This window comes from Esox lucius, chromosome 9, assembly GCF_011004845.1.
Source record: "Esox lucius isolate fEsoLuc1 chromosome 9, fEsoLuc1.pri, whole genome shotgun sequence".
Taxonomy (NCBI): domain Eukaryota; kingdom Metazoa; phylum Chordata; class Actinopteri; order Esociformes; family Esocidae; genus Esox; species Esox lucius.
The window spans coordinates 5,826,925-5,971,103 of NC_047577.1; the positions used below are offsets into that span (position 1 = coordinate 5,826,925).

Below are 144,179 nucleotides of genomic sequence, written 5' to 3' on the forward strand. Positions count from 1 at the left end.
CCTGTGTGATGTCATCTTGTTGTGGTCCTTTGTGATGTCATTGTGTTGTGGTCCTGTGTGATGTCATCGTGTTGTGGTCCTTTGTGATGTCACTGTGTTGTGGTCCTGTGTGATGTCACTGTGTTGTGGTGCTGTGTGATGTCATTGGAGCATGTCTTTCTAATGTGCTACTGCCAGAGGGGTGTTTGTCTTTCTATCCTTGTGGGGACCTGAGACTCAGCAACCCATGTTCTATGTTCCCTAGTCTTAGTCCTAAACCTTTCCCTAACCTTAATAACCTAACTTTTATGTCTTATCATAAACCTAAACAATAATACCTAAACCTAGAAGTAAGCCAAACTCCAAAACTACACACAATTGTTTTTCACTAAAAACGTTCTATCACTCATTACTCATTACAAACATCCATCCTCGCCGTCCATCCCTCCACACACTAAATCTGTAGCCTGTGGTAGGCTGCTGTACAGCTCCGATCCGCGCCTCTTTCTATTTCACGTTATCTCGCTTTCTAACCCCCCCCCCCCCCCCTATGCTGCGTGCACCCGCGCATGCCAAACTTGCGTGCCTTGTGTGAGTGGGCGCGCGAGAGAGCGTGCGGTCCCTGCCACGCGATTGGGTGCTGTAGGGTCGTCCGCGTCCGACGCGTATTTCACGGTTGCTGCTTCACTCGTCGCAACTTCAGCCGACCGCGGTGAACACTTCCCTCCGTAAATCCACAGCGGTTCGATCCACGACACGGGCCTGAGGCACATAGTTCTGCTTGTCTGCCCTCTCGGTTTGCGACCGGTCCGCTTCACGTTGTTCCCACTCAGTGCGGCTGACACAGACCGAAGCCTGCTGAGGGAATACCGACGCAGCATTGAGGGGCAAAGAGGACAGGATTGTGGCAGGTGTCGGGGAGTGATGATGGCAAAGGTAAGGAGTGAGTCCCTCTGATCAAAATGCTGTAGAACACCGTCATGCTTGTCAGCCTCTAAACACATTTGTGATTTAATATAACAACCGTAAGCTTGTTTTATATAGAAACAAGTTTATTTAAAAATATCCATAGGTCATTAAGTTCGTTTTTGTTTTATTTGGGGGGGGGGGGGGGGGGGGGGTCATGTGTTGTAGCCTAGGAAAGCTTTTATGTGGTTGGTTGTGACCACGTTTCCTCGACAGCTACACCGTACGCCCAGATCAACGCGCTATAGTAGCTTATCGCCGCCGCGGATCGTCTGTGTGTTGCGAGGGCAAGACACGCAACCCATCCGATCCCATTGCCACCAGTCAAATGCCTCTGCTCCTCTAATGCCCATGTGCAGGTATTGTAACCACGGTGACGTAACAGAACTTAGGCACGAGCAGCGGCTCTACCCAACATAACAAGGACTGCTCTTTCCTCGTGGAAGTCACGCGCTCAGTCCCCTCTGCATTCGTGCCGGTCTTTTCCACACCTCTCGGCCGGACCATCAGTTTTTACATGTGTTTGATCTGCTCCGGAGCAGGCACGCCCGATTCAAGCCTTCAAATCCCGACGAAGGCCTTGAATAGGTTAATCTGTCTGGAGCTTTAACAAAGTGACTGGGGGTCCCTGAGGTGGGACTTCTGAATGTTTGAGGGAATACCACAGGCAGATTAAGCAAAAGGGTTCAAGGATAGGCTATGTCTTTTGTGGCTTGGTCGAGAAGGTGCTTGCAAAGCCAAGGTTTTAGGCTCGATTCCCACAATGAGCAGTGCAGAAATGTAAAAAATACGCTCACTACCTATAAATTGCTCTGGATTGCCGCTGTTAAATGACAATCATTGCGTTTTTTAAATGTAGTTCTCTGAATGTATGGTCACTGACATGGGAATCAGTGTCTCTGCAGAGGGGAACAGCCACGGAGGGGAACAGCCACAGAGGTGATGTCTGTGTCAGCAGTTCATAATTTACTTTCCTCAGCGTACAGGGTGGGTGTGCTTCTGAGGAATCAGATTCTAGCTGACTGAGAAGCACACAATAGGACACACAGGTGAAACTCTGTATTACTGCTCGCTCTGTGTGTGTGTTTCAGTCCAGTATCCTGTCCAGTATGACCCGTTATTTCCTCCATTGTGCATCACTTTTGACCTGGCCTTTGTTCCACTAACTAGGTTGAACATCTGCTCTTCAGGTCAGAGAATCTTAATAAACCTGCTTGAATAGGAGACAGGTGTGTGTGTGTGTGAGTGAGGGCTGGTAGATGATTTGGCAGAAAGGTGATACTGATTGAACTGCTGATGTCTCCATACACTCTATTCCCTGTCCTCATGCCTGTCTCTCTCCTTGCTCTCTCTTTTCTCTCAAGCTCTCTTGCCCTCAGTCTTCCTCTCTCAGCTCCTCACTAGCCATTCCTCTCTCTTACTCTCCTTTCTCCTCTCTCTCTCACCCCTCCTTCTCCTCTGTTAACTATTCCACTCTCTACCTCCATCTACCTCGCTCTCCCTCTCCTCTCCCTCTCTCCTTGTGTCTCTCCAGTCTGCCTTGCTCCTCTGTGTGTACTGCAGTTCTTCTGTGATATTGCTTAAGTCAGCTCTACTGTAGGAGAAAGTATTCTGTGACTCTGTGTTGACTAAGGTTATCTAAAAGGGGGGGGGGCTTACGCTCTGCTGTATTGATAAGCACAGTGCCCTCTACAAGTATTGATACCGTTGAGGGTTTTTCTCTCCTTCATGCATGGTACCCCGAAAGTTTGGATTTGAAATCAAACAATGACTGTGAGATTACAGTGCACTCCAAAAAGAAAAGGAAACAAAGTGAAGTAAACACAGTGTCCTGCCCGTGGGTTTATTAAATGTATGTTTCATGAGTGCTTTTGTCTCTAGTAACATTGGTGTGAAAGGATATATGCTCCATTTTTTGGCCAGATGTTGACAAGATCTCAGGCAGTCAAGGACAGACACTACTGACCCACTGTGCTTCTCTGAACAGTCACCCCGGTGTTGTGAGACACTGCATAATTAAGCCCACTGCAGGAACAGGTTAATTGGAACACATTCTGTAGGAGAATGACTGACGCAGGAGGGACCAAGAGCTGTTACAGCTACGACGTGAATTCCCTAAATGTCTCTGGTAATTAATGAGTTTAGAAGTTAAAGTGGGTTATTGTGTCTGTGTGTGTGTGTGTCTGTGTGTGCGTGTGTGTGTGTTGGCCTGGATTGCACCAATCTCTGCCAGACACATCAATAGGGACAGTTCGTATGACCTATTTCCTACTAACAAGTGGAATGGATTTCCTCCTGGATTGTAATCGAAGGTCTGAGAAGGTCCTACAGCTGTGGGAAGGTTAGTATGTAGTGGTTAAGGCCTGAATTTGGAGAGGTCGAACTGATCTTAGACCTGTGGTTAGGTCAAGATCTAATGCTCAACGTGAGTTGGAGAGGCAAAACTGACATGCCACTAAAGGGAAGTTGTGTCAACTTCCACAGCACGTACAGTATAGGGGATGAGGGTACATTATAATGAGGATGTACACTATAATAGAATAGGGTGTCCTATTTGTCATTTCTGGATAATTATCCGAGAGACAGTTGCAAAGGAAGATAATGCTGGACTTAATAAAACTTCAATCCTTATTATAATTTTTTTTAATTGTCTCTTTCTCCTCTCTCCTGTTGTCCTCCCCCTGTCCCATTCCCCCCCTCCCCCCTCCCCTCTCCCTCCTCCCCTCTCCCCTTTCTTTATTCTCTCTTTTTCCCCTCTCTCTACTCTCTCCACACTCTACAGTGGCCCCTTTGACCCCCCCCCCCCTCCAAAGAGTGGAGAGAATACCGCCTCAACTACCCCCCCCTCCCCCAACCCCCGACCCTACCTCCCCCTCACAGAATATCCCTATCATTTACCATAGCACCCTGAACCCACATCACCATGACGACGTCAGCGCTGCGTCGCCAGGTGAAGAACATTGTTCACAACTACTCTGAGGCAGAGATCAAGGTAATCCACAACAATATTCATTGTGTCTCATTTACTCTGATCATTTGCATTAAACACCTGCTGTATCTCTTTTATATCTCATGTTTTGTAAAGGTGTACGTGTGTTGTAACAGGTATACCCCCTCTCCTTCTGACAGGTGCGCGAAGCGACCTCCAACGACCCCTGGGGCCCCTCCTCCTCCCTGATGTCGGAGATCGCTGACCTCACCTTCAACGTGGTGGCGTTTGCCGAGGTCATGGGCATGGTTTGGAAACGCCTCAATGACCACGGCAAGAACTGGAGACACGTCTACAAGGTAAAGACCAGACCCTTAAAGACACACCCTTAAAGACACATTATTACATCTACAAGGTAAAGACCACACCCTTAAAGACACACTATTACATCTACAAGGTAAATACCACACCCTTAAAGACACTATTACATCTACAAGGTAAAGACCACACCCTTAAAGACACATTATTACATCTACAAGGTAAAGACCACACCCTTAAAGACACGCTATTACATCTACAAGGTAAAGACCAGACCCTTAAAGACACACTATTACATCCACAAGGTGAAGACCACACCTTTGAAGACACACTATTACATCTACAAGGTAAAGACCACACCATTAGAGACAGACTATTACATCTTCAAGGTAAAGACCACACCTTTAGAGACACACTATTACATCTTCAAGGTAAAGACCACACCCTTAGAGACACACTATTACATCTTCAAGGTAAAGACCGCACCCTTAAAGACACATTATTACATCTTCAAGGTAAAGACCACACCCTTAAAGACACACTATTACAGCTACACGATTAAGACCACACCCTTAAATACACACGTTTACGTCTACAAGGTAAAGACCACAAACTTAAAGACACATTTGTACATCCACAATGTGAAGACCAAACCTTTGAAGAAACACATTTACATATACTAGGTAAAGATCACATATTCAAAGACACACTATTAAGATCACATATTTAAAGACACACTATTACATCTGAAGAATACTTCTTGTGAACCTAACCTTAGATACCTTAGATATATAAAAATGCAATATAAAAAGTCTACTGTTATTATTCTAGGCCCTGACCCTGCTTGACTACCTGATCAAGACCGGCTCAGAGAGAGTGGCTCAGCAGTGCCGCGAGAACGCATTCACCATACAGGTGGGTGGAGGAAACTGGGGTACACGTCAGGGATGGTATTCTGGCACAATATATATATATACACCATTTTATTGCGTTTCCTGTGTAGACGTTGCGTGACTTCCAGTACATGGACCGTGACGGCCGCGACCAGGGGGGCAACGTGAGGGAGAAAGCCCGCCAGCTGGTGTCACTACTCCGGGACGAGGAGAGGCTCGGACAGGAGAGGAGTCAGGCACTTAAGACCAAAGAACGCATGGCGGGCGGGACGGGAGGAGGTGGTGGGATGGGACATGGAGGCGTACCTCCAGCCAACCACCCTGGGAGGAGGACCAGCCAGCCCAGTGTGGCAGCTCTGTATGGGGAGTTCAGCTGCTCGCGGGGGTCACCCTCCTCCTTTAACTGTGAGTGTGGACTTTAACACTTCCCCTTTAGCTGTCATTGTCTGCTTGGAACTTTTCCTTTAACTGTCCTGGTGTCCTTGAAGCATCTCCTTTATCTGTCAGGGTGTGCTTACAACATTGCCGTTAATTGTCAGCGTATGTTTTCAATGTCTTCTTTAATTCATAGGGATACACTTGAAACCTCTCCTTACATTTTTAGTTCATTCTGAAAACATATCTTTTAATTTTCTTTTTCCCCATAATTTGTGATTTGTACAATGTTCGCATGTGGAATTGTTTTAAGATGGACATGCTATTTTTCATGTAGTCTTAGAACCTACAGTAGGTTGGCATCCATCTTCCCTTTACAGCAATGTTACTCAGCGTACTTTTATATTGAGAGATTGTGGGCGTTGTACAGCAAAAACAAAACCACACTCTTGTTTCAGAGACTCAAAAGAGTCTGTGGCTTGAACTGTTAGGTTGTGTCATTCTTTTATGTGGTAAGACCTGTTTTAGAAAACAGTTGCTGATGATACTGACAACATTTCCATCTTCTGGATCTCTGGCTGTATATTTCACATGCAAAAATGGGAAGGATTTATTTAGATTCAAATTGAGGTTGTGGGCGCTTGATGGCACATTCTGTGTTGTACCGATTGACTGAATGGAAGGGAGCCAGGAACAATTAACTGTCTAACACCATTTACAGTGAAGCATGGTGGTGGCAGCATCATGCTGTGGGGATGCTTTTCAGACTCAGGGATGAGGGCACATAGAAGGGGAGGACAGGAATAGACCCAAATACAGGCAAGTACTCAGTGTACAAATTACCTTATACTGGTATTAGCTTAAATTTACTTTTTAACAGGACAATTCCCCCGAGGATACAGCCAAAGCCACAGTGGGACGGCTTTTGAACCAGAACGTGATCGTCTTTGACTGGCCCAGATAAAGGCCAGACTTCAGTATCACTGAGAATCTGCAGATAGATGGGAAGATTGCTCTTCACTGTGCACCCCATTCAACTTGACTGAGCTTTGGAAAATCTGCAAAGAACAATGGAAGAAAATCCCCCAAATGTATATGCAAAGCTAAAAGAGTCAAACCCAAGTAGTCTTAAAGATATCACGGCAGCCAAGGGTGCTTCTGAAAGTATTGGCTGAATATGTAAATTAGATCTTTTGGTATTTTAGTAGATTTGCTGTATATCTTTTTGTTTTCTTTTTGTCATTACAGGGTAGCAAGTGTGGGTCAGTGGATTTAAAAAAAATATATATTTTAATTTCCATACGTATGATATGAAGGGCTGTGAGTACTTATCAGTAAACAGAGACAACTGGAAAATAAACCTACTCTGTCTCTCTCCCTCTGCCTGTCCTTTCCCACGTCGCCCTCACAGCCTCCTCCTCTTCTCCTCGTGAGGCGTCTGATCTAGAGCAGGCCCGCCCCCAGACTAGTGGGGAGGAGGAGCTACAACTGCAGCTGGCCTTGGCCATGAGCAGAGAGGAGGGGGAGAAGGTACGCCATACGTTCTCCTTAGTTCACTCGGGTCAAAGTTTACACATTTTATAGTCGACCCCACGCACACACACACATAAATGTTCACACACACACACACACACATACACTTACACAAATACATATACACACACACTCTCTATCGTCTCTCTTTGCTGACCAATGCTGAATATTCATTGGTCAGTCAGATGCTCATCAGAGACACACCCCTCTTTCCGTTTCTATGGAGACAAGTGGTGACACCAGGAGCATCAGCAGGTACACAGACACACACACACAGACACACACACACACACACATATTTTGTACCCACACAAACAGATTGCCCTCCATCTTTCCAGTGTTTATGACCTTTTCTGTAACCATATTCTGCAGTGCCATATGAAAACTCACCACCATCTCTCCTCCTCCTCTGATCGACTTTATCGAGTACACATATCTCTGTATGTGTATAATCTATATTATTATGTTTCTACTGTGTGTTATCACTCTCTCTGTCTTTTCCACAGCTTCATGGTTGAGGTGACTCGCCGTTCTCTTGCTTCCAGCTTCACAAGCTGATAATATCTTTCTTGTCCTTTTCTCTTTTCTTTCTTTTTCTTCTCTCTCTCTCTTTTTGTCCTCTACCAAGACTGCAGAATGAAAAAGACTGTTTATTGTTTTATTGTCATACGTTTGTGTCCATTTCTCTCTGTGCTCCTGCGTGTTTACATCCACATCGTCTCCATGGTAACTGTGTTGATGATGTCACCATGCTGCCTCTTCAGGTCCAGCATTGTCTCCACGGAAATGAGTCGTTGATGCACAGAACCCCGGAGGTGAGCAGGAGGGAAGGACAGGCAGGAGAGGTGAGCAGGTGTGTGTGCGTGTGTGCGTGTGTGTGTCCAAATTATGACCAGAGCCTATCTCTCCTGATGATCCGGTTGGATATGCTTGAACCGGGTCATCAAGAAGAATGAGCCAATGAAGTTAGACATCCCACCCAGTTGACTACATTAAAATGAAAGATGTGCATTGAATAGGTTTTACCATTCAAATAGTATTCGGAATACATATTTTTCTAAACTTTACTGGTGCGTTTTTAAACCCGACCCCTGCTAAGTAACTTGCAAAGCGTGTTGGTGTCTTTCACATATAACATCAGATCAATCAGCGTTTGTGTGAGAATAGATTGAGCGCACTGATATATGAGAGAAAGACTGAAGCAATGGTAATCACTAAATTAGACCCTATACCCTTGATGATTTTCACAGCATCAGCAATTGGGACACTTGCGTATTGGAAGGCCGAAGCTGGAGATTCAGAAGAAGTAGCTCTCCTGTATTCCTTCAGTCGGCCATGTTGGATCTGACAGTGATGACGTGATTGTTCTCCTGTGTTCCTGCAGTCGGCCATGTTGGATCAGACAGTGATGATTTGATTGTTCTCCTGTATTCCTACAGTCGGCCATGTTGGATCAGACAGTGATGACGTTATTGTTCTCCTGTGTTCCTTCAGTTGGCCATGTTGGATCTGACAGTGATGACGTGATTGTTCTCCTGTGTTCCTGCAGTCGGCCATGTTGGATCAGACAGTGATGATTTGATTGTTCTCCTGTATTCCTACAGTCGGCCATGTTGGATCAGACAGTGATGACGTTATTGTTCTCCTGTGTTCCTTCAGTCGGCCATGTTGGATCTGACAGTGATGACGTGATTGTTCTCCTGTATTCCTACAGTCGGCCATGTTGGATCAGACAGTGATGATTTGATTGTTCTCCTGTATTCTTACAGTCGACTATTTTCGATCTAGTGGATATCTTTGACCCCACCTCTTCTGAAGCTCCGCCCCCTCCAGACGACCCCTGGGTCTCCCTGCCTGCTGTGACCTCTGACCCCTGGGACTCTGTAGGTGAGTGGCACACATTTTATAATCCTCGGACTATGTTGTTTAGAGTGGAAAACACATGAACGCGTGCAATCTCTCCCTTCCAGAAGCGGTCAACTCCACTACGGCTGTGATTGGTAGTCCCTGGAAGACCCGCCCCTCTTCCTCCAGCCCCATCAATCCCTGGGCTCCGTCATGCTCTCCCACCTGGGATGCCCTGCCCGCATCTTCATCAAGCCCTGTCAGTCATGGCTGCGAGAGCCCACCCCCTCACCCAGGGGAAGGTGCTGATTGGACGGATCCCTTCTCTGTCAGGGAAAAGGAGGAGTCTAATGGAGAGGTTGGACCACCCAGAGTCTTCACATCACCACGTGACAGTCCTACAGGTAACAAACACACACACAAACCGTCCTACAGGTAACACTCAGTCCTACAGGTAACAGACACACACACAAACAGTCCTACAGGTAACACACACAAACAGTCCTACAGGTAACACACACACACAAACAGTCCTACAGGTAACACACACACACAAACAGACCTACAGGTAACACACACAAACAGTCCTACAGGTAACACACACACACAAACAGACCTACAGGTAACACTCAGTCCTACAGGTAACAAACACACGCAAAAACAGACCTACAGGTAACACTCAGTCCTACAGGTAACACACACACACACACACAGACCTACAGGTAACACTCAGTCCTACAGGTAACAAACACACGCAAAAACAGACCTACAGGTAACACTCAGTCCTACAGGTAACACACACACAAACAGACCTACAGGTAACAAACACACGCACAAACAGACCTACAGGTAACACTCAGTCCTACGGGTAACAAACACACACACAAACAGACCTACAGGTAACTCTCAGTCCTAGAGGTAACAAACACACACACAAACAGACCTACAGGTAACACTCAGTCCTACAGGTAACAAACACACACACAAACAGACCTACAGGTAACAAACACACACACAAACAGACCTACAGGTAACACACACACACAAACAGTCCTACAAGTAACACACACACACAAACAGTCCTACAGGTAATACACACTCAGTCGGTTGTGTATCTTCCTGTGTGTGTTTGTTTCCTTGTGGACTACACAGACACAGACCCGTTTGGGGAGCGTGTTCTGCCCCCATCGGTCAACGGAACTGAAGAGGACAGCCCAGAGATGTTCCACCTGACTCGTCCAGCCCCCCCTCTGGGTTCCAAGAGCCCTCGAATGTGTCGTACCCCAGAAGCCTTCCTGGGACCGACGGGGGCGTCCCTAGTCAACCTGGACGCCCTGATACCTCCTCACCCTCCTAACAAGACCCACAACAACCCCTTCCTTTTAGGTCAGAACAAACACACAGTCATACACACACACACACTCACACACTCACACCTGCTGTCAAACATACCAGCATAAAGGCCTGACTAAACTTGACTGAAATATGAACAAATGTTCTGCCTGTGCGGACATTTCAGCCGATGTAGTCCACTTAATGCTCATTAATATGAATTACACTTAGATGTGACACACACCAGTCTACTTAATGCTCATTAATATGAATTACACTTAGATGTGACACACACCAGTCTACTTAATGCTCATTAATATGAATAACACTTAGATGTGACACACACCAGTCTGCTTAATGCTCATTAATATGAATTACACTTAGATGTGACACACACCAGTCTACTTAATGCTCATTAATATGAATTACACTTAGATGTGACACACACCAGTCTGCTTAATGCTCATTAATATGAATAACACTTAGATGTGACACACACCAGTCTGCTTAATGCTCATTAATATGAATAACACTTAGATGTGACACACACCAGTCTGCTTAATGCTCATTAATATGAATAACACTTAGATGTGACACACACCAGTCTGCTTAATGCTCATTAATATGAATAACACTTAGATGTGACACACACCAGTCTGCTTAATGCTCATTAATATGAATAACACTTAGATGTGACACACACCAGTCTGCTTAATGCTCATTAATATGAATAACACTTAGATGTGACACACACCAGTCTGCTTAATGCTCATTAATATGAATAACACTTAGATGTGACACACACCAGTCTGCTTAATGCTCATTAATATGAATAACACTTAGATGTGACACACACCAGTCTGCTTAATGCTCATTAATATGAATAACACTTAGATGTGACACACACCAGTCTGCTTAATGCTCATTAATATGAATTACACTTAGATGTGACACACACCAGTCTACTTAATGCTCATTAATATGAATTACACTTAGATGTGACACACACCAGTCTGCTTAATGCTCATTAATATGAATAACACTTAGATGTGACACACACCAGTCTGCTTAATGCTCATTAATATGAATAACACTTAGATGTGACACACACCAGTCTGCTTAATGCTCATTAATATGAATAACACTTAGATGTGACACACACCAGTCTGCTTAATGCTCATTAATATGAATAACACTTAGATGTGACACACACCAGTCTGCTTAATGCTCATTAATATGAATAACACTTAGATGTGACACACACCAGTCTGCTTAATGCTCATTAATATGAATAACACTTAGATGTGACACACACCAGTCTGCTTAATGCTCATTAATATGAATAACACTTAGATGTGACACACACCAGTCTGCTTAATGCTCATTAATATGAATAACACTTAGATGTGACACACACCAGTCTGCTTAATGCTCATTAATATGAATAACACTTAGATGTGACACACACCAGTCTGCTTAATGCTCATTAATATGAATAACACTTAGATGTGACACACACCAGTCTGCTTAATGCTCATTAATATGAATAACACTGAGATGTGACACACACCAGTCTGCTTAATGCTCATTAATTTGAATAACACTGAGATGTGACACACACCAGTCTGCTTAATGCTCATTAATATGAATAACACTTAGATGTGACACACACCAGTCTGCTTAATGCTCATTAATATGAATAACACTTAGATGTGACACACACCAGTCTGCTTAATGCTCATTAATATGAATAACACTTAGATGTGACACACACCAGTCTGCTTAATGCTCATTAATATGAATAACACTTAGATGTGACACACACCAGTCTGCTTAATGCTCATTAATATGAATAACACTTAGATGTGACACACACCAGTCTGCTTAATGCTCATTAATATGAATAACACTGAGATGTGACACACACCAGTCTGCTTAATGCTCATTAATATGAATAACACTTAGATGTGACACACACCAGTCTGCTTAATGCTCATTAATATGAATAACACTTAGATGTGACACACACCAGTCTGCTTAATGCTCATTAATATGAATAACACTTAGATGTGACACACACCAGTCTGCTTAATGCTCATTAATATGAATAACACTTAGATGTGACACACACCAGTCTGCTTAATGCTCATTAATATGAATAACACTTAGATGTGACACACACCAGTCTGCTTAATGCTCATTAATATGAATAACACTTAGATGTGACACACACCAGTCTGCTTAATGCTCATTAATATGAATAACACTTAGATGTGACACACACCAGTCTGCTTAATGCTCATTAATATGAATAACACTTAGATGTGACACACACCAGTCTGCTTAATGCTCATTAATATGAATAACACTTAGATGTGACACACACCAGTCTGCTTAATGCTCATTAATATGAATAACACTTAGATGTGACACACACTGTCAAAAAACAGCAACAGCAGTGAATCCTGTGCAGGTCACAACACTGAGTAGGCGCTTCCCAGGTCAGAGCTGGACCAGAGGGCTCTGCACGGCACTAGTTAATAAACAGCTAGGAAAAATGACAAAGAAACATACTATCTAAGGTTGGCACCAACTACTGACGTGTAGACAGGCTCTGCTGGAGGAGAATTCAACGACCGTTTTCATTGGTTCTGCTGTATGTATACAGGGGCATATTTCGATCCCGTCTAGAAAAATCCCTTCGTTTATTAGAGCGGGAGAGTTTACTGGATATTTAAAGGGCCACTTGAACATGGATCTCTTAACTGATGTACTAATTACATATCAGCTGAAATGGCCAATGTCCAAATACTAACTCTCTACTTCCCCTGTTCCCTCCCTCCCTCCCTCCCTCGCTCCATCCCTCCCTCCCTCCCTCCCTCGCTCCATCCCTCCCTCCCTCCCTCCAGGCCTGAGTGCTCCCTCCCCCACCAACCCGTTCCACTGTGACCAGCCGCGCCTCACCCTCAACCAGATGCTCCGGCCCAGTTCCACCTCCCCCGTACCCCCCCACACCCTCTCCTACAGCCCCTCTCTACCCCTCCCCCTCCCCCACCAGCCGTCCGGATTCCCCTCCTCCCACACCCAGCCTTCCCACAGTGTCCTGGACGTCCCCCAAAACCTACCACACCCCTTGCTCCCCCTCTCCCCCGCCCACCTCACCAAGCCCCCAACACACAGCCACAACCCCTTCCTGTGAGGTCATTTCCTCTCCCCCCCGTACCTTTCTGTTGCCTTTTTAACTGGAGCCAACAGGCTTTACAAACCAGACACGACTGGACACAACTGGAATCTAACTAGTTTGAACTAGGTCTCACCGGCTCAAACTGGACCTGGACTTGTCCGACTGAACCTGATCTTAATGGACCTAACCTGATCAAACTATGCCAAACCACACCTAACTGCACCTCACTGGACCTCACTGGAACTAACTGTACCTCACTGGACCTCACTGATTGTATTTCTCAGACCCCTGTGCCTGTCTCGCAGGCAGACCCAGAATGCATTGCGACCCGGCTCATGTGGATAAAGTTCAGGTGAAATGGAGTTCTGGATGGATGAACAGAGCGAAAGAGATGAAAAAACAGAACAGAATGGAAAAGGGAGGTTTGTTCTCTGTCTTTGAAAAGTGATGAGCTGAGAGTCTTTTCTTCTCTGCACTAATGGCAGTTATATGAATGTGAATGTGTTGTGTTAGGCTCAGTTACACACACAGACACACAAACATACACACAGGCTGCTGTTACTATTTATTAGATTGATATACGGTTTATGAATAACTATAATAATAAAACAATATTCAAAATGAAGTTGACTACAATTCTCTTCAACCCCAGTATAAACCTTCTCTGTAGATCACTGTACAGTTTACTTTAGGAATTCTTTGTGGAGATCAAATTACAACTGTGTTATCAAATATATCCTGAGGCCATCGAAAGTGCAAACATCAATATGTTTTTCACATCCATGGAGATGGAAAGACAAACACTGCACTGTGTGTTGTGACACATTCCTGCTGCGTAGCCGCAGACCAGTCAGAGTGCCCATGATGACCCCTGACCCCCGTCTCCCTCCCATGCATTACCATCACACCAACACTCCCAAAAGAAAATGGCCGCCGGTGCAGGGACAATCCAGAGGCATCAGAGCCATTCTCTCCCGTGCACAGCTGACCGACTGTGAAACACTGACTCACACTAGACAGAAGACGGACCGTGAAACACTCTAGAAAGAAGACGGACCGTGAAACACTCTAGAAAGAAGACGGACCGTGAAACACTCTAGACAGAAGACGGACCGTGAAACACTCTAGAAAGAAGACGGACCGTGAAACACTCTAGAAAGAAGACGGACCGTGAAACACTCTAGGAAGAAGATGGACCGTGAAACACTCTAGACAGAAGACGGACCGTAAAACACTCTAGAAAGAAGACGGACCGTGAAACACTCTAGAAAGAAGACGGACCGTGAAACACTCTAGAAAGAAGACGGACCGTGAAACACTCTAGAAAGAAGACGGACCGTGAAACACTCTAGGAAGAAGATGGACCGTGAAACACTCTAGACAGAAGACGGACCGTGAAACACTCTAGAAAGAAGACGGACCGTGAAACACTCTAGAAAGAAGACGGACCGTGAAACACTCATTTGGCGATGCAAACAAATGTTTCCCAAGCCAGGAAAGCCCTTTGTATCATTAACAAGTCCATTAACATGTAGAGAGAGGAGAGACAGGGAAAGAGAAACCTCTTGCATGTCACATGGTTGGTTAGGAGAGTTTTACTGTTATCATGGAGACACAGATTCCTCAAGGACACAGGGTCACGGAATCACCCACACCCACCGAAAACCCTGGGTAGAGGGGCTCAGTGAATGTGGTGTGGAATGTGTACAGGTGGGTCATTGTGTCTGAGTTTACATAGTAGAAGGACAGGGTGCCGGCCGGCCAGTCCAGAAACACTCCCACCCTGGAGGGAGGAGGTGAGGAGGGAGGAGGTGAGGAGGTCAGGTCTCTCTGGGGTTGAGGAGGGGGGAGGAAGTGGAAATCAGGTATATAAGTCCACTGACTATTGTGGGAGGTGGAATAAAAGTCTTCCCTGCACATCAGACTCCAGGACTTGTCACTGAATCCAAACTCAGTGGCTGGACTGGCTCCCTTTCTGCTGATGTCTTTATATGTCACTGCTATTTCAGGCCACCCCTTCATCTCCATCTCCCAATAGGAGCGTCCAGTCAGACCCTCTCTACACAGCACATGGCCCCTGTATTCAAATCTGTCTGGGTGATCAGGATACGGCTGCTCCTCTTCCACAAACTTAAACCCCCTGTTCCCCTCAGACAAAGAGAGGTTTCTACCCGCTGTGTTTGGGTCCAGAGTGAGATGAAAGTAATCTGCAGATGAGAGGACAGGTTAGAGGACGAAGAATGTGTGTGTGTGTGTGTGTGTGTGAGAGTGAGAGTAGCCTACACATTTCTGGAAAATATTTATTCGCCTGAGCAAGTATGTGCACACATATAAGCTCTTGCTATGTGCACATACGTGCACACATGTACGGATGCAAGTGCGTGTTTGTGCGTAGGCATACATTGTGCACGCCAATGTGTGTCAAAATGAATGTCCAGACTGTGTGTGAGAGAGTATACACACAAGTCTATACAGCTCTGGAAGAAATTGAGACCACTGCACTTTTTTCTTTCCTTTCCAAAAAAGTTGAAAAGGAAGGTTTTGACAGAAGGGTTAAAATTAAGAGACCACTGCAAATTGAACGCTTCTGTTCCTCACTCAGATCTTTCCTTTTCAACTTTCTTGGAAAGGAAAGAAAAAGGTGCAGTAGTCTCTTAATTTTTCTGTAGCTGTGTGTATGTGCCCATATTTGCAGCATATTGTGGTGTTTTTTTAAGCTCTAACGACACTTTTTTATTTTGTGAATAAATGCTGGAAATGCACTGCAGACTTTCAAGTTTTCCTCAAAAACACAGTTTAGCTATAACATGGCTTTAAAAATACGTAACTCAGTTATTATAAGTAAAGAAATAAAATGATTTTATGAAGTATACCCTGCAGTTTCTAATAAAACCTTTACAGTAATTCACATATTCAAAATGGCTGAAAACCCACAAAGTCAATGGCTTTCAATGGAAGTCAAAAATATTCCTTGTGAAAGATTAAAATATAAACTAATTTGCTAAACTCTATGATTTTTCAACTTCAATGTGATGCTTTATGCTGTACAAATAAGAGAGCGTTTAATGTGCATTTAAACAGATAATATTTTCACAGTAACTGTACTAACTTGAGTTTCTCCAGTCTACAGTCAGGATCCTCCAGTCTATCAGAGAGCAGCCTCACTTCAGAGTCTCCTGGGTGATTGAAGCTCAGGTCCAGTTCTCTCAGGTGGGAGGGATTTGACCTCAGAGCTGAAGCCAGAGAAGCAGAGTCTTCCTGTGTGACTCAGAATGACTGCCTGCAGAGAGAAGTCATCATGATTTAACAACAGGACTGCTGCCCTCTGCTGGTGAGAGATGAGGTTGAACACATTTCTCCTCGATTTCCTGTGTTGTAGTGCAGTTACTCCAATCTCCTGTGGGCAGTCTATACTGCTAAGCTGACCAAATTATTCCAGATTTACCTCTGTGCTTCAGTGATTACAATCAATAAAATACAGAGGTTCCCAACCTAGGGGGCATGCCCCCAAAATGGGTCCTAGTGCTTTCTGAGGGGAAGAGGTAAAGAAAGATTTCATGATTTAAGGGGTAAAGAAAAATCTATTTATAAGAAATATAATTTATATATCATTTTATTTACATATACATGTATGTATACATATATCTATTTCAAAGTATAAAGTGGAAATGTAATCACCCACAATGCAAACTAAATGTAAACGGTAACAGTACATGCATTCACAGTGTTGGAGTCAGGCTTTAGCTAGTAATGTGTTACAGTAATAATATAACTTTTTGAGTTTACCTCACAGGTTTGTTATTGAATATACCATTGGGTCATCATGGTAAAATTAGCACAGAAAAATCACTGTTTGACACATCTTATTATTGTGTACGCATGTTTATGAAATCTATCCTCAGTCGTTCCACTTTACAGTAATGATGTCCCAGTCCCACAGAGAGCAGCTTAACTCCAGAGTCCAGCAGGTAATTGTGACTCAGGTCCAAATCTTTCAAATGAGAGGATTTTGAACTGAGAGCTGAGGCCAACGCTTCACAACTTCTCTTTGTCAGATAACACCTATTCAGCCTAAATGCAAAATATATTACGTTTGATTTAGAGTAACTCATTATCTGCAACAAAAGTCTCTATAGGCAGTGTAGAGGGAGAATCAAGTGCTGAAAAACTCTGCAACAACCTATGTACTGTATATGCACTACCTGATTTAGGAAACTCTCCCTGTGTGAGAAGAAAAACGTTGGCATGTTTATTACGTTTATTATAGAGTAATGCATGAGTCGGAAAAAGGGGTCGCAGGGTTCAGACGTGGTGCGTTGGTAGTTTTTTTGCAGTTGGCACTTCCAAGCAAGGGGCAAGACAGAAAGCAGAATGGATAGACAGGCAAGGGGTCAAGACCAGTATGTCAGAAACGAGAGGCCACCTACACAAAATCACGGGGCTAAATCGAAGTAGGCAGGTAAACAAAGCTAGGGTCAGAACACGGGATATCAACAATGCTAGGTTTCAAAAGCTGAATGCTAAATAAAGGCTCAGTTTGAATGATTGACAATCAAAACCTCACAAGGGGCTACACAACAGAACAGACTTATACAGGCATACGGGAGAACCGAAATCACAGGTGAAACTCATACACCTAATTACAGGAGAAGGGCTGCATTCACAAACAACACTCCAAACACAGTTATGCAGAAAATGTCCACTGTAAAACCCTGTAAAGAAAACAGAAAACCTGAAACAAGAAAGACAAATAGCAAGGACACCCCCGACGTCACACAGAGGCATGTTTTTACCCTGTTGCATCTGCTCTTCTTTTAACAATTTTCTGTAAGCGTTTGGGAATTGAGGAGACCAATTGTTGTAGTTTTGAGGGTTTTCTCATTCTTGCTTGATATAAGGTTTCAGCTGCTCAACAGTTTGGGTCTCCTTTGTCATATTTTTGTTTTATAATACACCAAATGTTTTCAATGGGTAACAGGTCTGGACTGCAAGTTGGGTAAAAAGTCAACAGATACATTTGAAAAAGTTTGTCAGGTAGCCAGGTAGGTAACAGCAAGCAGCATACAGCATGTCATCAATCCCAAAAAGATCAGGCACAGCTGGAGATATGCAGGCCTTCCTTTCGGGTTACTGTGCTTCAACAAAATGAGAAACTCTGAACATAAATATGATTATTGGGAGGTTTGCCAGGAAGAAACCTTTGCTGTAAAAAAATTACCAAACTGCCCATCTTAAATTTGCCACCTGGAAAAACCTGAAGGTGGACAGATTAGTCCAATATTCACAATTTTGTTCACAAGCAAAGCCACTGCATTTGCCTATCACCAAACAAACCTTCCCAAGTGTCAAACAATGTGGTGGAAATGTCAAGATCTGGGGCTGCTTTTCATCCTCACCTAGACATCATTAAGGGAAACATGAATTCTGAGGTATACAAAAAAAGTCTTAAGTCAAGGAGTTATAGTGGCGCCAAAAATGGGTCTTCCAACAAGACAGCAAAGAAAGTTTCAAGAAAACCTACGGTACCACAGAATGACAGAGGACAAAGTAAAATTTTTATTTGGGTTGGTCAAGTCACAGTCCTGACCTTAATCCAATTGATATGCTGTGCTAGATCCTGAAGCAGGCAATACATGCCAGACGCACCTTAAACCTCACTCAATTGGCTGATTTCTATAAGGAGGCATGTGCAAAAATACCTCAAAAGAGATGTCAGACATTGATTAGTGGCTATAGTGAATGGGATTTGATGGTTTTTACGAGATGTCATAAGAGTTTTTCAATATTGACTATCCCTGTACGTTTCACATACTTTCAGGCAGCCTATACAAGGCTTGTATATTTCAATACATGTAATTTACAAACACTGGTCTCCACAGGATAAATGTGTATTTCTAGCTTACAATTAGGGTATGAAAAAAAATTGGGTTTAGGCATTAGAGTTAGTTTATCTAACAACCTTATTTAATTTGGCAAGGCTTACTGGCACACAGGTTATGTCATGCAAAAAAGTAATCAAAAGTTGAGGACAAACCTCCATTAAATGTAGGACTTCAGTTCATAATGATCACAAGTAAGTTCTGCCTAATGACACGGTAGATTGGCCTGTGTAGGAGTTCAGGTGAGCCCATACAATGTTCTATGTTCTGCTGTTCATCTTCTTATAATTGTAAAACTAGAACTTGAAGTAGCTAACTAAAGCTGACTTTAACCACAAACACATCCTGTTTAGATCACAGTACAGTGTTGTTCTGTTGCCTAGTGCCACTGACAACAGCATTTAGGTTTAGGTGCCTTTACTGACTAATGTTTCCAAGACAAATCTGGATTTTATTAAGTTGCTTTTAGATTCTGTAAAACATTTTTATTCATTAACGAAATGTATGCAACCGGCAGTCAGGGGAGTACCATCTTTATTCAGCATGAGTCTACAATGTTGACCTTCCATAGTTCTTACATGTTATCGAATAATTACAAAGTTTACACAGTCTTTTATGCCTGGACGCATAGAAGGTGGTGAGTGGTCATAACCAACCACTACACCGTCCAATATCCTCCAATAAGAAAGGTTTATCCTACAGAAGACTGTTGTATGGTATGTTCCAACCTATGGTCAATGGGCCAATCCATAGAGCCTATGTCAGTCACATGGGCAGCTCCTAGCAGGAGGTATGGACAGGATGTGTGGGGCCTATCACTAACACGCATCACGTCCTATCTATGGTCCTTTGTTCAGAGTTATTCAGCATAAATAATCATTACATGTTGATAAAACTAGCGAAATAAAAGTACAATCCAATTCCTATGAATTGAAAAGGTCCAAAAACAATAAATACAAATAATAAAAAGGATTATCTGGCCTGTGAGGCTTTATTATTCCTTAAATGAAATGAAAATAAGATGCAATGGACACAGCTTGCCCTGACACATAGCACTGTATGACACTGCAGTCGTAGTGACCATCGTGATCAATCTTTACCAAACACATCAAGTCCCAGGCTACTATCAGTCTAACCTGTGTCCAACAGAAACAGACCTAACATGACATGTTAATGAAATGCATAGTTCATTCCCTATAAGCCCTTTAAACAATCAAACTCCCCCTTGTCCATATCATGTGTCATGCATCAACATCATACCAACAAACTGAATATGCTTGTGTTGGTGAAATCGCCACAGTTGAGACCAGACTGAACACTCGGTTTTAACCCTTAATAATAGGCTACCCTGATTCAATGGGAGAGGTTTGGGGTCATCCTAGGGGTCTGCCTCCCTTCCTTGGTCTTGGCCATGGTGGAGAGTTTGGAATCTGATTGATTGCTTCTGTGGACAGGTGTCTTTTATACAGGTAACAAACTGAGTTTAGGAGCACTCCCTTTAAGAGTGGGCACCTAATCTCAGTTTGTTACCTGTATAAAAGACACCTGGGAGACAGAAATCTTTCTGATTGAGAGGGGATGATATACTTATTTCACTCATTAAAATGCAAATCAATTGATAACATTTTTGACATGCATTTTTCTGGATTGTTTTGTTGTTATTCTGTCTCTCACAGTTAAAATAAACCTACTATTAACATTATCAACTGATCATTTCTTTGTCAGTGGGAAAACGTACAAAATCAGCAGGGGATCAAATAATTTATTCCCCTCACTGTACATAGAGTACACAAGGAAAAATATTCAATGGCTATACACAATGCCGTGCTTACCTGCAAAATCCTTCTCTAGAATCCTAGAAAAACAAAGACAATAATTAAAACAAAGTTAAAATGAAAAACAACAGAGCTTTTGTACTGACTCACGCATCGTCTTCGTGTAGATGGAATGTTCTTCTCACCTACACAGAGGTTTGGAGAACTTTTTATTCTTCCACTCAGTTGTGAGAACAGGAACTGGAAAATGACCTTGCCCTGTGATGTCACGCTGTCAGGGTTAAAGGGACAGTGTTCACACGCAGAGGAGGGGGACAACCGTGGAGGACACATCCCACATAGAAACCCATTGGTTCCCATCCCACATAGAAACTCTCCCCATTGGTTCCCATCCCACATAGAAACTCTCCCCATTGGTTCCCATCCCACATAGAAACTCTCCCCATTGGTTCCCATCCCACATAGAAACTCTCCCCATTGGTTCCCATCCCACATAGAAACTCTCCCCATTGGTTCCCATCCCACATAGAAACTCTCCCCATTGGTTCCCATCCCACATAGAAACTCTCCCCATTGGTTCCCATCCCACATAGAAACTCTCCCCATTGGTTCCCATCCCACATAGAAACTCTCCCCATTGGTTCCCATCCCACATAGAAACTCTCCCCATTGGTTCCCATCCCACATAGAAACTTTCCTCATTGGTTCCCATCCCACAAAGAAACTCTCCCCATTGGTTCCCATCCTACACAGAAACTCATCCTATTGGTTCCCATCCCACTTAGAAACTCTCCCAATTGGTTCCCATCCTACACAGAAGCTCATCCTTTTGGTTCCCATCCCACATAGAAACTCATCCAATTGGTTCCCATCCCACACAGAAGCTCACCCCATTGGTTCCCATCCCACACAGAAACCCATCCAATTGGTTCCCATCCCACTCAGAAACACATCCAATTGGTTCCCATCCCACACAGAAACCCATCCAATTGGTTCCCATCCCACACAGAAACACATCCAATTGGTTCCCATCCCACAAAGAAACCCATCCCATTGGTTCTGAGGTCTACAGAGGGATTGTTTCTTAACTGTGTCCTTGTCACGCTTACTGAAATCTGTCAGAAGACATGAATTGGGGTTCAGTATTACGGGGCAGCTTTGTACATTTAGAAAAGTAAATTGAGTCATTCAAAATGTTTTGGGTTAGAACGGAAAATAAAGTTAAAATACTTGTTTACAATGGGGTTTCTTCATTGGCTTGGCTGTGTTTATGCTGCAGTGATTTCTTATTGAACTTAACAAGCTGCCTATTTTGTGCATTTCTAGGTTCCAATATCCAGTAGACAGTTAAAGACGCTGGTCAGAAGCTCAAACATTCCTCTATATGAATTGTCTTGCAAGTTCCCCACTGTTCTCATCCATTCAACGCCACCCTATGGGTTTACAGAACCCCAAACGTTTATATGTGGACTAACTGCTGCTGTGTGTTGCCTCTGTGTCAAGCGTCAGTCACTGACTTTGGGCTTTTTACCCCAGAGAACATGGCAGTCACACCAAACCCCCTCCGGACACAATTTCCATCCAGACCAGTCCATAGCAAATAAGAGTAGTAATTTCTGTACCTGACCTGATCAAAAAGTTGCCTGTGAGATAACACACAACTCAACTAGCTCTGATTACACGTACAGGATAATAACTACCCCTACAACATTTGACCGTAACAGTCCTGTTGTGATGTATGACTATCCCTCTATGGCCATGATTTAACTGTTGTTAGTATGCCGTCGGGAGAAACCGGACATTGAAATAAGATTGCCTGTGGTAAACTATCTTTAGACCTCCATTTCAGCCAATCAGGGTGCCTGGTTTACAGAGACACCAGCCAGAGCGCATAACAATGAACTGATCCAAACACACAGACTAGTAAAAGACTAACATTCCTGAATGTGTGACCTGGAGAGGAAGAGAAGGAGAGAGGAAGAGGCAGTCAGAGAAGGAGGGAGGAAGAAGCAGTCAGAGAAGGAGAGAGGAAGGGACAGTCAGAGAAGGAGAGAGGAAGAGGCAGTCAGAGAAGGAGAGAGAAAGAGGCAGTCAGAGAAGGAGGGAGGAAGAAGCAGTCAGAGAAGGAAAGAGGAAGAGGCAGTCAGAGAAGGAGAGAGAAAGAGGCAGTCAGAGAAGGAGGGAGGAAGAAGCAGTCAGAGAAGGAAAGAGGAAGAGGCAGTCAGAGATGGAGGGAGGAAGAAGCAGTCAGAGAAGGAAAGAGGAAGAGGCAGTCAGAGAAGGAGCGAGGAAGAGGCAGTCAGAGAAGGAGAGGAAGAGGCAGTCAGAGAAGGAGAGAGGAAGAGACAAACAGTGAGAAGAGGGAGAGACAGGGATTGATGTAGCTTTTGCAAAGTATCTATTCAGGTGTTTAAGGTGCATTGTAAAATGAACCATTCTCATCTAACATGAACACTTTCCTGCGCTGAACAAAATCAAAACTATTATTTCACCACAGTCGATTAGTTTGTATTGTAGTAAAACACAACACGATTGGTGAGGTCATCTAAAGTAGATATGTTATTTAGTATCATCTTATGTGTTACCTACCTGTCAAGATCTGCAAATCTACAGCACATGGAGGGACATGGCTGTGTCTTTTCCAGGTTGTCTCACAGGGAGTTGGGATAATAAAACACATTTACATTAACATGTATTTTTCAGTCACTCTAACACAATGATAATAAAAGTGCATTTACAGGAATGTAACCATTTATCTCTCCTTAATTTCAGTCAGATTATTTAACAAAATCAGAGCAACATTTAAAAACTAAAGATTTAATCAACCAACACAGTTACTTTCCAAAAATAAACAATTTCAACACAAACTTTTCATCAACACCCATTATGTCACATGGCTGCTTAAAATAGTGTCTGTTTTACCATGGAGACCCACGTGTTCCCTGGGGACACAGGAGGTTAATCTACATGACGCCAGAGTTGGGGAGTAACGGATTACAAGTAATCAGTTACATGTAAAGGATTACAGAAAAACAGTAACTGTTGCCGACTAAAATATTGTAATCGGATTACAGATACTTTTGAAAAAAACGAATTATTTCAATTAAAAAAGAATAGTTGCGTGAAATAATTATGACACGTTGCATGTTTGATTTTCTATGTAATGTTTTAAAAACATTGTTATTTGAACCAAAATAGCCTCAGTTGTGTGTGATCATCAAGCGTGGAAAGGTGGGCGCGCACAACGAGATTAGTGACTGATGAAGGGTTAGTTTAATTTCCTCAGATTTTGGTTGGTTGGATGGCTGGTAAAAACAGAGTAGGCCTATATCTACGATAATATTAGCCGACTCAAATAAAATGGGATTTAGCTATCTACTGGTGTAACGCGTCTTCTCAGAACAACAATAGGCGATAGGCCTACATCGTGTTATATATTTTTCAAATGCACCAAATAACACAGCCAGGAAGAGTTGCACTGAACAACTCAGACAGGAATTGTTTAATAGATTAGGCAGCTATTTGTTAGATAGCTGTAACATGGCGCTGCCTTCAAGATAAAACATTGGAATATTTGAGGAGAAAAGGTGTGTTGGGAAGCCCTCTGCCACAGAATGAGGATTTGCATTTGACGCAGCCACCCTGTTTGAAAAATTGACAGTTACTGTTTTGAAGCAATTAAAAACATGAATAAAACACAAGTAACAGAATTGGCTAACACATCTTTTGATTTTGGATTATGTTGAGATAAAAAGTCAGATTCTGGATGATCAAGGGTTATTGGATTAATTGGAATGACTGAATATCTGATAGACCTTTAGTGTGCAATGTGGAGATGTAGCCCAATCATATTGAAATAGTAAGCAATGGTTTAGAAACCCTTTCCAAAAGCACTGTACATAACCCATAGGCTAAAATGCAAATTCCGTTGTAAACACTAACATTGATTGATCTCGCAAAATGTGTTCAACTGGTTATAGGCTATTCCTATTTGTTTTCTAATGCCTCTTTATACGAAAGTAATCAGTTTGAGTTTGAGTAATCAAAAAGTTACTGATTACAAATGTAGACAGGTAACTTGTAACTATAACGAAGTGCAATTAAAAAGTAACCTACCCAACCCTGCATGACACAGGGTCACTGAACTTCCCTTAACCCTAACCCCAAATCCTGGGTAGAGGGGCTCAGTGAATGTGGTCTGGTATGTGTACAGGTGGGACATTGTGTCAGAGTGGACCTCATAGAAGGACAGGGTGCCGGCCGGCCAGTCCAGAAACACTCCTATTCTGGGTGGAGGAGAGGAGGTCAGGTCACTCTGAGGTTGAGGAGGATGGATGAGGTGAGGGGCAGGTATAACAGCTTCTTCATTATTGTGGAAGGTATTGTAATGATCCTCCCTGCACACCAGACTCCAGGACATGTCACTGAATCCAAACACAAAGAAAGGACTGACCCCCTTTCTGCTGATGTCTTTATATGTCACTGCTATGTGAGCTTTTCCACTCCACTCCACCTCCCAGTAACAGCGTCCAATCAGACCGTCTCTACACAACACCTGTGGCCAGCCGTCAAATCTGTCTTGGTGATCAGGATACGGCTGCTCCTCTTCCACAAACTCTGCCCTTCTGTTGCCCTCAGACAGAGAGAGGTGTCTGTGTGCTGTGTTTGGGTCCAGAATGGGATCACAGTAATCTGAAGATGAGAGGACCGTTTAGAGGACAGAGCATGATGTGTGTGAGTGATTTGTTGGATTGGTGGTAGAGATAATGTGTGTTTAGTCAAGGTGGAAGAGACCGTGCTTTTTAATAAAGGAGCTTGTGTGCACATGTGTGAATGTCTGACTACATATGTTGACTATTTGTTTTATTTTTAAATATTGTAACATAACTAAGTATGATTTGAATAACGCCTATGTTGAATTTTAATAGACTGTATAAGCACATATTTTAAAATAAGCTACAAGCTGTAGACTGCCTTTTTTAAAATAAAAAGTATACGATTAAATACGTTAGGCTATACTATTATCATATTAGTCAAACATAGCCTATAATGTATAGCATTTACGACACCCCCTAAGCTGCCAATAAAATCAAGTGCTAAGCATTTAAAGAACAATTTGCAATCAGGTTTTATCAAATAAATTCTAAACATACTTGTTAAGACAATAAGCCAAGATGTACAATTGGAGACCATCTGATAAAATTTACAGGCTGAGAGAGGTTGTTCTTCATTGCCAAAACAGCAAAAAGCTGTTTCTGCTTGTAATGCCACACTGCCTGGTCATTACAAGCATGAAACGTCATTTTAAAAAGCTTTTTCCTCCTGCTTTGTTTGTTGTTGCTTATTGTCATCCTTCAGAACCACAAATGAATGCATTATTAACCCAATAGTGGGCTGCCTAAAATAAACACTAAAACATGATTATTATAAATCTGCTGTTGATCATGCTAACCTCTTTAAACCACCTAAATTACATCTGTGTGTATCATGAGTTCCTCACTAAAGTATCAAACTCTATGACATCTAAATCAACGAGCTGAACATCACATAAGTATCCCACCCATACATGCCCTGGCTACTTAAAATGAGAGGTACTGGAGCAATAAAGGTTGACAGCCTTCTGGCCCTCCCCTTATCCCTCCACAGTCCAGTCTAACTGGAGCAATAATGATTGACAGCCTTCTGGCCCTCCCCTTATCCCTCCACACTCCAGTCTAACTGGAGCAATAATGATTGACAGCCTTCTGGCCCTCCCCTTATCCCTCCACACTCCAGTTTAACTGGAGCAATAATGATTGACAGCCTTCTGGCCCTCCCCTTATCCCTCCACACTCCAGTCTAACTGGAGCAATAATGATTGACAGCCTTCTGGCCCTCCCCTTATCCCTCCACACTCCAGTCTAACTGGAGCAATAATGATTGACAGCCTTCTGGCCCTCCCCTTATCCCTCCACACTCCAGTCTAACTGGGTCCACCCCGCTCCACTCACATACTCTGGTGTGGGGTGTGTCTGTTAGGTCTGTAAATGATTGTACACTGACACAAGTTTTGTTATTTTGGCTGATTATCAAAATATATTCAAGTTCCAGTTTAATAATGAATATGGGCTTAAAGTGCAGTCTCTCAGCTTTAATTTGAAGGTTTTTCACATCCAAATTAGAAGAAGAGTTTAGAAATTACAACTCTTTAATATGTAGCCCTCTCTTTTTCAAGGGACCAGAAGTAATTGGACAATTGTCTCAAAAGCAGTTTCTTGGACAGGTGTGGGCTATTTCTTTGTTATTTCGTCATCAAATAAACAGGTAAAAGGTCTGGACTTGATTCCAGGTGTGGCATTCGCATTTGGAAGCTGTTGCTGTGAACCCACAACATGTAGTCAAAACAAGTGAAACAGGCCCTCCTCAGGCTGTAAAAAACAAGAAACCCGGAAAGCCTAGTTCAGCCGGCCCACAATGAAACCGATAACTGTACTTTCCTTCACTGGATTCTAACCTGGATTCTAGTCTCATATGTGAGAAGCTGTTTCTTTAACCACTACACCACGGATCTATATGTTTGTATTCTGTCGGTATAGCAACTTGAAATTAGATAACTTTGTCACATATTATTTCACGAGACACCATTCAGTATTGTGTTAAAATTACTGAAGTATTGTGTTAAAAGTATTGTGTTACCTCCACCACAAATAGTCTCTATGAACTGTTAGCTTTTGCCACTGGCCGTTTGAACAGCTTATTAGCCAGTAATAGGCGTTACCAGCATCTACTAACTTACTGCTTGGAATAGTCATAAGAATTGAGCAACTGCTAGTAAAACCAAACTTCACACTGCCAAAGCTATAAGTTTGCCTCCATCACAAATAGCGTCTATGAACTGTATGGCTTTTGCCACTGGCCATTTTAACAGCTATTTCATGGCACAAAAACATTCATTTTTCTTTAAATTCTGAATGTTACATTGTTATAATAACTATCAATATACAGTATCTCACAAAAGTGAGTACACCCCTCACATTTTTTGTTCAACCCCTTGAATTAAGGCTTAAAGTCTGCACTTCAATTGCATCTCGGAGGTCTCATTTCAAATCCATTGTGATGGCAAACAGCCAAAATTAAGAAAATTGTGTCAGTGTCCAAATATTTCCAGACCTAACTTTGTGTGTGTGTGTGTGTGTGTGTGCTGTTAATAATAGATTGTTAATTGACATGAACCAATACATTAATTTCTTACAACCAACACACTTACATTTCTTCATCAGCTGTGGTTTCGCCCAGAACTCTTCATTATGGTCCACACTGTGGGAGAGACAGGAACAGACAGAGGGGACACAGCCTGAATCAAATCAACTCTTATCCTCAAGAGAATAAAGTTAGAGATCTAATAATATTGTACAAAGTAGCAGGGGATTTAATGTACAAACGGATCGTATTTTCCCAGTTGCTATACCAACTTCAGTTTCTCCGGTCTCCAGTCAGGATCCTCCAGTCTATCAGAGAGCAGCTTCACTCCAGAGTCTCCTGGGCGGTTGAAGCTCAGGTCCAGTTCTCTCAGGTGGGAAGGATTTGACCTCAGAGCTGAAGCCAGAGAATCGGAGCCTTCCTGTGTAACTTTACAGAATGACAGCCTGCAGAGAGGTCATCATGATTTTACAACAGGTCTGCTGCCCTCTGGAGGTGAGAGCTGAGGTTGAACCTAGGGATTGCCAAACAAGGCTTCATTTGCGTTATTTTAGCAGCAGGATATTATGCTGGCAGCACTTAGATTTTCTTTATCACAATAAAAGCCATCATTGAAATTTATAAGGCAATATATTAAACAATCTAATCTGTGAAAAAGAACAGACAAGAACAACATTGGAACGGACATTTAACATAAAATGTCCCAACTACACTGAACAAAATTATAAATGCAACACTTTTGTTTTTGCCCCAATTAATCATGATCTGAACTCAAAGATCTAAGACTTTTTCTATGTACACAAAAGGCCTATTTCTCTCAAATATTGTTCACAAATCTGTAAAAATTTGTGTTGGTGAGCACTTCTCCTTTGCCGAGATAATCCATCCACCTCACAGGTGAGGTATATCAAGATGCTGATTGGACAGCATGATTATTGGACAGGTGTGCCTTAGGCTGGCCACAATAAAAGGCCACTCTAAAATGTGAAGTTTTACTGTATTGGGGTGGTTCCGGGGGGTTCGAAAACCAGTCAGTATCTGGTGTGACTACCATTTGCTTCACGCAGTGCCACACATCTTCCCATATAGTTGATCAGGTTGTTGATTGTGGCCTGTGGAATGTTGGTCCACTCCTCCTCAATGGCTGTGCGAAGTTGTTGGATATTGGCATGCCAATTGCACGCCCCCTCAAAACTTGCAACATCTGTGGCATTGTGCTGTGTGATGGAACTGCACATTTTAGAGTGGCCTTTTATTGTGGCCAGCCTAAGGCACACCTGTGCAATAATCATGCTGTCCAATCAGCATCTTGATATACCTCACCTGTGAGGTGGATGGATTATCTCGGCAAAGGAGAAGTGCTCACCAACACAAATTTTTACAGATTTGTGAACAATATTTGAGAGAAATAGGCCTTTTGTGTACATAGAAAAAGTCTTAGACCTTTGAGTTCAGCTAATGATAAATGGGGGCAAAAACAAAAGTGTTGCGTTTATAATTTTGTTCAGTGTAGATTGTTAACTATATTGCCTTATATATTTCAAGGATGGCTTTTATTCTGAAAAACAATTTGCGCTGCTAGCATAATATCCTGCTGCTAGAAGAACGGTAATGAAGCCTCGAATGGCCATCACTAGTTGAACCCATTTTTCTTCTATATCCAGTGTGGTAGTGCTGTCACTCTAAATATGCACAATTTCTGCTGTCCTAAGAAACCCACCAATTTGAGTCATGTATTCAATTAAAATTAATAGGCAATATAATAAACAACAACAAGACAATACAAACTCATTTCTAACAAAAATCAATTATTAAATAAAATTTGATCATTTTGGTTAAGATGACATGCAGGAATGTAAATACTAACCTCAGTTGTTCCACTTTACAGTTGTGATGCCGCAGTCCCACACAGAGCAGCTTAACTCCAGAGTCCAGCAGGTCATTGTAACTCAGGTCCAACTCTTTCAGATGAGAGGAGTTTGAACTGAGAGCTGAGGCCAACACTTCACAAGATCTGTCCGTCAGATTACAGCCATTCAGCCTTAATGGGAAATATATTGTAACAAAATGCATAACAAGTAAACAAACAACAAACAGAAGGAAGCATTTTATAACATAGGTTGCTTTATTTGAGTAACAAAAACGAATTGTCTGCCTTTATGGACCTTTATGTAAACCTCTATGGACAGTGTACAGGGAACATCAAGCGTATTATCTGTTACTATTTAAATTCACTTAAACTTGTAGGTGTGCATCTTCAGAACAAGCTGAGGTTATAAAACAATCTAAGACATCTGAGCATGCTCTCTAGTGGTAATTTGTCCTTGACAAAGTGTCAACCAATATTTTCTGTCATGCAAAGCATCCTCTCGAAGTACCGACCTCAGTGTCTGTAGTTTACATCGTGGATATTGCAGAGCCATAAGTAGTTCCCTTCCGTCATTAGACAGCTCACAGTTCCTCAGGTCCAGTTTTATCAGAGACGTGTTTGCCAGTGGGAGAACAGAGGCCAGTGATCTACAGTCCACCTCAGAGAGGCTTAAGCTACCCAGTCTGTTGAAACAGAGAATGCAGAGTGTTCAGGGACACATCACAATGTTGTTCAGAGTCTTTCCTTTCAGAGGGTTACATGTTTAGAAAAGCATCAGAGTTAAGCCTGACATGTAGTCTTATCTGTTGGTATGTATGTAGGTACTAACATGAATGTTTATAGTGTAATCGTCTTAACCTCAAACTGTCCAACATTTAATACATCTACAGGTAGTTTTCACGTGATGACCCCTCCCACCCCTAACCTCAGTGTCTGTATTTTGCAGTGAGGATCTTTCAGAGCTGTAAAGAGTTTACTTATTCCATCATCAGACAGATCACTGTTCCTCAGGTCCAGTTCTCTTAGAGGGGAGTTTTCTGATTGGAGAGCAGATGCCAGTGATCTACAGTCCTCCACAGAGAGTTTAAAGCCACCAAGCCTGTAGAAACAGAGACAATGCCAGTCATTCAAAGTGATGTAGTGCAGATCAGTGACAAATACTATGAGGGAAAATACTGTGATACTATGATCCCCTGCTGATTTTGTACGTTTGCCCACTGACAAAGAAATGATCAGTCTATCATTTTAATGGTTTAATGGTTTATTTGAACAGTGAGAGACAGAATAACAACAAAATCCAGAAAAACTCAGGTCAAAAATGTTATAGATTGATTTGCATTTTAATGAGTGAAATAAGTATTTGACACCTCTGCAAAACATGACTTAGTACTTGGTGGTAAAACCCTTGTTGGCAATCACAGAGGTCAGACGTTTCTTGTAGTTGGCCACCAGGTTTGCACACATCTCAGGAGGGATTTTGTCCCACTCTTTGAAGATCTTCTCCAAGTCATTAAGGTTTTGAGGCTGACGTTTGGCAACTGGAACCTTCAGCTCCCTCCACAGATTTTCTATGGGATTAAGGTCTAGAGACTGGCTAGGCCACTCTAGGACCTTAATGTGCTTCTTCTTGAGCCACTGCTTTGTTGCCTTGGTCGTGTGTTTTGGGTCATTGTCATGGCATGGCAGCATTCCTCCTCCAAACACGGCGAGTTGAGCTGATGCCAAAGAGCTCGATTTTGGTTTCATCTGACCACAACACATTCACCCTGTTCTCCTCTAAATCATTCAGATGTTCATTGGCAAACTTCAGACGGGCCTGTACATGTGCTTTCTTGAGCAGGGGGACCTTGCGGGCGCTGCAGGATTTCAGTCCTTCACGGCGTAGTGTGTTACTAATTGTTTTCTTGGTGACTATGGTCCCAGCTGCATTGAGATCATTGACAAGATCCTCCCGTGTAGTTCTGGGCTGATTCCTCACTGTTCTCATGATCATTGTAACTCCACGAGGTGAGATCTTGCATGGAGCCCCAGACCGAGGGAGATTGACAGTTCTTTTGTGTTTCTTCCATTTGCGAATAAATCGCACCAACTGTTGTCACCTTCTCACCAAGCTGCTTGGCGATGGTCTTGTAGCCCATTCCAGCCTTGTGTAGGTCTACAATCTCGACCATGACATCCTTGGACAGTTCTTTGGTCTTGGCCATGGTGGAGAGTTTGGAATCTGATTGATTGATTGCTTCTGTGGACAGGTGTCTTTTATACAGGTAACAAACTGAGATTAGGAGCCCTCCCTTTAAGAGTGTGCTCCTAATCTCAGCTCGTAACCTGTAGAAGAGACACCCGGGAGCCAGAAACCTTTCTGATTGAGAGGGGATGAAATACTTATTTCACTCATTAAAATGCAGTGTAACAGCATAATTCAGTCTGTTTTTTCAAATAATAAAATTTTTACCAAATCATGATATTCAGAGAGAATAAAATAATAATGTTCATCATGGAATTTCTACCATAAAAAACTACCCAGCAATAAAAAACCATTAATGGTTTCATAATATTAAGACCTCTTCAGTACTACTGACCTCAGGGTCTCCAGTTTACAGTGTGGATGTTTCAGATCATCACAGAGAACAGTCAGGCTGCCTTCTTCATAATCGTCAGGATCAAGAAACCCTAGATCCCCTAGGTTCAGTTCTCTCAGATGTGAGTCTTCAGATTGGACGATGGTAGCCAGTGATTCGTAGTTTTCTTTAGACAATCGATAGCCAACCAGTCTGTAGAAACATAAGATGTGATATAGTGTTTTTGTATGACTGTTCACAACATGCAGGCTTGAGATACAACATGGTGACTGTTGTCTTCTAGGTGACTAATTACAAGCAAGTTCTGGGGGTGGGGCGGACTGGACAACACAAAGTCAGATGAGAGATGGTCACTACCAGGCAGCCTGGTGGAAACCATGTGGAACCAGAACCAGAGATCCATGGACCATCAGACAGGCTTCACAGACAGACTGGGGAGGAAATTTTTTTTTCCATGTGCTGATTTCTATTTCCATTACACATGCACTAACACATTAAAGAATCTACAATAAATCCTTGTAAGGATTGAAAATGTTATTAAATTTAAAATCTTCCTTAACCTCAAAAACGTAACCTTAACCCAAAACATAAACCCAATTAAAATGTTTACCTCAACCTGGTCCCTAAGCTAGAAATAAAACAGTTCCTTCATTGCTCTCAAGAGGTCCCCACAGGGTCACATTTTCCTTTTTGCCGGACCGCGTAAGCGGAGCCGGCTAAGAAGAGCGAATGTCTCTTACTGACTGACTGACAGATTGAGTCCCCCTTGTTAAACAGCGTAGTGGTTAGAGAAACGGACCTGTAAACTAAAGGTCTTGTGTTCGTATCGCCGCAAAACGCATTATGAATAATTCCGTGTAGACGAAAACTTTGCTGGCTAAAACCTTCATTATCTACATTATAGTAAGCCTGAAATAGAACAGTTCATGGTTATATTGCAACTATTTCTAGTGGATTTTCAAAGTACACATCCGTGAATGCATTTTGGGTCAGGATAGCCAAAATTTGCTGGCTTAACATACAGTAGTTACGTTATAGTAAGCCTTAACTAAAACTGTATACAGTTATATTGCAACTGTTTCTGGCATGGAAGTTAATCTTAAGTCTTGCTAGCAATTGCTCAATTCTTATGATTACTCCTAGGAAGGTAGTAGATACTTGTAAGCCTATTATGATCTGGGGATGCTTCAGCAAGGCTGGAATCGGGCAGATTTGTCTTTGTGAAGGACACATGAATCAAGCCAAGTACAAGGTTATCCTGGAAGAACACCTGCTTCCTTCTGTTCTGGCAATGTTCCCCAACTTTGAGAATAGTTTTTTCCAGCATGACAATGCTCCATGCCACACAGCCAGGTCGATCAAGGTGTGGATGGAGGAACACCAAATCAAGACACTGTCATGGCCAGCCCGATCTCCAGACCTGAACCCCATTGAAAACCTCTGGAATTTGATCAAGAGGAAGATGGATGGTCACAAGCCATCAAACAAAGCTGAGCTACTTGAATTTTTGTGCCAGGAGTGGTATAAAGTCACCCAACAGCAATGTGACAGACTGGTGGAGAGCATGCCAACACGCATTGAAAGCTGTGATTAAAAAGCAGGGTTATTCCACCAAATATTGATTTCTGAACTCTTCCTAAGAACATTAGTATTTTGTTGTTGAAAAAGGAAAATATATTTGTTTTCTTTGCATTATTTGAGGTCTGAAAACAATGCATCTTTTTTTTTAATATTTTGACCAATAGACCAGTCATTTTCTACAACTAAATACTCTAAATGACAATATTTAATTTCAGTCTTGGGACTTTTTCTGAGCTTGACAGTGTGATATTATAGATTACTTACATTGCCTTTCTGCATTTCCTGACAGCTGGGACCAGTCTCGTACACCCAGGTGACCAGTTGTATGTCCTCAGATCAATCTCATCCAGCACACCCTTTGACATCAGCAGTGCGTTGGCCAGTGCTGAGAAGTGTGTACCTGTCAGTTGTCCTCTATTATTTCTAGACCTCAGGAACTTGTCAATGTCCTCATGTACTGAATCATCTTTCATCTCAGTCAAGCAGATGAGTAGATTGATGTACCTGTCTGGTGAGACTTGCTCTAAATGCGGCTTCCTGAGGCATTTCTTTATTTCATCAACAGTCTCTGAGCTGATCTCTGTCTGTGGCAGTAGGCCTTGTAACAGTCTCTGGTTGGACTCCAGTGTGATGCCAACAAGGAAGCGGAGGAACAGGTCCAGGTGTCCATTCTCACTTTCCAAAGCTTTATCAACTATCTTCTTCAGCAGCTCATGAAAGGGCAGCTCAGAAGACACATCCTCAATGAAAGACTCCAGAGCCATCAAATTCTTACTCACATAGCACTGAAAAATGTACAGAGCAGCAAGAAATTCCTGGAAGCTCAGGTGAACAAAGCAATACACTTTTCTCTTATGTACCACCTGCTCTTTTTTAATAATTTCTGTGCAAAATCCAGAGTTCACTGAAGCTTCACTGATGTCAATGTCACACTCTTCCAGGTCTTTCTTATAGAATATGAGATCCCCCTTCACCAGCTGCTGAAATGCCAGTTGTGCCAGTTTTAGAATTATTTCTTTGTGTCTTTCTGTGATTGTGTTGAAATCATTCTCGGTTGTGCCATCATACTTTTTGCTTTTCAGATTTGTCTGAATGAGTGTGAGGTGAGCGTACATCTCCGTCAGAGTTGTGATGTCTCCACTCTTTCCTTCAGTCATCATGTGCTGAAGAACCCTGGCTGTAATCCAACAGAAGACTGGTATGTGACACATGATGTGGAGGCTTCTTGATGTCTTAATGTGTGAGATGATTCTACTAACTAGGTTCTTCTCTGTAACTATCTTCTTAAAGTATTCTTCTTTCTGTTTGTCACTGAACCCTCGTACTTCTGTCACCTTGCTGATGTACTCATGAGGGATCTGATTGGCTGCTGCGGGTCTGGAGGTTATCCAGATGAGGGCTTTGGGGAGTAGATTTCCATCAATGAGGTTTGTCATCAACCTGTCAACTGAAGATGTCTCATTTAGATGACTCAGTTTCTTATTCTTATTAAAAGCTAATGGTAATCTGCTTTCATCCAGGCCATCAAAGATGAACATGACTTTACAGTCAACATATCTGTGTGCATATTTTATCTCTTCAAGTTCGGGGTGAAAATAACTCAAAATCCCTTGAAGACTGTACTGATCATCTTGAATCAAATTCAGATCTCGGAAAGGAAACACAAAAATGAAATCCACATCCTGATTGGCTCTTCCCTCTGTCCAGTCCAGGATGAACTTCTGCACTGAGACTGTTTTTCCGATTCCAGCGATGCCCTTTGTCATGACGGTTCTGATGGGTCTCTCCTCTTCACTCTTCTCTCCAGGTGAGGGTTTGAAGATGTCATTGCAGTTGATTGGAGTGTCTGATGTGTTTTTTTTCCTGGATGTATTTTCAATCTGTCTAACCTCATGTTCTGTATTAACCCCTTCACTCTCTCCCTGGGTGATGTAGAGCTGGGTGTAAATGCGGTCAAGTAGAGTTTTTTCCTCTGCAGTGCCTTCACACAGGAACCTAAACTTCTCCTTCAGACTGGCTTTAAGTTTCTCTTTAACTCTTTGTGCGATATCGTCCACTAAAAAGAACAACACAATATCAACTCCAATTAGCAACCATTTGGGTAAATGCATGTGTTTGTATGAATCAGAGAGTGTTTGTGTGTGTAGACAGTATACATTGTCATCTTACCAGGCCTCTGCCCATTGTTGCTTGTCTGTCTGCTATAGACCCTGTCTTTACAGTCAGTCCCTAGGGGAAGATGAGAATTAATAAATGTTACTGTTTTTCAAATAGACTTCAGTCAGTGGTTTAGGGGACACTGACTTAATGTGAGGAAAAGAAAATAATTTGAGAAAAATATTTCCCTCAGATCATACCAACTTGCAGAATTCAAAATCAAACCAAACACTGATAAACTCCTGTATGTTTTAGCTAAACATTGCAATGCGAAGTCACAGTAGCAAGATTTGTGACTCATTAAGTCATTGACACTCTGGAGCATGGTTCTGGTCCGGTTGTTCTTTGTGTTTTAAGACACAGAGTTACTGTCAGAACCTGTTTTGCTGAGTGGGAACCTGTGTGCCAAGACTAGAAGGACTTTGGCACCATCATATAATGGACTGAGACTGCTGCAATATTATACCATTATTTTACTTGTTTCCCCAAGAAAATATATAAGGATTTTCTATATTGTACAGTATAAAGCAATAAAGCCTCTTACCGAGTTCGTGGACCAAATAAGTCTCTTTGTTCTGCAGGATCCAGTAGAAGGCTGATTTGACTTTAACTCCCCCTGAGTTTAAAGCCTTGTACAGCTCCCTCATCTGGTCCTGACTGGTCTTGGCAACATGGATGTTAGAGTACATCTCTTTATGGATCATATCCATCTGGAACAGGTCATCTGCTATAGGCATCACCATAATAACCTTTTGAATGAGATCAGCTCTGTGTCTGTCCACAAACTCAGCGTCTGGAGAAGGGAGATGGAAAGGGGCATTGCATATGCACAGACAGACAACTCACACATCAATATACAGACACAGCATCACAGAGAGACACACAGACATCCCAACAGACCGACACACCCCCTCTTGAGCGAGTCATCTGCTATAGGCATCACCATTTTAATATTCTGATTGTATTATTACTGGTCTCCGGGCCAGAGAATTTAAATGTGTTGTTCTGGGTAGGCACGCCTATCTTGTGTATATTTGCGACAGTAGCCATCATATGATGAGATTGATGTATGTCCCATGTTCCCTAGTCCTAACTCCTAACCAAATCTATAAACCTAACTGATGTTGTGTGATGTCATGATACACAAGATCATTTGCATTATTATTGTTGTCATTGGTGAGCAGCACCACTCTACACAAAGAGGTACCTGTTTCAGTCCCAACCAGGAAGTCACAGATATTGACTCCTTGTGTTGGATAGAGCGGATAGTTTACAAGACCAATGAATGCTGTTCATTTCTTTATAGCCGTTAACGTATTCTCAGTGAGTTTTTGTATGTATCTTGAACAGAAGACAATTGAAGACTTTTTGGGAACTGGTGGGGAAGTTATAGAAAGTGAAATAATCAACAGTGTGAATTTTGGACAACCCATAGCACTTTGCTTTTGACTTGTTCTCATGCTATACATAGATGGAAATAATCAACAGCTATCAGTGTTCGGGAGTTTATTGAGAGTTTACTTTTCCTAGTAATTTTCCCTCAAAAGATTGGACTTTTAGAATAGGATAAAGATCACAATGGTAGGAGTTGGTGGAAGTATAATATCTTAGACCTTCAACCTTCTATTCAGATTTACATGAGCTACAAATACAGGCAGACAGTTGTTGTGGTAATTTGAGGGGGGACATTTCAGGTGCCATAAAAAGCCCTTGCATAATGGAACAACTCGAAAAAGACAGCTCCTGCCAATAAATTCCAAGTACTGCATTGTTCTTGGTTTACAACAAAACTGTGTATCTTTGAAATAATACACTGGTTTACTAAAGGAACATTGAGATCAATCACGATTAACTACAGATGATTCTGAGATGAATTGTTTAACGGGCCCATAAAAATCCATAAGAGGGCGGGAAAAAGAAAGTCAGTCGTGGGCATGACCTTGATGGGGGTAATTATTTAGCCTCAGCTGGGGGCCAGAACCTTAACCTCCATGTGTCCCCGGGTACCCACTTTTAAATCGTATAAAGACTCATTTACAATTACAAATATTTTCCAAAAATAGACAGATAAAGCTATATTTGGTTAGTAAATCATTACTTAAAACAAATATTATTTTTGATGATAGCGCTCCGAAAGTTTGACTAACCTTTTTCCTCTGATCTTTTCTCTGTCTCCATGGAGTCATGAGAGGGAGTGGTTCTGGGGAAAATAATAAAATGCACAATGTATTCATCCCTTTTCTAACCTCTGACTTTTTCTGTCATTCATAGCAGAAGCCAGTTTCCTTGTTCCACTTTCCAGCTCAAATGTTATGTATTAGCTAGCAAATATATGTTTGTTACATATATGGGTGAAGCAATTTACAATAATAGCATGGGTGAAGCAATTTACAGTTGTGCTCATAAGTTTGCATTCCCTGGCAGAAATTGAAAAATGATGGCACTGATTTTGAAAATATGATCATGCAATTTTTTACAATTGTATTTAAGTTATAGTGATCATAAGAAGATATAAAATGATATCCAAAGCCTTGCAAATGCTAGTTAGTACTGTTTAATCACTTATTAAGAAGTGGACAATTCAGGGATCTCTTGATACCAAGCCAAGGTCAGGTAGACCAAGAAAGATTTCAGCCAAAACTGCCAGAAGAATTGTTCGGGATACAAAGAAAAGCCCACAGGTAACCTCAGGGGAAATACAGTGTGGTTGTTTCAAGGAGCACAATACGACGATACTTGAACAAAAATGAGCTGCATCGGCGAGTTGCCAGAAAGAAGCCTTTACTGCGCCAATGCCACAAAAAAGCCAGGTCACAATATGCCCAACAACACCTTGACACGCCTCACAGCTTCTGGCACACTGTAATTTGGAGTGACGAGACCAAAATAGAGCTTTATGGTCACAACCATAAGCGTTATATTTGGAGTGGGGTCAACAAGGCCTATAGTGAACATAATACCATCCCCATTGTGAAGCATGGCGGTGGCTCACTGATGTTTTCGTGGTGAGTGAGCTCTAAAGGCATAGGGAATCTTGTAAAAATGTATGGCAAGATGAATGCAGCATGTTATCAGAAAATACTGGCAAACAATTTGCATTCTTCTGCATGAAAGCTGCACATGGGACGCTTTTGGACTTTCCAGGATGACAATGACCTTGAGCACAAGGCCAAGTTGACCCTCCAGTGGTTACAGCAGAAAAAGGTCAAGGTTCTGGAGTGGCCATCACAGGCTCCTGACCTTAATATCATCGAGTCACTCTGGGGAGATCTCAAACGTGCTTTTCATGCAAAACGACCAAAGACTTTGCATAACCTGGAGGCATTTTGCCAAGACGAATGGGCAACTATACCACCTGCAAGAATTCAGGGCCTCATAGACAACTATTACAAAAGACTGCAGGCTGTCATTGATGCTAAATGGGGCAAATACACAGTATTAAAAACTAAGGATATGCAGACTTTTTAAAATATTTTTTGCCATGTTTTGTGTTATGATTCTGCCATTCTGTTATGACCTACAGTTGAATATGAATCTGATAAGAAACAAGACATGTGTTTTGCCTGCTCACTAATTTTTTCTTTATAAATGGTATATTACCAAGTCTCCAAGGGTATGCAAACCTTTGAGCACATCTGGACATAGACATTGTTAACGGTTGTGTTCTCTCAGGTGTTAATGATGAAGAACTAAGTAGTTATAAAGGCACAGAAGAATACATAATAATAGCAAGGGACATGGAGTGTTTATTTAAAATTTTGTTTTTCAATTAACTGAAAGAAACAAACGTACTATGTTGGACATGTTAACTTCATCTCGTCCTTCACAGGCATAGAATGTAAAAGCGTAGGGTGATGGACACAGATATAGTTTTCGTGTCTGTTTGTGCTCTATACAGACTTTCTCTAAAACACTCTTTAAGTGTTCTTGTGTTGTTATAACATCCCATAATGGTGTATGTTGAACCCAAAGAAATCTATCTACCAAGTCTGTATTGACTTGGTTGGAATTGGTTGGTTGTTTCTTTTTTTATTGCAGTTGTGGCGTGACCAGATGTAAAAAAAAATAATAAAAAAGTTTCCGGAAAACTCAACTGTCATGGAGACAACCTTAATATTTCAGGAAAGTGGTGAATATATCTAGAGACTAGAAACTTCGCCCCCTGTGTCTTTAGACTGGTACTACAAGAAAGAAAACAAATTGACACCTAACAAAGAAACTTTGACTTACCTTTGGCCAAGAGCATTTGCTCCACTCCTTACATTGTCACAGTCTCCTTTCTCCTCTCCACTGGGCCCCTCTAATGTAATCAGAACACTGTTCACCACTTCTATCTTCTCTCCAATGTCTTTGGGAACAATAGGAAAGTTCTCCTCTTCTCTCCTACATTTGGAACAGATGTTCGCCATCTCTCTGTCCCTATTGATTCTTGATCTGTATGAGTGAAGACATAACAAACTTAAATACCTTTTTTCCCCTTACGATTTCCCTGACAAAAGTACTCCTTTTCCTCCCTGACTTTTCCTCCCTGACTTTTCCTCCCTGACTTTTCCTCCCTGACTTTTTCTCCCTGACTTGCACAGAAAGTGTGTAAATGTGTAGAATTTGAGCTACCGGGAAATGACTGTGCCCCTGTTTGCACACTGCCATTGCTTGTTTGATGCTATTTATTTCAATTGCATGAATGGAACAGAATCCAAACAAGGACTGACAAGCCACATGAGGTAAGAAGGAACTTCAGTAGGGACAATGATCAGGACCACAGGTGAGGGCAATAACAACAATGGACAGATGTCTGTGCCCCCAAAATGAGGGAGCGAAGGCGTTGGATCTCACTGGTACGGCAGGTGTGGCGCACCAGAAAGTGACAAGTAATCTGATGTTAGCTAGAGAATAAGTTGTTATGGTAAGTACCTAATTCAAAGACTTACTGGGATCTTATCTGAGAAAGGAAATGGTGACACTGCTATCAATTCTAAGCTATACATGCCTTTTCTACCCTCACATATAACTTAATGATCTGCGTTATTGTTTTCATGAACTTCTTATTACCATTCTGATGTATTTCCATCAATAAAAACGATAGATCTACATCCTTCAGATTTCAGTTGGGTTTACCTACTTTTACATACTTAATGTTCATTCTAGGTGTGTTTATTCTAATAATAATCGCAATAGCCTAAAGGACATATACACTTTTTATAACATAAGTTTCCAATACCCCAATGTGTCCTAAAACTGAAAATGTTATGACAATCTTAGCAATTATGTTATTGTGGTATGAATCATACAGACGGTGTAATAATTGTTATTGCAATATTTGTATTTTACTAAAGAGGTGAGAGAGGAAGAAGTTCATGCTTAGCCAAACACGTTTTAAAAATGTCTGAACTTAAATAACAGAAGTTAAAAGTCCTGTTCCTAATTGCTCTCAGGAGAAATAGGCAGCAAACACGGTATTGACTAAACATTAACTATCTTATGTAATTACCAAGACTTACTGGCACATCTTGGCTTTATCAAGTGAAACAAAGTTCATAGTCAAAAGGCCAATAAGAATGTAGGACACGAATGATGATCACAAGAATCTTAGAAATGTACATTGTTACTTTGGATGAATCTTCTCTTAATAACTCTGGCAGAAGGGAGTGACCTTAATGCTTGGGTTTATCATGGATCTATGGATTGACATTTTAAATCACAAGTAATTGCCTGAGCGGTTGAAAATATATTAGATGTTTGTCTGTTTCATTCTGTCTAATCCCACGTTGGCTTTGTCTGTATTAGGGTCAACAATTTATACATTACTGCTGTCAAGCTACTTTTAATTAGAAGCCAATATTTTCAAAATGAAGAAGCTTACTTTATTAATTGTCATAAACTCCAGGTGTTGTTCATTTTCATGCTGAGCTTTCTGTGTGTATATCACAGTACAACTGTCTTTAATATTTACTATATACCTGTCATAGTTTCATATAATAATTTAAGAAGATGTTTACCTGTCTGGTAGAAGACATTTTCTTCTGACAGAAGTGGAGGGAGATTGTCATGTCAGCAACTGGGCACATTGTCTGTGTGATTTGCACTTTAGTTTACTGTCACAAGGCAACACCCATCGCTCCCTTTGCCTGTCTTTCACTCAACCTGTTTAAAGTTCTGATTCATCATCTGCATACTAAAGTACAAATCACATTTAGAAAATGCTGGCTTCTAATTAAAAGTAGTTTGACAGCAGTAATGTGTAAATTGTTGACCCTAATACTGACAAAGCCAAATTAATGCTGTTATATTATTATCAATACACTGTTGCTGCTATTGTGCTATTTTCTTTCTTTTTCCAGCCTTGTCAGGTAAGAATCTGCAAGTGAAGTGTCTGTGTGGATTGCTTGGTGTCACAAGGCAACACCCTCCTTTCTCTTTCCCTGCCTTTCACTCACCCTCTGTTTAAAGTTTTAATTCATCATCTGCATACAGTACACCAAGCAATCAACACAGACACAGCATTCATTTTATCGTCAAACAATTTACATAAAGTTTGCATGACCTTGTTTGGCTTTTTTTTTAATCGTTTTTTGTGTAAGTGGTTCAGTGTTCACCCATCTCTCTTCTCAGGTTGAGAATCTGAGCTTCTTAGTACAAGAACCTACACTGCCAGACAGTGACCACTGGACATTATATACGAGTTAAGCGATTTGATCCAAACACACACAGAGAACACAGGAACGTGTAGAGGGGAAGACAGGGGCTTATACAGCTTTGTATAAGTATCTTTTTCATTTTTCTGAATGTACATTGTAAAATGAACCAGACTAATTTAACATGCACACCTTTTTGCACCAAACAAAACACCCAAAACTATAATTTCATCACAACAGATTAGATTTTAATGAGCACCAGAAGAATGTTTGGTGAAAACATGCATTGATGAGTCCAACTTTTATGACCACCTGCCTAATATGCTGTTGGTCCTTCGCGTGCTGCCAAAACAGTACCGACCTGCCAAGGAATGGACTCTACAAGACCCCTGAAGGTGTCCTGTGGTATCTGGCAGTCTGGAGGCAGGTGTTCGAATTAGGCAAGATTTATAAAAAGACCGATAGGCAGAGACAGGTCGTGGTCACACAAGGTTCAAAACACGTATATCAATAGTAGTAATCAGAAGGAATGGGTAGAAGTCAGGTCAAGGCAAGCAGGGGTCGGTACACGGGATAGCAAGGATACATGCATACTTCTCTTCAGCCTTCTGTTCCCTTCAGACAGAGAGGTGTGGTTTCTTCATCCAGATTGAGATCACAGGAATTTACAGATGAGAGGACCGGTTAGAGAAGAGAGAGAATGGTGGTGGTGGTGTGTGTGTGTGTGTGTGTGTGTGTGTGTGTGTGTGCAATTTAATGGGTGTGCACAGAGTTGCATTAGTGTTGAAGTCTTCATTATGGTGAACACTGGAAGAGGTGGAGGTACAGACTGTATCAAGTCAGCTCTAAGTCTTCATTATGGTGAATACTGTGGGAGAGACAGAGAAACAGACTATCAAGTCAGCTCTAAGTCTTCATTATGGTGAACACTGTGGGAAAGAAGGAGGTACAGACTGTATCAAGTCAGCTCTAATTCTTCATTATGGTGAACACTGTGGGAAAGAAGGAGGTACAGACTGTATCAAGTCAGCTCTAAGCTTTGAGGGGGATAAAGAGCATTTATCAGGACCTGCAGAACCTCAGTCAGTTATAACATCAAAAAAGGATCCTTTTTGGAAATCTGTTTTTCTGAAAACTCAAAGGTGCTGCATGACACTGTACAAATAGGAGGCTTTAATGTACATGCAAACAGATAATATTTTCACAGTAACTTTACTAACTTCGGTTTCTCCAATTGACAGCCTGTATCCTCCACTCCAGCAGAGAGCAGCTCCACTCCATTGCTATAACACATGAGGCTAGTTTTACAGACAAATATTTAGCCTGTTACAGCCGTTTCGTGTAGTGGTTGAAATAATGATTGAGTACCCGGTCGTCAAGGGAGAGAGTAATTCAGTTATTTATTGCAGCATTTGATAGTCTATTGTTCATGTTGTTACAAACTCGGTCTTCATACTCATCTCATCTCAAAGAAACTTCCGGTTGTCCTCTACTTATAGACATCCCAACTTGGAATACACATCACAGTACTGTAAGCCCATTGGCTAATTATTGTAGCCTTTGAATTAATGTGACTTCCTGTGTCCAGATAAACAGATGTTATTTTGTTTTCTAAACATAACAAGCACACATTCATACAATTCAACAAGCCTAAACTTAATATGTCCACAATATTGGCCCATGATGTGGTTAGTGGATCCTCAAAATGCCATTCCAGACTGTAATATCTGTCAAATTGTGCTAGAGGACTAGGCTCAGTCTGAATTCTATTGTATTGTATTGTTTTTGATATTAGGCTCTAAAAACTTACCTCTGGCCCATGAAGCTAGTTCCTTTATTCATTGAAGCCTCAAATCATGGCCAGAATTTGACCAGAGACATTAGGTGAGTGAAAATGATGAGGTAGAACAGAAAAACTGCAGGCTCCGGACCACGTAGGGTAAATGTTGAATACCCCTGATCTAAGAAATGCTCCCTCTTATATCTCTGGTGTCCTGTTGAATCTTGGGAGGACGCTGAGTTCTTGGACCATGACTACCTGGCCTGACAACACCTAGCTGACCTTGTCCAAAGTCACTGTCCACAGCCCACTTGGTTGTCCTTGTCCACCTGGTTGGGCAGTACATTTGGATTCTGCAACAACTGATGTAAAAAGGGCTTTATAAAACACATTTGATTGATATTTGAAATGAAAGCAAAGTCAGAGCAGGGGAATGTGCCTATGTTGTGTGGGCTGGGTATCAGTGTAATGGTTTTTATTCTGAAGTTATACAACATTTAAAGAGACCAACTCTGACACATATATTCAGTGTTTTTTGGGTCACAAATGTAATGGGGGTCATTTAACTTTATTCTCAAGCAAATGTCTCTAAATTCCTAAATCCTAGGAATTCATGTTTGCATCTTTTGTTGTCATTAACAGCATCATTCCAACATATTTGGGGAACAGCAAAACATAAAATAATAATACAGTCCAGAAAATTATTCTTATGTAATGTGAGTTGGTTTTGGATTGTGTTGGACTGCTTAGCATCTATATACAGATCCAAAAATTAATGTTTAGTAGTTTTATTACAAATAATGTACAGCTTAATGGCTGCCTGTAGTGCCTACGGGAGGGCTATTCAATTCAGGCCCTGGAGGGCCAAAACATTTCTGGCTTCATCCCCTACTAATAATATGGGATTGCTTTAGACCTCAGATGCCAGGTGAAGGCAATCAACTGGCCGGTAGAACCAAAAAACCAGAAGTGTTTCGACCCCTCAGGACTGGATCTGAACAGCCCTGGCTTAGGGTGTAAAGTCAAATTAGCCATTTTCGTGTGTACACCTTTAAACATTAAGACATTATTACGTTTTTTGTCACTTTTTAAAGGAGCTGTAGGCTGAAAAGATAATACTGAAAAAATCCATCTTAATCCATTTATATCCATAATATGTAAGCAAGCAAGTTTATTTATATAGCATTATTCATACACTGAAGCAATTCAATGTGCTTTACAAAGAAAAATAAAACATCTAAAAATACAATAACATAAAAACAAATACGCAAACGGAAAAATCTAAACAACATTATAATAAAAAGAAATTGAATAATAAAATATAAAAAGAATAAAAACAGGATGAAAACATAGGAAGCTGTAAGGCTAAACAGTGTTGTTAAGTTTAAGTGCTCAGCCATAGGCACGTGAGAAGAGAAGTGTTTTTAACCTGGATTTAAAAATGTATACGTTTGGGGCACGTCTAAGATCTTCTGGTAGTTTATTCCAGTTGTGTACAGCATAACTGCTAAACGCAACTTTTCTATGTTTAGTTTGGACTCTGGGCTCTACTAGCTGACCTGTGTTCATGGATCTAAGAGCCCTGCTCGGTTTAAATTCTTCAAACATATCAGAAATGTATACGATTCGAGAGCCATATATATTTGAGTATCATCGGCATAGCTGTGGTAGTTAATGTTGTTTTTCTGTAGAATTTGGCCCAGAGGTAGCATATAGAGATTGAACAGAAGCGGTCCGAGAACTGTTCTCTGTGGAACTCCGCATGTTATAGCCACCCTATCAGATTCATGATTACCAATGGTGACAAAGTAACTCTGGCCATCTAGATAAGATCTGAACCAATCAAGGACTGTCCCGAAGAGTCCTACCTAATTTTACAGCCTATCTATAAGTGTTCTATGATTCTACAGTATCAAATGCTGCACTGAGATCTAATAGAATCAGAACTGTTATTTTATCAGAATCAGTATTCAGCCGTATATCATTTAAAACTTTAATCAGGCCCGTTTCAGTACTGTGGTGAGGGTGGAAGCCTGACTGAAATGTGTCTAAGAGCCCACTTGAGGTCACACAATTGCTGAGTTGATTGAAGACAACCTTCTCAGTGATCTTGGCTATAAAAGGGAGATTTGATACAGGTCTATAGTTGTTCATTATAGATGCATCCAGGGTTCTCTTTTTTAATAGGGGCTTAATGGCAGATGTTTTTAGAGACGTTGGGAAAATGCCTGATTGCAGAGAGCTATTAACTATTTGCTGTAGGTCCATTGTTATAGAGTTAATGTGTTTTTTTTAAATCTGATGGCAGTGTGTCGAGACAACATGTGGAAGCTTGAAGATGTCGAACTGTTTCTAGGGATTTTTGATCAATTGTATTAAAATGCGACATAATAACCAAGTTATGTCTTGGTGGTTGTGGTGACGGTACAGAGTCCTTGTTACACTGTGTAGTTCTGATGTTCCGTCTACTACTCATAATTTTTTCACTAAAGAAACACACAAATTCATTACATTTCAAAGTGGATATGAGTTCTGATGCTATCTGCTTTATTGGGTGTGTAAGCTTGTCAATCATGACAAATAGATTGCGGATATTGTTGATATTCTTGTTGATCATTCCCGATAAATGTTGCTGTCTGTCCCAGTGTAACTCATTGTTGAAGCTACCAATGCTTTGTTTATAGATGTCATAGTGAATTTGAAGTTTAGTTTTCCTCCACTTACGTTCCGCTTTCCTACATTCTCTTTTCTGTTTGCTCATAGTTTTCTTTACCTTTACCGGTGCAACACGATCCATGACATTCAATATTTTGGCATTAAAACTATCCAGAAGTACATCAACTGATTCTGCATGTATTGTTGGAGAGATAGCTATGGCTTCCATAAACTGAGCATTGATACTCTCATTAATGTACCTTTTCCTAACAGAAACAGAGTTTGCAGAAGACAGAAGCAGCCGGATGAATTTTGAAGATCGAGCATGCATTTCACTTGCTGAAGACAAAACCTACGTCAGAAAGACGCACAAACAAACAACAACTGAAGACAGCTGCAGTAAAGGCCTGGCAAAGCATCCCAAAGTAGGAAACCCAGCGTCCATGCAATCTCAACAATTTACTAAAAATGAACAATTATTTTATGTTAATTTGTCCAATTACATTTGAGCCCCTGAATTAAGGCGACTGTGCATGAAAATCTTAGCTATTCCTAAACATGTCATACAATATTTATCTTTTTTTGTGATTTGGTTTTTATTGACTGTTACGTAACCACACAAGCCTTGGGGAAGGCCAACGTAACACCAGAAAATAATACAACGAGCAAAGACGAACTATACTCTGTCAACGATGGTCTCACACAGAATAAAGATAAATACATAAACAACAACCAGGCAACAGGGGAAAACCGGGGCCCTAACTAACTACTCTACCTATCCTCTAAACCTGACTAATACACAGGTGTGACAACCGCCCCAACTACTAAACTGGTGTGACTAGACAGACAGTATGTACGCTACACGCAATTATGTATACCCATGGGCGTCTCACCTGAACCTATTTCCCTGTTACATAAATACTATGAACTGAAACATATACAAAACCACCTGACAGGAAGGACGAAAACATTGCTTCAAGTCTCCACCAAAACAAGACACTGCGTGTCAAACAGACATAACCACAATGCCGTCCCTCGCTTTGACGGCTGTCATGTAGTCAGCTGTTATAAAATAAAAGTAATTAGACCAGTAGACAAATAACCTCATAGTCTAAGGCAATATTACCTGCTGACCAACAGTGCTTCATAGACCAATATTTGAAAAGGCGACATAAAAATAAAATGCGGTGACCTGAGGAATCTTTGAGGTTATTGCATTGTAACATATACAACAAGAAACCATAACATTTGTGAATATTTCTCAAGTTTGTAATCATCTCACAATTGTTCCATTGGTATTAAATGCTTATAAATAAGTTGAATGGAAATACCGGGAAACTCAGTAATTTCTTGCGGTTTCTTTGATATACATCTATACAGATCCCAACCGCATCATTAAACCTTAATAAAATAAGTTCTAAGCCTATCTGCAGTACATTTGAGTAATTCTATGAAAATGCTCCTAAGTAACAAGGTTGTGGGAACCAGTTTAATGAGACTGATCAGGTCATCCCTCCTGTTGTTTCACAGTAAGGCGTTTTCTCTTCTCTCGTGGGTGTGTGTAATGTGTTTTGTACAGAAGCCCTGTGAACACAAATTTGCCATGGATTCAGAGTGCACGTATGTTATACACAATAGATGCACTTGGAAAATCTTGTTTGGCACGTTCTTCCATGACATTGTAAATAAAATAAAAGTGTGTGTTTTACATAAGCCTAATAAAGAAAATTAATAATGGCTGAGCCTTGACATAGTTCTTTTGGTTACATATTTTCAAGTCACAATACATTAATTGAAAAAAAATCTGATACAGTGAGGGAAAAAGTGTTTGATCCCCTGCTGATTTTGTATGTTTTCCCACTGACAAAGAAATTATCAGTCTATAATTTTAATAGTAGGTTTATTTGAGCAGTGAGACAGAATAACAACAAAAAAATCCTGAAAAATGCATGTCAAAAATGTTATAAACGGATTTGCATTTTAATAAGTATTCAATCTCCTCTCAATCAGAAAGATTTCTGGCTCCCAGGTGTCTTTTATACAGGTAACGAGCTGAGATTAGGAGCACAATCTTAAAATGTGCTCTGGCAACATAAAATAATATCCCTAAACAAGTCTAACTAGAAAAAAAACAACCTTCCCCAACTTATTTATCCCTAACTAACTACTCTACCTATCCTCTAACCCTGACTAATACAAAGGTGTGTGACAACCGCCCCAACTACTAAACTGGTTACCAGCTTTTGTTTTCGGTAATGGTCCAACACGATCAACAACCACATGTTTGAAGGGTTCGCCCATGGTGGGTATGGGACAAAGAGGAGCGGGAGGAATAACCTGGTTTGGTTTTCCAGTTACCTGACAGGTGTGGCATGTCTGACAGTACTGAGCCACATCCTGTTTTAAACCGGGCCAAAAGAAATGTTGCAGAACCCGATCATAAGTCTTGGTGACTCCTAAATGACCGGCCCACTGGTGAAAGGCTGTCGGAACCTCTATTTGGTAAATAGCATTCCAATCTCCACCGAGGTCACCCTGGGATGTCCATTTGCGCATGAGGAGATGACCATCAATGAAGTATGCCCTGTTTTTCTTCTTAAGCTCCTCCACTGAGACAACACTGGAAAAACATTTAGCAAGGCTTTTGTCACCCTTTTGGTCAGGAACCAGCTGCTCCCGAGTTTCTGGTAACTGTTTTGCATCAGCAAGACGGTCCACAGTCTTGTTCCCCATCCTGGGCTGTTTTTCAGACCCCACCAGTTTACCAGAGGGAGCACACAAGCCATCCTCCTGGTGCAACTCTCTAGACAGAAGTGTTTGACAATTCTGTCAGGTCACCAACCGTGTGACAACCGCCCCTAATTACTAAACTGGTGTGATTAGACAGACAAGTATGTACACTACATGCAATTATGTAAACCCATGGGGGTCTCACCTGACACTATTCCCCTGCTTTTTTCAACTAGAATGTGATGCATGATGCTGTACAAATAAGAGAGGATTTAATGTACATTTAAAAAAATATAATTATTTCCACAGTAGCTGTACTAACTATAGTCTACCAGAGAGCAGCTTCACTCCAGAGTCACCTGGGTGATTGGAGCTCAGGTCCGGTTCTCTCAGGTGGGAGGGATTTGACCTCAGAGCTGAAGCCAGAGAAGCACAGCCTTCCTCTGTGACTCTACAGAATGACAGCCTGCAGAGAGAAGTCATCATGATTTAACAACAGGACTGCTGCCCTCTGCTGGTGAAAACGGAGGTTGAACCCATTTTTCTTTAATTTCCTGTATTGTAGTGTGGTCACTGTAATGGAGTGTAGTTTACAGTGTGGATTTCACTCCTATCATCAGACAGCATCCAGTTCCTCAGGTCCAGTTCTCTCAGAGGGGAGTTTTCTGATTGGAGAACAGATGCCAGTGATCTACAGTCGACCTCAGAGAGTCTGAAGTTACCCAGTCTGTTAAAACAGAGACAATGTCAGTATTCAGAGTGTGATGTAGTGCAGGTCAGGGAGACCTTAATAAACCAACTATCCAGCAATGATAAATCCTTCATGTTTTAAAGATGTCAAGATGTCTTCAATGCTACTGACCTCAGTGTTTTCAGTTTACAGTGTGGATTTTTCAGAGCAGCACAGAGAACAGTCAGACGGCCCTCTTCCTCATCATCATCCACAGCATCATCATCGTCATCCACACCATCATCCTCGATGTTGTTACTATCAACAGAATCTCTGTCATTCAGGTGCAGTTCTCTCAGATGTGAGTCTTCTGATTGGAGAATGGAGACCAGTAATTCATAGTCCTCCGTAGATAATTCATAGCCAGCCAGTCTATAGAAACAGAAAACATGATTCATACTGTCACACGACTGATCACAACAAACAGGTCGGGATACGACATTTGCAAACATTCTGGAGATGGTCTTCTAGGAAATGACTTATTGTCAAATAATAACAGTTGGAAGCTTTCACCTTGCCGGCAGGTGATTTAGAACCAGGGACACTATCCTGGACACAGATGCCCTAACCACGAGGCAACCCAAGATTAATTATATGTTCCCTAAATGTCTGGTTCCACGGGGAGAACTTGGCATTGCCCCTGCAGATAGAATTTGTGACCCCCCAGTTTTATTCCCCCATAGACTTCTCTGCTCTTTACCTCATCCAGACGTTGCTCCACAATGCTAATTTATGCACAGAATTACTCCACCGACCACATGACCTCAAATGACATGCACAGTTTGCGCTCAAATTGTGCATGTGTGTAATTTGTAAGCTTTGGATGCTGGCTAGATGCAAATAACAGACAAGGAGGGGAAACAGGCAAACTCTCCAAGGTGAAGCTTTGTAGAAACCATGAAGGAAGCTAGAAGGCAGCAACATAAGTAACGGCTGAAACTGGAATGACGACAGGGCTTAGTTCCCCTCCACACCTCTCTAACCCTGTACTACATTCCCCTCCACACCTCTCTAACCCTGTACTACATTCCCCTCCACTTCTCTCTAACCCTGTACTAATTTCTGCTCCACTTCTCTCTAACCCTGTACTAATTTCTGCTCCACTTCTCTCTAACCCTGTACTAATTTCTGCTCCACTTCTCTCTAACCCTGTACTAGGTTTCGTTCCACACCTCTCTGAACTTGTGCATCCTGTCCTTACCTCAAATAGTGTTTCCTGTTTTTCTCTCTCTTCCTACACTATACATGTTTTGGTTTTGTAGAGGCTTTTAAATAAGGATATTTTGCTGTCTTTGATTATATTTAACACTTAGAAGTGTTTTTTAACAGTTTCAATCTTCATCATGCTAGACTGGCATCATCATCGTCAGAGTATCAAAATGAAAGCTAAGACCGTCAGCAGCTCCAAGGTCTTGAGATAAAAGTAAATAAATACATAATAATTTATTGTTTGTAATAGTTGGGAGTTTGACATTGTGATATTACTTACATTGCCTTTCACAAAAAATATCAAAGACATTTAAAATCGAACAAAAAAAAAAGTATTCATTCAAAAACATGTCACACCATTTTGGCACCCCAAAAAATATTTTTAGAAAATCAGATTGATGTATATGACACTCAGGATTTAGCTTTTTAGTTTCTGGGAAATCAAATTCTGTTGTTCTCAGGTGTACAGTGAGTCATCCATGGACATGAGAAAGGCCAGGGGACGCAAATAAAGGTTGTGGACCTTCAGAAAACAAGCAATAGATATACAGTTTCAGGAAGGAAACAGCAGTTTTGAAGGAGGGCAGTCAACTAAATATTATATAACCCGATGATACCGTGTGTTCAAGGATGACGTGTTTATGGATGACACTGTGTGTGCTTATGGATGATAAAAAATTTTAGGGATGAAAATGTGTGTTTATAGATAATAATAGATTACCTGCTCACTGATGATAACGTGATAACAGATGATAATGTGTTTATGGATGGTTACGGGTATGTTTTTACCAATTAAACCTTGAGTGTGATTCCGTCGGTTAGTATGCGTTTGTGGATGAAAACGTGTGTGTATTTATGGATAATATTATAGGTGTCTTTATGGATGATAAAGTGTGTGTGTTTACAGATTGTCACGGTAAGGTGAGTAGCAGCACCACCGTTCCGTGCACCTTTCACTTACGAACACATCCCGGACTTGTTTTGTCACGTCTTAATACCAGGTCCCTATCTACTAATTTGTAAGTGTTTAAATGTTTCCCCTCTGCTCCCCACAGTGTGGATCATTGATGTTGTCGTGTTTGATGTCGTGTGTTGCTGTTAAATGTAAGTATTGAAAACCTTTATGTAAATCGTTTTGCTGCTGAAGTCAGCCATTTACTTTTGTTGTGGTTTTGTTGTGCTCGGTGTTTTGTTTAATTAAAGATTCAACACCGACTTCTGCCTGCACCTGGTTCCTTGCTCTCGCAACACCACCATTCATTACAGAATGATCCACCAAAACCTGAACCAGCGGGCTACAAAAGAGGAGGACAATATATGGAACCGCCGCCTCCTCGAATGTTTGCTCGGCTCAGTGCGCTACCAACAACAGGAGCGGGAAGCACCCTTCAGCGAGGAGCGCATCGAGCGCACGTTAGTGGAGGCGTGCAAACTACGGGCCATCACCGGGACCAAGGAGCTGCTGGCCCGGTACCCGTTCCGTTTGGGGAGGGACATCTTCCCCTTCGTCTGGGAGGGCCCAGCCGAAACAGGCAACGGTCCGCGGTCCCCTCCTGAACTGAGGTCCCCCCAGGACATTTTTAGGGGGGGGCTGAGTGGGTGCCCGAGGGAAGTCCTGAGTCTCCCTCCCTTCATCTCTCCCTCCCTCCCTTCATCTCTCCCTCCCTCCCTTTATCTCTCCCTCCCTCCAGGTCTGAGTGCTCCCTCTCCCACCAACCCGTTCCACTGTGACCAGCCGCGCCTCACCCTCAACCAGATGCTCCGGCCAAGTTCCACCTCCCCCGTACCCCCCCACACCCTCTCCTACAGCCCCTCTCTACCCCTCCCCCGGATTCCCCTCCTCCCACACCCAGCCTTCCCACAGTGTCCTGGACGTCCCCCAAAACCTACCACACCCCTTGCTCCCCCTCTCCCCCGCCCACCTCACCAAGCCCCCAACACACAGCCACAACCCCTTCCTGTGAGGTCATTTCCTCTCCTCCTTCTACATCCCCTGTACCTTCCTGTTGCCTTTTTAACTGGAGCCAACAGGCTTTACAAACCAGACACGACTGGACTCAACTGGAATCTAACTAGTTTGAACTAGGTCTCACCGGCTCAAACTGGACCTGGACTTGTCCGACTGAACCTGATCTTAATGGGCTTAACCTGATCAAACTATGCCGAACCACACCTAACTGCACCTCACTGGACCTCACTGGAACTAACTGTACCTCACTGATTGTATTCTCAGACCCCTGTGCCTGTCTCACAGGCAGACCCAGAATGCATTGCGACCCGGCTCATGTGGATAAAGTTCAGGTGAACTGGAGTTCTGGATGGATGAACAGAGCGAAAGAGATGAAAAAACAGAACAGAATGGAAAAGGGAGGTTTGTTCTCTGTCTTTGAAAAGTGATGAGCTGAGAGTCTTTTCTTCTTTGCACTAATGGCAGTTATATGAATGTGAATGTGTTGTGTTAGGCTCAGTTACACACACAGACACACAAACATACACACAGGCTGCTGTTACTATTTATTAGAATGATGTACTGTTTATGAATAACTATAATAATAAAACAATATTCAAAATGAAGTTGACTACAATTCTCTTCAACCCCAGTATAAACCTTCTCTGTAGATCACGGTGCAATTTACTTTAGGAATTCTTTGTGGAGATCAAATTATAACTGTGTTATCAAATACATCCTGAGGCCATCGAAAGTGCGTACATGAATGTGTTTTTCACATCCAAGCAGATGGAATGACAAACACTGCACTGTGTGTTGTGACACATTCCTGCTGCGTAGCCGCAGACCAGTCAGAGTGCCCATGATGACCCCTGACCCCTGTCTCCCTCCCATGCATTACCATCACACCAACACTCCCAAAAGAAAATGGATAGAAAGGAGAGACGGGGAAAGAGAAACTTCTTGCATGTCACTTTGGTTTGGTTAGGAGAGTTTTACTGTTATCATGGAGACACAGATTCCACAAGGGTCACTGAATCACCCACACCCACCGAAAACCCTGGGTAGAGGGGCTCAGTGAATGTGGTGTGGAATGTGTACAGGTGGGTCATTGTGTCTGAGTTTACATAGTAGAAGGACAGGGTGCCGGCCGGCCAGTCCAGAAACACTCCCACTCTGGAGGGAGGAGGAGAGGAGGGAGGAGGTGAGGAGGTCAGGTCTCTCTGGGGTTGAGGAGGGGGGAGGAAGTGGAAATCAGGAATGTAAGTCCACTGACTATTGTGGGAGGTGGAATAAAAGTCTTCCCTGCACATCAGACTCCAGGACTTGTCACTGAATCCAAACTCAGTGGCTGGACTGGCTCCCTTTCTGCTGATGTCTTTATATGTCACTGCTATTTCAGGCCACCCCTTCATCTCCACCTCCCAGTAAGAGCGTCCGGTCAGACCCTCTCTACACAACACCAGACCCCTGCTGTCAAATCTGTCTGGGTGATCAGGAGACGGCTGCTCCTTTTCCACAAACTTAAACCCCCTGGTCCCCTCAGACAAAGAGAGGTTTCTACCCGCTGTGTCTGGGTCCAGAGTGAGATGACAGTAATCTGCAGATGAGAGGACAGGTTAGAGGACAGAGAATGTGTGTGTGTGTGTGTGTGTGTGTGAGAGAGTGATATTTTCCATTTCTGGAAAATATTTCTGTGCCTGAGCAAGTATGTGCACACATATAAGCTCTTGCTATGTGCACATACGTGCACACATGTACAGACACAAGTGCGTGTTTGTGCGTAGGCATACATTGTGCACGCCAATGTGTGTGATAATGAATGTCCAGACTGTGTGTGATAATGAATGTCCAGACTGTGTGTGATAATGAATGTCCAGACTGTGTGTGATAATGAATGTCCAGACTGTGTGTGATAATGAATGTCCAGACTGTGTGTGAGAGAGTATGCACACTTAAGTCTATACAGCTCTGGAAGAAATTCAGACCACTGCACTTTTTTCTTTCTCATCTTCATCCGCTTATCCGGTATCGGGTCGCGGGGGCAGCAGCTCCAGCAGGGGACCCCAAACTTCCACTTTCCCGAGCCACATTTGCCAGCTCTGACTGGGGGATCCCGAGGCGTTCCCAGGCCAGTGTCAAAATATAATCTCTCCACCTAGTCCTGGGTCTACACCGAGGTCTCCTCCCAGCTGGACGTGCCTGGAACACCTCCCTAGGAAGACGTCCTGGGGGCATCCTTACCAGATGCCCGAACCACCTCAACTGGCTCCTTTCGATGCAAAGGAGCAGCAGCTCTACTTCGAGTTCCTCACGGATGACTGAGCTTCTCACCCTATCCCTAAGGGAGAAGCCAGCCACCCTTCTGAGAAAACCCATTTCAGCTGCTTGTACTGGTGATCTTGTTCTTTAGGTCATGACCCAGCCTTCATGACCATAGGTGAGGGTAGGATCGAAAATTTACCGGTATAACGAGAGCTTTGCCTTCCGGCTCAGCTCTCTTTTCGTCACCACGGTGCGGTAAAGCGAATGCAATACCGCCCCCGCTGTTCCGATTCTCCGGCCAATCTCCTGCTCCATTGTCCCCTCACTCGCGAACAAGACCCCGAGATACTTGAACTCCTTTACTTGGGGTAACGCCTCATACCCTACCCGGAGAGACACTCCATCGGTTTCCTGCCTCAGATTTAGAGCTGCTAATCCTCATCCCAACCGCTTCGCACTCTGGTGCGAACCGGTCCAGTGAGTGCTGAAAGTCACAGACCGTTGATGCCATCAGGACCACATCATCCGCAAAAAGCAGCGATGAGATCCCCAGCCCACCGAACTGCAACTCTTCCCCACCCCGACTACGCCTCGATATCCTGTCCATAAAAGTTACAAACAGGATTGGTGACAAAGCGCAGCCCTGGCGGAGGCCAACCCCCACGTAGACAGGATGGGCTTATTCCCAGGCCCCCTCTAGGATCCTTGCAAGAGTAAAGAGCTGGTCGGTTGTTCCGCGATCAGGACGGAATCCGCATTGTTCCTCTTCAATCTGAGGTTCGACTATCTGCCGAACCCTCCTTTCCAGTACCTTTGAGTAGACTTTCCCAGGGAGGCTGAGAAGTGTGATACCCCTGTAATTGGCACACACCCTCTGGTCCCCCTTTTTGAACAGGGGAACCACCACCTCGGTCCAAAAAAGTTGAAAAGGAAAGTTTTGAGTGAGAAACAGAAGGGTTCAAATTAAGAGACCACTACAAATTTAACGCTTCTGTTCCTCACTCAAAACTTTCCTTTTCAACTTTCTTGGAAAGGAAAGAAAAAAGTGCAGTGGTCTCTCAATTTTTCTGGAGCTGTGTGTATGTGCCCATATTTGCAGCATATTGTGGTGTTTTTTTAACCTCTAACAACACTTTTGTTTTGTGAATAAATGCTGAAAATGCACTGCAAACTTAAATTTTTTTCTCAAAAACACAGTTTAGCTATAACATGGCTTTAAAATACGTAACTCAGTTATTATAAGTTAAGAAATACAATTATTTTATGAAGTATACCCTGCAGTTTCTAATAAAACCTTTACAGTAATTCACATATTCAAAATGGCTGAACATCCACCAAGTCAATGGCTTTCAATGGAAGTAAAAAATATTCCTTGTGAAAGATTAAAATATAAACTAATTTGCTGAACTCTATGACACATTGGGTTGCAAATTAGGCCATTTTAGAGGCTTGTAACAGCGCCACCATGAGGCCGATCGGCATGGTCTTTGGGAAGGTTGTGGCCTTTGGGCCTGTACCACCATGCAAGTTTGGGCCTTTTTTTACCATTTTATTTTGATCCTTTGCAAAATGAACCGACAAGCGGCAGAAGTATAATAATAATATTAATCAAATCTGCGAGCAGTGTGGGACATGATTCAGCATAAAGCTACTATTGGCGTTATTGCAGCACTTTTGTTCAGACAGACGAGTAGGAACCATATATTGACAGATGCAACAAATGATGCATGGATGATTTCTTCTGTCCAACGGTGAACTCATCTGGCCAAACTGAACAATAGTTCATACGTTAGCTTCATTACCCTGAGCATGTTTGCCAAGTGTTATCACTTTGAGAGAAACAGAACAAGAGATATATATTTTTTTATACATAAGGTCTTCTGTATGTTATTCCAGTGTGTTTATGTTAGTGTGTGGGGGGTTGAGTGTCTTCTATGTTATTCCAGTGTGTGTTTATTAGGGCTGCAACAACTAATCGATAATCAAAATTGTTGGCAACGAATGTCATTATCGATATGTTGGGTCTCCAAGAGACGTGGCAAAATATATATATTTTGAAAGAACCAGTGTTGCCAGATATTGCAAGAGTAACCATCAACCGGAACTGTCAAAAGAATCCCAAAAAAGCAACGTCGTTTTTACACACACACTTAAGTAGGTGTACTGTTTGAGGATAAGAGAGAGATACAGTTGACCTGACCTTTGAAGTTATGTTAAAAAATCTTCCAATTTAAGCGAACGTACAAAAACTATTCTCTTACAACTGGGATTACATTTTATGCCAACTTTTCTTTCAGTAGACTACAACATATTTACTATGTTTTAATAACATTTGTGAACACATTGATGGCGAAGCTAACAGAAATGTATTTGCTGTTGTTTGGAAACAAAAGTGACTTGATTTAAGGAGCCACTGAACTAATTTGGGAACAGTAGGCAGGAGGGTTTAGACAGTATGGGACGTTACAGCTTTTATTTAAACTCACTACTTTCTGAAGAATAGAAAGCCAAAGTCGCGTATAATAAGCGGACATAGCAACCCTGTCAAAAACTTAAAAAGTATTGGACCCTTTACTTTAAGGATTCAACGAAAACTGTTGGTTGCAAAAGTTGCAAGGCAGAACTCTCATGGCACGGGATCATGACTGCAATGCTTGAGCAGAGAAAACGTTGTAGCCTTGATGACAGATGAACATGGCTCCGCACGGTATGTTTATGTAATGCAAATTCATCTTTTATTTTAGTTTGTATTCATAGAGTTTTTAATGAAGTTTTTAATGAAGAAATAGTTACTCTTGAATGCATGGCTGAGTTAACCTCAAGTCTACTTCAGCACGTTGAGTTAGTGTGTAGTTGAGCTGCTTCGGATAGCTAAGCATTAAGCGTTACTGATGAATTTACCCTTTACTGTCATATTTGGTGAGTTCGGTATTTCTCCACAATAGAAACGTTGAGGTATTTAAATAGATTACAATCTCTACAGTCTCAGTAAAACATTTCTCAACAAGCTTCAGGAGATTGTACCCTGGAATGCTTTTCCAACATTTTCAGCAGTCTTGAAAATGATATTATGACACTTTAGTTTGGCACATCTTTATTTTTGCTTTATAACTACTGCCTACAGTTGTTTAAATGAAGGCACTGTAAATGGACATGAAAAACACTGAAAACTAAAATGTATTTTAAATAAAACACATTTTTTCCTATCCGATTAAACGATTAATTGAAGTAGTAATCAACAGATTAATTGATTATCAACATAGTTGTTAGTTGCAGCCCTAGTGTTTATGTTAGTGTGTGTGTGTGTGGGGGGGGGGGGGTGTATGTATGTCTTGTGTATGTTATTCCACTGTGTGTGTGTGTAATAATAGGCTTGTTAATTAATATAAATAACACAAACTAACACACTTACACTTCTTCATCAGCTGTGGGTTCACCCAGAACTCTTCATTATGGTCCACACTGTGGGAGAGACCAAGTAACCAATTCATGTACAGTATAATGCTGAAGAGGGAAAAGAAAAAGCTCCTGATGGATCTCAATCAGTTACATCAAAAAGCAAGACGCATTTTGTTTTTGACAGGCATGATACTTAAGGATAGGATTCATGTTTTCACAGTAACTGTACTAACTTGAGTTTCTCCAGTCTACAGTCAGGATCTTCCAGTCGTTCAGAGAGCAGCTTCACTCCAGAGTCTCCTGGGTGATTGAAGCTCAGGTCCAGTTCTCTCAGGTGGGAGGGATTTGACCTCAGAGCTGAAGCCAGAGAAGCACAGCCTTCCTCTGTGACTCTACAGAATGACAGCCTGCAGAGAGAAGTCCTCATGATTTAACAACAGGACTGCTGCCCTCTGGTGGTGAGAGATGAGGTTGAACACATTTCTCCTCGATTTCCTGTATTGTAGTGCAGTTACTCCAATCTCCTGTGGGCAGTCTATACTGCAAAGCTGACCAAATTATGCCAGATTTACCTCTGTGCTTCAATGATTACAATCAATAAAATACAGGGGTTCCCAACCTAGGGGGAATGCCCCCAAAATGGGTCCTAGTGCTTTCTGAGGGGAAGGGGTAAAGAAAGATTTCCTGATTTAAGGGGTAAAGAAAAATCTATTCATATATAATTTTATTTACATATACATATGTATATACACATCTATTTCAAAGTATAAAGTGGAAAATGTGATCACCCACAATGCAAACTAAATGTAAACGGTAACAGTACATGCATTCACAGTGTTGGAGTCAGGCTTTAGCTAGTAATGTGTTACAGTAATAATATAACTTTTTGAGTTTACGAGGAATGTTTGAGTTTACCTCACAGGTTTGTTATTGAAATAACTAACCTCAGTCGTTCTACTTTACACTTCTGATGCCCCAGTCCCACAGAGAGCAGCTTCACTCCAGAATCCAGCAGGTCATTGTGACTCAGGTCCAACTCTTTCAGATGAGAGGTGTTTGAACTAAGAGCTGAGGCCAACGCTTCACAACATATCTCTGTCAGATAACACCTATTCAGCCTAAATGCAAGATATATTACGTTTGATTTAGAGCAACTCATTATCTGCAACAAAAGTCTCTATAGGCAGTGTAGAGGGAGAATCAAGTGCTGAAAAACTCTGCAACTTCTACCTGTATGTATTTATCGATTTAGGACAAATGTATCGGAACCTGCTCTCAGGTGATAATTGGTCTCTAACAAACATTTAAACAATCAATGTATTTTTGTGATAGAAAGAAACCTTGTTGAGTACTAACCTCAGTGTCTGTAGATTACAGTGTAGATGTTTGAGAGAATGAAAGAGTTTTCCCCCATCTTCAAACAGCTTACAATTCCTCAGGACCAGTTCTCTCACAGGAGAGTCTGGTGATTGGAGAGCAGAGGCCAGTGATCCGAAGTCCTCTTCAGAGACTTTAAAGTCACCAAGTCTGTAGAAACAGAGACAATCTTACTCATCGAGTGTGATGTAGAGCAGGTCAGGGACAAATACCAACAACATTCAGAGTCTGCCCTTTCAGATGGTCACACATTAAACACATTCATTGAGTTAAGTCTGATATGCAGTAAAATCTGTAAGTATGAGAGTGGAGATTAAAATAATTGTAAATACATAAACACAAACATCATCCGTTTATACTCACAGATTGTCTGTCATTGACTAAAACGTATTTTCATGTGATGGTCCCTCGGGTATACTGACCTCAATGTCTGTAGTTTACAGAGCGGATGCTTCAGTGCAGTAAAAACTTTACTCCCGTCATCAGACAGCTCACTGTTCCTCAGGTCCAGTTCTCTCAGAGGTGAGTCTGCTGATTGGAGAGCTGAGGCCAGTGATCCACAGTCCTCGTTAAAGAGTTTAAAGTGACCAAGTCTGTAGAAACAGAGACAATATAACTCATTCAGAGCAGATCAGGGACACAACATTATTTTTCAGAGCCTCTCCTTCTAGACAGCAAAACATTTACTACGTCAGAACCATATTAAGATATGTCTGGAGTATGTGTCTGAAGGCCAGTGAACATTTAGCCCTGAAAACACTTTACAGTGATTACTAATCCTTTATGTTTTTAAATGTTAAGACCCCTTCAATATTACTGACCTCAGTGTCTCCAGTTTACAGTCTTGATGTTTCAAAGCATCGAGGAGTACAGTCAGACGGGCCTCTTCTTCATCTCCGTCCTCATCAGGATCAGGATCGCCTATGTCCTCCAGGTCCAGTTCTCTCATCGGTGAATCCTCTGATTGGAGGATGGAAGCCAGTGACTCATAGTCCTCCTTGGATAGTCGATAGCCAATCAGTCTGTTGAAAAACAGAAAATATGATTCATACAGTCATATGACTGATCACATCATGCAGGTGTGGGATACGATATTTGTAAAATGGTGACAGTTTTCTACTAGGCATAATTTCACCAGCAGCACTAGAGTTGAAGCGAAACGGACCACACCTCTAGCAAAAAACAAGGCTATCCACAACATTGCAGGGCCACGCTAACTACAGCATTGCAAGCTGAGGCTTCCTTCCAAGTAATTTTTTAACATAATTAACCATGATCATTGTCCTCATCGTCAAACTGCATCCATCATAAAGCATTTCCAAGGACTAAAGGTAGAATATTATAATAATACATGCAATCATTTGTGTGTAATTTGTGATTTCAACATGATGATATTACTTACATTGCCTTTCTACATTTCCTGACAGCTGGGACCAGTCTCGTGCACCCAGGTGAATAGTTGTATGTTCTCAGATCAATCTCATCCAGCACACCCTTTGACATCAGCAGTGCGTTGGCCAGTGCTGAGAAGTGTGTACCTGTCAGTTGTCCTCTTTGATTTGTAGACTTCAGGAACTTGTCAATGTCCTCATGTACTGAATCATCTTTCATTTCAGTCAAGCAGATGAGTAGATTGATGAACCTGTCAGGTGAAACTTGCTCTACGTTTGGCTTCCTGAGGTATTTCTTTATTTCATCAACAGTCTCTGAGCTGATTTCTGTCTGTGGCAGTAGGCCTTGTAACAGTCTCTGGTTGGACTCCAGTGTGATGCCAACAAGGAAGCGGAGGAACAGGTCCAGGTGTCCATTCTCACTTTCCAAAGCTTTATTCACTACCATCCTCAGAAGCTCATGAAAGGGCAGCTCAGAAGACACATCTTCAATGAAAGACTCCAGAGCCGTCAAATTGTTACTCACATAGCACTGAAAAATGTACAGAGCAGCAAGGAATTCCTGGAAGCTCAGGTGAACAAAGCAATACACTTTTCTCTTATGTACCACCTGCTCTTTTTTAATAATTTCTGTGCAAAATCCAGAGTTCACTGAAGCTTCACTGACATCAATCCCACACTCTTCCAGGTCTTTCTTATAGAATATGATGTTTCCCATCACCAGCTGTTTAAATGCCAGTTGTGACAGTTTGAGAATTATTTCTTTGTTTCTTTCTGTGATTGTGTCCAAATCATCCTCAGTTGTGCCATCGTACTTCATGCTTTTCAGATTTGTCTGAATGAGTGTGAGGTGAGTGTACATCTCAGTCAGAGATGTGATGTCTCCACTCTTTCCTTCAGTCATCATGTGCTGAAGAACCCTGGCAGTAATCCAACAGAAGACTGGTATGTGACACATGATGTGGAGGCTTCTTGATGTTTTAATTTGTGAGATGATTCTCCTGGCCAGGTTCTCATCCTGGACATTCTTCTCAAAGTATTGTTCTTTCTGTTTGTCACTGAACCCTTGTACTTCTGTCACCTTGCTGATGTACTTACGAGGGATCTGATTGGCTGCTGCTGGTCTGGAGGTTATCCAGATGAGGGCTTTGGGGAGTAGATTTCCATCAATGAGGTTTGTCATCAACCTGTCAACTGAAGATGTCTCATTTAGATGACTCAGTTTCTTATTCTTATTAAAAGCTAATGGTAATCTGCTTTCATCCAGGCCATCAAAGATGAACATGACTTTACAGTCAGCATATCTGTGTGCATATTTTATCTCTTCAAGTTCGGGGTGAAAATAACTCAAAATCCCTTGAAGACTGTACTGATCATCTTGAATCAAATTCAGATCTCGGAAAGGAAACACAAAGATGAAATCCACATCCTGGTTGGCTCTTCCCTCTGCCCAGTCCAGGATGAACTTCTGCACTGAGACAGTTTTTCCGATTCCAGCGATGCCCTTTGTCATAACAGTTCTTATGGGTCTCTCCTCTTCACTCTTCTTTCCAGGTGAGGGTTTGAAAATGTCGTTGCAGTTGATTGGAGTGTCAGATATGTTTCTTCTACCGGATGTGTATTCAATCTGTCTAACCTCATGTTCTGTATTAACCCCTTCACTCTCTCCCTGGGTGATGTAGAGCTGGGTGTAAATGGTATCGAGTCGAGACTCTTCCTCTGCTGTTCCTTCACACAGAAATGTAAACGTATCCTTCAGCCTGGCTTTATGGTTTTCTTTAACTCTCTCTGTGATGTCATCCACTAGAAAGAACAAGATGTTGTAAACTGCAATAAATAAAGGTACAAGAGATTGTGTGTGTGTGTGTGTATGTGGACAGTGTACATTGTAATTATAGTCTTATGAGACACACCTTTTATCTGTCCAGTGTTCAAAGATCCACCTGGAAGTTAAGATTAATATATTTAACTGTAATAAAGACAGACTTTCCTCTGTAGTTTAAGGGACAGTGATGAAATGAGTGATCAGATCAAACAGGCTCATATAAAATTTTAAATCAAATCAAACACTGATAAACTCCTGTATCTTTTAGGCTAAATACTCAAATGCGCTGATATTTTTTCCTCTGCAGTGCCTTCAAACAAAGACTCAAAATTCTTCTTCAAACCGGCTTCATGTTCCTTTATTACCCTCTGTGTTACATAATCTACTACAGAGAAGAAAATAAATAAAAAGTTTAGTATTGCAGTACATTTCCAGAATGTTGAGAGTCATTTACTCCTCAGGGAGAAGGGGATCTGAGCATTATATCATTCATGTTATGTTGTGTAGGAACTTCTGCAAAGAACACCACATTTTAAAACATAAAAAATATTTTCTTTGTGTGTCTGTGTAAACAGAACAGATGGTGTTATGAAAGTCCGATCATACATACCATCACTCACCCCACTGTTCCTACTGTGACCACTTGGAAGACCAGATTCATACATTTAACTGTATTCTAAATGATGTAATTGTTTAGAAGACACTTATTTAGCACCTGCCTAAGAAAGAGACAGAGTGAGATAGCTGACTTACCCAGATCCTGGACCAAATAAGGTTCTACCTCCAGGAGGATCCTGTAGAAGGCTGATTTGACTCCCCCAGAGGTTAAGGCTTCGTACAGCTTCCTCATCTGGTTCTGGCTGGTTTTGGCAGCTTCAATGTTAGAGTACATCTCATTATGGATCATTTCCTTCTGGAGTAGATCATCTGCAATGGGCATCACCATGGTAACCCTCTGGATGAGAGCTTTTCTGTTTCCATCCACAAAGGCAGCACCTACAACAGAGACCCAGATGTACACACACACACACACACACACACATACTCAAATAAGAAATTAATACATTATAACTGGTTACTGTTTATGTTTATCATGAACACAACACATTGAAATAAAAAGACAAAACTCTACATATTCAGTTTGTTAACTCAGAAACAGTTTCCTTCCCATTTTCTATCTCAATGAAATCGAACTTAGCATCTACAGCTGAGAGATTGAAAGTTGTACTACATACCGACACACACTAAGAAACACATGTCAGACAGTCAGACACACACATATATTTTCCATCAAAATTCACTTAATAAACAGATCAATACTTGTACGACAACTGTTACCTGTGTATTTTTACTATAAGACATCTGTTTAAAATGGCACATATAAAAACATTGAAATAGAGCTACCGTATGTTCAGTGTATTAGCCTTAAGAATTTCATTTCTGATATTTCTTCTCTGTAGCATCTATTTACTTACCCATTTCCTCTGATATCTTCTCAGTGTCCTTGGAAACATCAAAGAGGGAGGGTCTGGGAAAATAGCCATAAACCCAGAATTCACAGTATTATAGTAACATCGCCCCTCTTTCTTCAGACTGGTGCTAGAACACAAACCTAATTTACACCTAACAAACACACAATGTCTCACCTTTGGTCAAGAGTTGTTCCACTCCCTTCAATGTCCCCTTCACAGACAGTAGGATTGTTCTCTTCTCTCCTCATTTTAGACGCAGTCTTTTCCATTTCTTAGTCTCTACAGAGTCTTGGCCTATATGAGAGAGACAATACATCAGTTATCAAGTACTTGCTACATTATATCCATTCATAATAACATTTTTTACTCTAGAGGCAGGCAGAGGGAAGACACACTCAGTTAGAGCAGATGACATTATTGAGTGAAAAAAATAAAATTTAATAAAAAAAATTCGTAGCCAATAACCTAGTAGTAGTAAGAACTTTCTTTTGAGAATTGATATATTGATCAACATAGTAGGTCTACTCGGAGAAGAACATTTTTATAGTCAGGAACACAGACAAAACCACAAAAGATCTATCAAGTAGAGTCTATAGAGATATACACACGCCTTTGTTTAGTCTCAAACCACACTGAACAAGCTAATATTATTCTGGGTAAGGGAAGAAGAGGAGACAAATCTTACTGTTTAAATTAAACAGTAAATTGTACACGTTAGAGGCAGGATTCTACTCCTTTAATATAAACCTTACTTCACCATGTTATATCAGATAACTTATCCTTAGTTGTGTCATAAGAGGGATACAACAAAAGTAACATTAACTCCCACTACTGCAGCCCACCCTAATCAATGCCTTTACTGACTTTCTAGTTGTCAGGAGCCAACTTTCCTGTTTGATGTGTAAGCTACGAAACTGAAAAACAGAACCAAAATGTAGACCAATATGTGTCTCTCAATGTCACTGTTTCACTTAAGTTAATGTTTCATCGTAGCTTTCTTTGAACATACATCTTGTAGATATATTGATTGTATAAGTTAGTGAACTGTTGTAAGAAATGAAACAAAATATTAAGTGTTTGTAACTGTGTTAAAACTGAAGGTGCAAGTAGGAGAACAGGAAACCCTGTTCAAGCGGTTGCCGGGGAGAGAAAGATTTAGTATGTCTGTCTTTTGAGAAACAGGACACAGGTTAGAGACACACACACATAGTCGGACAGACAACACAGAAACCACAAGGGGGGCAAGGGGATACTTACAGTTATCCTTATAAGGAATAGAACTGGGATTGGGCCAATGGCACACTTGCGTTGTTAACTTAACGCCTCTATCTTTTGGGCGTAGTTGAAGTATAAAATTATGTTTTGACTGTTGGTCCTTAGACATTGTGCGGCGACACTTGTCTCCAAAAGCTTTTGTAATAAACGGAATATGCGGTACGGTAATTGACCTGACTCCTGGTGTTTTATTCTCCTTTCCAACAAACCAACTCGGGGAAGTGTTGACTTCAACAATTTTGGGGGCTCGTCCGGGATTGGAAAAAAGGAGAAGGAATTCGACCCGGTCCAGACAACCTACACGAGATTCACAGGTTCCCGAGCCGGCTCATGATAAAGGTAAGCAGAGCCTGTTATATCTAAATCTGCATATTGGCTGTGAACTAAATTGTGAACCTGTGGAGAACGTAGTGGTACTGGTTTAAATTCAGGAGGGCGAGGCAATTGGTATTTGTTCTCAGGTTGACTACCCCAGACCACTTCCCAACGGGGACGGTGGAGATTGTAAGCAGGAGACTTGACAGTCAGTCGGGTGAATGGCCCGAGGAGATAGGGACACCTCGAACATAACGGGTGAGATAGAATCTCACATATTGGTTTAAATTCAATTGGTATTTGTTCTCGGGTTGACTACCCCACACCACGTTCCGACGTGGACGGTGGAGATTGTAAGTAAGAAACTTGACAATCAGTCGGGTTAAAGGCCCGAGGACTTAGGGGCACCTCAAAATATTTATTGTGTGTAAAGGTTCACGTTCAGCTGGGTTAGAGGCCCGGGGAGTTTGGAACTCCCCAAATTTTTTATAAGAGAACTGGGTTCAAGTCCCAAAAGTGTTGGGTCAGGGACCCGTTAATCATTTGTTAATCATTCTGAGTCTGGGACTCACAGTAACATAAGTCAGGGAGAAATGGACAGGGAGTTTGAGAGAGAAGTAGATGACGACGGGTGGGGTCCAGGTACGGGAAAGTGGAAAAAATTGGGGATACAGGTGGCAAATGTAATTACAATTGTAGGCAGGATGGACCCAATTCAGAAAGAAAAAGAAGAGAAAAAGAAGAGAAATTACGACAAGTGGTGAGTGAGGCAGGATTAAGGTTGGAGGAAAGGAGAACCTTACATGTTATTTTGTGGAATAAGGAGAAGGATTGTGCCAAAAATCGAGATAGAGTTAGAGACAAGAAGGAAACAGCAAATTTGGTCAAGAGAGGGAGATATAGAGAACAGGAGAAGGAATGGAAAAAGCACAGAAAATAATGGTGTAAATTAGCAGTGTGGTGTCAGGGTGTAGACCATTTGAAAGAGAAAAAGGAACAGAAAATTAAGGAGGAGAAAAAGGGAGGAGAGATAGAACCCCCAGCATATGAAGATGACCCGGTGGTGCCTGGTACACCGCGTGTACCATTGTATCCAGTGTTACGTTTAGAAAGTGGGATATTGTTTTTAGACCCCCAGAACAACAAGCCCGTAACTCAATTCACAGGAAAGCAAGATAAGAGAAAGTTGAGTAGGAAGGCAGAGTCAGAGAGCGAGACAGACACTGAGGGGGAGGTGAAACCGTTCAAGGCAAGGGCAGAGAAAGAGTATGGAAGGTACGAGGAGAGGAGCGAGAAGGGGAGACAACTAGGAGAGAATAAACAGGATGAGATTACAGGGGCCAGAAAGAAAAGGTCAGGCCGTACTAAAGGCAGGTTACGTGAGTACTCAAAGTCGGGGTCGGACGATAGTGACACAGTGAGAAGGACCAAAATAGGCAGAAAAAAGGAAATTCATATAGAGGACGGGTGTTACTCTCGGGGAAAGCAGGGAGATGGACTGACTCAGACGAAGACCCCAACGCAGACAGTAGTGGAGATTGGAGTAAGGGAGACGTAGATGTATACCCTCTGCCACGTTCGCCCCCACCAGAACAAAAACTACACCATGACGCAGTAGAATCGATTCAAAGGACTCAAAATAAAATGTATTTGCGGTCACAAGCAGGGGAAGCTAGTTGTGCTGGGTTTCAGCTGCCTCTCTTTAGAGTGGGAGGCGGCGAACCGCGATATAAACCATTGGGGCTGGGAGACGTACAGGCACTGGTAGATAAATTACCCCCGATGGGAGAGGGAGGTGGACTATGGTTGTCACAATTTGATAAACTCACAGCCGGTCAAATATTGGCACTGGGGGACTGGAGGGCAGTAGCTGCCCGAGCCGTGTCCGCCCAGGCTATGACTGAGATAGAAATAGGGGCCGCCACTAGGCGGAGCCCTGACGACACCCCTTTCAGTCAGGTGGTCGGGCGCATAGCCACGGCCCTGAGGGAACGATTTCCCTTGCCCGCTGGGGCCCCGATGTCCAAGTTACCTTGGGAAAAAGAGCAACACCCTAGACAGTATCTAGAAGTATGTAAAGAAACATGGGCCAAACACACAGGGCACCACCCGGGGAAGGGAGGTCTGCAGACAGGTGGCAGCCCTAGGCAGAGGGGCTCCAGGAGCCCAAGTCCCATACGGAGTCTGCTTTACGTGTGGTGACCCGAACCACTGGTCCAGAGAGTGCCCACAGAATACTGCAAGGGGCAGAGGATACCCAAACCAAGGGGCAGCTCCAGTTCCCAACCCACACGCCGTTCCACCACCTACTGCACCTGGACAATACCCACTCTCTTATGAGGGAGGGTGGGACCAGGCATGACGGTCTACAGGGAGAGGAGGGGACATCGGGGGAAGGGCAGACCCTATGCTGTCCCTGAATGTCGACGGGAAGGACTTCCCCTTTCTGGTTGACACAGGTGCCACTTTTCCACCATCACCGCCCCTCCCGTCACAAGACTACTATCCTCCAAGACAGTGGAAGTTGTGGGGTTTGAAGGAGTGGGACAGACTTTGCCAGTGACATTTCCTCTTAAAACGATACTGGGTAAACAGGCCCTCAGCCATCCGTATGTGGTGTCGGCAAACACACCAGTGAACTTATTGGGGAGAGACTTGTTGATAAAACTGGGGGCTAATATCTTATGTTCTCCAGATGGACTAACTGTCACGTTACCAGATGGGACATCGGCGGTGTGCAGACCTGAAACCACACGCAAAGGGCAGTACCTGGTACAACCGGTGAAGGGTGAAATAGCGGAGATATACTGGGGACTATTGATACCGGAAAAGCCGCACAAACAGGATATTTTGTCCCAGTACTTCAAGTGGAGGCCGTGGATCTCCCTCCTCGAGCCGTACTTTCCTCCGCCAGACCCCCCACATGTAACCCTATTTTATGATCGGCAGGGCGATGAGGTGTATAGAGAGGGGTTTGGGGATGTAGTGTGTGGGAACACGTGGCAGGTCGGGTCTAAATTCATATATGTAGGCCCTGAAGGGGTAGCGGCAGATGTACAGTTGACAGAGGAGCAGGATCAGTGGTACATGATGGCGGAGGAGTCCGTCCCGCATGTGTCACTGGCCCTGCATCCTAAACACCAAGCAAAAGACCTGGGGCCCATGGTTAAAAGGGCGGTCGAATGCACTGATTGGACACTCACTCAGGCGCCAAACGTATGGTACTCACCCAGCTGTAAGACGTATCGGTTAGAGGCACCAGGGACGGATTGGGTATATTTAGAGCGAAGGGAGATAACTCTTGATCATGGGAGGGAAAAGATGGATCACCCTGTAGCCACGGCCAGACTTAATGAGTTACCTGACTCACTGTGGTCCAAGGGCCCCACGGACGTGGGGCTCACCGATTGCCCACCGGTCACCTTTAAAATCGGACCGGGAGAGCCCATATGGCTGCCCCAATACCCACACAAACCAGAGGCAGAGGAAGGGTTGGATGTGATTGAATGGTTTGTGGCCCACAGGGGTGTTGGAGGAGTCAGGTTCCGCGTGGAACACGCCTATCCTCCCGGTAGAAAAGAAAGGGACAGGGAAATACCGTATGGCCCATGATCTCAGAGCTATTAACAACATTTTACTCACACCCACTATACAGGTACCTAACCCGTATGTAGCACTCACTAATTTGACCCCTGATCAAAAATGGTTCACCTGCATTGACCTGGCTAATGCTTTTTTTTGTCTCCCACTAGCAGAGGAACTTCGTGATATTTTTTCTTTCACACATAGGGGTCGGCAATGGCGATACACGAGACTACCACAGGGGTTCGCGCTTTCCCCTGGCATATTCAACCAGGTACTGAGAGAAGCGCTGCAGGGATGCTGCCTGCCGACAGGGGTAACTTTGGTCCAGTACGTAGACGACCTGCTGCTGGCGGCCCCGATGGTGGCCGCCTGCATCCAAGCTACAATGACGGTCCTCACCAGACTGGCAGAGAAAGGGTTCAAGGTGTCAAAAGAAAAGCTACAGCTGGTAAGGACGCAGGTCTCCTTTCTGGGCAGAGTAATCTCGCAGAAGGGAGCGGGGCTTTCCCCAGCTCACCGCACAACCATCTGCTTTCTGCAGCATAGCTTTGTTGATCCGATTTCATCTTCCTAAGACTCCTCTTAAGTTGGTGGGTGCACTTTCACACAAACACACACACACACACACACACAGGAAAATGAAGAGGAAATGTGCCATAACAGGTGGAACACTCAAGACATTACTTCCCCAACACAGGCTGAAACTTGATGTGATCAGTCATAGAACGAATGCCAACTCCTATTTGCCGTGTCCAATAAGCATTTTAAAGATGAAATTCGACTACTGACATTTCGCCTCCCATGAATTGTCAACAGAGTCACATGACCACGTGTAGAGGTTATCTGGCAGTGCTAAGCTGGCAGGAGAAGCACAGGGAAAATGAGCTCCCCTCTATAAGATGCAAATTTTAGACAAATTTTGCATGCCGCATTGGGCGACCGCCAAAAAAAGGGAAGTTTGTTCCTACTCTCAACGGTGTCCCTTTATTTTTTTCTTCTCTGCAGCCTTATTTAAATGTTATTGAAATGCGGAAACAACATGCAACAATAACAAGTACTAATTGACATTGGATATCAATACAAACAGGTTACATCCTTGAACTATAAAAATTAAAATCAGTGCATAGAGTGTTAAATCACAATGATAAAATATTTGCAGTGGATAAAGGTGAATATTTTCAGCTTTTTTACATGTCTATATCACATGAATAAATGAAAGAGGGGCTTTCTGTTCATGAGTTTACAGAATAGAGTACTAATAACACAGGCCGAATATCCAACTCACTCCCAATAAGGGCTATATCCTCCTATATAAGGGATATATGCTTATATCGTACCTATATAAGGGCTATATGCTTATATCCTCCTATATAAAGGATATATGCTTGTATTGTCCTATATAAGGCCTCAATTAATTGTAGATGGTATTAATGGTTCGGTAGAGACAAAAAAAAAAAGCAAATATGATAATTATTGTCCGAATGTGGAGAGAACAGCTTTTAGGGTAATTGATTATGTTTGGATATTTCAAATGCCCACAATATTTTTGCTCCAAGCAAACTTGAACCTGTAAGTACCTATAGCTACCTAATGTTACAGAAACATCTTCAGAGCGGACGGCTAACAAGATAACCTTGAGAATTAAACAATGTTACTTACTAACCAGCTATTGCCAGATATCTTGACAACTGGAAAATTCTTTTGAATGGTTTTGAATGCTGATATTATCAATAAATCCAACAAAAATCAAATTGTTTTCTTACCAGAACATATGCTCTATTATTAGCGCCGTTTCCGCACTCAGAAATAAAAACGAAACAACCTAACATAAAGAGTTTCTGAGTGGTCTAAATCTCAAATCGCGTACATACTACATACTGCAAGCACGTACTTCGCGAGTGATGATGAACTACGTACTGTTTAGTATATAGTAAGCTAGTGTGCCAGTGTGGGACTGATTGGGACATACAACTTCATCAGGACTGAGTCATACCTACTTCGGCCTACAATTGTGTTTTAACACTCAATCATGTTGTCAATAAGGTCAACGTATAAAGAGGCAGCGAGAAGAGGGCTGGCAACCTGAACCTGTGCTGAGGTCACAGGGAGAGCGTTTTCTGATGGACCAAGGAGGTGAGGAAGTTGATGGGGGTTCCAGGAAGTGTGATCATGAGAAATGTTCAGTAACGAAAGAGTCCGTGTTAGTGAAACGGGCTGACTTCCTAGCATTTATTTGTAGCAGACTGAATATGAGTGAGCATGTTAAGAAAAAGTCTGCGCACATAGATATGGTGGTGCGTGCTGTTAAGCATTTCCTGGGGTTGATGGAAGTGACTGGTAAAATGTTGCATTGTATGTTGAATGTGGATCATCGTGTTAATTAATTTATTTTGTGGTCTTATAGTGGAATGCAAGGAGCGTAGTAGCACATGGACAGGAATTTAAGAAATATGTGTATGAGTTTGATGTTGTACCCTATGTTACACTTTGTGAGGCCAGCATTGAGTGCTGTAAGGCTTGACAGGCCGGGGGAGGGGTGGGGGCTGCGCCACGTTCTTGAAGGAAGGGACGGGCGTATATAGTTTTGGATGTGGAGTGTGTAGGCATGGAGTGGTGTAGGACTGGAGGTGCCATTGTGGCATTTCATTTTTATAATCTGTGTACATCTCGACGGTTGGAACAGTTGGAAGTGATGATGTGGTAGGGATGAAAAGGTATTTTGGTGTGGTGATTTTAATGACGACAATGAGTTAGGGGGAGGTGGACACGGACGGCAACGGGATTGTTGTGGAGGAGTTTAGGCGTGGTTGCGGTCTGGTGTGTGTTACTGATGGGGGAGGTATGACAGTCAGTGTACATAGGGGTAATGGGTCGTGTTTAGATCCGATGTTGGTGTCCGCGTCTATGGCAGGGTGATGTGAATGGGAAGTGTTGAGAGGCTCCACAGTAGGGCGTGATCATTATCCCATCATGGGTGAGATTAAGGCTGGTGTGTATGCAGAGCAGGGGGTATTGAAAGAGGTGGTGTTTTGAGAAGGCTGATTGGGAGTCTAAGTATCTGTGTGAAATGGAGGGGTGGTTGCCATTGGTGGGGTTAGTGAAGGAGCGGGCTGAGGCTGTGGTAGGCATGGCGGGATTTCTGCTCTGCCTTTTGGTAGGGGGACGGACATTGGTATGGCGTGGACAATGTTTCGAAAGATGATGGGGAAAGGGGTGAAATGTTGAAATTCCAGTTTTGGTGGCATGATATTGCTATGACTAGTAAGAAAGGCAGATGGCCTTGGTGGTGGTTTTGCTAAGGTCCCCAAATGGAAAACTTGTGCAAAACATATTTTTAAATAAATATTCTCCCAATATCATAATACAATGCATGTCATATATATTAACGTTGAAAAGTATGTGTTAAAATAATAAAATATATGAATATGCAGTACTTTAAGTATTTCTCATCAACACATCATGGAATTAACCTTCAAGACATTATTTTCCAGAGAAAAAGAGACTCATTATGAAAACAATATGCATACATTTTAACACAGCATCATGAATGCTATTCCTCTTTGTAAAAGTACTTAAAAGAAATTACTGGATAACATAAACACATGACAAGAAACAATACAAATATGGAAATATATCAGCTAGATGTAAATGCTAAATGCATATTACCAACTATAATTTTGTCATGTATGTAAATATATTTACATGTATTTAAGACATTTTAAAATGCCCTCTACTGCCCACTCTTTCATACCGACCTGTCCCACCACGCCCCTCCTCATCACCTGAATATTGATCACCTGTGTTTGGCAATTACCTGTCCCTTTGTTACCCTTTATATTCAGTTCTGCCTTCAGTTCCTTGTGAGGTACTGTCTGTTCTCGACTTTACCAAGCCCTTCAGGTTCCTACTCCCAATGTTGGTGTTGCATAAGTGTATCAGACCGTCACTATCCCTGTTTGTTTTGACCTCAACTCTGCCTAGTATACTTTTGCTTCCGCTTATTGCTCGCCGGCGTAATTACTATTTGCCTGCCTTGGGACTCTTGTCTTTGGATTGTGGATTGTGTGTTGTTTACTGTTACTGTTTTTTGTACTCTTACCCTTTTGCCTTTTTGGATTCCTCTGTGCCTGTGTCCTTCAACCCATCCTCAACCGTGACAAAAACATACTTGAAGACGGCAAAAGTCAAATAGGTATACATATACATATGTACATATGTTAGTATACATATATTAGAACATATATGAGTATGTTTAAAAAAATTATAATTATGCACATATTAAAAATATATGTTTTCAAAAGATATGTCCATATATAGTAGTTCCGTGATCATCTACGTGAGGAGAGTAAGAGGAGGCGGTGTGATATGTTAAATAGACATGGAGATGTGTTGGAGAAGGAGGTGGCTTCAGGTGAGGTGCTGGATGCAGAATTTACCAGGTTTGAGTTAACAAGGGCGTTGATGGGATGTAGGCGGACTGCACCAGGAGAAGATAATGTAATGAAATGGTTAAGAAGGCACCTGATAATATTCCAGAAACTAAAGTAGGGATATTTAATAAAGGTGTGGAGGACCGGGGTGTCGCCTGATGGGTAGAAAAGTACAGTGGTGCTACCCGGTTTTCCCTTTCCTTGTCCACCTGGTTATGCTTCTCATAAATTTGCATACCCTGGCAGAAATGTTGGCGTTGATTTTGAAAATATGACTAATCATGCAAAAAAACTGTCTTTTATTTAAGAACAGTGATCATAATAGGCCATTTATTATCATGTAGTTATTTGACTCCTTTTTAAATCATAATAATAACAGAAATAATGATAACAGAAGTTACCCACATGTACCCTTAAATGTTTGGTCTTGTTACAGACACAGAAAGTGACACACACAGGTATAAAATGGCAATTAAAGGTGAATATCTTCATTAATTGTCAGTGTATGCTTTAAACATCTCCTTTAATCCATAGGGCACACGTAAAACCTCTCCTTCAATTTTTTTGCGCATTCTTCAAACACATCATTTAATAAACCTCATGAGAATATTTTCTTTTTTCCTATGAACTTCAGAAGAATATTTTCTTTTTTCCTATAAACTTCAGAAGAATATTTTCTTTTTTCCTATAATCTTCAGAAGAATATTTTCTTTTTTCCTATAAACTTCAGAAGAATATTTTCTTTTTCCCCATAATTTGTGATTTGTACAAAATGTTCGCATGTGGAATTGTTTCAAGATGGGCATACGATTTTTCATGTATTCTTTTGATATTTAGTTTTAGAACCTATAGTAGGTTGGCATTCATCTTCACTTTACAGCAATGATACTCAGCGTACTTTTATAGGGTACGTTACGTTCACCTATAATGTCACATCAATCAGGGTTTGTGTGAGAATTGCAAACTTATTTTGGGTTGGCTACGTATCAACTTATAACAGTTCCTTCTAAATTAGACCCTATACCCTTGATGATTTTCACAGCATCAGCAATTGGGGCACTTGTGTATTGGAAGGCCGAAGCTGGAGAGAAGGGTCCATTTGAGATTCAGAAGATGTAACTCTCCTGTGTTCCTTCAGTCGGCCATGTTGGATCTGACAGTGATAAAGGGATTGTTCTCCTGTGTTCCTATAGTCGGCCATGTTGGATCTGACAGTGATAAAGTGATTGTTCTCCTGTGTTCCTACAGTTGGATCTGACAGTGATGACGTGATTGTTCTCCTGTGTTCCTTCAGTCGGCCATGTTGGATCAGACAGTGATAAAGGGATTGTTCTCCTGTGTTCCTATAGTCGGCCATGTTGGATCTGACAGTGATAAAGTGATTGTTCTCCTGTGTTCCTACAGTTGGATCTGACAGTGATGACGTGATTGTTCTCCTGTGTTCCTTCAGTCAGCCATGTTGGATCAGACAGTGATGATTTGATTGTTCTCCTGTATTCTAACAGTCGACTATTTTCGATCTAGTGGATATCTTTGACCCCACTTCTTCTGAAGCTCCGCCCCCTCCAGATGACCCCTGGCTCTCCCTACCTGCTGTTACCTCTGACCCCTGGGACTCAGTAGGTGAGTGTTACACATTTTGGATTGAATCACAGACTGATTGTGATTGTGGAGCAAATCATCAGACTACTGCAGATTTAGTAAATGCGTTAAAAGCTACGGATATCTTAATTTATATATACAACAATGTCAGTACCCTTTTCGAGTAATTGCCATTTATTTTTCAACAATGGTTTGAAGCAATTAAAAACACAAATAACAGAACAGGCTTAGCATCGTTAAATTTTGGGTCACTCCCTCTCTCCCTCCCTCCCTTCATCACTCCCTCTCCCTCCCTCCAGGCCTGAGTGCTCCCTCCCCCACCAACCCGTTCCACTGTGACCAGCCGCCCCTCACCCTCAACCAGATGCTCCGACCCAGTTCCACCTCCCCCGTACCCCCCCACACCCTCTCCTACAGCCCCTTTCTACAATTCTCTTCAACCCCAGTATAAACCTTCTGTGTAGATCACTGTACAGTTTACTTTAGGAATTCTTTGTGGAGATCAAATTACAACTGTGTTATCAAATACATCCTAAGGCCATCGAAAGTGCAAACATCAATGTGTTTTTCACATCCATGCAGATGGACCATGAAAGACTCATTTGGTGATTTAATGATTTGTATCATTAACAAGTCCATTAACATGTAGAGTAAGGAGAGACGGGGAAAGAGGACCTTCTTGCATGTCACATGGTTGGTTAGGAGAGTTTTACTGTTATCATGGAGACACAGATTCCACAAGGGTCACTGAATCACCCACACCCACCGAAAACCCTGGGTAGAGGGGCTCAGTGAATGTGGTCTGGTATGTGTACAGGTGGGTCATTGTGTCAGAGTTTACATAGTAGAAGGACAGGGTGCCGGCCGGCCAGTCCAGAAACACTCCCACTCTGGAGGGAGGAGGAGAGGAGGGAGGAGGTGAGGAGGTCAGGTCTCTCTGGGGTTGAGGAGGGGGGAGGAAGTGGAAATCAGGTATATAAGTCCACTGACTATTGTGGGAGGTGGAATAAAAGTCTTCCCTGCACATCAGACTCCAGGACTTGTCACTGAATCCAAACTCAGTGGCTGGACTGGCTCCCTTTCTGCTGATGTCTTTATATGTCACTGCTATTTCAGGCCACCCCTTCATCTCCACCTCCCAGTATGAGCGTCCAGTCAGACCCTCTCTACACAGCACATGGCCCCTGTAGTCTGGGTGATCAGGATACGAATGCTCCTTTTCCACAAACTTAAACCCCCTGGTCCCCTCAGACAAAGAGAGGTTTCTACCCGCTGTGTCTGGGTCCAGAGTGAGATGAAAGTAATCTGCAGATGAGAGGACAGGTTAGAGGCGGAAGAATGTGTGTGAGTGTGAGAGTAGCCTACACATTTCTATTTCTACGCCTGAGCAAGTATGTGCACAAGTACAGTATAAGCGTGCACATGCACATGCTCTTGCTATGTGCACATACGTGCACACACGTACGGATGCAAGTGCGTGTTTGTGCGTAGGCATACATTGTGCACGCCAATGTGTGTGATAATGAATGTCCAGACTGTGTGTGAGAGAGTATGCACACTTAAGTCTATACATTTTGAGTGAGGAACAGAAGGGTTAAAATTAAGACCATTGAGACCATTACAAATTGAACGCTTCTGTTCCTCACTCAAAAGAGCTCCCTCTGGAGCTGTGTGTATGTGCCCATATTTGCATCATATTGTGGTGTTTTTTTAAGCTCTAACAACACTTATTTTGTGAATAAATGCTGGAAATGCACTGCAAAACTCAATTTCTTCTCCAAAACACAGTTTAGCTATAACATGGCTTTAAAAAGACGTAACCCAGTTATTATAAGTAAAGAAATAAAAGGATTTTGTGAAGTATACTAATATTATTCGAAATAAGTTTCTAATATATGGTTCCTATGCGTAGACATACAGATAGAAACCAAATATTGACAGATGCAACAAACGATGCATGGAGGATTTCTTCTGTCCAATGGTGAACTCATCTGGCCAAACTGAACAATAGTTAATACGTCATTACCCTGAGCATGTTTGCCAAGTGTTATCACTTTGAGAAACACAGAACAAGAGATACTTTTTTATAGAAATGTGCCTTTTTTTTATACATAAGGTTGAGTGTCTTCTGTATGTTATTCCAGTGTGTTTATGTTAGTGTGTGGGGGGTTGAGTGTCTTCTATGTTATTCCAGTGTGTGTTTATTAGGGCTGCAACAACTAATCGATAATCAAAATTGTTGGCAACGAATGTCATTATCGATTAGTTGGGTCTACAAGAGACGCGGCAAAAAATATATATTTTCAAAGATAGCGAAGGCTGAGATTGTGGAAGCTACACTGAAGTGAAATCGCGTACGACCAAAAACCAGTGTTGCTAGATATTGCAAGAGAAACCATCAACCGGGACAGTCAAAAGAATCCCAAAAAAAGCAACGTCTTTTTTACACACACACTTACGTAGGTGTACTATTTGAGGATAAGAGAGAGATACAGTTGGCCTGACCTTTGAACTTATGTTAAAAATCTTCCAATTTAAGCGAACGTACAAAAACTATTTTCTTACCACTGGGATTACATTTTATGCCAACTTTTCTTTCAGTAGACTACAACATATTTACTATACACTCACCTAAAGGATTATCAGGAACACATGTTCAATTTCTCATTAATGCAATAATCTAATCAACCAATCACATGGCAGTTGCTTCAATGCATTTAGGGGTGTGGTCCTGGTCAAGACAATCTCCTGAACTCCAAACTGAATGTCAGAATGGGAAAGAAGGGGGATTTAAGCAATTTTGAGCGTGGCATGGTTGTTGGTGCCAGACGGGCCGGTCTGAGTATTTCACAATCTGCTCAGTTCTGCTCAGGGATTTTCACGCACAACCATTTCTAGGGTTTACAAAGAATGGGGTGAAAAGAGAAAAACATCCAGTATGCGGCAGTCCTGTGGGGGCGAAAATGCCTTGTTGATGCTAGAGGTCAGAGGAGAATGGGCCGACTGATTCAAGCTGATAGAAGAGCAACTTTGACTGAAATAACCACTTGTTACAACCGAGGTATGCAGCAAAGCATTTGTGAAGCCACAACACACACAACCTTGAGGCGGATGGGCTACAACAGCAGAAGACCCCACCGGGTACCACTCATCTCCACTACAAATAGGAAAAAGAGGCTACAATTTGCACAAGCTCACCAAAATTGGACAGTTGAAGACTGGAAGAATGTTGCCTGGTCTGATGAGTCTCGATTTCTATTGAGACATTCAGATGGTAGAGTCAGAATTTGGCGTAAACAGTATGAGAACATGGATCCATCATGCCTTGTTACCACTGTGCAGGCTGGTGGTGGTGGTGTAATGGTGTGGGGGAGGTTATCTTGGCACACTTTAGGCCCCTTAGTGCCAATTGGGCATTGTTTAAATGCCACAGCCTACCTGAGCATTGTTTCTGACCATGTCCATCCCTTTATGACCACCATGTACCTATCCTCTGATGGCTACTTCCAGCAGGATAATGTACCATGTCACAAAGCTCCAATCATTTCAAATTGGTTTCTTGAACATGACAATGAGTTCACTGTACTGAAATGGCCCCCACAGTCACCAGATCTCAACCCAATAGAGCATCTTTGGGATGTGGTGGAACAGGAGCTTCGTGCCCTGGATGTGCATCCCACAAATCTCCATCAACTGCAAGATACTATCCTATCAATATGGGCCAACATTTCTAAAGAATGCTTTCAGCACCTTGTTGAATCAATGCCACATAGAATTAAGGCAGTTCTGAAGGCGAAAGGAGATCAAACACAGTATTAGTATGGTGTTCCTAATAACCCTATAGGTGAGTATTTTAGTAACATTTGTGAACACATTGATGGCGATAAACAGATAACAGAAATGTATTTGCTGTTTGGAAATAAAAGTGACTTGATTTAACGAGCCACTGAACTAATTTGGGAAGGGGAAACAATCACAGCTATAGCAGTAGCCGGTAGTAGGCCAGATGTATAGTAGGCAGGAAGGCTTAGACAGTATGGGACGTTACTTTTATTTAAACTCACTACTTTCTGAAAAGAAAGCCAAAGCGGACATAGCAAACCTGTCAAAAATGTGAAAAGTATTGGACCCTTTACTTTAAGGATTCAACGAAAACTATTTTGGTTGCAGAAGTTCCAAGGCAGAACTCTCATGGGATCCTGACTGCAATGCTTGAGCATTTAAAGAGAAAAGTTGTAGCCTTGATGACAGACGAACATTGCTCTGCACGGTATGTTTATATAATGCACATTTTATTTTAGTTTGTATTCATGGAGTTACAGTTTTAATGAAGAAATAGTTCCTCTTGAATGCATGGCTGAGTTAACCTCAAGTCTACTTCAGCATGTTGAGTTTGTGTGTAGTTGAGCTGCTCCGGATAGCTAAGCATTAAGCGTTACTGACGAATTTACCCATTACTGTCATATTTGGTGAGTATGGTATTTTTCACAATAGAAACGTTGAGGTATTTAAATACATTACAATCTCTACAGTCTCAGTCAAACATTTCTCAACTAGCTTCAGGAGGTAGTACCCTGGAATGCTTTTCCAACATTTTCAGCAGTCTTGAAAATTATATTATGATTTAACACTTTAGTTTTTGCACATCTTTATTTTTGCTTTGTAACTGCTGCCTACGGTTGTTTTAATGAAGGCACTGTAAATGGGTACGAAAAACACTGAAAACTAAACAGTATTTTAAATAAAACACTTGCATTTAATTCTGCAATGTATGTATTTAATCTGATTAATCGATTATCAAAATAGTTGTTAGTTGCAGCCCTAGTGTTTATGTTAGTTTGTGTGTGTGTGTGTGTGGGGGGGGGGGGTGTCTTGTGTATGTTATTCCAGTGTGTGTGTGTAATAATTACTAATAATAACTAACACACTTACAGTTCTTCATCAGCTGTGGGTTCACCCAGAACTCTTCATTATGGTCCACGCTGTGGGAGAGACAGAGGTACCAATTCATGTACAGTATAATGCTGAAGAGGGAAAAGAAAAAGCTCCTGATGGATCTCGATCAGTTACATCAAAAAGCAAGACTGTATGGAATTTTGTTTTTGACAGGCATGATACTTAAGGATAGGATTCATGTACATAAAAACATATTTTCACAGTAACTGTACTAACTTGAGTTTCTCCAGTCTACAGTCAGGATCTTCCAGTCTATGAGAGAGCAGCTTCACTCCAGAGTCTCCTGGGTGATTGAAGCTCAGGTCCAGTTCTCTCAGGTGGGAGGGATTTGACCTCATAGCTGAAGCCAGAGAAGCACAGCCTTCCTCTGTGACTCTACAGAATGACAGCCTGCAGAGAGAAGTCATCATGATTTAACAACAGGACTGCTGCCCTCTGGTGGTGAGAGATGAGGTTGAACACATTTCTCCTCGATTTCCTGTATTGTAGTGCAGTTACTCCAATCTCCTGTGGGCAGTCTATACTGCAAAGCTGACCAAATTATGCCAGATTTACCTCTGTGCTTCAGTGATTACAATCAATAAAATACATGGGTTCCCAACCTAGGGGGCATGCCCCCAAAATGGGTCCTAGTGCTTTCTGAGGGGAAGGGGTAAAGAAAGATTTCCTGATTTAAGGGGTAAAGAAAAATCTATTTATATATCATTTTATTTACATATACATATATCTATTAGTATATGTATTTCAAAGTATGTAGGGGAAAATTGGTAAAATGAGCGCAACAAAATCACTGTTTGACACATCTTATTATTGTGTAGGCATGTTTATGAAAGCTAACCTCAGTTGTTCCACTTTACAGTTCTGATGCACCAATCCCACAGAGAGCAGCTTCACTCCAGAGTCCAGCAGGTAATTGTGACTCAGGTCCAACTCTTTCAGGTGAGAGGAATTTGAACTGAGAGCTGAGGCCAACGCTTCACAAGATCTCTTTGTCAGGTAACACCTATTCAGCCTAAATGCAAAATATATTACGTTTGATTTAGAGTAACTCATTATCTGCAACAAAAGTCTCTATAGGCAGTGTAGAGGGAGAATCAAGTGCTGAAAAACTCTGCAACAACTTATGTACTGTATATGCACTTCTACCTTTATGTATTTATCAATTTAGGAAAAATGTATCGGAACCTGCTCTCAGGTTAATATTGGTCTCTAACAAACATTTAAACAATCAATGTATTTTTGCGATAGAAAGAAACCTTGCTGAGTACTAACCTCAGTGTCTGTAGATTACAGTGTTGATGTTTCAGAGAATGAAAGAGTTTTCCCCCATCTTCAAACAGCTTACAATTCCTCAGGACCAGTTCTCTCACAGGAGAGTCTGGTGATTGGAGAGCAGAGGCCAGTGATCCGAAGTCCTCTTCAGAGACTTTAAAGTCACCAAGTCTGTAGAAACAGAGACAATCTTACTCATCGAGTGTGATGTAGAGCAGGTCAGGAACAAATACCAACAACATTCAGAGTCTGCCCTTTCAGATGGTCACACATTAAACACATTCACTGAGTTAAGTCTGATATGCAGTAAAATCTGTAAGTATGAGAGTGGAGATTAAAATAATTGTAAATACATAAACACAAACATCATCCGTTTATACTCACAGATTGTCTGTCATTGACTAAAACGTATTTTCATGTGATGGTCCCTCGGGTATACTGACCTCAATGTCTGTAGTTTACAGAGCGGATGCTTCAGTGCAGTAAAAACTTTACTCCCGTCATCAGACAGCTCACTGTTCCTCAGGTCCAGTTCTCTCAGAGGTGAGTCTGCTGATTGGAGAGCTGAGGCCAGTGATCCACAGTCCTCCTTCGAGAGTTTAAAGTGACCAAGTCTGTAGAAACAGAGACAAAATCACTCATACAGAGCAGGTCAGGGACAAAACAGTATTTTTCAGAGCCTCTCCTTCTAGACAGCAAAACATTTTCCAAGTCATTTCCATATTTAGATAAAGTCTGGAGTATGTGTCTGAAGGCTAGTGAACATTTAGCCCTGAAAAAACTCTAAAGCCAAAACACTTTACAGTGATTACTAATCCTTTATGTTTTTAAATGTTAAGACTCCTTCAATATTACTGACCTCAGTGTCTCCAGTTTACAGTCTTGATGTTTCAAAGCATCGAGGAGTACAGTCAGACGGGCCTCTTCTTCATCTCCGTCCTCATCAGGATCAGGATCGCCGATGTCCTCCAGGTCCAGTTCTCTCATCGGTGAATCCTCTGATTGGAGGATGGAAGCCAGTGACTCATAGTCCTCCTTGGATAGTCGATAGCCAATCAGTCTGTTGAAAAACAGTCATATGACTGATCACATCATGCAGGTGTGGGATACGATATTTGTAAAATGGTGACAGTTTTCTTCTAGGCATAATTTCACCAGCAGCACTAGAGTTGAAGCGAAACGGACCACACCTCTAGCAAAAAACAAGGCTATCCACAACATTGCAGGGCCACGCTAACTACAGCATTGCAAGCTGAGGCTTCCTTCCAAGTAATTTTTTAACATAATTAACCATGATCATTGTCCTCATCGTCAAACTGCATCCATCATAAAGCATTTCCAAGGACTAAAGGTAGAATATTATAATAATACATGCAATCATTTGTGTGTAATTTGTGATTTCAACATGATGATATTACTTACATTGCCTTTCTACATTTCCTGACAGCTGGGACCAGTCTCGTGCACCCAGGTGAATAGTTGTATGTCCTCAGATCAATCTCATCCAGCACACCCTTTGACATCAGCAGTGCGTTGGCCAGTGCTGAGAAGTGTGTACCTGTCAGTTGTCCTCTTTGATTTGTAGACTTCAGGAACTTGTCAATGTCCTCATGTACTGAATCATCTTTCATTTCAGTCAAGCAGATGAGTAGATTGATGAACCTGTCAGGTGAAACTTGCTCTACGTTTGGCTTCCTGAGGTATTTCTTTATTTCATCAACAGTCTCTGAGCTGATTTCTGTCTGTGGCAGTAGGCCTTGTAACAGTCTCTGGTTGGACTCCAGTGTGATGCCAACAAGGAAGCGGAGGAACAGGTCCAGGTGTCCATTCTCACTTTCCAAAGCTTTATTCACTACCATCCTCAGAAGCTCATGAAAGGGCAGCTCAGAAGACACATCTTCAATGAAAGACTCCAGAGCCATCAAATTGTTACTCACATAGCACTGAAAAATGTACAGAGCAGCAAGGAATTCCTGGAAGCTCAGGTGAACAAAGCAATACACTTTTCTCTTATGTACCACCTGCTCTTTTTTAATAATTTCTGTGCAAAATCCAGAGTTCACTGAAGCTTCACTGACATCAATCCTACACTCTTCCAGGTCTTTCTTATAGAATATGATGTTTCCCTTCACCAGCTGTTTAAATGCCAGTTGTGACAGTTTGAGAATTATTTCTTTGTTTCTTTCTGTGATTGTGTCCAAATCATCCTCAGTTGTGCCATCGTACTTCATGCTTTTCAGATTTGTCTGAATGAGTGTGAGGTGAGTGTACATCTCAGTCAGAGTTGTGATATCTCCACTCTTTCCTTCAGTCATCATGTGCTGAAGAACCCTGGCAGTAATCCAACAGAAGACTGGTATGTGACACATGATGTGGAGGCTTCTTGATGTTTTAATGTGTGAGATGATTCTCCTGGCCCGGTTCTCATCCTGGACATTCTTCTCAAAGTATTGTTCTTTCTGTTTGTCACTGAACCCTTGTACTTCTGTCACCTTGCTGATGTACTTACGAGGGATCTGATTGGCTGCTGCTGGTCTGGAGGTTATCCATATGAGCGCTTTGGGGAGTAGATTTCCATCAATGAGGTTTGTCATCAACCTATCAACTGATGATGTCTCATTTACATCCCTCAGTTTCTTATTCTTATTAAAGGCTAATGGAAGTCTGCTTTCATCCAGACCGTCAAAGATGAACATGACTTTACAGTCAACATATCTGTGTGCATATTTTATAAGTTCAGGGTGAAAATAATTAAAAATTCCTTGAAGACTGTACTGATCATCTTGAATCAAATTCAGATCTCGGAAAGGAAACACAAATATAAAATCCACATCCTGATTGGCTCTTCCCTCTGCCCAGTCCAGGATGAACTTCTGCACTGAGACTGTTTTTCCGATTCCAGCGATGCCCTTTGTCATGACAATTCTGATGGGTCTCTCCTCTTCACTTTTCTCTCCATGTGAGGGTTTAAAGATGTCATTGCAGTTGATTGTAGTGTCAGATGTGTTTCTTCTCCTAGATGTATTTTCAATCTGTCTAACCTCATGTTGTGTATTAACCCCTTCACTCTCTCCTTGTGTGATGTAGAGCTGGGTGTAAATGCTATTAAGTCGAGACTGTTCCTCTGCTGTTCCTTCACACAGAAATGTAAACTTGTCCTTCAGCCTGGCTTTATGGATTTCTTTCACTCTCTCTGTGACTTCATCCACTAGAAAGAACAGCATGTTGTAAACTGCAGTAAGTAAAGGTACAAGAGATTGTGTGTGTTTGTGTTTGTTTGTTGGGGGGGTGTATATGTGGACTGCATACATTGTACTGATAGTCTAATCAGACATACCTTTTATCTGCCCAGTGTTCAAAGATCCACCTGGAAGTTAAGATTAATATATTTAACTGTAATAAAGACAGACTTTCCTCTGTAGTTTAAGGGACAGTGATGAAATGAGTGATGAGATCAAACAGGCTCATAACATTTTAACATTTTTAACTAAAACACTGATAATCTTCTGTATCTGTTAGGTTAAGTACTAAAATATCCTTTCATCATTATGATAAAAGGACAATTAGTGGACATAAAAAAACAATTAGAGCATTTGAAATGCCTTAAGATTCTATTTCACATGCCTTGTAGTGCTTTTGAGAAAAAGCCTTTCTTTTAGAAAAGGTTTTATTTATTGTTGGAGAATGTGCCAAATAAAAGAAAATCACATGTAATGGAATGTATCTTCACTGAATGAAATTATAGAACCTCCTGTAACTATTAGGAGAAATTCCTCATGGTTGTCAATCAAATGGCTCCATTAAATTGAGATAAAAACTTTTTATTTTAAATGTGCTTATTTTGTTTATGTTTTCACTTCATTAATTTGTTAAAGCCTTGTCATTTAAAAAATTATGTATATTGTATTTAATAATGAATTAAGAGATAGCTGACTTACCCAGTTCCTGGAGTAAATAATTCTCTTTCTCCTGGAGGATCTTGTAGAAGGCTGATTTGACTTTAACTCCCCCTGAGTTTAAGACTTTGTACAGCTCCCTCATCTGGTTCTGACTGGGCTTGGTGTCTCTGATTGTATCATACATCTCTCCATGCATCATATCCCTATGGAGCAGGTCATCTGCTACAGCCATCACCGTGGTAACATTTTGAATCAACTTCGCCCTGAATTTGTCGACAAACTCAGCATCTAGAATAGAGAAGAGGACACATGTAATGTATCACAAACATACACACATTTACTTAGCCACCTAAATGAGGACACCAAAGTTGTTTGACCTCAATAACGAGCTGTTTAATAATCCTAAGAAACACAGCATCACTTACCTGTTTCCTCTGGTGTCTTCCTTGTCTCATTGGAACCATTAGAGTGGGTGGTTCTGGGTAAATAAACATAATCACACGTTGTTCATATCAGGTCACTGGTAACATTGTTAACAGTGTCTTAACGTGTTATGAAATATTTTTTAGAACTTACACACACCTTTGGTCAAGAGATGTTGCTCCCCTATTTAGATCTCCCCCCTCTCCTCTCCTCCCTCCGCCGTCCTCCTCTCCTCTCCTTCCTCCACCGTCCTCCTTTCTTTTCATCTGCCTGTGTCCTCCTCTGGAGACAGCAGGATTGTTCTCTTCTCTCCTCCTTTTGGGATTGATGCTCCCCATCTCTTCCTCCTACAGAGTCTTATTGTTCCAAACTGCAACACAAAGAAATTCCCAGAGAAAATGTTTTACATCTTTACAGTTTCTCTGACAATCTCAAGTACACTTTGAATGATAAGGTGGACAGATATGATGCACTTCACATATCAAGAGAATATGTGTGCAATCCCACTGTCTGATAATATGATCTGATTGCTGCTTTTCTGATTACTGTCTCTAAAAGCCAACAGTCTGCTAAGAAATCTTTTTATATTTTTTTTTACTTGATTAAATTTTTTTACAATTTGATGGGAAATGGTTCCTTACCCTGAAAACAAAAACATCTGAAATCACACATTTGGTAAGTAAGAAACTACTATAACGTGATTTGCCCATCATAGAAAACATACATGCCCATTGCTAAAGTTTGACATGGCTGTTTTGGTTGACAGTATTATGTGCTAAATGTAGTAGACTGCATTTGTGTGTTGTTTATGTTGTGGAGTAATCCACCTCTATTGTGAATTTACTCTTCATTTAATGTCCAGACTTTAATTTTCCTGTCAGTGAAACTATGGGTGTCATTTAAACCCCAATTTACACGATTAAAATTGTGCCCTATTGTGCTTGACAAGGCCTAGAATGTCTGGCTTAGAACAGAACCTGTAATAACAAGGCAGAAAGGCCAAATATCCAGTCCTGTCATGTGAGCGTCACGTTCTGCTCAGATGTTTCAGGGTACCTTGCGACAGTCTTGTCCAATGGTTTTCGTTATTTCTGGATCTTCATATCCCTTCCCTGTTACGTGCTTTACTCTGGTGCAGTGTTTCCCAATCCTGGTCCTCGGGCCCACAAAGGGGTGCACGTTGTTGTTGATGCACTAGCACTCACACACCTGTTCCAAAAGTCGCCCTACCACTTACACACTTGACTCACGTAATCAACTTATCATCAAGTCTCTCATTTGAATCAGGTGTGTGTGTGCTAGGGCATCAACAACAACGTGCACCCCTTTGTGGGCCCCAGGACCAGGATTGGGAAACACTGCTGTAGTGGCAGGCAGAGGGAGAATTACTGGGCTGTCACCATGTGTTGTAAATTTGAGTTGCAAAACAGGTTGTTACAATCCAGAAGTGGACAAAATATAGTTTTTGTACAGTTATTCATTGGCACAAAACGTGTTAACTTGCAAATCCATTATTGATTTCTCATTTAAACTGCACCATTTTACCACTGTTACATAAAGCGGCCCCATAGCCACACACACACACACACAACGAACAGCAAAGTAGGACCTACTATTTCACTGTACATAAAACTGTATTATCAAATGCACAAATGCAGTATCTTGTGTTTGTGTACAGTCATTGTCTAGATATCTGAATCAACAAAAGAGCGTTTCACTCAGAACAACACATTAGCCTATGCGTTTCTTTGAAAACGGCAAAGATTAACAGTTTCCACTGTAAAAGCTATACTATAATAAAATATTGCATATGACAAATTAATTAATTGAATTGAAACAACAAAAGACCGTTTGCACTCCGGATATCATGAGCACATGCTCTGAAAAATTTACACGACCTACGTTTCAGGTGTACACAACAACAACAACAACAACAACAACTATAGTAACGTTACAGAATTATGTCTACTCACTTTCGTTAATTTGATTTGGAGGCTGTGGAGCCCGTCGGCCTGTTACTTCATCCATGAGGCAATCTTGATCTGAGTACGATTGTCTCAAATGAGTTTGTCATAAAAAGCTGTGCACTTTAATCCAAAATGTACTCGACCAAATCTAATAAAAAAATATCTATTCAATTTAAACTGTTTGATATTTAGATTGCTCCTTACATTAAACACATCATAATATAGGCTGAAAAACCTATCAAACCCAATGCAACCTCCAACCTCTTCCAAATAATCACTGAATACATTCAGACACACATTGCCACTATATTGCAACCCTATTACAACATTAGTAAATTCTTCTTTTTAAGCAAAACAGCCTTCTTACCAAGTGTAATTACTCCATCTCTCGTCACTTTCAGCTCTCTCTGTTTGGATTATGTCAGACAGTGAGAGTGTGCTTTATCAAAATGGTGTCTTGTTGTGGTTGTACATATCCTATATACTGTAACTCCTCTCCCACACCTGTCTGGATTGGTTGTTCCAGTCATCAGTTCTATAATGTAACTCCTCCCACACACCTGTCTGGATTGGTTGTTCCAGTCATGAGTTCTATGCTGTAACTCCTCTCACACACCTGTCTGGATTGGTTGTTCCAGTCATGAGTTCTATACTGTAACTCCTCCCACACACCTGTCTGGACTGGTTGTTCCAGTCATCAGCTCCAAACTGTTACAATAACTTGTGTAGAGTTTCTCACATGGATTTACGGTTTGTAGACATAAATCATAGCTGACACTGATCCTCGCCATTTGAATCCACTCTGTGGTGCAAATGCATGTTAGAGAGAAATATAGGAGAGTCAACCACAGTTTGGGAATCATTTTTGTCCCCCTTTCATAATCAAGTAAGAAACATGCACATATTACACACACCTACTACCAAACATCAACTCAATGTCTAAACCCTCCCTCCCTCCCTTCATCACTCCCTCCCTCCAGGCCTGAGTGTTCCCTCTCCCACCAACCAGTTCCACTGTGACCAGCCTCGCCTCACCCTCAACCAGATGCTCCGGCCCAGTTCCACCTCCCCCGTACCCCCCCACACCATCTCCTACTGCCCCTCCCTCCCTCCTGCTTCCCCTCCTCAACCAGCCGCCCGGATTCTCCTCCTCCCACACCCAGCCTGCCCATGGCCTCCTGGACGTCCCCCAAAAACCTACCACACCCCTCACTCCCCCTCTCCCCCGCCCACCCGACAAGCCCCCAACACACAGCCACAACCCCTTCCTGTGAGGTGAGGCCAGGGGGAGACAGAACCCCCCCCCCCCAATCCCCATCTGCCTGATTTCATCTCATCCTTCTACCCCCCCTCCCAGTACCTTTCTGACTGGAGCCAACAGGCTTTACAAACCAGTTGTGACTGGACAGAACTGGAATGTTAGACAGTCATTCTACCACTAGAGGGTCTCTATCTATACAGGAGAGTAACAGAGTCATTCTACCACTAGAGGGTCTCTATCCATAGAGGAGAGTAACAGAGTCATTCTACCACTAGAGGGTCTCTATCCATAGAGGAGAGTAACAGAGTCATTCTACCACTAGAGGGTCTCTATCTATAGAGGAGAGTAACAGAGTCATTCTACCACTAGAGGGTCTCTGTCTATAGAGGAGAGGAACAGAGTCATTCTACCACTAGAGGGTCTCTATCTATAGAGGAGAGTAACAGAGTCATTCTACCACTAGAGGGTCTCTATCTATAGAGGAGAGTAACAGAGTCATTCTACCACTAGAGGGTCTCTATCTATAGAGGAGAGTAACAGAGTATCTTCATATTCCTGTGTGATACATGGTTTACTCTAGTGTTTCTGGATCTTCATATCTGATGTGCAAAACAGGTTGTTAAAATCCAGATGTGGACAACTTTGTTTTTGATTAGTTAAACGTTCTGGTATTTACATTGTCACTTGAATGGAACACTTCATAATACAGGCTAAACAACGTGACAATCAAACCTAATGAAGTCCAACCTATTTCCCTCCCACACACCCTCTCCTACTGCCCCTCCCTCCCCCTTCTCCTCCCCAAACACCCGCCCGGATTCTCCTCCTCCAACGCCCATGGCCTCCTGGACGTCCCCCAAAAACCTACCACAACTTTCCTCCTTCTCCAAACATGGTGAGTTGATGCCAAAGAGCCTGATTTTGGTCTCACCTGACCACAACACTCTAACCCAATTCTCCTCTGAACCATTCAGATGTTCATTGGCAAACTTCAGACGGGCCTGTACATGTGCTTTCTTGAGCAGGGGGACCTTGCAGGCGCTGCAGGATTTCAGTCCTTCACGGGTTATTGTGTTACTAATTGTTTTCTTGGTGACTATGGTCCCAGCTGCATTGAGATAATTGACAAGATCCTCCTGTGTAGTTCTGAGCTGATTCCTCACTGTTCTCCTGATCATTGCAACTCCACGAGGTGAGATCTTGCATGGAGCCCCAGACTGAGAGAGAATGACAGTTCTTTTGAGTTTCTTCCATTCTTCCATTCCATCTGTTGTCACCTTTTCACCAAGCTGCTTGGCGATGGTCTTGTAGCCCATTCCAGCCTTGTGTAGGTCTACCATCTTGTCCCTGACATCCATGGACAGTTCATTGGTCTTGGCCATGGTGTTTTGGAATCTGATTGATTGATCAAATACTTATTTCACTCATTAAAATGCAAATTAATTTATACAATTTGTGTGTTTTTCTGGATTTCTTTGTTGTTATTTCTGTCTTTCACTGTTCAAATAAACCCATAATTAAAATTATAGACTGATAATTTCTTTGTCAGTGGGCAAACTCAGCAGGGAATAAAATATTTTACTTCCGTCAGATCATACAGACACACAACCACATAGATAATTATACTTCCCTCAGATCATATAGATACACAACCACATTGAGACGTATACTTCCCTCAGATCATACAAACACAAACAATGATTAACTCCTGTAATTGTCAGGAAAAATAGCATAATTAATGCCAGCAGCCTGACTGGTGACCCATTATTACAAGATTTTGTTCTTTTTTATAACTTTCTTATTTTCCATTTACATTAGTAAAGAAGGGTTTCCCATGACAATGAAGCCCTTTAAATTTACATTTAATTGAAAGTAAATTAACAGAGAGACAAACAAAAAATAAACAATTTCACAATTCAGCAAAAACATTTCAAAAACACCCACCATGTCACCTGGTTGGTTAGAACAGTCTCTGTATTACCATGGAGACCATAGATTTCCTCCAGGACACATTATGTTAATCTACCTGACACAGGGTCAATGAAGCACCCTCCCCCAAAACCCCAATCCCTGGGTAGAGGGGCTCAGTGAATGTGGTGTGGAATGTGTACAGGTGGGTCATTGTGTCAGAGTGGACCTCATAGAAGGACAGGGTGCCGGCCGGCCAGTCCAGAAACACTCCCACTCTGGAGGGTGGATGAGAGGAGGTCTGGTCACTCTGGGGTAGAGGATGATGGGTGAGTTGAGGAGAAGATATATAAATATATTCCCTATTGTGGGAGATCACTTTATTATTCTCCTCATGCCCCAGAGTCCAGGAATTGATTCCAAACAGACAGTCATAACGTCTTCCCTTTCTGCTGATGCCTTTATATGATGCTGCTATATAAGCCACCCCACTCCACTCCAACTCCCAGTAACGGCGTCCGGTCAGACCCTCTCTACACAACACCTGTGGCCAGCCGTCAAATCTGTCTGGGAGATCAGGATACGGCTGCTCCTCTTTCACAACCTCTGCCCTTCTGTTCCCCTCAGACAGGATGAGTTTTCTGTTTGCTGTGTTTGGGTCCAGAGTGAGATGACTGTAATCTGCAGATGAGAGGAAAGTTAGAGGACAGAGAGGTGTGTGTGTGTGTTTGTGCAGAGGAATCTTGTCTTTAGGTTTGTGTGGTTTGTTGGATCAGTGGTAGAGAATCGTGTGGGGGCTTAGGGGGGGGGGGGGTTTGTATGTGTTCCTCAATGGGTTCAGGGGAAGCATCATCTATTCAAGGTGAGGAGGGACAGTGTGTGTGAGGAGGGACAGTGTGTGTGTGAGTGTGTGTGTGTGTGTGAGGAGGGATGTGGAGACAAGGTGTGTTTAGTGGGTGACTGATGGATCTGACTTTGTTGGGTCGGTGGATGTAGTGTGTTTTGTGTTCAGTCGGGGGGGGTCTGGTCTTTTTAATGTTTGAGTTTGGGTGTGAAGGAGGGGGGGTCTATTTACATTTCTTCATCAGCTGTGGGTTCACCCAGAACTCTTCATTATGGTCCACACTGTGGGAGAGACAGAGGAACACAGAGTGGTGACAGCCTGTATTAAGTCAAATGTAATCCCCAAAGGGGACAAAGTAAAGGATCTAATCAGTACTGGTGGATCACCATCAGTTACACACTGTACTAACTTGAGTTTCTCCAGTCTACAGTCAGGATCCTCCAGTCTATCAGAGAGGAGCTTCACTCCAGAGTCTCCTGGGTGATTGAAACTCAGGTCCAGTTCTCTCAGGTGGGAGGGATTTGACCTCAGAGCTGAAGCCAGAGAAGCACAGCCTTCCTCTGTGACTCTACAGAATGACAGCCTGCAGAGAGGTCATCATGATTTAACAGGACTGGTGCCCTCTGGTGGTGAGAGCTGAGAAACCCATTTTTCTTCTATACCCAATATTGTACTGAGGTCACTCAAATAGACCATTAGTACTGTACTGATGTAAGAAACACACACCAAATTCAGGATACTATTCAAAATCGATTTTAAATGACCAAAATAAGACTATTACATTTTTCAATAAAATCAAATAAATAGATAATTTGACCTCATGGGTTGAGCAAAAGTATTGCTATGAATATGACACTGTTTTACACAACATCTTATTACAGTGAATACTGACCTCAGTTGTTCTACTTTACAGTAATGATGTCCCAGTCCCACAGAGAGCAGCTTCACCCCAGAATCCAACAGGTCATTGTGACTCAAGTCCAACTCTTTCAAATGAGAGGATTTTGAACTGAGAGCTGAGGCCAACACTTCACAACATCTCTCTGTCAGACAACACCTGTGCAGCCTGAATTGGAAATATATTGTAACATGTTGAATAACAAGTAAACTAAATTTTAATCAGAACAAAACTAAAATTATCCACCATTGTGTTAAAACAGATTGCTTTATTTCATTTACATAAACTAATCTGTGTTACGAACCCTGTGGTTCTAGCAGTCTAGGGTGGATGGTACCATAAACCCTGTGGTTCTAGCAGTCTAGGGTGGATGGTACCAATAATCCCTGTGGTTCTAGCAGTCTAGGGTGGATGGTACCATATACCCTGTGGTTCTAGCAGTCTGGGTGGATGGTACCATAAACCCTGTGGTTCTAGCAGTCTAGGGTGGATGGTACCATAAACCCTGTGGTTCTAGCAGTCTAGGGTGGATGGTACCATAAACGCTGTGGTTCTAGCAGTCTAGGGTGGATGGTACCAATAAACCCTGTGGTTCTAGCAGTCTAGGGTGGATGGTACCATAAATCCTGTGGTTCTGGCAGTCTAGGGTGGATGGTACCATAAACCCTGTGGTTCTAGCAGTCTAGGGTGGATGGTACCATAAACCCTGTGGTTCTAGCAGTCTATGGTGGTTTGTACCATAAACCCTGTGGTTCTAGCAGTCTAGGGTGGATGGTACCATAAACGCTGTGGTTCTAGCAGTCTAGGGTGGATGGTACCAATAAACCCTGTGGTTCTAGCAGTCTAGGGTGGATGGTACCATAAACCCTGTGGTTCTGGCAGTCTAGGGTGGATGGTACCATAAACCCTGTGGTTCTAGCAGTCTAGGGTGGATGGTACCAATAAACCCTGTGGTTCTAGCAGTCTATGGTGGTTTGTACCATAAACCCTGTGGTTCTAGCAGTCTAGGGTGGATGGTACCATAAACCCTGTGGTTCTGGCAGTCTAGGGTGGATGGTACCATAAACCCTGTGGTTCTAGCAGTCTAGGGTGGATGGTACCAATAAACCCTGTGGTTCTAGCAGTCTATGGTGGTTTGTACCATAAACCCTGTGGTTCTAGCAGTCTAGGGTGGATGGTACCAATAAACCCTGTGGTTCTAGCAGTCTAGGGTGGATGGTACCAATAAACCCTGTGGTTCTAGCAGTCTAGGGTGGATGGTACCATAAACCCTGTGGTTCTGGCAGTCTAGGGTGGATGGTACCATAAACCCTGTGGTTCTAGCAGTCTAGGGTGGATGGTACCAATAAACCCTGTGGTTCTAGCAGTCTATGGTGGTTTGTACCATAAACCCTGTGGTTCTAGCAGTCTAGGGTGGATGGTACCATAAACCCTGTGGTTCTGGCAGTCTAGGGTGGATGGTACCATAAACCCTGTGGTTCTAGCAGTCTAGGGTGGATGGTACCAATAAACCCTGTGGTTCTAGCAGTCTATGGTGGTTTGTACCATAAACCCTGTGGTTCTAGCAGTCTAGGGTGGATGGTACCAATAAACCCTGTGGTTCTAGCAGTCTAGGGTGGTTTGTACCATAAACCCTGTGGTTCTAGCAGTCTAGGGTGGATGGTACAGAGACCCGTAACATAAAACTCATGCAAAGTGTAATAGTGAAAATGAAAAGTGAGAACAACCGACACACAACCAAAACTACCGTCAAACTCAAAACGTTTCCTATAAACACACGGTAAATGGTTTAGGGAAAAGGGGCTGAGCTGGACCCAAGGAATGAAATAGTCACAAACCCCTAAACTGATCTTGCCTGCCGAAAGAACCGCTTAGCTCACAACTAACCTATTCAAAATACAGTGGGTGGTCCACTCAGTTCTAACTATTATTTTTAGAAAAGGTTTTCTACGGGTTGCGACTTGCTTAAAATCCATTTTTTCGGGTGCAAACAAAACACACAGTTTAATCAGGAACTTAACAGCGCACAATTGACTAGAGAGCAATAAACAAAAAAACACAGCAATACATACAGTACTCACATGAAACAGGACAAAGTGAGATGTATGCACCAGACACATCTTAAAGTTACTTCAGACAAGTCCAAGTCAAGTCTCAAGTCACTGCATGCAAGTCCAAGTCAAGTCTCAAGTCTTTGAACCAATATAGGCTATAGTTTTAGTCTATTAGTCCAAAGCAAGTTATTTCAACTTAAGGAGCTCTTTTTGGGGATGTCTATTGTTTTATGGGCCATTTTAAATCAGTAATTGATAATCTAGTACACTAATATTTAACTGTAACATCTAATTTATTATTGCAAACATGCATTTAAAGTTTAACTGAATTATGATCCCCTCTGAATTATTAATCATTAGGCTCCTCACTGGTCAGAAGATGAACTGATGGGACACACCCACAACAACAATCAGGAACATAAAGGACACCTGTGTTTAGGGCAGGAGGAGGGGAAAACACAAATACACATACAGAGTACCTGCATGCATAACAATCTGCAAAGAATCCCTCTATATACAGTGTACAGAGGGCAACAAGAGTATCAACCATTTCAGTCTGCTACTATTTATAAGAACTTAAACCTGTATGTATTCATTTATGGACCAGGTTAAACCTGTATGTCTGCATCTATGGACCAGGTTAAACCTGTATGTCTGCATCTATGGACCAGGTTAAACCTGTATGTCTGCATCTATGGACCAGGTTAAACCTGTATGTCTGCATCTATGGACCAGGTTAAACCTGTATGTCTGCATCTATGGACCAGGTTAAACCTGTATGTCTGCATCTATGGACCAGGTTAAACCTGTATGTCTGCATCTATGGACCAGGTTAAACCTGTATGTCTGCATCTATGGACCAGGTTAAACCTGTATGTCTGCATCTATGGACCAGGTTAAACCTGTATGTCTGCATCTATGGACCAGGTTAAACCTGTATGTCTGCATCTATGGACCAGGTTAAACCTGTATGTCTGCATCTATGGACCAGGTTAAACCTGTATGTCTGCATTTATGGACCAGGTTAAACCTGTATGTATGCATCTATGGACCAGGTTAAACCTGTATGTCTGCATCTATGGACCAGGTTAAACCTGTATGTCTGCATTTATGGACCAGGTTAAACCTGTATGTCTGCATCTATGGACCAGGTTAAACCTGTATGTCTGCATCTATGGACCAGGTTAAACCTGTATGTCTGCATCTATGGACCAGGTTAAACCTGTATGTCTGCATCTATGGACCAGGTTAAACCTGTATGTCTGCATCTATGGACCAGGTTAAACCTGTATGTATGCATCTATGGACCAGGTTAAACCTGTATGTCTGCATCTATGGACCAGGTTAAACCTGTATGTCTGCATCTATGGACCAGGTTAAACCTGTATGTATGCATCTATGGACCAGGTTAAACCTGTATGTCTGCATCTATGGACCAGGTTAAACCTGTATGTATGCATCTATGGACCAGGTTAAACCTGTATGTCTGCATCTATGGACCAGGTTAAACCTGTATGTCTGCATCTATGGACCAGGTTAAACCTGTATGTATGCATCTATGGACCAGGTTAAACCTGTATGTATGCATCTATGGACCAGGTTAAACCTGTATGTCTGCATCTATGGACCAGGTTAAACCTGTATGTCTGCATCTATGGACCAGGTTAAACCTGTATGTCTGCATCTATGGACCAGGTTAAACCTGTATGTCTGCATCTATGGACCAGGTTAAACCTGTATGTCTGCATCTATGGACCAGGTTAAACCTGTATGTCTGCATCTATGGACCAGGTTAAACCTGTATGTCTGCATCTATGGACCAGGTTAAACCTGTATGTCTGCATTTATGGACCAGGTTAAACCTGTATGTATGCATCTATGGACCAGGTTAAACCTGTATGTATGCATCTATGGACCAGGTTAAACCTGTATGTCTGCATTTATGGACCAGGTTAAACCTGTATGTATGTATCTATGGACCAGGTTAAACCTGTATGTCTGCATTTATGGACCAGGTTAAACCTGTATGTCTGCATCTATGGACCAGGTTAAACCTGTATGTCTGCATTTATGGACCAGGTTAAACCTGTATGTATGCATCTATGGACCAGGTTTTTGACTTCGTAAAACTATACAAGAAAAATGCATTTGAATATGCTCTCATGTGGCAAGTTGTCCTTAACAACCTTTTCAAACAATCAGTCTGTTTTTGTCAAGAACCCAGAAGACATTCTAACCTGAGTGTCTGTATTTTACAGTGAGGATGTTTCAGAGCAGCAAAGAGTACCCTCCCATTATCAGACAAATTACTGTAACTCAGGTCCAGTTCTCTCAGAGGAGAGTCTGCTGATTGGAGAGCAGAAGCCAATAATCCAAATTCTTCCTCAGAGGGAGTAATGTGACCCAGTCTGTAGAAACAGAGACAATATCACTCATACAGTTTTTCCATCTGTCCTTTTAGATGATAAAATATTTAGCCAATCAGCAGGTATATGTAGTCATATCTCTTGGTATGTGAACAGCCAATATAATAATCTAATTCCAATTGAAATAAAACTTCTAATTAAGGTGAAATACATTTTGACGATTTGGTTGTTGTCACTTCTAAAATGATGCTACTAACCTCAGTGTTTGTAGTTTACAGTGTGAATGTTTCAGAGCAAGAGAGTACTAACCTCAGTGTTTGTAGTTTGCAGTGTGAATGTTTCAGAGCAAGAGAGTACTAACCTCAGTGTTTGTAGTTTGCAGTGTGAATGTTTCAGAGCAAGAGAGTACTAACCTCAGTGTTTGTAGTTTACAGTGTGAATGTTTCAGAGCTGTAAAAAATTCACTCCCAACACTGCAAGATATTTCACTGTTTCCCAGTTCCAGTACTTTTAGACGTGAGTTTGTTGATTCAAGAACAGAGGCCAGTGATACCCAGTGCTCCTCAGAGAATTCAAAGTTAGATAGTCTGTAGAAACAATGTGACTGTCCATTGATGTTAACACATTTGACAAGTCAGAATATGATTTAAATAACATTTGGTAGAATGTGTCTGAAGACCAGTGACTGTACACAATCATATTTATGATTGCATGAATATAATGCTGACAACATGATATTTCTATCCCAACAAACTATGCAGATCCTTCATGATTATTTTAACACATGAACCATATAGACAAAATACTAAGACCCCTTCAAGACAACTGACCTCAGTGTCTCCAGTTTACAGTCTGGATGTTTAAGAGCGGCAAGGAGAAGAGTCAGTCTTTCCTCATCATCATTGTAATCATCTTCATCATCATCGTCATCATCAACGTTAACATCCGGCAGAAAATCTTGTAGCTTCAGTTCTCTTAGATGTGAGTCTTCTGACTGGAGGATGGAGGCCAGTGACTCATAGTCCTCCTTGGATAACTGATAGCCAACCAGTCTGTTGAAACAGATAAAATATAATTCATACGGTCATATGACTGATCACAACATGCAGGTTTGGGACACAACATCTGTAACAAGATGACAGTTGTCTTCTAGGTATTTAACCCTTTAGTTACTTATCACCAGAGTCTGGAAAAGGTGTGGATAGGAAAACATGAACACACACACATTGTCATTCCCTGTTTTGGCACAATGGTGTAATGGTTATCTAGCACGAGTGAAAACACAAATGCTATTCATGTGTTTGGGAGAGAACATCAAACAGCATTTATCAGTGAAAAGCTAGTGAAAAATGTATTCAAATGAAGTGAAATTGTAATTTCAAATATTAATTGATTTCAGGATTACTTCAAATGTATTTAACATTTACTGAACATGTCTTTAATGAGTCTGCTTGTAATGTAATGTTTGTTCCAGCTCAATTATTTGTATTCATTTCTATTTATAAAATGTAACCTTTAATTAAACAGGGAAATCAAGCTAAGACCAGAACTAGCCATACTGTGCCACCAGCATAAATTTCACAGTATCTCACTGAATTACAACCCTGTTTCCAAAAAGGTGGGACGCTCTGCAAAATGCAAATAAAATCTGAATCCAATAATGGGCAAATAATTTCTCTAGTTTTAATTGAAAATAATTCAAAAACAACATATACAATTTTGAAACTGAGAAATGTTATTGTTTTTGGAAAAATAAATTTTGAATTTAATGCCAGCAACACATTTCAAAAAAGTTGGGACAGGGGCATTTATACCACCGTGCTGCATCACCTCTTCTTTTAACAATAATCTGTAAGTGTTTTGGAACTGAGGAGAACAATTGCTCTAGTTTTGAAAGTGAAATGTTTTCCCATTCTTGTGTTGAAACAACCGTTCAGGGTCTTCTTTGTCATATATTCCATTTCATAATGCGCCAAATTTTTTCAATAGGTGACAGGTTTGGACTGCAGGCAGGCAAGTTCAGCACCCAGACTCTTTTACTACAGAGCCATGCTGTTGTAATATGTGCAGAATGTGGTTTGGCATTGTCATGCTGAAATAAGCAAGGCCTTCCCTGAAAAAGAAATGTTCTGGATGGCAGCATATGTTGCTCCAAAACCTCTGTATATTGTTCAGGATAATTGATGCCTTCAAAGATGTGCAAGTCACCCATGCCATGTGCACTATGGCACCCCCATACCATCAGGGATGCTGGTTCTTTAACCCGGAGGACGTGGCGTTCAGGATTCCCAAAAATAATTACAGCTTCACCTCAGTCCATCTTAAATGAGCTCAGGCCTAGAGAAGGTAGCTGCGTTTCTGGATCTTGTATATACATGGTTTCTTCTTTGCATAGTAGAGATTTCACTTGCATTTGTGGATGCAGCTATGTACTTCGTTCACAGACAATGGGCTTTGGACATGATCCTGAGCCCATGTAGTGATCTCCACTACAGAATTGTGTCTGTTTTTAAGCCCTTCAATACTACATAGTGCCTACAAAAAATATTTAGACCCCTTGAATGTTTTCTCTAAATTTTTTTGTTTTATAGACGTAAATGATACATGATTATATTCATGAAACAAATTCCGTTAATCTATTCTTAATTCCCCATAATTACAAACCAAAAATATTAAAAAAAGGGTGCCAATCATGCTTCACGATGGGAGGGTATTAGTCTGGTTAAGAGTGGGACCTTGTTTTCACCAGACAACGCTTAGCATTCAGGCCTGAAAGCTCAAGAGAATTTTCTTCATGCTCTCCGTCTCTTTAAGAGTGACAATTGGGTTCTTGGTCACCTCCCTGACCAAGGATATTCTTGCCCAGTTACTTTGGCAAGGTGTCCAACTCTAGAAAGATCCTTGGTTTGCACAATTAACTCCTTCCATTGCACAATTAAGTTTGGAACCTAAGAAGACACCTAGAGAGGAGGAATCTGAGGTCTTGCCGGTCCTCTTCTGGGTGAGATTATACTTGACGGACTGCATGCATGTTTAGATGACCAGAGGCTCAATAAATATCTAAGTTCGCTGCACAACCAGGTAGACAAGGGAGGGACAACCTGGTAGGGAAGGGAAGGGAAAACCAGGTAGACAAGGGAAGGCACAACCTGGTAGACAAGGGAGGGCACAACCTGGTAGACAAGGGAGGGCACAACCAGGTAGACAAGGGAGGGCACAACCAGGTAGACAAGGGAAGGGAAAACCAGGTAGACAAGGGAGGGCACAACCTGGTTGGCTGTGGACTGTAACCATGACTTTGGGCAGGTTCTGCTAGGATCGGTCAGGCCAGGTAGGTTAACATTATTTTGACCAGATTCCATTAATAAAATCCCCAATATTTCTTTATTCAAATTGTGTATTTCCCTTTGATTTCCCTGTAAATGTTATTGCGAGGCAGACAAATAACAACATCGTAAAGTGTAAAGAACGATAGTGCACCTACTAAACCCAGCGTCAAAAACAACTTCCACTTTAATATCACCTGAGCAAAGTCAATAAAAATTATATCAAGCTTGATGAAAAGCTATCAAATGATTCTGATTCACTCAAATGTATTTGGAGAAAGAAATGGAAACCGTTCGGCACTGGGAGATTAATGGGTGAAAGTGTATTGTGTAGTGTATTTCTGTATGTGTGTTTGTGTTTGTGCATGGGTGTGTGTGCGTGTGTGAGTGGACTAGAAGAACATCTCTTTAGAATCCAATCGTAGCATCAAACTCAACTCCCACCTGTGTCTTTACTGACAGCAGAATCATCCAATTGAGCTTTCAACATTTAAAGCCTTGTAACTGATGTGAGATTGTATGGTTTTCAGTAACTTTATCCGATCACGGATAATGACATTATCCAACTAATTGCTCATATCTGTAACATACCTGGTTAGAACATTTATGCAATTATGTGCAAATCCTTTAACCCTATATCCAATAGAAAATAGTACAAAGACAACATATCAAATGTTGAAACTGAGAAATGTTATCATTTCTTTAAATAAATATGCCCACTTTGAATTTGATGCCAGCAACACTTTCCAAAAAAGCTGGGACAGGGGCAACAAAAGACTGGAAAAGTTGTGTAATGCTAAAAAAAACCTGGTGGAACATGTCACAACTAATTTACTGGCAACAGGTCAGTAACATGACTGGGTCTTTCAGAAGTAAAGATGGGGAGGGGTTCGCCACTCTGTGAAAGACAGCACAGGCAAATAGTGCAACAATTTCTGAATAATGTTTCTCAACATAAAATTATAAAGAGCTTGGGGCTCTTATCATCTACGTTACAAAACTAGTCGTAATCTTAAGGCCCTCAGGCGGCACTGCATTAATATTGTGATATAACTTACATTGCCTTTCTACATTTCCTGACAGCTGGGACCAGTCTCGTACACCCAGGTGACCAGTTGTATGTCCTCAGGTTAATCTCATCCAGGACACCCTTTGACATCAGCAGTGCGTTGGCCAGTGCTGAGAAGTGTGTACCTGTCAGTGGTCCTCTTTGATTTGTAGATTTCAGGAACTTGTCAATGTCCTCATGTACTGAATCATCTTTCATTTCAGTCAAGCAGATGAGTAGATTGATGTACCTGTGAGGTGAGATTTGCTCTACTTTCGGCTTCCTGAGGTATTTCTTTATTTCCTCAACAGTTTCTGAGATGATCTCTGTCTGTGGCAGTAGGTCTTGTAACAGTCTCTGGTTGGACTCCAGTGTGATGCCAACAAGGAAGCGGAGGAACAGGTCCAGGTGTCCATTCTCACTCTCCAATGTTTTATCCACTATCATCTTCAGCAGCTCATGAAAGGGCAGTTCTGAAGATACATCTTCAATGAAAGACTTCAGGTCCTTGATGTTCTTGGTCACATAGCAGTTGAAAACATACAGAGCAGCAAGGAACTCCTGGAAGCTCAGGTGAACAAAGCAGTACACCTTCTTCTTATACAACCCAAACTCTTCTTTCAGGATTTCTGTGCAAAACCCAGAGTACACTAAGGCTTCTCTGACCTCAATCCTACACTCTTCCAGGTCTCTCTTATAGAATATGATGTTTCCCTTCACTAGCTGTTTAAATGCCAGTTGTGCGAGTTTCAGAATTATTTCTTTGTGTTTTTCAGCTATGTCACCATCATCCTCAGTTGTGCCATCATACTTTTTGCTTTTCAGATTTGTCTGAATGAGTGTGAGGTGAGTGTACATCTCAGTCAGAGTTGTGATGTCTCCACTCTTTCGTTCAGTCATCATGTGCTGAAGAACCCTGGCAGTAATCCAACAGAAGACTGGTATGTGACACATGATGTGGAGGCTTCTTGATGTATTCATGTGTGAGATGATTCTGTTGGCCTGGTTTTTATCCTTGACTTTCTTCTCAAAGTATTCTTCTTTCTGTTCGTCACTGAACCCTCGTACTTCTGTCACCTTGCTGATGTACTTACGAGGGACCTGATTGGCTGCTGCTGGTCGGGAGGTTATCCATATGAGAGCTTTGGGGAGTAGATTTCCATTAATGAGATTTGTCATCAACATGTCAACTGAAGATGTCCCATTTAGATCACTCATCATCAAGTTCTGATCAAAATCTAATGGAAGTCTGCTTTCATCTAGACCATCAAAGACGAACATGACTTCACGCTCGGCATATTTCTGTGTGTCTTTTATTTCTTTAAGGTCAGGGTGGAAGTAATTCAGAAGTCCTTGAAGGCTGTATTGGTGTTGATGAATCAAATTCAGCTCTCTGAATGGAAGCACAAAGATGAAATCCACATCCTGATTGGCTCTCCCCTCTGCCCAGTCCAGGATGAACTTCTGCACTGAGACTGTTTTTCCAATGCCAGCGATGCCCTTTGTCAATACCATTCTGATTGGCCTCTCGTCGTTGCTTTTCTCTCCATGTGAGGGTTTGAAGATGTCGTTGCAGTTGATTGGATTGTCAGATATGTTTCTTCTCCTGGATGTATATTCTATCTGTCTAACCTCATGTTCTGTATTAACCCCTTCAGTCTCTCCCTGGGTGATGTAGAGCTGGGTGTAAATGCGGTCAAGTTGAGACTGTTCCTCTGCTGTTCCCTCACACAGAAATGTAAACTTCTCCTTCAGCCTGGCTTTATGGTTTTCTTTCACTCTCTCTGTGAAGTCATCCACTAGAAAGAAAAGCATGTTGTAAACTGCAATAAGTAACGGTACAAGAGATTGTGTGTGTGTGTGAGTGTGTGTGTGTGTGTGAGTGTGTATGTGGACAGTGTACATTGTACTGATAGTCTAATCAGACATACCTTTTATCTGCCCAGTGTTCCAAGTCGCACCTGGAAGTTAAGATTCATATATTTTACTGTAATTCAGACAGACTTTCCTCCGTAGTTTAAGGGACAATAATGAAATGAGTGATCAGATAAAACAGGGTCATGTAAAATTTAAAATCAAACATTGATAAACACATGTATCTTTTAGGCAAGATACTAAAATGTGCTGAAAGGAGTGATCAGATCAAACAAGCCCATACTAAATTGCATTTAAAATAAAACTCCTGTATCTGTTAAATGTACTAAAATGTCCTTTCATCATTATGATAAAAGGACAATTAGGGGAGCTAAAACAACAATGTAAACAGCATATGTTGGAGAATTTCTGATTTCTTAGTAAATATAGGTTAGTGTTTTCATGTCTGTTACTTAATATATGTTGCTTTTTTGAAATTGCTTTGGGAATGATATGTGTCAAATAAAAGAAAATGACATGTAATTGAATGTATCTTCACTGAATAAAATTATAAAACCTCCTGTAACTATTAGGAGAAATACCTCAGGGTTGTCAATCAAATGGATCCATTAAATTGAGATAAAAGCTTACAAATCTCAATGTGCAATTGCAGCAGCAAAACTTGTGACTGGGCAACCAGACGAGCATAAACAAAATGGTGTTTTTAACTTGAGTGTAATATTTACTTTTTTAAATGTGCTTATTTTGTTTATGTTTTCACTTCATTAATTTGTTAAAGCCTTGTTATTAAGTATATAATATTTAATAATGAATTAAGAAATAGCTGACATACCCAGTTCCTGGAGTAAATAAGTCTCTTTCTCCTGCAGGATCCTGTAGAAGGCTGATTTGACTTTAACTCCCCCTGAGTCTAAGACTTTGTACAGCTCCCTCATCTGGTTCTGACTGGGCTTGGTGTCTCTGATTGTATCATACATCTCTCCATGCATCATATCCATCTGGAGCAGGTCATCTGTTATTGGTATCACCATGGTAACCTTTTGAATCAGCTTGGCCCTGAATTTGTCCACAAACTTAGCATCTAGAATAGAGAAGAGGACAAATGTATATCTTTCTCTCTAACACAAACATACACACATTTACTTAGCCACCTAAATAAGGACACCAAAGTTGTTTGACATCAATAACGAGCTGTTTAATAATCCTCAGAAACACAGCATCACTTACCTGTTTCCTCTGATGGCTTCCTTGTTTTCTTGGAACCATTAGAGTGGGGGGTTCTGGGTAAATAAACATAAAAACACAGGACACTGGTAACATTGACACCTGTGTCTTCAAACTGGTTCTACAATACAGAGACCCACATCAAACATGTTATGAAATATTTTATAGAACTTACACTCACCTTTGGTCAAGAGATGTTGCTCCCCTATTTAGATTGTCACAAACTCCTTTCCTCTCTTCACTGCCCAACCCTCCTCTCCAAACTCCACTCTCCTCCCCTCTCCTCCCTTCACAGTCCACCTCATCTCTCCTCCCTTCACAGTCCTCCTCTCCACACCTCCCTTCACTGTCCTCCTCTCTTCTCCTTCCTCCACCGTCCTCCTTTCTTTTCATCTGCCTGTGTCCTCCCCTGGAGACAGCAGGATTGTTCTCCTCTTCTCTCCTCCTTTTAGAACTGATGCTCCCCATCTCTTTGTGCCTACACAGTCTTATTGTTCCAAACTGCAACCCAAAGAAATTCCCATAGAAAATTTATGTTTTACATTTTCACAATTTTGAAATGCAAAGGCAGAGGGATATGAGGCACTTCACATACCAAGAGAATATCTGTTCAATTTCTCAATAATGCAATTATCAAATCAACCAATCACATGGCAGTTTCTTCAATGCATTAAGGGGTGTGGTCCTGTTCAAGACAATCTCCTGAACTCCAAACTGAATGTCAGAATGGGAAAGAAAGGTGATTTAAGCAATTTTGAGCGTGGCATGGTTGTTGGTGCCATACGGGCCGGTCTGAGTATTTCACAATCTGCTCAGTTACTGGGATTTTCATGCACAACCATTTCTAGGGTTTACAAAGAATGGTGTGAAAAGGGAAAAACATCCAGTATGCGTCAGTCCTGTGGGGGCAAAAATGCCTTGTTGATGCTAGAGGTCAGAGGAGAATGGGCCAACTGATTCAAGCTGATAGAAGAGCAACTTTGACTGCAATAACCACTTGTTACAACCGAGGAATGCAGCAAAGCATTTGTGAAGCCACAACACGCACAACCTTGAGGCGGATGGGCTACAACAGCAGAAGACCCCACCGGGTACCACTCATCTCCACTACAAATAGGAAAAAGAGGCTACAATTTGCACAAGCTCACCAAAATTGGACAGTTGAAGACTGGAAGAATGTTGCCTGGTCTGATGAGTCTCGATTTCTGTTGAGACATTCAGATGGTGGAGTCAGAATTTGGCATAAACAGAATGAGAACATGGATCCATCATGCCTTGTTACCACTGTGCAGGCTGGTGGTGGTGGTGTAATGGTGTGGGAGATATTTTCTTGGCACACTTTAGGCCCCTTAGTGCCAATTGGGAATCGTTTAAATGCCACAGCCTAGCTGAGAATTGTTTCTGACCATGTCCATCCCTTTATGACCACCATGTACCCATCCTCTGATGGCTACTTCCAGCAGGATAATGCACCATGTCACAAAGCTTGAATCATTTCAAATTGGTTTCTTGAACATGACAATGAGTTCACTGTACTGAAATGGCCCCCACAGTCACCAGATCTCAACCCAATAGAGCACTTTTGGGATGTGGTGGAACGGGAGCTTCGTGCCCTGGATGTGCATCCCACAAATCTCCATCAACTGCAAGATGCTATCCTATCAATATGGGCCAACATTTCTAAAGAATGCTTTCAGCACCTTGTTGAATCAATGCCACGTAGAATTAAGGCAGTTCTGAAGGCGAAAGGGGGTCAAACACAGTATTAGTATGGGGTTCCTAAAAATCCAGAGGATCCAGAGGAAGGTCATGTTGTCTGATGAGACAAAAATAGAGCTTTTTGGTCTAAATTCCACTCGCCGTGTTTGGAGGAAGAAGAAGGATGAGTACAACCCCAAGAACACCATCCCAACTGTGAAGCATTGAGGTGGAAACATCATTCTTTGGGGATGCTATTCTGCAAATGGGACAGGACGACTGCACCATATTGAGGGGAGGATGGATGGGGCCATGTATTGCGAGATCTTGTCTAACAACCTCCTTCCCTCAGTAAGAGCATTGAAGATGGGTCGTGGCTGGGTCTTCCAGCATGACAACAACCCGAAACACACAGCCAGGGCAACTAAGGAGTGGCTCCGTAAGAAGCATCTCAAGGTCCTGGAGAGGCCTAGCCAGTCTCCAGACCTGAACCCAATAGAAAATCTTTGGAGCTGAAAGTCCGTATTGCCCAGCGACAGCCCCTAAACCTGAAGGATCTGGAGAAGGTCTGTATGGAAGAGTTGGCCAAAATCCCAGCTGCAGTGTGTGCAAACCTGGTCAAGAACTACAGGAAATGTATGATCTCTGTCATTGCCAACAAAGGTTTCTGTACAAAATATTAAGTTCTGCTTTTCTGATGTATCAAACACGTATGTCATGCAATAAAATGCAAATGTATTACTTAAAAATCATACAATGTGATTATCTGGATTTTTGTTTTAGATTCCGTCACTCACAGTTGAAGAGTACCTATGATAAAAATTACTGACTTCTACATGCTTTGTAAGTGGGGAAAACCTGTAAAATCGGCAGTGTAACAATTACTTGTTCTCCCCACTGTAATATTGATCTGATTGCTGCCTATCAAAGCCAGCAACATTTTGCCATTTGATTTGCTTGGGAATCATTTATTTTATTTTATTAATTTCACTTTTTTACAACAATGTAAGATGGTTCATTAACTTTTTTACAAAAACTGAAAAGAACATCAGAAATCACACATTTTCTTATGTAATTTAATAATACTGGCTCATATGCCCCCTTTTTAGCTAGCAGTAGCTAAAGTTTGCCAAGGTTAATCACCATCATCATCTTCTTCTTCCGCTTATCCGGGGCAGCAGTCTAAGCAGAGGGTCGCGGGGGCAGCAGTCTAAGCAGAGATGCCCAGACTTCCCTCTCCCCAGACACTTCCTCTAGCTCTTCCGGGGGGACACTGAGGCGTTCCCAGGCCAGCCGGGAGACATAGTCCCTCCAGCGTGTCATAGGTCTTCCCCAGGGTCTCCTCCCGGGTGACCAAGCTTCTCACCCTATCTCTAAGGGATCGCCCAGCCACCCTGCGGAGAAAGCTCATTTCGGCCGCCTGTATCCGGGATCTTGTCCTTTCGGTCATGACCCAAAGCTCATGACCATAGGTGAGAGTAGGAACGTAGATTGACTGGTAAATCTTCACCACGACAGACCGATACATCGACCGCATTACTGCAGAAGCTGCACCGATTCGTCTGTCAATCTCCCTCACTTGTGAACAAGACCCCTAGATACTTAAACTCCTCCACTTGAGGCAAGAACTCTCCACCAACCTGAAGTGGGCAAGCCACCCTTTTCCGACAGAGGACCATGGCCTCGGATTTGGAGGTACTGATTTTCATCCCAACCGCTTCACACTCGGCTGCAAACCGTCCCAGTGCATGCTGAAGGTCCTGGTTTGAAGGGGCCAACACGACAACATCATCCGCAAAGAGCAGAGACGAAATCCCCAAACCTGACACCCTCCGGCCCCTGGCTGCGCCTAGAAATTCTGTCCATAAAAATTATGAACAGAACCGGCGACAAAGGGCAGCCCTGCCGGAGTCCAACATGCACTGGAACAATTTGATTTACTTACTTTCCCGGGGAGGCTGAGAAGTGTGATCCCCCTGTAGTTGGAACACACCCTCCGGTCCCCCTTCTTAAAAAGAGGGACCACCACCCCGGTCTGCCATCCCAGAGGCACTGTCCCCGACCGCCATGCGATGCTGCAGAGGTGTGTCTACCAAGACAGCCCCACAACATCCAGAGACTTGAGGTACTCAGGGCGGATCTAATCCACCCCCGGTGCCTTGCGACCAAGGAGTTTCTTGACTACCTCAGTGACTTCAGCCCGGGTGATGGACGAGTCCACCTCTGAGCCCTCTGCCTCTGCTTCCTCAATGGAAGACGTGACGGCGGGATTGAGGAGATCCTTGAAGTACTCCTTCCACCGACCCAACGACATCCCCAGTTGAGGTCAACAGCTGCCCATCTCCACTGTAAACAGCATTGGTAGGGCACTGTTTCCCTCTCCTGAGGCGCCGGACGGTTTGCCAGAATCTCTTCGAGGCCAGCCGATAGTCCTTCTCCATGGCCTCACCGAACTCCTCCCTGGCCCGAGTTTTTGCCTCCACAACCACCCGGGCTGCAGTCCGCTTGGCCTGCCGGTACCGGTCAGCTGCCTCAGGAGTCCCACAAGCCAACCAGGCCTGATAGGACTCCTTCTTCAGCTTGACAGCATCCCTTACTTCCGGTGTCCACCACCGGGTTCGGGGATTGCCGCCTCGACAGGCACCGGAGACCTTACGGCCACAGCTCCGAGCGGCCGCTTCGACAATGGAGGTGGAGAACATGGTCCACTCGGATCCCTTGGGATCCAGTCGAAGCTCTGCCGGAGGTGGGAGTTAACCCTAAGTAGCCTATGGGGATTTCGGCCGGATTTCACTACTTGGACATTTTGGGTCCTAGATTCATTTCTGTAACAAATACAACCTATTATGATGTATCCTGGTAATAACAACCCCTCTGGCTACAATAAAAACACATAAAAACAGAGTTCTGGGTCACTATTTATAAAACTCATCTGTTTGAAAGGCAAAAAATAATAATTCGGAAAACATTTCTGCCATTCAGCATCAAGATTTTTTTTTGAAAGCATTATGAGGTTTTGTGTCAATGGTATTTCCTCATACTTTCATGCCTTTACTATCAAATTACACTGTAATTGGGTTGAAAATAATAACATATTTAAATAATAGAAGGTAAAAAATATAGGCACCCCCAAAAAATTTGGTTCTTCTACCTAGAAATAAAACACTATAAAATGAAAGATTTTACCCTAACTTTTTTATGGTGTTATGACACAAAACGGCCAGCGGGTGGCAGCACTAGATCGCTAGTTACGTTTGGACTTATATATTTTATAAACTCAGAAAAATTACCAACTTCTTCCCAAAAACTCAAGAACACCCCCATACTATGTGGACTAAATATTTATTTTTATATCATATTTATAATACAAACAATGTATTATGGTTCAAAACATATATAGTGATGTACACCCTTGTAATTACTTAGCACAAAACTAGAGCTTTTCAGCAAGAAGTATTTAACTGACTGACTTTCACTTTTACTTACTTTACATCCACTTTAAATCATTTTCTATAAAGTTTATTTCATTACTTCTACTCAAGTTTGACAGCTATTTAATTTTTTCTAGCCTCGCTTAAAACCATTTAATTTCTCATTCCTTTGCATAATGCAGTAAATTATATATGAAATGTAGTAGATTGCATTTGTGTATAATTTGTGTTAAGGATTTTCAACCTCTACCGTGAATTCACTCTTCATGTATTGTCCAGACTTGCATTTTCCTTTCAGTAAACCAGGAGTTGACTATGTCCCTTAAACCCCAATTTACAGCCTTAACATTGTGCTTGTGAAGTCCTAGAATGTCAAGTTTAGAACAGCACCTGCAAGGCAAAAAAGCTAAATATCCAGTTCTGTCCTGTGAGCTCACATTCTGGTCAGATACGCTTGTGAGTTCCTTGTGACAGTCTTGTCTCATGGCTGCCATTATTTCTGGATCTTCATATCCCTTTGTTAAACATGGTTTACTCTAGTTGTAGGCCGAGTTCGAAGAGGCGGTCTGTTATGATGTGTTGTTGACCATGTACACAACAGGTACAATCCGGATGTGAACAAATAACAGTTTTTTGCAGTTATTTTGAACTTGTAAATCCATTATTGTTTTCTCCTTTAAACTGCACCATTTTCCAACTATCCCAGAAAGCTGCACTACAGCCACAATTATTTTGGTAGGTTTCCACCCCTAGCTCATATTCCATCATTGACAGTTTAGATAAAGCTGTTTTAATTTTGTCATGTATACCCTGACATAGATATGCAAATACATGACAACATTTGGGAATAGAATCTAGCTTGCCCTCTCCACAACCTGTCATCAGGGATCTTAGGTAAAAATCTAATAAAAAAGAATATCTACTCCACTCAAACGTTATGGTATTTACACTGACACTTGAGTGAAACACTTTATAATACAGGCTAAACAACCTGAAAATCAAACCCAATTAAGTCCAACCTCTCTTCCAAATGATCACTGAATACATTCAGACACACAATGCTACTAAAAGGCAAACATATTATAATATTAGTTATTAGTTAATTAGTTATTAGTTAATATTAGACATCTAAACTTCTTACCAAGTGTAATTACTTCATCTCTCGTCACTTTCAGCTCTCTCTGTTGATTAGATTATCTGGGACAGTGAGAATGTTCTGTATCAAAATAATGTATTTTTATGGTTGTACCTAACGCATATACTGTAACTCCTCCCTCATACATGTCTGGACAGGTTGTTTCTGTCATCAGCTCCAAACTGTCAAGGATTTTTGTGTTTCTCACATGGGTTCATGTTTTGTAGACATTCCCATTATAGCTGACACCAATCCTCGCCGTTTGAATCCAGTCTGTGATACACATGCATGTGTAGAACATTAATTTATTGGCATTCTTATTCATTCATTATCTTATTAGAAAGGATCTGTACTCTGTATGTCTGATCAATTACACATATGCTGACTAACTAGTCTCTCTCTCTGTCTCCAACTTATAAGGCCAGTGTCTTGTGTTCAGGTGTAGTGATGAATGGAATGTGGGCTGAGCAGGGCCTTGGCACCTTTTAGCAGTAAGAGAAACAGGCCTCTGCCTGTGCGATAAAACCACCATAAGAAACTGTTCTCTAGGAGGAAGCTCTTGAACAGCAGGGGGTTATTATTACTTACATCCTACAGGTGAACAGAGCTCTATTCCTTATTGGGAAGAGCATAGTCAACTTAAGTCCCCATATAGTTACTGTTCAGATTGTCATATCTCAGACTTTGACCAGGTTGTCTGGGCAACTGAGATTGTATGATTTTCTGTCTCCTGGAGTTATTTGTGCAACCTTGCATTTTTAGACTACATCATAGTGGTTACTGTGCCTTGTATGTACATTCTGCAAATACTAATTCCGTCATCTGTACTGTAGGAGGAGGATATAAGCTTGAAACTTGAAATGCACCGTAATGTACCGTGAAGAGGTGCAATTCATTGCTTTTTACAGAACTCCCAAGGATTTTTCACTGTTGCATTTTTTTTTTCATGGATGTCACTTTGTGGCAAATTTTCAGCTCATTATATATGAATTTATATGTAAAGATTCACTTGCAAAAGTGAATTTTCCATTTACATGTAACACCGCTAAATTAACTGTATACAGATATGCATATCCTTTTTCCCTGTACTACAGAATTGTACAGTATTCACTTTCCCCATAAACTTTTACCACTTTTGAAACTGGTTTCTAAAAAGTTCAAAGTGATACACCCCCTTCAAGCACAATGGAAAGAGTCAGAGAAAGAGTAAGACGAGGAGGAGAACCAGGAGAACGAGGAGGAGGACAAGGAGGAGGAGGAGGAGGAGGAGGAAGGGGAGGAAGAGGAATCAACAGAGGAGGAATCAACAGAGGAAGAGGAAGAGATGGAGGCGATGATGGAGGTAGAGGAAGAGGAAGACAAGAAGGTGCTCAAAGAGGACCGAATCTGACAAATGAGATCCGTGCAACACTGGTTGACCACGTTGTCAACCACGGCCTGACGCTGAGGGAGGCTGGACAGTACAGACAAATCTAAGCTGATACACAGTGGCAAGTGTGATAAGAACATTATAACTGGAAAATAGGTATTGTAAAAATATCATCATATCAAAAACATCTGCACGGTTTCTGTAACTGCTTACAGTACTCTGTTCTATGCACTATCAGCACTTCTGTTACCTTTTCCTGTGAAATTACTGTACTATTGTATGCTGGTTTTTTTCTACATAGGACTGAGGGTCAGGAACGACAAGGGGGAAGGCCTCCTATGTTCACAGAACAGCAAGAGAGGGAGATAGTAAATATAGTTTTGGCCAACAATGCTATAACACTCAATCAGCTCCAAACTAACATTGTCAATAACCATGCCAGTTTCAACGATATCCATCAGGTCTCAACATCAACACTGGCACGCATCCTAAATAAAAACCATATTCAAATTTATCGAGTGCCTTTCGAGCACAAATCCTGAAAGGGTGAAACGTCTGCGGCATGATTATGCAGAGGTATGTATTCACTTTAGCAGTGTGATCTTGCATACTGTCTCATAATCTTTCACTGTACTGTAATATGTATACTACATCTACACTGAACTACACAATTTTGCCTGACACTGTTCTTCAGAGAGTTTTACGAATGGATGGAGAGGAGATCCAGCATGAGTTCATTTACATAGATGAGGCTTGGTTCAACCTGACAAGAACACGAAGGAGGGGAAGAAACATCATTGGCCACAGGGCTATAGTCAACGTCCCAGGGCAACGTGGGGGTAATATAACACTCTGTGCAGCCATTACACAGAATGGGGTCCTCCACCGCCATGCCCATATGGGCCCTTACAACACAGCACTCATACTTACATTCTTGGACCAATTGCACAACATAACAGCAGCAAATCAAATCAATCATATGCAATACATTGTTGTCTGGGACAATGTGTCTTTCTACCGCTCTGCTCTGGTTCAGAACTGGTATCAGCAACATCCACATTTCACCGTCCTATATCTTCCACCATACTGTGTATAGTTTTTACAAGAGTGTTTCATTATGCAAAGGAACTGTAGTGTTTTGCTAATTGGGTGTGTGGTTGTGCTAATTGTGTGTAGTGTTTTGAAAACACGGGCCCTGTTTTGAAAATCGTGCTTAAGCAATCCAAAAAAACTGTAAAATAAACAAACAGAGTAAAAAAAAATATAACTGAACCACTTACATGTGACATACAGAGACAATAACCAACCAGTGAGGGGAGCAGAGGAGAAACATTTAAACACATAATGATGGGGAGATTGGGACCCTGGTTTGCGTTATGGGAGACAAGACAATGAAGGAGTCCAGGGTGAGTTCATGGAGTGACGGGAACCGGGAGTGTACGGCACGATGGCGCTGGACATCACTGTACCGTGACACCAGGGATACATGCCATGGTGAAAAGACATCTAAACATTTTGACCAGTACGGCTCACACAATGAGAAAAATGCTTTTCATTTTGGTGGCACTGGCCAATTTACTGACACAATAATTAGGTAATTTGAAGCATAAATTAAATGTTTCGGGTGAGTTACTACATTTTGCAGACATACCAAAGAGTTGTGAGGATTGTACTTACAGTTTAGAGAATGTTAAGACTGTTTCAAAAAATTAGCCAAAGCGATTGAGAAAAGCTGTAAGTTCAATTTGGGGAGATTTCTGTCCCTGTTATAAGACAGAAACATGCAGACACACAGAGCATTCCACACATCATACATAAACATTCATATTTAAAATACAACAGGTATTTAACTTGTTACTTTGGTGGCTATGGGCAATTCCACTGTCTGATAATATGATAGACTCACTAAATTAATTATTAAATTAAAAAAGTTTTTTTTATTGCTGTCTCCTAAAATATTTTGTTTACGTAAAGGATAATTTCTCTTTTTTACAATTTGATGTAAGATGGTTCCCTTCCCTGAAAACATAAATTTAAAACCAAAACACCTGAAATCATACATTTGCTTTTGTAATTGAATACTACTAAAAGTTGAGGATTTTCCACCTCCGCCGTGATGTCAAGAAATTCATTTTTCCTGTTAGAGAAAGAGGAATTGATTATGGGTGCCATTGTTTCTGGGTTCCTCGTGACAGTCTTGTCTCATGTCTGCCATTATTTCTGGATCTTCATATCCCTTTGTGATACATGGTTAATTCTAGTGGCAGGCAGAGGGAGAAGAGGTGGGCTGTCACCATGTGTCGTAAAATTTAACCACATGCAAAAACGGCTGTTACAATCCGGATGTGGACAAACTATAGCTTTTGCCAAGTTACTCATTGTCACGAAACTTGTCAACTTGCAAATCCATTATTGTTAACTCGCTTAAACTGCACCATTCTACCACATAAATCGGCCTCATAGTCACCGATTTTTCCGTCGGTTTCCACCACTAGACATTTAGAGAAAACTGGGTTTTAACAATGCTAATGACATTAATTTACAAATACATGACAACATTAGTGAATAGAATCTAGCTGGTCATGCTTGGGTCTGATCAACACCTTGCTTGCTCTGCACACTAACTATCATTACCGATCGTTGGTAAAAAATCGACTGAAAATAATATCTATTCTCTTCAAACATTATGGTATTTATATTGACACTTCACATAAAAATAGTGGTGTCTGTAAGTGAACTTTAGTGAAACACTTTCACTTTTAGTGAACATCCTGACAATCAAACCTAATAAAGTCCAACTTCTTCCAAATAATCACTGAATACATTCAGACCAACAATGCTACTATATGCAAGCATGTTATAACACTAGTAAATTGTTCTTAAAGAAGTTAAGCAATCCAAACTTCTTACCAAGTATGATTACTTCATATCTGTCACTTTCAGCTTCCTTTCAGCTGTCACTTTCAGCTTCCTTTCAGCTGTCACTTTCAGCTTCCTCTGATGATTATGTGGGCAGTGACAGTGTGCTTTATCAAAATGGTGTACATAACCTATATACTGTAACTCCTCCCACATAACTTATCTGGATTGGTTGTTCCAGCCATCGGTTCTATATTGTAACTCCTCCCCCATACCTGTCTGGACTGATTGTTTCAGTCACCAGCTCCAATCTGTTACAATAACTTGTGTGTTTCTCACATGGATTAACGGTTTGTGGACATTCCTCTCAATGCTCGCCACAGAAATCCACCCCGTGACATACATGCATTTTGGAGAGAAATGCAGGAGTCAACTCTTTCAGATTCAACCACAGTTTGGGGAAATTTTGTGTCTCCCCTTTCATAATCAGATTGGAAACACACACATATACACACATCTACTATCAAACGTCAACTCAATCTCTAAACATTCCCCCCCCTGCTCCTGTAATGTCTTCATCCTCCCTCTCTCCCCCCAGGTCTGAGTGACCCCCTCACATCAACCCAATTTACTGACCAACCCCGCCTCCCCCTCAACCAGATGCTGTGACCCAGCTACGAATCATCAACAGTCCTATCTAATGGGCTTATTTGCCACACCTTAGTTTTATCACACAAAGTCGAAAGTCTAGAGGGAAAACAAACTTTAAATGCACATTTTCTTTGTGCGTCTCATTCTGCCTGAAGACACTTTCTCTTGGCCTGTGTAGTTAGAATTAGTGAGGACATTAAATCTAAATGAAAGCATGTTGTTTCACAATACTCACAAGTCACTTAGAAATTGACAAGTCTCTCCTGATAACTCTAGACTTTGTCAAATGCTTGTGTTTATCATAATTAAGAATCAGCTAAACTTGGTAGTTAAAACATTTTTGGGTTGATTCTAGTTATAATTCTGGTTATGTTCTGCTGTTAACCTTCTTTTACATACAAAGCTATAACATTAAAAAGTAGCTCACCACAACTGTCTTTAACCCAAGATATCAGTTTGTAATGAACACCTTGAATTTGATTGCAGTACAGCAATTGTATTTCTGTAGCTGTCTTTCCAAACAAATAAAAACTCTTCCTCTTGGCTCTTATACTCCACCTTTACTCATCAGGGGGTGCAGGACAGATTAATGGGTGTTCACATTGTTGCAGATTGAGAAGAGACAGACCGTCAAACACCTACCAGTGCCTCCAGCTGTTATTAAAAAATGCTGTCTTTAAAAGGGAAGCATTCCATTCCAGTCCATAACAAATAAGACTAGCATTTCCTAAATGTGATCGAGAAGTAGCTAGTATTAATACATAACGCAAATAGTTCTGATCACACATTCGGGATAATAACTACTTCTATAAAACTGGATCATAACAGTTCTGGTTACATTCCTGGTGTGTCTATGACTATACCATTTGTGTCTATGACTATCCCATTATATCTATGACTATCCCATTATATCTATGACTATTCCATTATGTCTATCCCATTATGTCTGACTATCCCATTGTCTACGACTATCCCCATTATGTCTACAACTATCCCATTATGTCTATGACTATTCCATTATGTCCATCCCATTATGTCTACGACTATCCCCATTATGTCTACAACTATCCCATTATGTCTATGACTATTCCATTATGTCTACGACTATCCCCATTATGTCTACAACTATCCCATTATGTCTATCCCATTATGTCTATGACTATTCCGTTATGTCCATCCCATTATGTCTGTGACTAAACCATTTGTGTCTTTAACTATCCCATTGTGTCTATGACTAAACCATTATGTCATTATTATGATAATTATGTGACCATTCTTGGTACATATATGGTATGCTTAGGTCTGCAGGAAGCCGACATTGTCATGGCTAGGAACACATTTCAGCCAATCACATTGCTCCAGTTGACCAACCTGCTGGATCTCACCAATGGACCAAGTGAACTGACCCAAACACACTTCATTTAGATCAACTCTGTTTAATCAGAGAGAGATACAGACAGAGAAAGAATGAGAGTATTCAGAAGCAGGGTTCATACATATTTCAGAAGTCAAAATCAAGCACTTTTCACCTGACACAGGGTCATTGAAACACCCTGCCCAAGCCCAAGCCCAAGCCCAAGCCCAAACCCTGGGTAGACAGTGCTGGCTTATGGCTCCAGACCCAAGTCAGGGGGAGAAGCGGTCCTTGTTGTTTATTCACAAAATATAGTACATGTCTGTCCTAGATGTTCGGCCTTCTTCCGATCTCCCTCTGGTCTTTCCAGATGTCTCTGTGCTTCTCCAAATGTCTTTGTCTTTAACAGCATATATATATATATATACACTAGACAAACCTATAACACATCCCCTCCACTATCTGGCTGTCTTCCAATCATATAAGTGCAATGTATGTTCCACCCTCCCTGTGTTCTTGGAACCATACAGAATGTATGGGGGATGTGTGGGGGATGTGTGGGGGATGTGTGGGGGATGTGTGGGGGATGTGTGGGGTAATGAACACCACATGTCCAACCATTGACCTTTGTGTTGTTTCCAAGGAAGGAAAGAAAATGGCACATATTTGCAAAGCATTCCTCTGTGTTGTGTCCTGTAACAAAAGTATAGAACTAAAATACACCTATATTATCAGGAAAATGACTTGCTTTCTCACACCAAGCTCAGTGAATCTGGTCTGGAATGTGTACAGGTGGGTCATTGTGTCAGAGTGGACCTCATAGAAGGACAGGGTGCCGGCCGGCCAGTCCAGAAACACTCCCACTCTGGGTGGAGGAGAGGAGGCCAGGTCACTCTGGGGTTGAGGAGGGTTAATAAGATGTGGAGCTGGTATATAAATACGTTCATTATTGTGGTAGGTAGAGAATATATTCCTTCTGCAGTACAGGTTCGGGGACTTGTTAATCCATCCAAAGAGACAGTCGTAACTTTTTCCCTTCCTGCTGAGGCCTTTATATGTTTCTGTTATATAAATCAACCCTGTCCTCTCCACCTCCCAGTAACGGCTTCCAGTCACACGCGGTCTAGACAGCAACTGGTTCAAGGGGTGATCAGGATACAGCTGCTCCTCATCCTCCCTTGTGTTCTCCTCAGGCAGGTAGAGGTATCCCCACGCTGTGACTGAGTCCAGAGTGAGATCACCGAAGTCTGCAGAAGGGAGGACGTGTTAGAGGACACGGAAGTCTGTGACTGACACAACTCTGAAAATGCAAATATACTTCCACTAAACAGGTATGTATTTGGTTTGGGTTTAGCATTCAGTCAGGGTGGTGGAAATATTTATTTTTTTACTGTACACTTGTGAGTGTGTGGGGCAGGGACGAGGGGTGTGTGTGTTCGTGTTAGTGTGTGTGAGGAGTGTCTTTAATGTATTTTATTCCAGTGTGTTTTTGATATATAGGTCTGTTAATTAATATGAACGAATAATTTATGCCTTCTAACCAACAACTTACACTTCTTCATCAGCTGTGGTTTTACCCAGAACTCTTCATTATGGTCCACTCTGTGGGAGAGACAGAGGAACACAGAGACACAGCCTGAATCAAAAAGTCTAATCCTAAAAGGGGACAGTCAGAGCTCATATCAGGACCTGATGGATCTTAACCAGTTTAGGTGCTAAATGATTCTGTACAACATATTTGCATATTAGCTGTACTAACTTTAGTTTCTCCAGTCTACAGTCAGGATCCTCCAGTCTACCATAGAGCAGCCTCACTCCAGAGTCTCCTGGGTGATTGAAGCTCAGGTCCAGTTCTCTCAGGTGGGAGGGATTTGACCTCAGAGATGAAGCCAGAGAAGCACAGCCTTCCTCTGTGACTCTACAGAATGACAGCCTGCAGAGAGAAGTCATCATGATTTAACAACAGGACTGCTGCCCTCTGGTGGTGAAAATGATTGAATATCCTGTGTTTTGGTGCTGTCACTAACAGACCATTAGTATTGTGCTGATGTAAGAAACACACCTAATTCAGGATCATATTCAAATAAATTCCACAAGCTAAGAGGAGGCAAATACATGTTTCACTTCTATATTTTGGCATTTCCATTTGGAATGGAGTTTACACATTACTGACCATATTGACTGAGATAACTTGCCTTCTGAGAAGATGGCATACTATTACACAACAACATTTTGGATTGTCCAATAAAGTACCAACCTTAGCCGTTCCACTTTACAGTAATGATGGCCCAGTCCCACAGAGAGCAGCTTCACTCCAGAATCCAGAAGGTCATTGTGACTCAGGTCCAACTCTTTCAGATGAGAGGAATTTGAACTGAGAGCTGAGGCCAACGCTTCACAACATCTCTCTGTCAGATAACACCTATTCAGCCTAAATATTAAATAGATTGTATCATGATTAATTACAAGTGAACAACAATGAAAACAACCTTATAACAAGGTTAAAACAAAACAGATTAAATCATTATATTTAAACTGGTTTTCTATTTGATTTATAGAAACCTGTTTTCTTCAGCCTGTTACCGTTAAATAATTTACAATGATTCAGTCTGCTTGCATTTACATGCACTAACTAAACTCGTAAAAGTCTATATTTAGACCATGTTGTGAGAGAGCTTTTAAAGGAAAATCAGGACATGCTCTTAAGTAATCATTTCTTCTCAACAAACTGTCAAACATTCTGTGTTTCGGTCATGTGAGGAACCCTCCCAAAGTACTAACCTCAGTGTTTGCAGTTTACAGTGAGGTTGTTTCAGAGCAAGAGAGTACTAACCTCAGTGTCTGTATTTTACAGTGAGGATGTTTCAGAGCAAGAGAGTACTAACCTCAGTGTCTGTATTTTACAGTGAGGATGTTTCAGAGCAAGAGAGTACTAACCTCAGTGTCTGTATTTTACATTGAGGTTGTTTCAGAGCAAGAGAGTACTAACCTCAGTGTCTGTATTTTACAGTGAGGTTGTTTCAGAGCAAGAGAGTACTAACCTCAGTGTCTGCAGTTTACAGTGAGGATGTTTCAGAGCAGTAAAGAGTTCACTCCCATCATCTGACAGATTTCGCTTGCTTAGGTCTAGTTCTCTCAGAGAGGAGTAAACTGATTGGAGAGCAGAAATGAGTGATCCACAGTCCTCATCAGATAGGGTGTAGCCACCCAGCCTGTCAAGACAGAGACGATATCACTCAGTGTGATGTAATGAAGGTCAGGGAAGCATAGCTCACAGTATGTCCTATCAAGTAGCTGACTGTAGCTGTTGTCCAGGAGATGATGTTGTCAGGAGGCATCCAACTTTCCTTGGATGTTTCAACACTGAACCACAACGTCCTCCAGTTCAGCAGGTCGCCAGTCACTGCCCATGTTCTCCTGGCTTACAGCTCAACTCATCCCGCCTATTCCAGGATCTTTCCGCGTCCTCCCCCAACCTGCGAGCAGCTAACTCCCTCTCCCTTCCAGGCATTCCCAGGGCTGTGAGGGCCTTCCACACAGACTGTGCCGGGAAACCCTTGCGGCCCACATCAACGGCTAGGCCTGCCACTCTTTATCCTTACATTGCCGGCCCAGGTCCTGGAACTTGGTGGCTTTCCTCTCCGAGGGATCTTCGCCTCAGTCTTCCCACAGGACCGTCAGTCAAATCAGGATAACCTTCTACGCCTCCCAGTATGACCATATCAAGCCTAAGGGATGTTTGGACGACCAGGGGAAAGTGTAGCTCTGCCCTCATCTCCTAGGATTGTGCCACCCGCTGAAGGCTCTTCTTGGAGGAGGGGGGCTTCAGCCCTTCCCTGATGTACTGGATGGATGGGGCTGGTTTCCCAGGGGTCGGCCAGTGCCATGAAATCTATATCTTCCCCGGCTAAGTGTACGCCGCCGGTACGTGTGCCAACATGCCTCTCCCTCCACATAACCTGCACAATGGCTCCGCCCTCATTCCCCACCTGTGCAGGTTTGTTGGTCTTGGAGTGTCCTACACTGACCGGAGCGGGAAAGAGATGCCAAAGGGCTCCAAAGTTCAGGCCAAGTGATTTATCACTCTGTCAGTTACCACCTTGTTCCACAGCCCTGGACCTTCGCCGTTCATCCTCCAGGCGTTGGACCTTGACCATGATCTCCTCAGCCTATGGTCTGCTTTCACCCGCTGCTGGAAGTGGGTGGTTCTGAGACCTTGCCTCCCCATCCACAGGTACCCCATGATGTCCTTTCGCCGGTACCACCGATGTAGCATCTGCCCACTTGCGTCCTGATCTTGTGGTGATGCCCGCACCTCTGACCTCCTCATCGCTGGAGTTTCTGTAGATCACAGCCCTGAACTTTGACCAATGGAACTCTTTGACCTATTGAGGTGGAGCTCTGTCTTTCGAATCGCCTGAAGAAGTGTTTTTTCTCTCGCCTCTCAACTCCTTCCTTTGATGTCATAGGCACTTCATAGACAGTCAGGAAGTGTTGGTAGGAGACCATGCTGACACAGCCACACCTTGAACTTCCCTGATAAGCCTGATCCCTCGGTCTTCCTCAGCCATTCATCTGCCTGTTCCTCTGTCCTGGATACACTGCTTGTGTCTGTGGGAGAGGCATCATGCCACTTCCCTGGGCATTTTGGTTTTGTTTTCAACATTTAATACAAGTTTGGGTTGTTGCCATATGATGGCCCCTACAAAATTAGGCCACTAACCTCAGGGTCTGTAGTTTACAGTGTTGACCTTTCAGAGAGTTCAAGAGTTTCCTCCCGTCATCAGACAGCTCACTGTTCCTCAGGTCCAGTTCTCTCAGAGGAGAGTCTGCTGATTGGACAGTGGAGACGAGTGATCCATACTCCTCCTCAGAGAGTGTAAAGTCACCCAACCTGCAGAAACAGAGACAATATCACTCATACAGTCTGATCTCATACAGTCTCACCTCATACAGTCTCACCTCATACAGTCTCACCTCATACAGTCTCACCTCATACAGTCTCACCTCATACAGTCTGATCTAGTGGAGGTCAGGTACACATAACAACATTGGGGAACCATTGAGGCTTTCTACGAATTCTACTGATTTTCTATTATTCAATGAACTTGTTTTTATTGATTGAAATATGCCAATTCATTTTTAAGGCCTTCCTATTGAATTTCTCCTGTTTGTGTTGGAAAAAGAAGGTTTAATAGCAAAGAGAAAAGAAAATCCAATCGTCTTGCAATGGTTGGTAAATACAGTGCCTTGCGAAAGTATTCGGCTCCCTTGAACTTTGACCTTTTGCCACATTTCAGGCCTCAAACAAAGATATAAAACTGTAATTTTTTGTGAAGAATCAACAACAAGTGGGACACAATTATGAAGTGGAACGGAATTCATTGGATATTTCAAACCTTTTTAACAAATAAAAAAATTATTCAATCGGTTTGAGTTCCAACCAAATGACGCACGCTCCACTCCTGCTCCACTACTGCACCTCCACTACTGCACCACCACTACTGCACCACCACTACTGCACCACCACTACTGCTCCATGCCACCACCACTCCTGCTCCATGCCACCACCACTCCTGCTCCATGCCACCACCACTCCTGCTCCATGCCACCACCACTCCTGCTCCATGCCACCACCACTCCTGCTCCATGCCACCACCACTCCTGCTCCATGCCACCACCACTCCTGCTCCATGCCACCACCACTCCTGCTCTACGGCACCTCCACTCCTGTTCCACTACTGCACCTCCACTACTGCTCCACTGCACCTCCACTCCTGCTCCACGGCACCTCTACTCCTGCTCCACGGCACCTCCACTCCTGCTCCACGGCACCTCCACTCCTGCTCCAGTGAATACCCAGCAATGATTAATTATTTTGGGTTTTAATGTTAAGACCCCTTCAATAATACTGACCTCAGTGTCTCCAGTTTACAGTGTGGATGTTTCAGAGCGGCAAGTAGAACAGTCAGACAGCCCTTTTCGGCATCTTCATCATCATCATCATCCTCGCCAGGATCAGGATCCCCTCTGTCGTTCAGGTTCAGATCTCTCAGATGTGAGTCACGTGATTGGAGGATGGAGGCCACAGATTTATAGTCCTCGTTGGATAGCCGATAGCCAATCAGTCTGTGGAAAAGAGACTATTATTCACATTAGTTATGGCAGGCTCAATTTAAAAGAAGGAAATGTGGTAATAAAAGCTTTGTCTGGGGATCCTTTCCCCTTCATTTCAGTAATGACATCCTTTTGGGAGAAACGACATGCAATTGAACAATAAATGTCCTTCCTCCACAGTGTAAATCTGTCATTATGAAATATCTGACTCAATTCTCATTATAAAAACACTGACTAACATCCCTAGCATTCCGTTTCTCTCATTTGCTTTATAAAGTCTGTAGAAATAATGTTTTGGGGATCCTAGTAAATGAGGGCATTATACTGCTTTTCCTGATCCATTTTTGACATCATCAATGAGCCAAAGTTAAACCACCATCATTCAGCAGCTCTGATGGCAAAATGTCGAAAAATATAATACAGAGAACAATTTGTGTGTGATATTGGTGATCTTTACATTGCGAGATTGCTTACGTTGCCTTTCTGCATTTCTTGACAGCTGGGACCAGTCCCGTACACCCAGGTGACCAGTAGTAGTTGTATGTCCTCAGGTTGATCTCATCCAGCACACCCTTTGACATCAGCAGTGCGTTGGCCAATGCTGAGAAGTGTGTACCTAAGAGTTGTTCTTTTTGCTTTCCTGACTTCAGGAACTTGTCAATGTCCTCATGTACTGAATCATCTTTCAACTCAGTCAAACAGATTAGTAGATTGATGTATTCGTCAGGTGAGACATGCTTTACATTCGGCTTCCTGAGGTATTTCTTTATTTCATCAACAGTCTCTGAGCTGATCTCTGTCTGTGGTAGTAGGTCTTGTAACAGTCTCTGGTTGGACTCCAGTGTGATGCCAACAAGGAAGCGGAGGAACAGGTCCAGGTGTCCATTCTCACTCTCCAAGGTTTTATCCACTATCATCTTCAACAGCTCATGAAAGGGCAGTTCTGAAGACACATCTTCAATGAAAGACTCTAAGGCCTTGATGTTCTTGGTCACACAGCAGTGGAAAACATACATAGCAGCAAGGAACTCCTGGAAGCTCAGATGAACAAAGCAGTACACCTTCCTCTTATACAACCCAAACTCTTCTTTCAGGATTTCTGTACAAAACCCAGAATACACTGAGGCTTCAGTGACATCAATCCCACATTCTTCCAGGTCTCTCTTATAGAATATGATGTTTCCCTTCACCAGCTGTTTAAATGCCAGTTGTGCGAGTTGGAGAATTATTTCTTTGTGTTTTTCTGTGATTTCCCAATCATCCTCAGTTGTGCCATCATACTTTTTCCTTTTCAGATTTGTCTGAATGAGTGTGAAGTGAGAGTACATCTCAGTCAGAGTTGTGATATCTCCACTCTTTCCTTCAGTCATCATGTGCTGAAGAACCCTGGCAGTAATCCAACAGAAGACTGGTATGTGACACATGATGTGGAGGCTTCTTGATGTTTTAATGTGTGAGATGATTCTCCTGGCCCGATTCTCATCCCGGACATTCTTCCAAAAGTACTGTTCTTTCTGTTTGTCACTGAACCCTTGTACTTCTGTCACCTTGCTGATGTACTTACGAGGGATCTGATTGGCTGCTGCTGGTCTGGAGGTTATCCATATGAGTGAATTGCAGAGTAGATTTCCGTCAATGAGGTTTGTGATCAACCTGTCAACTGATGATGTCTCATTTACATCCATCACTTTCTTATTCTTATTAAAAGCTAATGGAAGTCTGCTTTCATCCAGACCGTCAAAAATGAACATGACTTTACAGTGAGCATATCTGTGTGCATTTAACTCTTTAAGTTCAGGGTGGAAATAATTCAAAATATCTTCCAGGCTGTACAGATCATCTTGAATCAAATTCAGCTCTCTAAAAGGAAGCACAAAGATGAAATCCACATCCTGATTGGCTCTCCCCTCTGCCCAGTCCAGGATGAACTTCTGCACTGAGACGGTTTTTCCGATTCCAGCGATGCCCTTTGTCATGACGGTTCTCTCCTCTTCACTCTTCTCTCCAGGTGAGGGTTTGAAGATGTCGTTGCAGTTGATGGGAGTGTCTGATGTGTTTCTTCTCATGGATGTATATTCAATCTGTCTAACCTCATGTTGTTTATTAACCCCTTCACTCTCTCCCTGGGTGATGTAGAGCTGGGTGTAAATGCTATCGAGTCGAGACTGTTCCTCTGCTGTTCCTTCACACAGACATTTAAACAACTTCTTCAGCCTGGCTTTATGGTTTTCTTTAACTCGCTCTGTGATTTCATCCACTAGAAAGAACAGCATGTTGTTAATTCCAATAAGTAAAAGTAAAGTACAAGATTGTGTGTGTGTGTGTGTGTGTGTGTGAGTGTGTATACGGTATGGACACAATACATTGTAATTAAGTCTTATCAAACATACCTTTTATCTGTCCAGTGTTCCAAGTCACACCTGGAAGTTAAGATTAATATATTTTACTGTAATTCAGACAGACTTTCCTCCGTAGTTGAAGGGACAGTGATGTAATGAGTGTTCAGATTAATCAATCTTTTTTTCTAAAAGTATCTGTACTTTTGGATGACTTGAATATGAAATGAATAGGTGCACAAAATGATTTTAACACATTGCATGTTTGAGTTTATTATTTAGTGTAATAAAAACATTGTTATTTGAACCAAAATATGAATTGCTCGCCTCAGTTGTGTGATCATCATGCGCGCAAATGTGGACACATAACCATTTTAGTGACGGAGGAAGAACTAGTTTAAATTTCTCCGGTTTTGGTTGGTTGGCTGTAAAAACAGTACCTGTATATCTTCGATAATATTAGCAGAGTCAACTATATAACATTTTATATATCTACTGAATGCATAATTCTCAGAGCAATGATAGTCAATAGGCCTACCTGGTGTTATATCTTTTTCCAGTTTCAAGGTTTATTTGTCAAATGCACCCAACAACACAGCCAGGACAAGTTGAACCGAATAACTTTTACAGGAATTGTTTAACAGATTAGTCAACTATATATCTGTTAGATAGCTGTAACATGGCGCTGCCTTCAAGATAAAACATTATATGGAACTTCCCATGACATCTGACAAGAAAAGGTGTGTTGGGAAGATCTCTGCCAAAGGATGATTATTTGCATTTGACGCGGCCACATCAACTCCGTCCATACAGGTAGGCCATGTGATTCTGCTTGCTTTGCATCTCAGAAAATTGTGTTCATTGGTCATCACCGGCTGCTGACGTAATTTACTTTAAGCTAAGAGTGCAGGTTTATAATCACAGTTTATTTATTAGCGTTTTGAAAATAAACGCAGGTGACGTTCGTGCGGGTAAATATTTCTATGCGGGTGTTCACGATTGCAAATGTGCATTTGCCTGCCTGGGGTTTCTGCAACATTTTGACAATGTAGGTTGTGGAGCAAATCATCAGACTACTGCAGATTTAGTTTATGCGCGAAAATCTACGGTTATCTTAATTTGGAATCAGAATCTGGCTGTTTATCTGAAGATAACCCAAAATCGAAAGATGTGCTAACTTTCTGTTATTTGTTTTATTCGGGTTTCTAATTGCTTCAAAACATTGTTGAAAAAATAAATGGCAATTTCTCAAAAAGGGTATTGACATTGCTGTAAATAAAAATCAAGATATCCACAGCTTTTTGCACATACATTAAAACAGTAGTCTGATGTTTTTCTCCACAACCACCAACATTGTCAAAAACTTTGCAGAAACCCCAGGCAGGCGAACGCACGTTTGCAATCATGAACACCCGCACACAAATAAGTTTGCACTGCGCGAACGTAACATGACCAGCAATTAATTTTCAAATCACAAATTATAGAGATAACCAAGAGTGTAGGTGTATAATTGTCTGCTGGCGCCATTGACTTAAAACTAATGGATGCAATATTCTGAGATGCAAAGTAAGCAGAATCACATGGCCTACCTGTATGGACGGAGTTGATGTGGTTGTGTCAAATGCCCATCTTCATCCTTCAGCAGAGGGCTTCCCAACACACCGTTTCTCCTTAAATATCGTTTATTCCATATAATGTTTTATCTTGAATGCAGACATGTTATAGCTATCTAACAAATGGTTGCCTAATCTCCAAAAACATTTCCTGTCTGAGTTTTTCAGTGCAACTCTTCTCGGCTGTGTTGTTCGGTGCATTTGACAAACCTTGAAACTTTAATTATATAATATATAACACCTTAACTAAGATAACACGATCGAGGCCTATAGCAAGAAAAGATGCGTGGGGTAGATAACTAAATCACCTTTAAATGAGTCGGCTATTATAGATACACACTGTTTTTACCAAAAGTATTTTTTTCAAAAGTATCTGTAATACGATTACAAATATTTTAGTTGGTATCGTAAGGGATTACAGTTAATGTTTTTTGTAATCCGTTACTCCCCAACTCTGTGGACAGGTAACTTGTAACTGTAACGGATTAAATTTAAAATGTAACCTACCCAACCCTGGTGTTGTGTATGAACTACTGCAAAGAACACATTTTAAAACAGCAAAGTACAAGAGATGTTCTTTGTGTGTCTGTGTAAACAGAACAGATGGTGTTTTGATTGCCTGATCACACATAACGTCCCTCATCCCACTGTTCCTACTGTGACCACCTGGAAGACCAGGTTCATTTATTTAACTGTATACTAAATGATTTAATGGTTTAGAAGACACTTATTTATCACCTGCCTAAGAAAGAGACAGAGTGAGAGAGCTGACTTACCCAGATCCTGGACCAAATAAGGTTCTACCTCCAGGAGGATCCTGTAGAAGGCTGATTTGACTCCCCCAGAGGTTAAGGCTTCGTACAACTTCCTCATCTGGTCCTGGCTGGTTTTGGCAGCTGCGATGTTAGAGTACTTCTCGTTATGGATCATTCCCCTCTGGAGTAGAGCATCTGCAATGGGCATCACCATGGTAACCCTCTGGATGAGAGCTTCTCTGTTACCGTCCACAAAGGCAGCACCTAGAACAGAGAACCAGATGTGCACACGCACGCACAAACGCACACACAAATAACAGATTAATCCATTATTACTGGTTACTTTTGTTTCACAGACACGGATTAAACCTAGTTCAATAGAAAACCCATCTATATGTTTGTCATAAGACCTGTTAAAAACAACACATTGAGATAAAGACAAGACTCTACATATTCAGTTTGTTAACTTAACTTCTGTCACAATGAAATCCAACTTAGCATCTACAGGAGAGAGAAGGAAAGTTGTATTACATACCGACACACTAAGAAACACACGCTCACAGACAGTCAGACACGTTTTCCATCAAAATTCTGTTAATAAACAGATCAAAACATGTAGATCTACAATATATTTTTATTATGAGAGACCAACATTGAAATAGAAAGGTTAAGCTACAGTATTTTCAGTGTGTTAGCCTTAAGAAGTTCATTTCTGATATTTCTCCTCCGTAGCATCTCTTTACTTACCCATTTCCTCTGATCTCTTCTCAGTGTCCTTGGAAACATCAAAGAGGGAGGGTCTGGGAAAATTAACACAAACCCAGAATTTACAGTATCTGGAGGCCCCCGTATCTTCAGACTGATGCCAGAACACAAACGTAGTTCACACCTAACAAAGACACCATGTCTCACCTTTGGTCAAGAGTTATTCCACTAGAATTGTTATCTTATCTCCTTTCAGACCCGGTCTTCTCCATCTCTTAGGTCTTCTCCGTCGCTACAGAGTCTTAGCCTATATGAGAGAGACAATACATCAACTATCAAGTACTTGCTACATTATGTCCATTCATAATACAATGTTTACTTGGCAGGAAGAGGGAAGACACTCGGTTAGAGGAGATGACATCGCTGAGCGAAAAAAAGAAAACATTATCCACCTTATTCTCGGGGTGGCTACGGTAGAAATGATTATGATTTTTGTTTTAACATATGTTGGCATTATTATTTTTATAAAATGTCATTGCGGAGCTCTGGTACCTGTTGCGCTGTTCGCGGCTGTACGAACAACCAGACAAAACTAAATATGTGGTTTCAACAACAGTGTGTTGACCACACACCCGCAACAAAAAGGGATTGTTCTTGTGACAAACGGTACAGTTTCCATCGCCTGCCGACAGATGAGGAATACAAAATAATGTGGTTGAAAAACCTAGCCTTGAAGAGACCACCCAAAACCCTGTATGTGTGCTCATTTCATTTTGTGGACAAAAAGCCGACGGAGGAAATCCCGCATCCTATTTTGTGGTTGGGCTACGAAAGACCTCCACAGAAGAGACGTCGGGTCCTCAAAAGGATTGACAGCCGTGCCTACGGTACCGTGGTACAAAGTGCAGGGCAGCCTTAAACAAAAAATAGTTTATTATGATTATCTGTGTGTTGAAAAAAAATCCAGATAGTAGCCTAGCATTAGTTAGAAAAAAGAAAAAAAAACACCTCTCCCCAGATATATAGATATAGCCTAGCCTCAGAAACTAAAGCTAAAATAGGATACGTGTCATCAAAACTAAATAGTATTAGTAGCACAATCCATAATTTTTTTTAGAATTGAAACATTGAAAAATATACAAAACGGAAAAACAAAAAAGTTAGACCAATATAAATGTCTACTCGGTAGTCCGCGCCTCTAACCACTTCGCTATTTAACACCGGGTACTCACTCATTAAGAGACGTTGGCTATTCGAGCCATTGCCAGATATCGTGACAGCTGGACAATTATGATGCATTTGAATGATTTTGAACAAAAATCGAATAGGTTTCTTACTGGTAACATCTGCTCTGTCACAAACGCAGTTCCCGCAAACGTTTAAAAAATCTGCGTCTTGTGAGGAACATTAAAGAAACACTTCCGGGTCACGAAATTTTTTCCAAATAAAAGAGACCAACGAATTACTTAAAAACGGAGATAAATTTAGTTTATTAATTGTTTGAGAACATGTACCTCTCAAAACATTAACAACAATTCAAATATGATCATATTTAAGAGTAATTTCGATAAAAAAGTGGGTGTTAAAACACGTTCCAAGGGTAAAATTCAGACAATGCCAATGACAGAATATGGAATACATATTGCCTCATAACTGATAAACCATTGAATATTCCACAGAGAAAGCAATGTAAGAAATGTTCAGGAGAGTGGATAGAGTAAATATATGCAAAGAAAATCAAGGGCCACTGTGTATTTGCAATTGTTGCTGGCATTTTACTCCACCCATCCCATTGGCCACAATGTAACTCAATGGATATGAAATACATATTGCCCTGTACAGAAAAAACTATTCTATACGCCGCAGTGAATGCATTGTAGGAAATGTTCAGGAGAGTGGAGAGAGTAAATATACGCAAAAAAAATCAAGGGGCACTGTGATTACACTACCTTAGGGGACTCTATTAACCAACTCCAACCCTTACTTGTATTGACCTTCCAAAGAGGAAGTCCTTTACCCAGTTGAAAACAATTAAGGGAAACTTATTTTATTTGTTGGCTGATTGCACCCAATTGACAGGTGCATATACTGCCACCTACTGTACCGGAGTGTGAGGCCGATCACAGCCTACCTACATCATACCCACCTGCTCAAACTTGTCTCCCTGAGAAATTGAGACACAGCCCTAACCACAATTAATAAAAATTGTACACACTCTATTTAACGGTCTACAACTCCATACTGAAATAAGATATGCAGATGTAATGATTACAAAATATGTCCCCAAAACAAAAACAAAAACTTCTTTAGTTTGGCATGACATTTAAACCATTGTGATGTATTGTGGCCTGGAAATGTTACACAGGGTGAAGTGTGACAACATACTCCGCTATCCCCTACTACTACATTATTACTACCAAGTTATTACTACTGAACTGAAATACTATTCTTGAGGAGTTACTCGTGTGTGTATTTAACTCAGCTCTGCTTAATCAGAGATGGAGAGTAAGAAAGAAAGAGAGGGAGAGGAAGAAAGAAAGAGAGGGAGAGGAAGAAAGAAAGAGAGGGAGAGGAAGAGAGGGAGAGGAAGAGAGGGAGAGTGAACCTTGATGGCTGCATGGTGGTATCCCAAAAAACTGTAAGAAGCCTCGACCTCTCCTTTGATGAACATATAAAATATCTGAAATCTTTTATCAAAAACTGATGCATTTAATCTAATACGTGCTTTTGTAACTTCTAGACTAGATTACTGCAATGTGCTACTTTCCGGTTACTGTGAAAAATCAATAAATAAACTTCAATTAGTGCTGCACACGGCTGCTAGAATCCTAACTAGAACAAAAAAATGTGAACACATTACTCCAGTACTAGCCTCTTTACACTGGCTGCCTGTTAGGGTTAGGGCTGATTTTAAGGTTTTATTGTTAACCTATAAATCTATACATGGACTTGCTCCAACTTACTTACATACCTACACGTAACCTACGATCGCAAGATGCAGGCCTTTTAATTGTACCTAGAATTTCTAAACAAACAGCCGGAGGCAGGGCCTTTTCTCATAGAGCTCCACTACTGTGGAATGATCTGCCAATTAAGGTTAGAAATCCAAACTCAGTGCAAACTTTCAAGTGTCTACTAAAAACTCATCTCTACAGCACGGTCTATGATTAGGTGTAGCCTGGCCCAGGGGCGTAAAAGGTGACCAGAAGGCTTGATACTGTCCACACTGGCTGTCTTGCCAGGTGGGCTCTCATCGCCACTGAGATGCCCTCCCTCCAATGCCTCTCGGGGGCGGAGTCACTGGCTTGTTGTTGTCTCTCTGTTGCGCACTTGGGCAATACTCTGCCTTCAGTGCATTCAGGGCGGTTGCGGTTGGTGGGTGTCCCTTTGGTTGATGCTTGGCAATGTGGGTGGATTGAACAAGGTGAACAAGGTGAAACGAAGTATAAAACCAGCAGGTAAGTAAGACTAAGCAAATCTTCAGACTAGGCTGGATGAGCGAGACACACAAAGTAGGACTAACCATCCAGCAGGGACGAGACGTCAGGGCTCCGCCTAAGTGCTGCCGGTAAGTGGAAGAATCGGGAACAGGTGAGTGATCACCAAGGAGAAACAGCTGAGGCCACGCCCCCTAACAGGTTGCCAGGACGACCAAAACAGAGACACAGAAACAGAAGGGAACGGACATCCACACACACACACACAATCACAGGGGAGGGACCCTGACACCCTAAATTTGGGCATTCTTGGGGAGTTTTTCCTAGCCACTGAAATTCAACACTACTGTTGTTTGCTCCTTGGGGTTTAAGGCCAGGTGTTTCTGTAAAAGCGCTTTGTGACAACTGCTGATGTAAAAAGGGCTTCATAAATAAATGTGATTGATTGATTGAGAGAGGGAGAGATGGAGTGGAAGAGAGGGAGAGATGGAGTGTGAGAGACAGAGATGAAGAGAGACAGGCAAAGTTCAAAGGGGCATCATGTCTCCAGAACTGTTCTCTTAACAGCAGGTGGATAAAGCTTTTCATAAGTTTAATTCAAGCATTTTAACATGCTATTTTAACATGCATTGTAAACTGTACTATTCTCATTCATCTTTCTATCTTTTTTTTGCCTTTGACAAAACACCTAAAATTATGATTTCACCACAACAGAAGTTATTATACTTAAACACACGCAAGTATATTTAGTGAGATCATGTAGAGTAAACTTGTTGTGTAGCATTGTGTTATATATCACTCTTCTTGGGTCAATAAAAATCAATCACACAATGAAGATCTGTAAAGACACATCCTGACCAAAGTAAGACCACATAGAGACTTATACTTCCCTCAGATCATATAGATACACAACCACATAGAGACTTATACTTCCCTCAGATCATATAGATACACAACCACATAGAGACTTATACTTCCCTCAGATCATATAGATACACAACCACATAGAGACTTATACTTCCCTCAGATCATATAGATACACAACCACATAGAGACTTATACTTCCCTCAGATCATATAGATACACAACCACATAGAGACTTATACTTCCCTCAGATCATATAGATACACAACCACATAGAGTCTTATACTTCCCTCAGATCATATAGATAAACAACCACATAGAGACTTATACTTCCCTCAGATCATATAGATAAACAACCACATAGAGACTTATACTTCCCTCAGATCATATAGATACACAACCACATAGAGACTTATACTTCCCTCAGATCATATAGATACACAACTACATAGAGACTTATACTTCCCTCTGGTCATATAGATACACAACCACATAGAGACTTATACTTCCCTCAGATCATATAGATAAACAACCACATAGAGACTTATACTTCCCTCAGATCATATAGATACACAACTACATAGAGACTTTTACTTCCCTCAGATCATATAGATACACAAACACATAGAGACTTACACTTCCCTCAGATCATATACACACACAAACTGATAAACTCCAGTAATTGTCAGGAAAAATAATATAATTAATGCCAGAAGCCTGACTGGTGACCCATAATTATAAGATTTTGTTCTTTTTTTATACCTTTCTTATTCTCCATTTCCATTAGTGATGTAAAGAAGGGTTTCCCATGATAATAAAGCCCTTTCAATTTACATTTAATTTAAAGTAAATTAACATAGACTGGAGAGAAAGACTCTACCAAGGTGAGAGTTGCAATACATGTAATTTACACAGATAATGGAAGTACATTAACCATCCCATTATGTCTATCCCATTATGTCTATCCCATTATGTCTATGACCATCCCATTATGTCTATGACCATCCCATTATGTCTATGACTATCCCATTATGTCATTATTATGGTAATTAATTCTACGTGGCATTGATTCAACAAGGTGCTGAAAGCATTCTTTAGAAATGTTGGCCCATATTGATAGGATAGCATCTTGCAGTTGATGGAGATTTGTGGGATGCACATCCAGGGCACGAAGCTCCCGTTCCACCACATCCCAAAGATGCTCTATTGGGTTGAGATCTGGTGACTGTGGGGGCCATTTGAGTACATTGTCATGTTCAAGAAACCAATTTGAAATGATTCCAGCTTTGTGACATAGTGCACTATCCTGCTGGAAGTAGCCATCAGAAGATGGGTACATGGTGGTCATAAAGGGATGGACATGGTCAGAAACAATGCTCAGGTAGGCCGTGGCATTTAAACGATTCCCAATTGGCACTAAGGGGCCTAAAGTGTGCCAAGAAAACATCCCCCACACCATTACACCACCACCACCAGCCTGCACAGTGGTAACAAGGCATGATGGATCCATGTTCTCATTCCGTTTACGCCAAATTCTGACTCTACCATCTGAATGTCTCAACAGAAATCGAGACTCATCAGACCAGGCAACATTCTTCCAGTCTTCAACTGTCCAATTTTGGTGAGCTCGTGCAAATTGTAGCCTCTTTTTCCTATTTGTAGTGGAGATGAGTGGTACCCGGTGGGGTCTTCTGCTGTTGTAGCCCATCCGCCTCAAGGTTGTGCGTGTTGTGGCTTCACAAATGCTTTACTGCATTCCTCGGTTGTAATGAGTGATTATTTCAGTCAAAGTTGCTCTTCTATCAGCTTATATCAGTCGGCCCATTCTCCTCTGACCTCTAGCATCAACAAGGCATTTTCGCCCACAGGACTGCCGCATACTGGATGTTTTTCCCTTTTCACACCATTCATTGTAAACCCTAGAAATGGTTGTGCATGAAAATCCCAGTAACTGAGCAGATTGTGAAATACTCAGACCGGCCCGTCTGGCACCAACAACCATGCCATGCTCAAAATTGCTTAAATCACCTTTCTTTCCCATTCTGATATTCAGTTTGGAGTTCAGGAGATTGTCTTGACCAGGACCACACCCCTAAATGCATTGAAGCAACTGCCATGTGATTGGTTGATTAGATAATTGCATTGATGAGAAATTGAACAGGTGTTCCTAATAATCCTTTAGGTGAGTGTATATGGTCATATATTGTATGCTAAGTTCTGCAGGAAGCCGACGTTATCATGGCTAGGAACACATTTCAGCCAATCACACTGCTCCATTAGACCAACCTGCTGGATCTCACCACTGGACCAAGTGAACTGACCCAAACACACTTCATTTAGATCAACTCTGTTTAATCCGAGAGATACAGACAGAGAAAGAATGAGAGTATTCAAAAGCAGGGTTCATACATATTTCAGAAGTCAAAATCAAGCATTTTTCACCTGACACAGGGTCATTGAAACACCCTGCCCAAGCCCAAACCCTGGGTAGACAGGCTTAGTGAATGTGGTCTGGAATGTGCACAGGTGGGTTATTGTGTCAGAGTGGAACTCATAGAAGGACAGGGTGCCGGCCGGCCAGTCCAGAAACACTCCCACTCTGGAGGGAGGAGGTGAGGACAGGTCTGATTCTGAGGAGAACATGTCTCTCTGGGGATGAGGAGGGTTAATGAGATGTGGAGCTGGTATATAAATATGTTCATTATCATGGTAGGTAGAGTATACATTCCCTCTGCAGTACAGATTCCAGGACTTGTTATTCCATCCATACAGACAGTCGTAACTTTTTCCCTTTCTGCTGAGGTCTTTATATGTTGCTGCTATATAAGCATCCCCTGTCCTCTCCACCTCCCAGTAACGGCGTCCGGTCAGACCCTCTCTACACAGCACCTGACACCTTACGTCAAATCTGTCTGGGAGATCAGGATACGGCTGCTCCTCTTCTCTCCTTGTCGCTTTTCTGTTCCCCTCAGACAGTGAGAGGTTTCTGTGTGCTGTGTTTGGGTCCAGAGTGAGATGACAGAAGTCTGCAGAAGGGAGGACGTGTTAGAGGACACAGAAGTCTGACACAACTCTGAAAATGCAAATATACTTCCACTAAACAGGTATGTATTTGGTTTGGGTTTAGCATTCAGTCAGGGTGGTGGAAATATTTATTTTTTTACTGTACACTTGTGAGTGTGTGGGGCAGGGACGAGGGGTGTGTGTGTTCGTGTTAGTGTGTGTGAGGAGTGTCTTTAATGTATTTTATTCCAGTGTGTTTTTGATATATAGGTCTGTTAATTAATATGAACGAATAATTTATGCCTTCTAACCAACAACTTACACTTCTTCATCAGCTGTGGTTTTACCCAGAACTCTTCATTATGGTCCACTCTGTGGGAGAGACAGAGGAACACAGAGACACAGCCTGAATCAAAAAGTCTAATCCTAAAAGGGGACAGTCAGAGCTCTTATCAGGACCTGATGGATCTTAACCAGTTTAGGTGCTAAATGATTCTGTACAAAGATGAGAGGACGTACACATATACAGATCATATTTTCACAGTAGCTGTACTAACTTGAGTTTCTCAAGTCTACAGTCAGGATCCTCCAGTCTACCAGAGAGCAGCTTCACTCCAGAGTCTCCTGGGTGATTGAAACTCAGGTCCAGTTCTCTCAGGTGGGAGGGATTTGACCTCAGAGATGAAGCCAGAGAAGCACAGCCTTCCTCTGTAACTCTACAGAATGACAGCCTGCAGAGAGAAGTCATCATGATTTAACAACAGGACTGCTGCCCTCTGGTGGTGAAAATGATTGAATATCCTGTGTTTTGGTGCTGTCACTAACAGACCATTAGTACTGTGCTGATGTAAGAAACACACCTAATTCAGGATCATATTCAAATAAATTCCACAAGCTAAGAGGAGGCAAATACATGTTTCACTTCTATATTTTGGCATTTCCATTTGGAATGGAGTTTACACATTACTGACCATATTGACTGAGATAACTTGCCTTCTGAGAAGATGGCATACTATTACACAACAACATTTTGGATTGTCCAATAAAGTACCAACCTTAGCCGTTCCACTTTACAGTAATGATGTCCCAGTCCCACAGAGAGCAGCTTCACTCCAGAATCCAGGAGGTCATTGTGACTCAGGTCCAACTCTTTCAGATGAGAGGAATTTGAACTGAGAGCTGAGGCCAACGTTTCACAACATCTCTCTGTCAGATAACACCTATTCAGCCTGAATATTAAATAGATTGTATCATGATGAATTACAAGTAGACAACAATGAAAACCACCTTATAACAAGGTTAAAACAAAACAGATTAAATAATTATATTTAAACTTGTTTTCTATTTCAATTATAGAAACCTGTTTTCTTCAGCCTGTTACCGTTAAATAATTTACAATGATTCAGTCTGCTTGCATTTACATGCACTAACTATACTCGTAAAGGTCTATATTTAGACCATGTTGTGAGAGAGCTTTTAAAGGAAAATCAGGACAGGCTCTTAAGTGATCATTTCTTCTCAACAAACTGTCAAATATTCTGTGTTTCGGTCATGTGAGGAACCCTCCCAAAGTACCAACCTCAGTGTCTGTATTTTACAGTGAGGATGTTTCAGAGCAAGAGAGTACTAACCTCAGTGTCTGTATTTTACAGTGAGGATGTTTCAGAGCAAGAGAGTACTAACCTCAGTGTCTGTATTTTACAGTGAGGTTGTTTCAGAGCAAGAGAGTACTAACCTCAGTGTCTGTATTTTACAGTGAGATTGTTTCAGAGCAACAGAGTACTAACCTCAGTGTCTGTATTTTACAGTGAGGATGTTTCAGAGCAAGAGAGTACTAACCTCAGTGTCTGTATTTTACAGTGAGGATGTTTCAGAGCAAGAGAGTACTAACCTCAGTGTCTGTATTTTACAGTGAGGTTGTTTCAGAGCAAGAGAGTACTAACCTCAGTGTCTGCAGTTTACAGTGAGGATGTTTCAGAGCAGTAAAGAGTTCACTCCCATCATCTGACAGATTTCGCTTGCTTAGGTCTAGTTCTCTCAGAGAGGAGTAAGCTGATTGGAGAGCAGAAATGAGTGATCCACAGTCCTCATCAGATAGGGTGTAGCCACCCAGCCTGTCAAGACAGAGACGATATCACTCAGTGTGATGTAATGAAGGTCAGGGAAGCATAGCTCACAGTATGTCCTATCAAGTAGCTGACTGTAGCTGTTGTCCAGGAGATGATGTTGTCAGGAGGCATCCAACTTTCCTTGGATGTTTCAACACTGAACCACAACGTCCTCCAGTTCAGCAGGTCGCCAGTCACTGCCCATGTTCTCCTGGCTTACAGCTCAACTCATCCCGCCTATTCCAGGATCTTTCCGCGTCCTCCCCCAACCTGCGAGCAGCTAACTCCCTCTCCCTTCCAGGCATTCCCAGGGCTGTGAGGGCCTTCCACACAGACTGTGCGGGAAACCCCTGTGGCCCACATCAACGGCTAGGCCTGCCACTCTTTATCCTTACATTGCCGGCCCAGGTCCTGGAACTATCCTCTCTGAGGCCTCTTTGCCTCCGTCTTCCCACAGGACCGTCGGTCAAATCAGGATAACCTTCTACGCCTCCCAGTATGATCATATCGAGCATAAGGGATGTTTGGACGACCAGGGGAAAGTATAGCTCTGCCCTCATCTCCTAGGATTGTGCCACCTGCTGAAGGCTCTTCTTGGAGGAGGGGGGCTTCTCCCCTTCCCTGATGTACTGGATGGATGGGGCTGGTTCCCCAGGGGTCGGCCAGTGACATGAAATCTATATCTTCCCCGGCTCAGTGTACGCCGCCGGTACGTGTGTCGCCGTGTCTCTCCCTCCACATAACCTGCACAATGGCTCCTCCCTCTGTTGGTCTGGGAGGAGTGTCCTACACTGACCGGAGCGGGAAAGAGATGCTAAAGGGCTCCAAAGTTCAGGCCAAGTGATTTATCACTGTCAGTTCCCACCTTGTCCAGGCTCCATGTGATCCAAGCTCCACAGACCTGGACCTGTGCCATTCCACCTCCAGGTGTCGGACCTTGACCTGGATCATGATCTCCTCAGCCTATGGTCTGCTTTCCCATGCTGCTGGAAGCGGGTGGTTCTGAGACCTTGCCTCCCCATGCACATGTTCCTGATGATGTCCTTCTGCCGGTACCACCGATGTAGCATCTGCCCACTTGCGTCCTGATCTTGTGGTGATGCCCGCACCTCTGACCTCCTCATCGCTGGAGTCTCTGTACATCACAGCCCTGCACTTTGACCTATTGAACTCTTTGACCTATTGAGGTGAAGCTCTGTCTTTCGAATCCTCTGAAGAAGTGTTTTTTCTCTCGCCTCCTTCCTTTGATGTCATAGGCACTTCATAGACAGTCAGGAAGTGTTGGTAGGAGACCATGCTGATACAGCCACACCTTGAACTTCCCTGATAAGCCTGATCCCTCTGTCTTCCTCAGCCATTCATCTGCCTGTTCCTCTGTCCTGGATACACTGCTTGTGTCTGTGGGAGAGGCATCATGCCACTTCCCTGGGCATTTTGGTTTTGGTTTCAACATTTAATACAAGTTTGGGTTGTTGCCTTATGATGGCCCAGACAAAATTAGGCCACTAACCTCAGGGTCTGTAGTTTACAGTGTTGACCTTTCAGAGAGTTCAAGAGTTTCCTCCCGTCATCAGACAGCTCACTGTTCCTCAGGTCCAGTTCTCTCAGAGGAGAGTCTGCTGATTGGACAGTGGAGACGAGTGATCCATACTCCTCCTCAGAGAGTGTAAAGTCACCCAACCTGCAGAAACAGAGACAATATCACTCATACAGTCTGATCTCATACAGTCTGATCTCATACAGTCTGATCTCATACAGTCTGATCTCATTTAGTCTGATCTCATACAGTCTGATTTCATACAGTCTGATCTCATACAGTCTCATCTCAAACAGTCTCATCTCATACAGTCTGATTTCATACAGTCTGATCTCATACAGTCTCATCTCAAACAGTCTGATCTCATACAGTCTGATCTCATACAGTCTGATCTCATACAGTCTTATCTCATACAGTGTGATCTAGTGGAGGTCAGGTACACATAATAACATTGGGGAACCATTGAGGCCTTCTACGAATTCAACAAAGTTTCTATTATTCAATTAATTTGTTTTTATTGATTGAAATATGCCAATTCATTTTTAAGGCCTTCCTATTGCATTTCTCCTGTTTGTGTTGGAAAAGAAGGTTTAATAGCAAAGAGAAAAGAATATCCAATCAATTTGCCTTGCAATGGTTGGTAAATAGATGTTGGTGCTGGTATATTGATGGGAGTGCCCTGTGGATGTTGTTAGTCACATTATTCTGAGACAGTTGACTGGTGTGGTTTTGCCGCCCAAAGCTCAGGCCAGAGTATATGAGAGGAGGTGAACGGTCTGTACTCCTCAGGCCAGAGTATATGAGAGGAGGTGAACGGTCTGTACTCCTCAGGCCAGAGTATATGAGAGGAGGTGAACGGTCTGTACTACTCAGGCCAGAGTATATGAGAGGAGGTGAACGGTCTGTACTCCTCAGGCCAGAGTATATGAGAGGAGGTGAACGGTCTGTACTCTTCAGGCCAGAGTATATGAGAGGAGGTGAACGGTCTGTACTCTTCAGGCCAGAGTATATGAGAGGAGGTGAACGGTCTGTACTCCTCAGGCCAGAGTATATGAGAGGAGGTGAACGGTCTGTACTCCTCAGGCCAGAGTATATGAGAGGAGGTGAACGGTCTGTACTCTTCAGGCCAGAGTATATGAGAGGAGGTGAACGATCTGTACTCCTCAGGCCAGAGTATATGAGAGGAGGTGAACGGTCTGTACTCCTCAGGCCAGAGTATGTGAGATGAGTAGGCTGAGAAAAAGCCTTCACCATTTCAACATCACATCGTAGGTTATGCTGAAATATAGTAGAGTGATGAAGAAACCGTTTCAATCGGTTTGAGTTCCAACCAAATGACGCACGCTCCACTCCTGCTCCATGCCACCTTCACTCCTGCTCCATGGCACCTCCACTCCTGCTCCACTGCACCTCCACTACTGCTCCACTGCACACCCAGCAATGATTCATGATTTTGGGTTTTAATGTTAAGACTCCTTCAATATTACTGACCTCAGTGTCTCCAGTTTACAGTGAGGATGTTTCAGAGCGGCAAGTAGAACAGTCAGACAGCCCTTTTCGGTATCTTCATCATCATCATCCTCACCAGGATCAGGATCCCCCCTGTCGTTCAGGTTCAGATCTCTCAGATGTGAGTCATGTGATTGGAGGATGGAGGCCAGTGACTCATAGTCCTCGTTGGATAGCTGATAGCCAATCAGTCTGTGGAAAAGAGACCATTATTCACATAAAAGCTTTGTCTGTGGATCCTTTCCCCTTCATTTCAGTAACGACACCCATTTGGGAGAAACGACATGCAATTGAACAATAAATGTCCTTCCTCCACAGTGTAAATCTGTTATTATGAAATGTCAAATATCTGACTCAATTCTCATTATAAAAACACTGACTAACATCCCTAGCATTCCGTTTTCTCATTTGCTTTATAAAGTCTGTAGAAATAATGTTTTGGGGACCCTAGTAAATGAGGGCATTATACTGCTTTTCCTGATCAATTTTTGACATCATCATCAGCATCATCAGTGAGCCAAAGTTAAACCACCATCATTCAGCAGCTCTGATGGCAAAATGTAGAAAAATATAATAATACACAGAACAATTTATTTTTGTCTATATCGGTGATCGTAACATTGTGATTATAACTTACATTGCCTTTCTGCATTTCCTGACAGCTGGGACCAGTCTCGTACACCCAGGTGACAAGTTGTATGTCCTCAGGTCAATCTCATCCAGCACACCCTTTGACATCAGCAGTGCGTTGGCCAGTGCTGAGAAGTGTGTACCTGAGAATTGTTGTCCTGTTTGGTTTCCTGACTTCAGGAACTTGTCAATGTTACCATGTACTGAATCATCTTTCATCTCAGTCAAGCAGATTAGTAGATTGATGTACCTGTCTGTTGAGACTTGCTCTACATTCGGCTTCCTGAGGTATTTCTTTATTTCATCAACAGTTTCTGAGCCGATCTCTGTCGGTGGCAGTAGTCCTTGTAACAGTCTCTGGTTGGACTCCAGTGTGATGCCAACAAGGAAGCGGAGGAACAGGTCCAGGTGTCCATTCTCACTATCCAATGTTTTATCCACTATCATCTTCAACAGCTCATGAAAGGGCAGTTCTGAAGACACATCTTTAATTAAATACTCCAGGTCCTTGATGTCCTTGGTCACACAGCAGTGGAAAACATAAAGAGCAGCAAGGAACTCCTGGAAGCTCAGGTGAACAAAGCAGTAGACCTTCCTCTTATGTAACACTCTCTCTTCTTTCAGGATTTCTGTGCAAAACCCAGAATACACCAAGGCTTCACTGAAATCAATACCACACTCTTCCAGGTCTTTCTTATAGAATATGATGTTTCCCATCACCAGCTGTTTAAATGCCAGTTGTGACAGTTT

The 144,179-nt window shown here is 42.0% G+C and overlaps 6 protein-coding genes and 1 long non-coding RNA gene across 10 annotated transcripts in view; 1 reads left to right on the top strand and 6 right to left on the bottom strand.

Moving 5' to 3' along the window:
- The first annotated feature begins 3,802 nt into the window (after positions 1-3,802).
- On the top strand, positions 3,803-13,466 carry epn3b (epsin 3b). The gene is made up of 10 exons (XM_029122603.2): positions 3,803-3,937; positions 4,075-4,233; positions 5,024-5,107; positions 5,196-5,490; positions 6,872-6,990; positions 7,758-7,838; positions 8,763-8,880; positions 8,964-9,242; positions 9,991-10,224; positions 13,080-13,466. Exons 1-10 carry the CDS (start codon positions 3,869-3,871, stop codon positions 13,367-13,369), a joined length of 1,728 nt encoding a protein of 575 aa, XP_028978436.1. The 5' UTR covers positions 3,803-3,868; the 3' UTR covers positions 13,370-13,466.
- Positions 13,467-13,896: 430 nt separating this feature from the next.
- LOC105030921 (NACHT, LRR and PYD domains-containing protein 3-like) lies at positions 13,897-72,786 on the bottom strand. 2 transcript variants are annotated; one of them, XM_034294568.1, is made up of 13 exons: positions 72,729-72,786; positions 65,965-66,084; positions 65,794-65,846; positions 65,072-65,314; positions 64,407-64,436; positions 62,505-64,296; positions 61,924-62,124; positions 61,525-61,695; positions 61,082-61,252; positions 60,670-60,843; positions 59,959-60,132; positions 59,739-59,788; positions 13,897-15,561 (listed from the first exon to the last, which is right to left on the bottom strand). In XM_034294568.1, exons 2-13 carry the CDS (start codon positions 66,057-66,059, stop codon positions 14,978-14,980), a joined length of 3,738 nt encoding a protein of 1,245 aa, XP_034150459.1. In that variant the 5' UTR covers positions 66,060-66,084; positions 72,729-72,786; the 3' UTR covers positions 13,897-14,977. The 2 variants fall into 2 exon arrangements, with proteins under 2 accessions (XP_034150459.1, XP_028978432.2); XM_029122599.2 differs by lacking the exon at positions 13,897-15,561 and adding an exon at positions 54,652-55,661.
- LOC105030919 lies at positions 24,166-42,440 on the bottom strand. 2 transcript variants are annotated; one of them, XR_002197145.3, is made up of 13 exons: positions 42,374-42,440; positions 40,605-40,808; positions 38,522-38,574; positions 36,919-37,167; positions 36,387-36,446; positions 34,482-36,273; positions 32,637-32,828; positions 30,983-31,156; positions 30,570-30,740; positions 30,055-30,228; positions 28,460-28,633; positions 28,255-28,304; positions 24,166-25,700 (listed from the first exon to the last, which is right to left on the bottom strand). It is a non-coding gene; the product is annotated as an NACHT, LRR and PYD domains-containing protein 12 (long non-coding RNA). The 2 variants fall into 2 exon arrangements; XR_002197146.3 differs by having other exon boundaries at positions 25,672-25,700; positions 28,456-28,633.
- A 4,929-nt stretch (positions 72,787-77,715) lies between the features above and the next one.
- LOC105030928 (NACHT, LRR and PYD domains-containing protein 3) lies at positions 77,716-87,904 on the bottom strand. Its single transcript, XM_034294467.1, has 12 exons — positions 87,707-87,904; positions 87,550-87,602; positions 87,164-87,412; positions 86,563-86,592; positions 84,648-86,433; positions 84,085-84,285; positions 83,669-83,839; positions 83,226-83,396; positions 82,792-82,965; positions 82,170-82,343; positions 81,930-81,979; positions 77,716-78,302 (listed from the first exon to the last, which is right to left on the bottom strand). Exons 1-12 carry the CDS (start codon positions 87,883-87,885, stop codon positions 77,716-77,718), a joined length of 3,825 nt encoding a protein of 1,274 aa, XP_034150358.1. The 5' UTR covers positions 87,886-87,904.
- Positions 87,905-92,331: 4,427 nt separating this feature from the next.
- LOC114839886 (NACHT, LRR and PYD domains-containing protein 12-like) lies at positions 92,332-106,493 on the bottom strand. The gene is made up of 11 exons (XM_034294570.1): positions 106,322-106,493; positions 105,927-106,175; positions 105,151-105,180; positions 103,230-105,018; positions 99,676-99,897; positions 99,259-99,432; positions 98,717-98,887; positions 94,420-94,593; positions 93,937-94,110; positions 93,759-93,808; positions 92,332-93,364 (listed from the first exon to the last, which is right to left on the bottom strand). Exons 2-11 carry the CDS (start codon positions 106,123-106,125, stop codon positions 92,793-92,795), a joined length of 3,555 nt encoding a protein of 1,184 aa, XP_034150461.1. The 5' UTR covers positions 106,126-106,175; positions 106,322-106,493; the 3' UTR covers positions 92,332-92,792.
- A 12,388-nt stretch (positions 106,494-118,881) lies between these two features.
- Positions 118,882-131,738, bottom strand: LOC114839887 (NACHT, LRR and PYD domains-containing protein 12-like). 2 transcript variants are annotated; one of them, XM_029122602.2, is made up of 13 exons: positions 131,679-131,738; positions 130,549-130,648; positions 130,384-130,436; positions 129,658-129,900; positions 127,323-127,352; positions 125,407-127,189; positions 124,732-124,944; positions 123,539-123,709; positions 121,857-122,027; positions 121,073-121,246; positions 120,575-120,748; positions 120,368-120,417; positions 118,882-120,062 (listed from the first exon to the last, which is right to left on the bottom strand). In XM_029122602.2, the coding sequence occupies exons 3-13, from the start codon at positions 130,385-130,387 to the stop codon at positions 119,539-119,541; spliced, it is 3,537 nt and encodes a 1,178-aa protein (XP_028978435.2). In that variant the 5' UTR covers positions 130,388-130,436; positions 130,549-130,648; positions 131,679-131,738; the 3' UTR covers positions 118,882-119,538. The 2 variants fall into 2 exon arrangements, with proteins under 2 accessions (XP_028978435.2, XP_034150460.1); XM_034294569.1 differs by lacking the exon at positions 121,857-122,027.
- Positions 131,739-136,977: 5,239 nt separating this feature from the next.
- The window catches only part of LOC105030924 (NACHT, LRR and PYD domains-containing protein 12), a 9,411-nt gene continuing 2,209 nt past the window's right edge, over positions 136,978-144,179 (bottom strand). The window contains exons 2-9 of the mRNA XM_034294468.1: positions 143,437-144,179; positions 142,782-142,991; positions 141,264-141,434; positions 139,589-139,759; positions 138,701-138,874; positions 138,203-138,376; positions 137,968-138,071; positions 136,978-137,668 (exon numbers count right to left, since the gene is read on the bottom strand). The exon at positions 143,437-144,179 is cut by the window's right edge and continues 1,052 nt beyond it. Coding sequence (XP_034150359.1) covers positions 137,070-137,668; positions 137,968-138,071; positions 138,203-138,376; positions 138,701-138,874; positions 139,589-139,759; positions 141,264-141,434; positions 142,782-142,991; positions 143,437-144,179 — 2,346 coding nt within the window. The 3' untranslated portion in view covers positions 136,978-137,069. The remainder of the gene's footprint in view (positions 137,669-137,967; positions 138,072-138,202; positions 138,377-138,700; positions 138,875-139,588; positions 139,760-141,263; positions 141,435-142,781; positions 142,992-143,436) is intronic.

Coding starts and splice junctions, on each gene's coding strand:
- LOC114839887 (XM_029122602.2), bottom strand. Junction 124,945..125,406: donor AAGAAATGCAGAAAGGCAAC/GTAAGCAATCTC, acceptor TCTTTTCCACAG/ACTGATTGGCTATCGGCTAT. Junction 123,710..124,731: donor TGTAAACTGGAGACACTGAG/GTCAGTATTATT, acceptor CTGTTTCTGCAG/GTTGGGTGACTTTACACTCT.
- LOC105030928 (XM_034294467.1), bottom strand. CDS start 87,885: ATGGGGAGCATCAATCCCAAAAGGAGGAGAGAAGAGAACAATCCTGCT. Junction 86,593..87,163: donor TTATTTACTCCAGGAACTGG/GTAAGTCAGCTA, acceptor CTTAACTTCCAG/GTGGATCTTTGAACACTGGG. Junction 83,840..84,084: donor TGTAAACTGGAGACACTGAG/GTCAGTAATATT, acceptor CTGTTTCTACAG/ACTTGGTCACTTTAAACTCT.
- LOC105030921 (XM_029122599.2), bottom strand. CDS start 66,059: ATGGAAAAGACTGCGTCTAAAATGAGGAGAGAAGAGAACAATCCTACT. Junction 60,133..60,669: donor TGTAAAGTAGAACGACTGAG/GTTAGTTATTTC, acceptor TTCTCTCTGCAG/GCTGTCATTCTGTAGAGTCA. Junction 59,789..59,958: donor TGTAGACTGGAGAAACTCAA/GTTAGTACAGTT, acceptor TCTCTCCCACAG/TGTGGACCATAATGAAGAGT.
- epn3b (XM_029122603.2), top strand. CDS start 3,869: ATGACGACGTCAGCGCTGCGTCGCCAGGTGAAGAACATTGTTCACAAC. Junction 3,938..4,074: donor ACTCTGAGGCAGAGATCAAG/GTAATCCACAAC, acceptor TCCTTCTGACAG/GTGCGCGAAGCGACCTCCAA. Junction 7,839..8,762: donor GGGAAGGACAGGCAGGAGAG/GTGAGCAGGTGT, acceptor GTATTCTTACAG/TCGACTATTTTCGATCTAGT.
- LOC114839886 (XM_034294570.1), bottom strand. CDS start 106,125: ATGGTGATACCAATAACAGATGACCTGCTCCAGATGGATATGATGCAT. Junction 105,181..105,926: donor TTATTTACTCCAGGAACTGG/GTATGTCAGCTA, acceptor CTTAACTTCCAG/GTGCGACTTGGAACACTGGG. Junction 93,365..93,758: donor CCCACAGCTGATGAAGAAAT/GTAAATAGACCC, acceptor TCTCATCTGCAG/ATTACAGTCATCTCACTCTG.